This window comes from Rhinolophus sinicus, chromosome 1, assembly GCF_057876585.1.
Source record: "Rhinolophus sinicus isolate RSI-liver-muscle chromosome 1, RSI-T2T, whole genome shotgun sequence".
Classification (NCBI taxonomy): domain Eukaryota; kingdom Metazoa; phylum Chordata; class Mammalia; order Chiroptera; family Rhinolophidae; genus Rhinolophus; species Rhinolophus sinicus.
In genome coordinates this window covers 55842760-55981089 of record NC_142501.1, presented here as the reverse complement: position 1 = coordinate 55981089, position 138330 = coordinate 55842760, and the positions used below count along the sequence as shown (strand labels likewise).

Genomic DNA, 138330 nt, shown 5'->3' with positions numbered 1-138330 from the left:
CACATACTATGCAGTATGGTTAGGAAGACAGAACTCACACTTAAACAGCATAGGGAACAAGTACAAAGGGCAAATGTTGTTGAGATATAGAGTAATGGGTGAAGGGGATGAAAATTAAAACATGTTTAGCTTAACCAAGGAAGACCTCCTGGAGAAGATTGGATTTGGAAGTAGAATATAAACTTGAAAAGAAAGTTCTAGATATCGATATAAGGGAAACTTTATTGAAGCCCCAGGACCAAGGGGTTCGGGCAGGGGACTTCCCTGTGGGCCGAGGAGGGGGTGGAGGGCTTTATTTGGCCTCCTTGGGGTGTAGGTTGTTGCTGTGGCCACTCTTCTTGCGGCAGTGATAGCGCAGGGATGCAGACGGGTGTGACACTTGCGGCAGATCACCTTGTTGCAATCCTACTTCTGGGCGAGCTGGCGGAGGGAAGGCTCGGAGGTGCCGCTGGGCAGAGGAAGCACCAAGTGCACGGTGGACTCTTTCTGGATATTAGCGTCTGAGAGTGCTGCCATCCTCCAGCTGTTTGCCCGCAAAAATCAGACGCTGCTGCTCAGGCGGGATGCCCTCCTGGTCTTGGATTTGAGCTTTGACATTCTCAGTAGTGTCACTGGGCTCGACCTCGACCTCGACCTCGAGTGTGATGGTCTGGCCGGTCAGGGTCTTCACAAGATCTGCGTCTCTGCGCCTGCTGAGGCAGCTGCTCGGCCTCCTCGTTGAAAAGAAAGAGCTAGATGATGCAAATTTGAAAAGAAAGTTCCAGATGGGGAAACAGTGGTCCTAAAGTAGGACAGATTCTATATTTTATTTTGGGTGGAGGAGCACAGACACTTGGCTATAACATATCTTCTCTGAGAATAGAGTAAGATGAAATAAGACTTGTGTGGTGGCAGGAATAATTCAGAGTAAACACTGAGATCTCCAATCATGCTGCAGATTGAAGTGAGTGGGGAGGGGCCCTGAAGCACCCCTTCTCCAAAAGAGTCCTCCATACTTGGGACAGGGATGGGAGGGACACCTGGACTCAGGGACTCAGCCACCACTTCCTGTTGTACCATTAAAAGGTTTGGATACATGGTCATCGAAGGCAGGAAGGGCCCCGCAGCTTCAACCACCAGCTCTGACACAGATGGGGAAGGAGGGGGAGAAAAGCAAAGATTCTCTCCTTCTACCCAGATTATAAGGGGAGAAACTGAGGTCCAGTCACTCAAATTGATAAGTATTTATTGAGCACCTACTATGTACCAAGCACTATGCAAGGCACTGAGGATCCAGCGATGATCAGGGCATACTCCTTGTCAGCAAGGTGCTCACAGTCTAGTGGTGGAGACAATTCACTCATTTAAAAAATATATGAAGCACTTACTATGAGCCAGGCAGAGTTGCAGGAGCTAGAGATGCAAACGAGACAGACTCGATTCCTGCCCTCTTGCAGAGAATTCAGGGTGATGTGTGCTACGAAGGGGAAAGGACCGTTGCCATGCGGAGACATGCTTATGAGGGACACCTACCCTAGTCTGTGAAAAGGGGAAGCAAGGATGATATGGAAGAGGCAACCCAAATCTACCTCAAAGGATACAGAAATATCAGGGGCAGAGAGGCATGGGAGGGTGTGCTGGGCCAAGGTTTGTGTGTCTGTTCAGCATCCCACCAGGAGCTGGTCAAATCAGGTCCAGACCAAGTTTCCTCCTTCTAGGCACAGGATGGCACCAGCCTGCCCCAAAGCAGCTCTTCCAGCATCAGTGGGGAAAGCCAGACGGTCATCCTAACAGAGCCAGACCAGGGAATGAGGTTATCTGTTTTCCTTATTCTGCAGGGAAGCTTCTGCCTCAGGGCAAGGCTATTTAGGAAGACTGGGGGAAGGGGCTCTGTGGAGGGTCTTACTCTTTAGACCTCCCCCTCTCTGATAACAGTTTTGAAATAAACCAGATTTTAAATAAAAAGAAACAGGTGATCTGTCTCTCTAGCTGCAGTTGAATACAAACCAGGACAAGAAAGAATTGTCCTCCTCAGAATGTTTCTACCTCCCCAGTCCTAACCAGCCCATACCAGCCACCAGACAGGAGTAGAGCAGCAAATTAGGAAAAGCATTTGGGAGGAGAGAATGGCCTGGGCAAAGCCCAGAGGCACGAGTGCCTGTGGCATCTTTGTAGGACTGCTGCTCCCGCAATGCAGGGAGGAGGTTGGCACAAGCTCATGAAGGCCCAATATGTCAGTCTGAGGGGTGGACACAGTGATGGACCCCTGAGGGTTTTATGGTTTAAATTTTGACACATTTTTCTACAATACAGACAATAGAATAATGTCACACTCTTGTACCCACTGTCCAGACTTAAAGTTTTATTAAGGTATTATTAACATTTATTAACGTTTTGTCACCTTTGCTCTGGAGTGTGGTTTTTTTTTAAAGATTTTTTATTGGGGAAGGGGAACAGGACTTTTTATTGGGGAACATTGTGTACTTCCAGGCCTTTTTTCCAAGTCAAGTTGTTGTCCTTTCAATCTTAGTTGCGGAGGGTGCGGCTGAGCTCCAGGTCCAGTTGCTGTTTCTAGTTGCAGGGGGCGCAGCCCAACATCCCTTGTGGGAGTTGAACCTGGCAACCTTGTGGTTGAGAGCCCACTGGCCCATATGGGAATCGAACCGGAAGCCTTCGGAGTTAGGAGCATGGAGCTCTAACGGTCTGAGCCACCAGGCCTGCCCTGGAGTGTTTTTTTTTGTGTGTGTTTTCTTTTCAAATAAACAGATCGTTACAGATAAAACCGAAGCTCCTCTTTTCCCATCCCCAGCACCATTCTCCTCCTTCCCAGAGGCACCGCCATCATGAATTTGGGGGTGGTTCTTCCAGTCCTTGTTTTTCTATTTTATATCTATCTATATCTATCTATCTATCTATCTATCTATCTATCTATCTATCTATCTATCTATCTATCTATCTATATCCATGAATAACATATTATATTGCTTCAGTGCTGGGTTTTTCTTTTTTTAAAATAAAAGCTGTCCAACTGTTACGATATCATTTACAACTTGATTTTTTCACTCTGCATTTTGCAAAAGTCTTCATTTGAAATTTTTGGTAAAGTACTGACAAGGATAGATCTGGGTTTGTAAGATCACTGTGGCTACCAAGCTGGGGCTTCACAGGTGACAGGTAGGATCGAGGATGGTGGAAAGGGGGTAATAGATGTTTAGAAGGTCGAATCCACACCATAGGTCACTGATGGCAAGCTCATGAGGGCAGGGATTTGCTCCATACACGCTATTTTTCAGCACCGTGAACAGGGCCTAGCTCACAGAAGATGTTCAGCAAGTATTTGTCGACTGAAAGAGGTTGATAGGGGCGGAGGAATCCAGAATGACTCCCAAGTTCCCAGCTCAATGTGACTGTCTCCAAGACAAGGGTCCCAGGAGGAGAAGCTGGATTATAGGGAAAGATGAGTCCAGAAGCTGTCCTTCTGGGCCAGAGGAAATGAGGCTGCGTCGCACAGGAGGGGTTGATGTTAGAAAGCAAACCAGACTTTCTGTTCTCAGGATTGAAGGCTATGAAGGATTTGAAGGGACCCAGAGGTTCAGTCCTGCTGGGGGCAAAGGGGAGCTGGAAAACAAACCAAATTCAAAATCCAGTTTCCTCAGAAGGCAAGGAAGCCAGGGCCCAGCTTCTACATTACCCACAACGAATGTCTTGTTGCCCTTTGTGCAGTGGGTACCCGCAGCCCATTAGCCAAGGCAGAGGAGGAGGAAGAAGGTGTAATAAGTGATTCTAGAATCATAAAGGCCTTGTCAGACGCCCACACTCCCAACTTTGCTCCCACTCCATATTCATCAACAAGATGGACAGGCGGGGTGCTCACAATTGCTTCCTAGGGACTTATTCTTAACCAAGTCCAATCTCTCTATTCAGGGAGGAATGTGAAATACAATTTGCTTTTCCTGCTTTTAAGACCCAGCATTCTGGCCATCACCTCATAAGGCTGCCCTCTGCAAAGAGCTCCCTAAAAGCCACTGCCACCCCTCCCTTCTTCACCCCACCACCTCCTGCCCCAGGCCCAGCCATCATCCACCCTCTACTGCCAATTCACCTTTAAACAGTCCCGTTTGTCTTGTTTTTCTCCTTCTCTGACACACTCCTCTCCCCTGGAAGCATTTCCTGCCCGGCCTTTCTCCTGGCCCCTGGTACTGTTTTCCTGAACTGAGTCTGACAGCTCCCAGTTCCGTCCTCATCTGTCTTTGTCCCTCTTTCCAGCCTCTTACCTGAGCCTTTGATAGTAGCTTGGCCTCAGAGTCCTATGGGACCTGGGAATGGTTAAGTGGCATCTCTCTACATCATCCCTGGGTTCTAGAGGCAGGAAGGCTCTTACCATCCCCAGTGCCCCTCTCTTGGGGGGAACCAGAGGGTCACTTTAGTTTAGTTTGATCTTGCAGAGTAAGGAATTTCCTTCTCTCAGAAATGGAACTCTCATGAATCTAAGTCACTTGACTCTCTTTGCTAGGAGCACTTGCAATTTAGATTTGTCCTTTATTCAAAGAATTTGAAATATCATGAAGTAATGAAGTAGGTATAGAGGAAAATCTTAGAAGGGCTGTCCAGGGTCTAGTCAGCCCACTTTTCCAAGAGTTTGCCATTTGAAGGGGTGATGAGATCCATTGGGAAGGCCCCCTGTCCACTGAATCCAACCCCTAGAGTCACCAAAGGACCAACCTAATGATCTTCAAATCAGGCTGGGCCCAGTCCCCTCCCACCTTGAACTTGGGCAGGCTTCTGATTTTTAGCACAGCAAAACATTTTGCAGAATACCACTTCCCTGAACCCCCACACTGAGCAGAGAGTCACACCATGTAGATTTCCACCTTAAACAGGGGGTGTAGCGACACAGCCCTCCTAGTCATGTGACTTACCCAGCTGATTGTGGTTCTTCCCTGGTGGAGAAATTACTGGGACTTTTTCTCTCCTCCTTTTTACCTATCTGGACTGTTAAATTTTTCTGCAATCAACATGTATTGCTTGTACTATTAAGAAGAAAGTAAAACTTTAGAAAGATGAGGAATTAGGAGTGTAGATGTCGAGGGCCGGTGGTGGTGGTGGTGGTGGTGGTGGCTGCTGCTGAGTTACCATAGTAACAGAGCCCTAGTCAGGTGTGCGTCCTATGGATGTTCTAATGAGATAAGGGGAATTTGAGAACACGGAAGCCTTGAGCCTTGGGCAGCCCCAAGGCTGGGTCAACAGAGTGCAGCTACAGAGTACTGGAGTGGGAGGTGAAGAGAGAAAAGGGTCAACAAGACCCAGATGGGCAAATTCCTTCCACAGTCATAAAACTTCAAAGATCTATAAGTGAGAGGTAGCCTTCAGGTCTTTCTGGAAGAATCCAACCAATTTTAAGTGTTCTGCTTTGCAGCCTTCTATAAATTGCGACTATTCACCCCATTGATGATTAGAGGTTCGGCTGGTAATTATTAAACAGGAGGAATCAGAAATAAATTTAAACCAAATACTTCATGTTCTTAATGTTAATCTTGAAGGTTAAACAGTGGGAAGGTGAAAACAATTATGTTGTTGTGTGTTTTGCTCTTTTAAAGAGTTGACAAAGTGAGAAATCCTGGCTCTTGCCTAGGCTCTGTCTCTGACATAAAGATTCTCAAACTTTTCTGCCAAAGTCCTTTGATATTAGAGGGAGGAGAGTGAACCAGACCTCAGCAGTCTGGCGGCTCAGTTTGAAGGGCCATCACCGAGGACCAAATTCTTTTGAAGACTTAAGTTTTAGCCTTAAAATTATGCAAACTTGGAATTTTATTACATAGTATATTTTGTCTTAATATAAAAATGTTTTAAACAGCTTTGCCATCAAAAAACTTCTGTGATCCTCAGAGAGGTTTCTTACATATCTCTGAGACACCCCCACCATGCGGCCACTGTAGTGTGACCCTGGGGCACCTGTAGCCCATGTGAGAAGTGCTTCAGTGGGTGGCTCTTCAAGTATGTCCCTTCTCTGATGTTTTGTTTTTAATTTTTTATTGGGGAATATTGGGGAACAGTGTGTTTTTCCACGGTCCATCAGCTCCAAGTCAAGTCGTTGTCCTTCAATCTAGTTGTGGAGGGCGCAGCTCAGCTCCAAGTCCAGTCGCTGTTTTCAATCTTTAGTTGCAGGGGGTGCAGCCCACCATCCCATGCAATAATTGAACTGGCCACCCTGTTGGAGTTCTAACCAGCTGAGCCATCCAGCCGCCCCACCAGCAGCTCAGCGGCAGCTCGTTGTCTTCAACCTAGTTGTGGAGGGTGCAGCTCACTGGCCCATGCGGGAATCAAACCGGCAACCCTGTTGTTCAGAGCTCGTGGTCTAACCAACTGAACCATCTGGCTGCCCCTCTGTTTGATTTTTCAGTTATCAAATTTCCCTGCCACTGTCCCAGGTTGTATCTCTAATGACTACCATTTAGTGAGCACTTAGTGTATGCCAGACGCTGGTGCTAAATGGTTTATATGAAATATGTCATTTAAATTCTTACCACCACCTAAAACTCAGAGAGGTGAAGTGGCTTGCCTAAGGTCACACAGCTGCCTAGTGGTAGAGTGAGGATTTAAATACCAGTCTGCTAGACTCTAAGCAGACTGCAGCCCCATCTGCCTCTCAAGCACCATGGCTGGAGCACATCCCCAGCAAGGAGGCTGTTGTGGTATGTCTAGAAAGAGCATGGATGCAATAGAGGAAGAGTCAGAAAAGCTAGGTTTACGTCTAGCTCTATCTCTGATTAGGGGGCTTTTGAGGGAGCCCCTTAGCCTCTGGGTCCTCATCTATAAAATGGATAAGAAAGGTCTGTGAAAGGCACAGTGGAAAACAGATGATCCTAGAGCCACCATCCTAGGTTCCTTTCTTGCTCTGCTGTTAACTGGCTGTGTCATCTTAGGCAGGTCACCAAATCGCTAAGCCTCTGTTTCCTCTCTTCCAAAATGTAGAAAATGATACCCACAGCACAAATAATACCCACTGCCATGGGAATTAAAAATAGTATATGTAAAACACCTGGAACAGAGTTTGGCAGTAGTCGTTATTCACTAAATTCTGCCTGATGGTAGTAGACCTTGGTACAGCAGAATCAGTGGACGTGCCCATATTAAGAAATTGTGGTTATTGAAACAAGGGAAATGGGTGAGAGCAAAACTACAAAGTAAGGTAATCCCTTAAAAATAAGGAACTGGAGAAGGGTCTATTTAACGAATCCCCAAATCACTCTACTGGTTGAAGGCCTGAAGTCTCCTTTCGTTGAGAAACATCTACCATAAGTCAAAACCAGAGAAGGAGCCATAGCTCACGTTCTTCTGCTTTTTCTTTCATGTTCTTTTCCCATCACTTCTCCATGATCCCAGATGGTACACTCCTCCAGCCCAGCCCCACCGGCATTGGTGCCCGGCACCCAGGATGTGTCCGTGTTAAGTCCTTCCCAGAGAAAAGGTACAGCAAACATCTCCTGCAAAGGGATTGGGACGTGGCCTGGAGAAAGAATGCCTGAGGCGGGTAGAGGCGAGATAGGGAGGGTCCAGATCCCTCTGCCAGCCAGTTTAGAGGACAAAGCCAGACCCTCCAACAAGGCAGACTCTCAAGGTCTCTCCCTGCTTTAATGTTGGCTCAGTCTGACTCTGTGACTTAGCCAGTCAGCCCTAATTCCTCAGTGTGGGCAGAACCCCGAAAGACCACTCACCTGTGTCTTGGTGAAGAGTGTGGCCCCTGCCTTGGCACACACACCAGCACTTCCCAAAGTCTCAGTGATGGGGAGTCTCTCTGAAGGGACTCCAGGTCTTAACGCAAGACTGCCTCTCCATCCCCCTGTTAGGACCTTGTAGCCCAACCTGGAGGGAGTTTTCCAAAGCAGGTAGGGCTTCCTGAGAGGCCAAGATGCTGTGGGTGGGATGGGTTCCCTCTTCCTGAGCCTTTTCCCCCTAAGCTGGTATCCCAGGTCACTTCTCCCAGTTTGGAAAGCAGATTATTTATGGTTTATTTTTGACACCAGATCATCGCTGCCCAAGTTTCATCAATTTGTCACTGTTTTTATTGTCAGCAATTGCCCATAACTGGAGCACATTTAAAATGTCATTGATCTTGGTATTACAGTGTCATAATCTGACAGTAATAGGTGTAGCCAGCACAGGAAGCCCAGGCCCTGAGATTGATGGTGTTCAGCACACCAATTATATTCTGTCCATCTAAGTGATAAAAGAGTACGTAGGAGGCATTCAATAGATAAATTAGATATCGCTCCCAATTATGTTCCTTTATTTTATAGAGTCATGTGCTCCCCTTAGAACTTTTTTCATCATTTGGCTTATAAAGGGGGCATTACTTGACCCCTAAAGACGAGGGCTGCTCATCTGCATGTCCCACCTTGGGTTTGACCTTGATCTTTCCCTACCTTCTTTAAGTTTGTTTCTCTCAGGAGCTTTCCCTGGAATTCACCTAGGTGCCTCCCCAGTGCAGTGGCTGGGCACAGGTGTGGAAGGAAGCAGGTGGATGTGCCTCCCGGGAGGCATTGGATCGGGACTTTGGGAGGGACTAAGAGGTCTGATGTCTTTCCTTAATGTCACTTTGACCAAATAAATGGGATTGAGAGAGGAATGACTCAGTGGGTTACAGTCCTCCAGCCCCAAACACCAGCACAGCCTTCAAATTAGGACACCTAGTGAATGGCTATTGCTGGAGAGGAGGAGGATGGTCAGAAAACTTTCATTCCTCAGGAAGTGACTTCATCCATCTCTCTGCCTCCACTCTAGCTTGAGTTAGGTCAATTCAAACCTTTCCTTAAAAGAACCCCCCACAACCTCCCGCACCCACATTCTAGCCCAGATCAGACATCTTCCTCAGCCTGAGTTCCAGCTCTGCCACTGTGGTGGGAGAATGATCGTGGCTTTCCTGGGGAGACAGCCGGCTCCTTGCTGGAGAGCAAGCCCCAAGAGCAGCTCATTTCTAAGATGAGAGCTCGCCCAAGGCGGGGAAGTGCCTGGCCAGAAATGAGAGGCAGGGAATAGAGGTACAGTGAGGGGATGACTTTATTTAGGGCCTGGTTTATAAGCACCTTAGACTCTGAGGACAGTCGTGACCTGATCCAGACCCGTTTCCCCATCCCCCCATGTCCCCTAAAGCCAGCAGGAAACAAAAAAGGAGCCAAGACATCAGGTTGTAAACAGTGTTCCAGGTCCATTTATTGAGCTTTGCGAGAGAAAAGTGTCCATGGCCGGGCTGTTCCCCATAGTCTGTTGTTATCTCTACTGTTATAAATAATCCTGGCACTAAGTACCCTGTTACACTGAGAGGAAGTTGTTCTTATGGCATGAAACCTGAGAATATGGGTCAGGGGAGAAAGGATGACAGGGGACAGGAGAGAAAGAAGGGGAGCCATCACCCCAGGCTCCTCAAGTATACCCCTGAGCCGGTGATAGATGAATTTCTGGAGCAGCAGATGGCATTGCAAGTAAAATGTTTATAGGAAACGAGTGTGATTTAAACAATGTCTTGGCCGATAAACACTGGCCAGATAGGGGGGAGGGAGAGGAGGGGGCAGCGTGAGGGGTAGAGGAATCTAAGGCCTGGAGGCCCCTGGTGTTAAGTAGCTGTCTGAATCTCTGCTCAAACACACGTACCAGCTTTGGTCTTAACATGTTTTTAAGAGCTGGTTATGGTTTCCTTGAGGGCAGCTCAGATTAAGACTAGAGTGGAGCCCCCAGCTGAGAGCCTTCAATAACTGTCCATCACAGTGTCTTTAGAGAGAGAAGCCTCCTCCCCTCGGCTCAGAGAGCCCGGGACCGGGGAGCTCTGTCAGCCTGTTCCCAAGCAGCACTAGGGCCGGTGGCCCTTACACGGGCCCTGCCCTGGACGCTGGGACAGATCCTCGAGACAGGAATTAAGCTCTCCCCTCAGAGAGCTCTCAGTTTTCAAGGAAAGAAAACACACAACCTAGAAAAGAAGACAGAGAGTGAAGAGAGAAAAAGGATAGAAGCCCAGGAAGAGAAAACCATTACCAAATCCAGAATCTAGGTCCTTCTCATCATGTCCACGGCTGCCACCCTGGTCCAAGTCACCCACTCATCTCTCACTTGGATTAGTACAATTACCTATCAACAAGTTTCTTGGACTCTTTCCTCATCCCCTTGCAATCTATTCTCAACACAAAAGACAAAAGCATCATTTAAACTTAAGTCCAATAATGTGTTTCCTCCCCATTTCACTTTGCGTAAATAACGATCAAAGTCCTTAAAACACTATTTCATCTGGCCCCCCATTACTTCTCTGATGCCATCCCCTCTCACTCTTCTCCTTGCTCACTCCACGACAGACAACTAGTCTCTAGGTTCCAAACTTGCCAGGAATGTGTCTGCCCCAGGGCCTTTGCACCAGCTGTTCTCTCTGCTTGGAATTCTCTTTCCCAAGTTATACTTGGGGCTTACTTACTCTCTCACCTCTAAGTCTTGGTTCATTTACTATATTCTCAATGAGACCTCCTTGACTACCATATTTAAAATTGCAGACTTCCCCTGTATCCTGTTCCTTCTTTTCCTGATCTATTTTTTCTGTAACTCTTACCACCTTCTAATATACAATATAATTTACTTATTTAATACATGTATTGTTATTACTGTCTCTCCCTGATAAATGTAAACTCCACATGGGCAGGGGTCTTTTTCCGTTTTATTCACTGATATATCCTGAGAAACTGGAATAGTGCTCAATAATAATTGCTTAATGAGTAAATACAAAGGATGATGTTAACCAAGGCAGGATTTGGAGGGGAGCGCAGGGGAAGGCCGTCCCAGCTTGGAGTTCATTTGTGCCTTCTTTTATCACAGGCCATGCATGAGGAACTGAGGGTCAAGGTAGTGGGCAAAAGTACAAGATTTGGGCGAGGGCGTCACCCAAATGGGGAGATTCAGTTGGCAAAGAGACTAGCCTGGATTTATCCCCTGAGTCTGGTGCAAGACTTGGCTTTAGGTTGGGATTTCATCATCTCCATGACCAACATGTTCTTTGGGATAATAATACCAAAGGGATGTGCCAGGCAAGAATGAAGTGGTTGGAAATCAGGGGCAGGCTGGGAATTCAGAGGCCTTTGAGGGTGGGTGGTGGGTGGCTGAGAGACAGCAGAGCAGGCACGTGTCTTATAAGTCTGGAAAAAAGATCAAGGTAGAATTATAGGGCCTGAAGGAGACTGTGTATGTAAGTCAGGGGAGGGAACCAAGTCATCATCTCAAAGAGGATGTTCCATCTCCACTGGGCAAAATAAAAAGCCATGGGCTGCACCTAAAGTAGATGGAATTGGAATCAAACATCAAGAAAAACTTCCCAACAGTGCACCAAGTAGTAGAGGGAAGGTGTGGAGCCTTGTTCTCTGGAGAACCTGAGCAGGACCCAACTGGGTGACACCTCGGCTAGGCTGGCACTGAGGGCCCCAGGGGTCTGCGAGACCCTGGGATGGCAGTGTGGGGGACTAGAGCCCTGGAGAGGGTTTTTGCCTCTGTCTGGCTTCTGACCGCCCCCTCTCACCTGCACGGTTTCTGAGCTCCTAAGCCGTGCAGCCGTCTTACCAGGGTTGATGCGGAAACAGTATTTGGTGTGTCCTTTCACTATGTTGCCCCGAAACCTCAGTGCTCAACTCAGCTTTGTGGTAACTTCAGGGTACAAGCCAGGAGAAGTAGAAAAATATCTTTGGAGGGTTATATAAGACAGTGGTTCCTGTGGTTATAATGCAGAGAGGACCCGGGTAGCCCGGTATTCCTGAGAATGGGAGGGAGACTTACTTGTCACTGTACAACTTTTGATGCCTTTGAGTTTTCAACATGTGCATGTATTTCCTATTAAAAAAATAAATAAATAAAATAATTAAGATCAGACAAAAACAACACAGTAATAACAAAGAACAGATCCAAGGAGGTAGGAACTTGATGCATACAACTGCTGCCCTGAGGACCACGACCTGGCCCTGCTGGCCCACAGCCACCGCCTCTTCATCTGGTATTCTCTATTCTCTCCAGATTCACAGAGCGGGTGGCTGCTCTGATGTCACACAGCATTTAGGGGCTAGCAAAGGTCTGGGGGTCAGTTGTCCAGACTCAGTTTTGGCTTTCTCTCTTGGTCTTCAATGGCCCGGTCTCCCCCTTGACCTCTCCATGTTATTTGCAGGGCTGTGTAGAGATGCTACAAATCACCCTTCAAAGTGATATTTTTAAATGTGTATGGTCTTAAATGTCATCTTTCCCAGAGAGTCATTTCTTTGTGGAGCTCTTCTCTGTCCCCCATGTGGTGTCTGATAGTTTATTCCCGCCCTTACTGCCTTCTTCCTTTCTACCACCCTCAACCACAAGAGTGGCTCCCCACTGCAATTTGGCCTTGCCCCTAATAAGACATGTAACCTTGAGCAAGTCACTGAACCTTTCTGTGCCTCTGTTTCTTCATCTATAATCAAGGACCATGACCTTCCTCCCATAGCTCTTCATTCAACCATTTGTACAACAAGTATGTATTCTGTGCCAGGCACTGAACCCGATACATGAGACAATGTATGTGGAGTTAGTACAGAGACACAGAGAGTTATTGCCAAGGCCTCCTTTCTTGGATGCTTTTCTGTGATGAGTGTGAAAATCTAGCATGTCCTTGGAAGAATCACTTCAGTCTACTCCTAACCTCTCAGCTTCCAGCACTACTCCTGGGGAGAGGTTGACATCTTCCTCTGGATAAAGTGTCAGGGGCTGCAGAAATAGTCTCTTTCCCAGGCTTTTCCAATGACTAGATCCCGAGGGCATTGCTTTACCTGCAACTAGGAATAACGCTGAAATTCATCAGTGGGTTTTTAGTCTGGAGCTTTAGGATTGTCTATCTCTCTTGCCCTCTGGAGACCACATCCCTGAGAATCTGCTCATGTTCTGCTCTCCTCATTTCTCTCTCTTTCTGAGCCCCACATCTCTTTGAGGGCTGGCTCAGAGACTGACTCTGGGGTAGGAAACTCTCTCAGATTTGCCTCCCTCTAAATGTAACCTGGGCTGTGGAGGGAAGATGGCCCCTTCTTTAAAACAACCACCACAACCTCAGAGCATATAAAACCTTGTTTCAGATGAGGAAAGAGAAGTTTCTAGAGTTCTTAGAGGGAAGTTGTCCCCAATCCCTACCTGGCCATTGAGGATTGGGTGAGTGAGTACCTCTTGGAAAGAGGGTGTTTATAAAAAAGATGTGCTGCTTCAGCCCTGATCATGACAAGATCCAAAGTCAAGTCAAAGTGATGATGAACCATGGGGGTGAAGGGGTCAAGTTTAGACATAAGGAGGTACACTTCCTGATGGTCAGGGGACCCGCTGAAGGACAGAACTTGTGGAGGGTTAGATGGAACCACTCAGACGCAGTTCTCCCAGAGCCTAGGGCAAGGATGAGATGATATGGGGATTGCAAAGGATTCAGATTCCATGATGCTGCAGTTGGAAAGGAGTGGGAGGAAGCCAGGGAGACGTCAGTTCATCCACGTGTAGAGCACAAACTCCATAGACAGGAACCAGGTTTCTGCAACCCCTGACACTTTATCCAACATGTCCAGCACAAAGCCTCACACAGGGAAGACCGGAAAACCTGACCAAAGAAGACAAGTCTTTCCCTAGAAGGTGGTGCCAATTTCACCCTCAGGGAAGGACAGCTGCTTTAGAGCCCCAGCAAAAAAAATGGTTCTAAACTACGGGACCTGGAAGGACTTCTTTGTGTCCAGTCTCAGCCCTGCTTGCCACGGCTTGCTTTGATCTCACTGCAGTGTGTGGGGTTTTGCCCATCCCCAGAGGACAAACTGAGCATGGGATAAGGGCCTTGCTTCTGGGCCTAGCCTGTTGTCCCTGGAGCAGAACAAGTTGGCCAAACTCTCAAATACCTGACTCAACTCTTGGGGAGTCCTGGGGAGAGTGGAGGAAGGGGTTCTTCTATGGAACTGCCACATTTCATGAGGATATAAGCAGAACAGCAGAGGGCAAGGGGGTTGAATAACAGAAGAGGTGGGGTTCAGGGACCCCCCTGGCTGGGGTGAGGGAATTTTTCTGGATGCTCAGTCCCTCAACACCCTGAGGAAAGACTACAGTTTCTGGAGGGCAGGAGCTGATCCTGCATCATTTCAGCAGCCCCAGTGCCCAGCACAGAACAGATGTTCAAAACCTGTGGGCTGAATGAATGTGAGTCTGGGAGCCAGGTACTGGCCCCTCAAGCAGCTGGAGTGGCTCTTTGGATAAGGGATCCCCATTCTGGGCCTCAGTTTCTCCATCTGTAAAAGGAGAGGGTTGCACTAAATTATCTCTAAGTTTTTTTCCACCCCTGTTTCTTTGTTGTCTCACTGTTCCTCTCCAGTTCTACCCCTTTAAATCCTTCTCTTCACCCACGTTCTCTGCCCTCCCCATCTGTCTCTCCCCTCCCCAGCCAACGCTCTCCTGTTTTCCTTTTTACAGGTGTTTCTCCTTTTCTGCTTCTTGTGATTCCTCCTGGCACTACCCTGGACCCTCCCTGGATCCCTCCGTATTCTGGGTTCCCCCTCTTCCTCCCCTTCCGCCATTCTAGCCCCTGCTTCATCGACCTTAGCCGCCAGAGCCCGGAGATTGGGGTCCTAAGGCACACTCTGCCCTGTTCCTGCAGTGACCCGACCGCGGTGCTCCAGGTTCTCTCCTCCTACACCTCCTCCCCATCCCCCAGAGTGACCGACCCACCCCTCCCCCAGCAGCCGGTGCCGGTGCCGCAGTGCGCCCTCGCCCCACGCTAATGCGATCTGGAAAGACCCGGGCGGGCGGCGGACAGTCTGGGCCGACCGTTCTGGGCGGCGCTGATGGATGGTCCCCTGACAGTAATCGCAGAATGAGGACGCGCTGGCGACGACGCTCTCGCGCCCGAGGCCCTGCTGTTTGGTGAGCCCCGGCGTCCCTCCCTCCACAGCGCCTGCCTCCTAGCTTCTGTCCCCAACCCACTCGGCTTTGGGGAAGCTGGAGGCCTGAGGTTAGGACGGAGGTGGGTTCTTTCCCTGCCCTCTGTCTCCCAAGAGAATGGTTTCTGTTTTGGAATCCTCCTAGGATCCTATGCTGTGCCCGTGGTTCTGAACAAGAACTATTCCGCTCCTTGAGCCTCAGTTTCCCCTCCTGTACAATGGGAAATAATGGACTTTATAAGCCTGAATGGAGAGTGTTAGCAGCAAAGGAGAAAACACCGAGGAAAATTACCAGTTTCCCTTAAGTAGAAATTGATTTTTACTCTTAGTTCACAGTGCTTAGAATAATCTAGGCTAATGTACGAGAGAATGGAGGCTGGGTGTAGTCACACACAGAATATATGTTTATACACATATACATGTCATAATGTTTCGGGGCTGTCTAATGAATATGTCTGATCATAAGAGGTAGCAATATCAGTATTGCTTAGATGTCATTAAATAGAAGCACATCCGAGCAGGTATTTCTGCAGGGAGGTGACTGCCTCAAGCAGGGCTCTCTCCACTCCACCCAGGACCACCTATCATCTACGCCCCATTCCCCATCCAGTCTTGGGATGCCCCTCAATCCAGGGCTCTGCTAAGGGCTGTGAGGATCCCCTTGGGGATATGTTCCTGGCTGTTTCCCCAGCCCCTCACCCCCGTCCAGGTGACACAGAGTTCTAAGGCTCCTCCACCCCAGGGATTCCCCTTGGGCCTGGGCCCTGCAGCGGGGTTGGGGGCAAGGATCCAGAGCCAATTACAATTCTGAGAGCACGCCCAGACGCCTGCTCACTCCCTTTTAACCTTTCCCTCTCATCAGAAGCCAAATTGAGTTAGTCTTGAGTTTTGATTTAATTCCCGAAATGGAGTCATAATCTGTTTAGTGTTCTTTTTTCCCAAGTCCTGGGTACTTAAGTGTGTGTGTGTGGGGAGGGGGCTGGTTAATGAGAGAGCAGCTCTATGGCTTGTGGAGAACCCTCATACGCACTTAACCTCCAAACATCACCAAAGAGCAGGAGCCGCCGTGGCCCTGATTGCCACTGGTGGCATAATGGTGCCGATGACGACGACTTATGGGTAGTGGGCACCCCCTGTGTGCCAGTACTGAGCTAGGCAATGCCCATGCATTTCTCACTTAATTCTCACCATTACCTTCCAGGTAGGTACCATTAATACCCCCAATTTACAAATGAGGAAACTGAGACTTAGAGAAGTGGAGTCGCTTATTGCCGCATCCTATGGCTATTGATTAAATGGCAATGCTCAACTTGGAAACTATAGTCACACTACAGAGCCTGTGCTCTTAACCACTTAAGTGTGTGACCCTGGGCAAGATATTTGACTACTACATGCCCTGTTCCCTCATTTGCATAACAGGTAATAAATAGAGATACCCATAAACTCCCCTCCTAGGGTTGTTGTGTTGATTAAATGAGGTAAGGCATTCACCCTACTCACAGTCAGCCTTCAATTAAGTGCCCTAAACATTGAGGTAGGGTTGAACAAGGGAAGGGGTGCAATGCAATGCAATGCAATGGGTAACTATTAGTTATAAATTTGTGACTGTTGATAATCATAATTACCATGTTTTGGAGAGCCTACTGGGCACAGGCAATCCTACAAGGAAAAGATTGCCATGCCTATTTTACAGGTGAAGAAACTGAGTTTCGGATAAATTAAGTAAATTGCCTAAAGCTAACCAGTTAATAAATAGCAGAACAGAGTTTATATTCAAACATTGGGCCCTTGGACTCAAAAGCCTGCTGCTCCCAACACCCCCAGGGTCACCAGAGACTGACCTCTCCTCAGGGAGGTCAGGGCTGAGGCCAACAAGCCCAAGTCACACCCTCTACCACCTGGGACCTGATTTGCTCCCAGTGAGCATGTTTCCTTAAAGGAACAGGAGGAGAGTAAATAAAGAGGCGCCTAAGACAGTTTCTCCCTCCCCCAAAGCCAATGTGGAACTTTCTCCCTCCTCCCCCTCTCTTCCTTCCCTGTTTCCTCTGTGCTCAAGTTTGTGGCCATTAAATAGAAGAGGAGAAAGTTTGAACCAGGCATGAAATATTTATCAGTTAATTACAATATGCAGATTCTGTTCCTGGGGGTGATTTATCTTTTGGGAAATATAGGAAAAGATCCTGGAAACTTGTATCCTAATTGCTTGGCCTATTATTGTAGCAACCAGGTAGAAACTCCATTTACTATGTAACTACAAATTTTCCCACTAGCAGCCTCTGCCTGTGTCACTGGTGATCTGGGGACCATCTACTTTTCTGATGAGAGAGGAGCCTCTAAGAGGTCAATTTGTTCATTCCCCTGTTTCCTCTTGGGTGGCCCCTTTCTATAGCCTGATATTTGTAGGAAACGAAAAGGATGAGACTCTTAAAAATTCTGAGATCTCAAGAGAAGCAATCCTCAGCGACACCCTCCCCCATGAGGGGTGCCCATGTGGAGAAGAAGCTCTCAGCTGAGTACCCTTCTCCCCATTCCTCACTCACATAGGAGAAAGGCAAAGCGGCAGCCCTCCTTTCACCTCTTGTATCACCATCTAGGGCCCATTTCTCACCCCCTGGCTGCACATTAGCACCACCTGAGGAGTTTTTAAAAATGCAGATGCCTGGGCACTGCTCCAGACCAACCAAATTAGAATCTGGAGCCAGGTATCAGTATTTTTTAAACCTCCCCGGGGGTTCCAATGTGCAGCAAAAGATGAAAGCTTCCAGGGCTAATAGAAGAGTATGGCTGCCTGTTAAAGGGGCCCTGCTTATCTGCAAGACTATGTAATTTTTATCCCTCCTTTTCAGGTGCTGGAGGAGGCAATTCCTTCACTTTTATTGGAATCTGAAGAGCATCCTTTTCTCTCCTCACAAGAAGCTTCTAATATTAATAAGAACCATTTATCAAGCCCCTGCTGAATGCTTGGATCCATGCAAATAAAATTTAATCTGATCCACACAACAACTCTTTAAGGTCAGTGGGTATGTCCATTTTATGGATGGCTCAGGGAGGTTGAGTAATTTGCCTAAGGTTGTACAACTAGCAAGTGGCAGATCTGGGATTTTAAATCCAAAACCCATGCCTTTAACCACTGTGCTACCCTGCCTCTCAGTTTCTCAAAGCTGGAAGGGAAGTGCTCCAAAGCCAGTATCTGATGTGTCTAGGCCAGGTCTTGGGGAGGGGAAGGGAAAGAGAAGCAAGAAGTGTAGACAGGGGCCACATACACGTGGATGGGGTATGCAAGGAAGAGTGGTGGTGGAAGGAAGAGGCTGGAGCGGCTGTGTGGGGATGAGATGAGATACCTGAAGGAGGGTGTGGTGAGGGAATGGGGCAGTGGCTGTGGAGAAAGCTGAGGATTGGGGTCCAGGAAGGGGAGCTGGCAGCCAGAATGACAAGAATGGTGAGTAGTGCCCATGGTGGCTTGGGTAGCTGGAGAGGGGGAGGGACTTTGTGTCAGAGGAGGGGTCTTTGTGAGGCACACAGCAGTGAGGAATGCCCCGCCATGAATACTAAGGGCAAGAAGAAGAGAAAGGGCCAGAGGGGGCTGGGTGATGTTTAGCTGCTGGGGTGATTAATGGGGGTGAACGGAGGGTGAAACTCAAACCCTTCGAACTGAGATGGTAGGGAATGGTTGTCCAAGAACAACAGTCCACTGTTTCATCGAGGAAGCCAACGTCCAGAGGAGGAGTGGTGGGGAGGACACCAGGCACAGTTGCTCCTTCCCTTTTTTCCTAAGGTCTTTTTATTTACCATCAAACAGTAAATTAAAATATACTTGCCAGCTCCAGGGGACCCTCTGGATAGGCATCCTGCCTGCCTCCTGGCTTGAGGGAGACCCAGGGACACTGGGAGCAGTGGGATTTGGGATGGCGGTTGAGATGGGTCCATGGACCACTCTACCAGGGCACACAGTGGTGACATGCTGGCTGGTCCACTGGCTTCCCTCTGGACCAGACAGGAACTGGGAGATGCATGGGGGTTGGGTCCCTGAATTGTCCTATGGAAGGTGGCATGTTCTTAGAGCAAAGTTCTTAAAGAAGCCCTGGCCTCAGGGAGGGGAGAGAGAGAGAGAGAGAGAGAGAGAGAGAGAGAGAGAGAGAGAGAGAGAGTTGGGATAAGGAGGAGGGAGGCTCTGGCATTAGGGTGTTGAGCTGGGTTTGAAGAATGGAGGTAAAACTCATGGGAAGTAGCAGGTTTGAACTCCCCTCCCTTGTTTCTGTCTCTCTCTAGGCTCATCTGCCTCAATTTCTCCACCAGCATTTTTCGAGGGCAGGAGAGGTGGGAAGAGGGGGTGAAGTGATGTCTCAGAGATGTTTCAGAGTGGGGGAGGAGAGCTGCAGGCAGGGATTTAGATGGAAATTATCTCACAGGACAGGAGCAATTTTCTCCCTCTCTAGGCCGTTACAGATTTGAAACAACTGGCAGATCGCACTTTCCCAGCTCCAGCCAGCCAAGGGTATGGTGTATCTTGAAGCCCTGTTGCCTCCTACAGGAGAGCAGGGTGGGCGGAAAGGGAGGTCAGGGAAATGAGCCAAGTGTGTATTCAGGAGTCCCCAGAGGGTTGAGGGAGACCAGCATCTCCTGAGGACAGGGGAGGCAGAATGTCCATCCGTGATCCCAGATCACTTGAGAATTTTGCCTTAGAATTCTGCCACCAGGCCTTAATTCCTGTCTCCATACAGAGCTTGACCAAGCTGCTTCCCTTATTGGGGTCTCACTCCCAGTTCCCACTCTATCTTCCCAGCAGCCAAGCCTACAGCGCACTTTGAAATATGAAGTTACTGGGAAGTAGTTTATTGAGTGCAAATACTCTGCGAGGTGCACTATGACTTGACTGGTAATGAGGCAACCATTCCACATAGGGGCCGAGTACAAGGGCTGCCTTCCAGAGGGGATTGGGCCTCAGTTTGCTTGTTCTGAGGGCAGGGGCTAACAGAGGCTGCCTATGCTTCTCAGAGAAGGAAATAAATGAGCCCACTGGAGAGCAATGGTCACAATTAACAGTCTTAATTATAAATTAATAATTCATAATTATTTCAGACTTGCAGATAAGCACAAACCCGCTGAAATTATTTCCCAGGGAGGAACATAGAGGGGGTGGAAAGGGGACTTCAGTGCAACCATTACTTCTAGAGGCCCTTACATTCATTCCTCTGCTTTCCAACCAGACCTGGAAGAAATTAATTTACTTCCTTGGCTGATTCCTCTTAATAGCTACCCTCTTGCCCCTAAAACTTCTAAACACAGTGCCACATTGCCTCTCTGTTCCTCCTGAAGCCAGAGGGCCATCCTTGCCAATATGACCTCAGATCCTAGACTGTGGATTTCTGGGGTTTCTCTGTTCCCTGCTGCCTGCCTGTTCTGCTGTTTATATAAGGGGTACCCTGCAGGAAGGGCTGGCACTGGGTGTCCTGGGGAGGTGTGGCCATCTTTCTGGGTCTTCTCCCTCTTCCAACTCCCTTCCCATGGGATTGCCTTGGAGTCCTCATATTGTGGTAGAAGACCTCTCCAATTCTATGCAGGAAGGGAAACGGAGCACCCCTTCTCTTGTGAATGTCATTGGTTCCAGGATCCAGGTTTGAAGGGATGGCTCTGCCCTCCTGAGAAGACATCCACAAGGCATCAATAACGAACTAGGGAAGCATGTCCAACACCAGACCCAGCTCTCTGCTGCTTCCCTCCCTAACACCCATAATCCCAAATTTCCAGCAGATTTTAAAATATCTTAAAGGGACCCCAAAGAGCCACTCAGACCTTCACAGCTCTGGGGGATCTCCTTCTCTCTCTCAGGAATCTGAAAATGTGGGGAGATCCTTATTCTTCCAAATGATCAACACCTTAGACCACAAAGGGGCCTTATTGGCTGGCCACTAGGAGATCCTTGACCACCACCTCTGCGGTGGAACCACCTTCTTCAAAATGCTAGAAGGAAGAAGTGAGCAGATAAGGGCCAAGGGAATCTGGCACTAGAAAGGGTTACCAATCCCAATTCCACAGCTTTCCTATCAGCTTCATCTTTGTATCAAATATGCATGTCAGGCTAAATCTACAGGATGAAAGGAGTTGGAACACTGGGACCTAAAAGCACCCTTTTCCAAATCTGTGGGTACAAGAGCACACCTGAAAAGCTGCTACCAAGGTGGATGGTCAGCCAAGCACACGGGGTGAGCATCTACTGCCATGGGGACCACACCCCCTGCCCTTTCGCCCAAGCTCTCTCCTTCCCTGGCCCCACTTTTGATCTCAAGAGGAGCATCAGTTAGGTGTGACCCAAGTTATCCAGATAATTAACTGTGAAAGCACGAGTTGTTTTTGTAAAAAAGAATTCCACTCCTTTGGCCTCCAAAGATGAGATCTTTAAATCCCTTCCTTAGCGCCTCCTATTTTCTCCCCCTCTCCCCAGTAGACAGTCCCAAATCCTAGCTACAAAAATTTCTAAATGTAGAGGGGCAAACTTTCTTGATCTACCATTTTCCCCACCTGCAACCCCTGTCCCTTCCCCCTCCCCAATTTTTTCCCCTCTCTCCCGAGCCTCCGCTCTTGGCTTAAAAAAAAAAAAAAAAAAAAAAAAAACGAAGAAGAAGGAATTTTCAATAGTCCCACTTGTCAAGCGAAGACCATCTTTTAACCTTCAACAGCAGCGAAAGCCGTGTGAACTCTCGGTGAACCAAGATTGAAGTCATAAATCACGCGTACAAAGGCGGCTGCGGAGGCTGGCGCGGGCTGCTGCACCTTTAACGCTTTCTGGGGCTGACAGGCGGCGGCCCAGCTAAAGTTCACAGCGCCAGGGGAGGGCCCGCCCCCACCTCCCCTCCCCCAGCCCGGCCCCGGCCCCAGGCCGGGACCCGGCCGGCCGCGGCAGCCTGAGCTTCGCGGAGGAGGCCCCTTAGTTGCGTTCGCAAGGAAAGGGGGATGTATTTTTGCTCCCGCCACACCGCTCCATCCTCACGTGTTATCTCTTCCCGCCCTCGCGGCCGCCGCCCCCCCTTCTCTGTCTGCTTGCTGTATTTAAATAGGCAACTAGATCCACACGGACACAATAATTTAGCTTGTTTTGTCTTTGGCATTTGCTACAGGACCCCAAGAGATGGACCTTCCGCTCCACTTCCTCCCTCTAGAACTGGCATCCTTTATCTCTGTCTGCACAGGCCCAATTATACAGATCCTTGTGGTTCCAATAGGATCTGAGTCATTGGAACCAGAACACCTGGCTGAAACATGCCATATAATTAGGAAGGATTTTCTTTTTCTTTACCTTTCTTTCTTTTCTAAGAGGGTTGGAATTAGCTTCCGTAACTGGGGCTGAGAAGCTGGGATGGGGAAAAGGAAAACTGTCATACAAGGCCCAGTTTTCAGCTGGTGCAGAGATCTCCAGGCTTCTCGCGCCCGAGCCGGGATTCGCTTCCTTTCCTTGGCCTCTGGGCCTCCTACTCCGATCGGTTTTTCCTCCCCGCACTGTCTTCTCCTCGGTTTAATTAAAGTTCAGAGACTCCACTTGCCTTTCCTTCCCCTCTCGTTTTTTTCTCGGAAAGCAGAAACCAGGCGGCCCAGCGGCCACGGGCCCAGAGGCCCCAGCACATCCCGGGTCTGCCGCCGGCGTGGCCTCCACTCGCCTGCGACCCTCCGCCGCCGGCGACAGCCTCCTGGACCGGGTCCCCCGTTTCTCCACCTTCCCGCAGGTGTGCAGCCGCTGGCCCGGGGGATCTGAACGACTGGGGCTAGGGTAAGAGAGCGTCCCATCTTCCCCTGGACCCCCAGGCTTGTTCCAGAAAGTTTGGAGGGTGGGTACACCCCGACTCAGGCAACCGGCTCCCCCAAACCCATGGCCAACTAATCTGATATGACAAAAGCCTATGATGGATTTGGTATGTGTTAATTCACAATGCCCTTTTCTCCAGAATTTAACTATAAGTTAATACACACCGGAAACCACGCGAATACACGCTCGTTAATGGGCTTAGGTATTAGCGAGTCCTAACGATGCATACAAATGTGCTTTGCGCTCTGTAGGCCCCTCAAGATTTATGGGCCTTGAGCTCTCTGAAGCTGTAAACAAGGAGGAAAAAAAGAGAAAGAGAGAGAGACTGGGGGAAAGAGACAGAGGCCTGACTCACCCCTCCAGGTTGTGGGAGAAAAGGGATCTCTGCAAGTGGGTTCTTATTTTCCTTTCCTTACCAGCTGGGCGTGCGTGGGTTTTGGCATGGGTCTGGGGGTGGTGTTTGCGCCTAAATGCTGGTGTGCGTGGGCGGTGTGTTGTTTGTGTGCTGGGGTAGGAGGATGTCTGCATCCTGTGAATTGCTGTTCAGGGGCCTGAATATAGCAGGCACTTGTGGGCACATACACGTGAGTGTGTGCACACTGCCCTACGTGTGCGCGCTCTCTAGCGCGCGCTCTCGCGCGACAAACAGGCCTCCCTCTGGGCCCGGCTGCTGTCCCCTGAACCCGGTGAACACATCTCTAACAACGATCATAATAACAATAAATAATAAATAATAATAAAAACAGTAGTTAACAGTTCCTCCCTAGCAAAATAACAATAAAATGCAAGAGGAGATATTTTGAGGAGGGGACAGAGGAAGGAGTTATGATCACAGCATCTGAGAGGAAGACAAGAAAGGAAGGAAGTTAGCTTCTTCGTGTATCCTTGGTGGGGGGCTGGGTTTGGGAACACCCTCCCCTGACGAGGACCTCTGGCCAGAGGAGCGGAGGGAGAATCCGGGGGTAGCTCTTGCTGCTTTTATCCCTGCTTTTGCTTTGTGTGATGGGGAGGGACCCCACATATGGGGGTGATTAGTGGCTTTGGGGACGGTCTGGAGCCCCTATTTTATAGAGGAGTCCAAGCGTGTAGGGTCAGGCCGAGGGGCAGAGACAGATGAGGCGTTGACCATAGCCGGAGTCCCAGCACAGCCGGCGGCAGAGGTTCCCGGGAGATCGAGCCACCCGCCCCGCAGGGACGAATTTATGGCCGGTCTTGGAGATAGGAGAGCGAGGCCGGGGCTCCGCTAGGCCCAAGGAAAGTTCCCTTCCTAGGGTCCTTTTAAAAAAAGAGAGAGGGAGAGCAAGAGAGAAAAGGGAGGGGTTGAGGTTCGTTGAATTTTCCTTCGTGGGCTCGAGCGGAGTGGATTTCTATAAGGGAAGAGAAGACACGTCCCGGAACCTTCCATGTCCGCCTCATTCTCTCCAGGTACAATTTTCTGATAATTGTATTAATTTATGTATTTGGAGGAGGAGGGAGTCAGAGGTGTAGAGATACAACGCTAGCCGGGAAGGAAGCCGCCCCACAGTCTCGGGTCTAACGAAATCCCCTCCCTTTAAAAACAGTCGTGTGTATATATATAAAAAAATCAAAGAGGAAATATAAAAACACAAGTAAGCCAACTTTTTAAAAGAGAAAGAAAAGAAAATGACCATAACAAATGAATGTGAGAACTTTTAAAAGATTTAAGTCACAAACCTTTTTAGAGGTTTGGATGCTTTTACAACAGCCGGTGACCCATCCGGTCTGAAAAGAGACGGAGAAATACACTTTCAACTGGTCACTTCTTTAAGACCATTGTACACACAAAGATTCAAAAAAGAACCTGGGCTTCCTCGCATTTGAAAATCACACGGGACACTGCGGTAACCAGTTAACCGGGCAAAATAATAAAATAAAATAAAACCGGTGGCAACGCTGAGCGCAGGGAGCGAGGAGAGGGCCCAGGTCTGGGTTCCAGGCAGCGGCCAGGCGAGGCAGCGTCCCCGGCCTCAGCCCCAGCCGGCCGTGAGGCACTGGGCGGGCGGGCACCGGCTAAGGATCCCACTCGGTCTCGGCTTCCCCAGCCTGGCCTGTAGCCCTCTTCTCCCCAGCCTCTGCACCCCTCCTGCTCTCTCGGCTGAAGTGCAGGGTTGAGGCTTCCTTGGTTGGAGGATTTGTGATCCAAGAGGGGGCAAAGTGATTCAAGCCCATCTCTGCTTCATTTTTCTCCCGTAGGCCTCTCCAGTTGTCCGAGCTCTCAGCCACCAGGAGACTGACACGGAAGGGGCTTCTGGGCTGCCCACCACCAACTCCTGCTTGGCTTCCCAAAGTCCAGTCATCTCCAACTCTCTTTGGGGGAAAATATCAGTGCCCAGACACCTCTGTACCCTGTCATATGTGAGGACGCTCACTTCAGGATTATCTTACAAAGAAGAAGAAGAAGAAAGCCTGGCTTAGAGTCGTGTTTACATCTAGTTCTACTGATCCGTTCACATCTGGAGAGTTTATTTATAACTCCCACTATAACTCTCTCTGTTTGGAAGCACCGGTGGCTCTATTGACAGACTGATGTCTAGAAAATATTGCTCTATCTCTAACCATACCTAAATGTGCTGTGGTTGTATTTACAGATTTATGTTTGAGGGAAATATAATTATTTCCATTGTATTTGTGCATATACAATAGTTACAGGAGCAGATTTATATACGGGAAAATATACGACTCTCTTATAGCCATCCAGCTTTATGGACATTTGATATCCTGACAGATTTATATCTCTGAGCAGCTATATAGATAAATGTATATTGTTGGAATTATGTATCAGGAGATATATACTTATTGATTGTGATATAGAGTAGTTAGAGCATTCACTTAGAGCCATAGATGGCTATGGAGATATTTCTATATTATTATCACTATATATAGGCATATCTATTTATAACTACATAGTTATAAAAATAGACATAAGTAATTATAGTTCTATATGTATATGCTGCTATCTCTCTCTAGAGTTATAGACACTTGCAAATATAACTCTATAGAGATATCTGTATGTATATAAGGGTGTAATTATCTCGTGATGTGTGTGAATTGGGGCTTAGGCCAGTCTATCTCTGTACAGACATATTCATATGTAGGGGCTGGGAACGACTTGTTCACGGAAATATTTCCAGAGGGCCAAGTGGAAAACTGTATCAGGCTATCTAGGAAACCAGCTAGCGGAGTTCTTACTTATGGAGGGATGGAGTTACAAAAGAGTAAACAGCATAGAAAGCCTCAAGGAGAGGAGGTGAATGGGGCTCAACAGGAACAGATAGACAGGGAGGAAAGGGGTAAACACCTGGCACCCATTCAAGGGTGAGAACTGATTTTGGGAAGGGCTGGTGCTGAATGAACAGGAGGGCTTGGTTGTGGGTCTTATGGAAGGGGAGGCAGTGAACCGTCCAACAACCTAGGGATACTCTCCACCGAGGGAGCGGGCCTCCAGTTCGGCTTTTAGTGCAATAAAGGTCAGCTGCCGCCTAGCCTCTCCCGCATTCCTAGTGCATTTTTCTTGAACCCTAATTTTGGGGTCTCAAAGAGTGGACTTCATAGGTGAAGAGATTTAGGAGGGAGAGGGCGGGGAGCAGGGCACTCTTTCAACATTGCCGCTTTCTGATAATATAGCCAAGAAAGTGAGGTAATGGGGCCAAATAAAGCTTGCTTTCACCTGGGCCGCCTGAGCTCCTGGCAGGCTATATGGCCGGGACTGGAAGCCTTGGTGGATTGAGGGGTGAATTTTCCAGTATTGGTCATGTTCAGATGGGGGTTTCAGGAGGCCTTCCTCACCCACTCTTCTCAGAGGCCTGGGCTTCAGGGGCCTTATCCTGCCCTACTGGATCACTCCTCTGTTGCTCCCCAAATTGGGGTTCCCTCTCCTTTGGGTACATAGGGGCCCCTCCAGCTCCTTAACAGCTCTGCCCTGGGCCTTTATTGAGAGAACTTGACTTTAAAGAACAGGGAGCATGGACCTGAACCTCTAGCCCTCACTTCTACTCACATCTACACCTCTCTTGCCAGCCTCCTTCTAGGCCCCTTTGGGCCCAAACCCCACAATTCTCCCCCTTCCATCAGCCATCCCAGGGGAAAACGACACCGACAACCTCAGTTTATTTTTCTGAATGGTTTGTGTGAAGGAGTGTCCGTGTACTGTCTCAGCAGCCAGCCTGCTTCCAAGATATCTAGGATGCTGGGAAAAGAGTGGAGGCCCCTGGGCCAGGGTTAAATGCCAAGTGCCACCCTCCACACACCCCTGCCCATGGGATCTGGCACAGAGGGGTCGCCCAGTACATACCGTGTTTCCCCAAAAATAAGACCAAGCTGGACCATCAGCTCTGATGTGTCTTTTGGAGCTAAAATTAGTATAAGACCCGGTCTTATTTTAATATAATATAAGACTGGGTATAATAAATATAATATAATATAATATAGGACTGGGAATATAACATAATATATAATATAATACCAGGTCTTATATTAATTTTTGCTCCAAAAGACGCATTAGAGCTGATAGTCCGGCTAGGTCTTATTTTCACGGAAACAGTACTTGTTGAGGTAAACTGAATGACAATCAATCCAAAAGCTTTTGGCAGAGGGAGTCTTACCCTCAGCCACAGCAGGCTAGCAGGCACTCTGGTCCTAGGGTTGGAGCCAGGCCGGGATCACAAGGCTGCTGGCTGTGGAGGAGGGCTCTGGTGGGGCCAGTGGTTAGTGCCAGGGCAGGAGAGCAGCCTGAGCTGGGGGAGGGGAAGAGCTGGAGGGAGATACCCAGTGCCAAGAAATGGTGGAGGGGGCAAGGCAGGCTCTGCTCCTTACCCCCAGTATCTTGGCTCCTCAGACCCTCAAGTATATGAAAACTAAACCAGAGCTGAGACTTGGGCTGTGAAGGAGCCGCCTGCAGGCCTGAAGGGCCCAAAGAGGAACCACCACTTGGTCCATTAAGAAATACACAAATAAAAATAAATCAGCAGAGACAGCCAGCCTTGGCTGAAGCAAAGGACTCTCTCTGCCCCAGCTCTGCTCCAAGGATATTATCAAATGGAGCATAATTAATGATTAAAATAATTTTTTAACTTTAAAAAGCTCACAAATTTTCTAATCCAATAACACCCTTAATCAGGTTGTTTCATGTAGTTGTTTTTTATTGTCATCATCTCCTCCTCACTTTAGTTCCTTCTGGGAGTTTGGGGATAGGCAGTCATTAGTGAATGGTGTGAGTTCCGAGTTCGGAGGTTCGGAGTTTCCCCATCTAGTGAGGATTCCAGTCTGCAGGGAAGGGTTAGCCTTCTCCTTTCCCATCAAGGCTTTGAGTGAGGAGGATCCTCCCAAATTTGGTTCTTTTTTGCCCTAAGAATTCTTAGAGGCAAGCTGCCCCTGTGTCTGGGTGAGGGACTGAGGTCCAGGGAGGGGGCTAAGTTAAATCTGGATCTCATTTCTGGTCCCCAAGCCTTTGAGTTTCCTCCTCAGACACCCCGCCCTCTCTACCCCTCCCCCCAACACCTAAAGTCCACAGGGACGGTGGATGCTTTCCGGAAAGAAATTCTTGGAGGGGGAACTGAGGGGTCTATATTTACATATGTTTGCCTAAGTGGGACTCAGGCAGGTGTCTGTACTCCGGTCAGGAGGAGGGGGCATCTGCTGTAAACCTTAGAACCTGCGGGGTTCAGGCAACAATTGTCCTTGGCCAACGGTAGGAAATGAAGAGACACTAGCCATACATTGTTGAGCCTAGGGAGTTTGGGTCCTTTCACCTGGACTGGAATAGCTCTTAACAGTTTCCCGGTCCCAGAGCCCTTTAAGAAGCTGATAAAAACAATCACTCTCTCCTCAGCAAAACGCACATACACAGTGTTCAGTTACTGGGATCGCCTGGGAAGCCTGGGGTTCTCTAGGTTCGGTATCCCTGATTTGTATATTTTCCCTTTCTGTGACCCATCCCCAGTTGCCTGACTTAGCTTTTGCCCTCCCTAAGTCCCCTTGTTTGGGAGTCAAGAAGTTACTTCCCAGGTATAAATCCTGCGATTCTTGGCAAAGCATTTTTCCTTCTTTGCTTTACCAGAGCAGGCACCAGGCAGAGGCCTTGCATACTTATGCCGAGCTCCTTATCTGCTCTCCTTCTGCAGAAACCAGGAGACTGGCTGTTAACTGAAGCCCGGTATACACTGCCCAATTACTCCACTAATTCCTGAGGGTGGAGGGGAGTCTAGAGGCTTATTGGCAGCACTGGAGGCCAGGCCATAAGGGGACCAACTCTCGTCTCTAGTGGAAACTTGGATGTAAGGAGCAAGTTGCAATTGCTATAATAATAGTCATAATAATAACAATAATAATTTATTTAGCATATCATTAGATGTGTATTTACTGTCTTCCCTCTGCTTTTTTACAAGTGTCTCCTAAGGAATTCTCACAACACCCAGGGGAAACAATAACAAGCTAATTACCACCCTTCAGTTCCTTCCCCTGCTCCCATCCATAGAGTTACCCTCTCAGAGAGGGAGCATTTACAGAACCCCTCCCTGTGTTTTATACTTGCTTAACACAGTCTCCCCATTCCCAGTTCTCCTCTCCCATTCCCAGTTTTTTCCATCCCTATTAAAGAAGTTTCCTGATAATTTGGAGGAGGAAAGTTTGGGGAGGGGAGTAGCTGAGGCCCAGAGAGGTGTAGGTATTAGTATTGTTTCCCTGACATCACAGCAATATTTAGGATAATGTGGGAGGAACCAAATTCTTAATTCTCTGATTGCTCTTTTGGGGGCAGAAACTACCTGAACAGCATTTAGAGGCAAACAAGAGACACGGCTTATGCTGCCACGATGCTAAATTATGAATCAAGTGTAGGAGTGTGGCAAGTCCAGCAAATGTAACATCTACATCGGTGGTCTTCAGATTGTTCAGACCAGACCTCAGACATGCCATGCCCTGTGTATCTCATTGGCCTCTTTGGCAATGCAAAGAAAAGAAAGAAAGAAGGGAAGGAAGGAGGGAGGGACGAAGGAGGGAGGGAGGGACAGAGGAAGACACGTGCATATGTATGTATATATGTAAATTTACATATATATATAGAGAGAGAGAGAATAACCATGACAATGGTTACATTTTTAAAAATACTAATTTCTTTGTGCTTTTAAATGTAAATTCATATTTCTAGAGATTATAATTAAAACACAAACCAGACACATTTTTTGGATGACAGATTCTGGGTGGACTCTTGGACCACCTGAAAGGCCTTCTGGAGTCCCAGTGGTCTGCAAAGCATACCCTTAGTTACTCATTTCCTGGGCCTCCACTCAGGCAGAGAACTGTAGCTCATGTCAGGATGGTCTTGGTCACAGACAAAGCTGCTGGGCCTGTCACTGAGATCCTGGGTATTGCTGCTCTGACTACCTAGACACTCCACCTCTCTGCTCAAATACACAACTGCTTCTGGGAAGAAGCAAGTCTGGACTGGAGGGTACAAGAAATAAGTAGAGTCAATATCAAGATAAACTGGAAAAGTTAGAATTGACTGTACTTCTTAGCTCTCTAAACCATAGGTGGCATAGTTGACATTCTCAGTGGATTCTCTAACCCATTTGGTAGCTTTTCCTCTTTCCATAGTTCTCATGTCTTTCTGCCACCCATACTTTCTACTGTATGCCTCTGGCACTTTCACATCCCCAGTCCTATCAAAATTTACTTGTCCTGAGTCCCAGCCCACTCTCTACTGGGCCAGATCGCCACATTAAGAAACCTCTACCAATGTGTTGAAATGTACTATCACCAACGAAACTGTGCTTTTTTGGTAGGGGTCTTCAGAAGCCATTGCCTAGATGGAAGGAAAGAAATAGCTATAATGATGGAATTTCAGACCCATGGCAGATGGCATGATATAAATTTGTGTGAGGGCGGTTAAGGATTTTTCTTAAACAATGTCATGGAACAAATAGCCATCCATCCTGTTTGTTGGTAAGGCCATCCTTGTTTCAAACCTAAGGTTTTCAGGCTGTTTGGAAGGGTCCAAAACTCTTTCTGCTTCTTTTGTCACTAGATCTTGAGAGGTAAAATTAAATTTGAAAAAGACAGGAATCCATCCAGGTAAGAAGATTATGCATGAATTATCAGGGTCTGGGCTTCTGATTTGTTGCGAACATGGTGGTCATTCATTTCATGACTTGGTTCCAATTCATGGGTAGTGTCCTGAAGTCCCCTCAATACTTATAACCATAATAGCTTCCATTTATAGAGAATTGCTGTATGCCAAGTGCTTTATGCTGAATTTGATGAGGAAACGTAATCTCAGAAAGGTTAAGTCACCTACCCAAGGTCACATGGCCTGGTTGAACCCTGGCTGTGTGTTTCCCCATTTGCTCACCTCCAAATCATGCCTCCTGGGTTAGATAAATAGCAGATAATCATGGAAATGAAAAAAAAAAATTTCCTGCAATAGTTTTACATCCTCTGGATACACAGAGGGGGTGTTCCACAAGGCACTTCTACACTGGCTTCTACAGGGGCCAATTCAAGTGTATGTGCACTATCAGAATTTTCATCTCCCTAAATTCAGTTTTATTGGCAGCCCCTGTGATTTTTCAGCATGATGCTACCCACCCCTTTCCCAAGACTACAAATATACCCATAGTTTAGGCATCTGGTTTCTAGGATAGTCCTTGAGTTTCCACTTCCCCAGGCAGAGTCTAGCTTTCTCACAAGGGCCAGCCAATGTGAACTGAGAAGTATCTTGAGATTAATCTTCAGAACCCCTCATCTCCCTGAGCTTCTCCCCTAAGCACTACTTTTCTGGTTCTATTCTTGTTTCATAAAGTATCCCCGTGGTGCTTTTGTATTTTAAAGGATGTGATCTGGGAAGACTGCACTTAACACCATGTGCTCTAATAGTGGAACTTAAAGCATTTTGGTGGCAGGATAATTGGGGAGGGGGAGACAGAGCCTTCCCAGAGGCTTTAAACTGCATCACTACATAAGGCTGATCCTGCATCTCATTATCCATTAACTTCAGATGAAAGCTATAAAATTGGATCCTTTTATTCTGATAGTTGAAACTAAGCAGATAGTGGGCTGATTTCTCTATTTTTACCTGGCAGCTGGCATCATGCAGACACACTCCCCATCGTCCCGCCCCATCTTGTCTTTGGCTCCCTCCCCTCAGGGGCAAGGTCCTTAAGGGAAATAGCTCCCCATGATGTGTCTGCAGGGGCCCTGTGGAAAAGGTTAAGTTGTCAAATGAGGAGACACCACAGCTAACACCCCCATTTCCCCACCCCCCACCAACTCTGGAATGAAGATGGAGAGTTTTCTGTGCCTGGTTTGGTTCACAGAGACACATAGTCCATCATTTGATTTGCTATAAAGAATATTCCTTCCCTGCCCCCGCCCCAGCATCCTCTAGTTTTTGCTTAGTAACTTAGAGCTGGAAGGATCTTAGTGATAATCTAACTGAACCACTTCATTGTGAAGAAAGGGAAACTGAGGCACAGAGACCAGAACCCAGGTGTTCTGATCCCCAAACCAGTATTCTTCCCACCACCACACTGCATCTAGCTCTCTTTGCATTTCAACTGGATACTTTTGGAATTGCTTCCTTCAAACCCCAACATCAAAGCTTGCTTTCCATGACAAAGAACACAGATACCAACTATCGTGATAGTGATAACGTGAGCATTCCTCCTGCCTGGTTGTGGCCACTTTTTGGCAATGCCTCATCATAACCACACCATGCTCCATAATCCCACTGCAGCCCATCTGTGATTTCTGTGAAGTTAGAGGGCCTCGCTCTTCCCCTATTTCTACACCATGTTAAATGTCACCTTACCTCAATCCACTCCAGACCAGAAAGGGGCTGAAGGTCTTAAGGCACAGAGAAAAGGAGTAAGTACACCTTTTTTGCCCCTGACTTCCTACCCTCAGCCTCAGATGAGGAGAGAAAGAGGCTGTCTTAAATAGAACATTTTCCTTAATACAATGTCAAGACTTTCTCAAGCTTCAAAGGAAAAAACTCTCTTATTGTCCAATTTTGAAGACTGGATGCAAAGGAAGGGGGTTGAGCTTAGCATGAGGAATGCTGAACATACATAAGAAAGAACTTGTAACCATGCGAATTGTTAGACAGCTGTGTTCTCTGAATACACCAGGTAAGTTCTGAGATGGTAAAATTAACCTCACAGGGTGCCTTCTAGTTCAAAAATTCTGGTTAGAAATTTCCTTTTCCCAGTGTTTGGTGGTCTGTCTAATTCCAGATTCCTCAGGCAGTGCTCACTCAGTTTCCTATCCGGCCTTGGATCAAGAAAACATTTTTTAATCATATGTTGGTCCTAAACAACAACTTCCTTATCCCTAAGAAACAAAACAAAATTCAACGAATTCAGGAAAAAATCCACCAGATCACTTATCAGTTTGATGTGGGCACAGGCGCAATGGATTGAGGGTCCAGAGCCTTGGTGTCCATAATAGGCTGAAGTATGTCCCCCCAAAATTCACATGTTGAAGTTCTAAACCTCAGCACCACAGAATATGATTGTATTTAGAGACAGGGACTTTAAAGAGGTAATTAAGGTAAAATGAGGTCATGTGGGTAGACTCTAATCCAATATGGCTGCTATCCTTAGAAGAAGAGATTAGGACATAGACACAGAGGAATGACCATGTGAAGAAGACCATCAACAGGTCAAGAAGAGAGGCCTCAGAAGATCAACCCTGCCAACACCTTGATCTTGGACTTCTAGCCTCCAGAACCGTGAAAAAATAAATTTAAAGTAACTAACCTGTGGTATTTTGTTATGGCAGCCCTAGCAGACTAATACGGTGCCCAAATATATCTTGGCCATTCACTTGCTGTGTGACCTTGGACAAGTCATTGAAAACTCTCCAAGCTTCAGTTTCCACATGAGCTCTAAGGTCCCTTCAATACCTAACATTCTGATTCTTTATAAAAGGAAAGCCTGGTTATAATACACAGCTTTTACTTTCTTGCCAATGATGTTAGTTGTAAGTGGACACAATTCCAGACACAACGTACTCATGCAATCACCTACATAGGCTTCCATCACCACATTATCCTTCTAAGTGTACAGTCGCTTACACAAGCCTTTCACTACTCTAAATGCCAGTGTAGATCCAGTTTGCAATGCAAACATATTTGGGTCTTTGACTCTCAGATGCTGTTGCTTTGCTGCATCTCACAAAAATTGGTTGGAATGAGAGCATTTCAGTCAGTTGCCTGGTTTTGGTGAACATAATGCCAAATAGCCCCACTGGTTTATCTCTATTTAATTGATGGATCTTGTTTTTAAACTGTCACATTCTGTCTATATTTTTTGACTCATAATCACTTTGTGGCCATGCAAGGTAGTCAATTCCATCACCGTTATTCTTTGAATTGATTGGTAAATTCACTCAAAAGAATCAACCCAGACAATTGACACAGTCTCACTCATGCCCAGAGAAAGCACTCTCAGGCCATGTCTATCAGATGCCAAAACATCCACTTGGGTCAATCAATTCAGTGAAAAATCAGTGTAACCTACAGCTGTAGCACAGTGTAGGCAGAACAATGTTCCCTTGTCAGCCTGAGGTGACTTAAGTCTGTACATGGCCAGTGTCCTACCCCATCCTCATTGAGCTGGCTTGTTAGGATAAAGAAATGTATGTTCATCTGGACACACGCACACATACATAACATGCCATACTATTCTTAGTCTTGTCTTTTTGTCTTTTGAGGAGAGAAAGGACTAGGAGATAGAAAACTTGTGCTGTCAGGGGCAGTAGGAAGACCTTGGATGACGTAACTCAGGTGCACATTTGCATGAATGTAACTCAGATTGGAGCTTTGGCCAATAACTGCCCCCATTTAATGGGATGAGAGAGAAGGAGCCAACTAGAATGCAGCTTGACCATGTAAACTGGTTATAAATAAAAATGGCCCGACATATATTTGCATACCTCTAGGCTTTTGTACTTGGCTTTTTATATTTTTATTCTAGGACTTGCATGTTTGTATTCCCACATATTCACATATGCCTGAGTATTTGCGTGTATGTTCCTGTTTTCCCACATGCCTGAATTTGCTGATATGTACTTGAACATTTGCTTCTGTCTCTGAGTGTTTGTATGTGTTTGTACATGGGCTGTGTATGAGCAGGTAGACTTGCCTGTGCCTCTGTGCATATCTCCTTTCGGGTTTCTGAAAGAGAATGCTATTACATGTATCTGCATGTCTTTGGAGATCACTAACTCCGGTGAGACTTCAGACATCTCTCAAATGGCTGGCAAGCCAAGGATGAAATCTGATGCTAGAGAATGGTTGAGCAGGCCCTCTGCTCAGATCCCCTCTGGCTCAACAACTATTTTCTTCCAAGATGAGGTCTGCAGTGTCTTCCAAGAACCCGTTCTGCCTGCCTCCACTACATCTTGACCTCTAGGGTACCCTCTCAGCCAATTTTTAATGGACCTAATGAGTAGAAAGGAGTCTTTGGAAGTGAACTGGGAGTTTAAGATGAAAATAAAAAAAAAGAAACTTCATCCTTTCATTCTCCTAATTTTCCCTTATTGACATTCATCAGCCCTGAGCCCGAGGCACAGGGGAGTCAGCTACTCTGCATTTTTTAGATCTTGGAACACTTTAAAAGCTAAAAAAAAAATTGCTAAATATTTTTAGGTAGGTATGATAATCATATTGTGCTTATGTTGTAAAAATGTCCTTTTATAGAGATATTCATTGAACGGTTCACAGAAGAAATGATATTACGTCTGGGATTTGCTTCAAAATATATGAGGTAGGGTTCTGTTCAATTTAGATGAAACTGGATTGACCATGAGTTGATCATTGTTAAAGTGAGGTGATGGGGACTTGAGTGTTTGATTATATTATTCTATGATTTTGTTTGACTTCTCTCTAGTAGAAAAGAATCACAGTCAAGGAGGGAAGGAAGGAAGGAAGGAAGGAAGGAAGGAAGGAAGGAAGGAAGGAAGGAAGGAAGGAAGGTCACGTTCACTCAGGCATCTCCTCCTACTATTTCCCCTCTATACTCCCCATCTGGAGGTGTAGCTGAGACTATACTGATTCCCCCCATTATGTGGATGAGGAAGTGGACGCTCTCATTGGGTAAATGATTTGTTTAAGGCAACTGGGAGCGGAAAGCTCTGACTAAAATTCAGGCAGCCTGTCTTCCCACCGATGGTTCTCACTGGATTATGCATAAACATGAGTCTCACACCGCCATACAATATAGAATTTGTGAGTAAATACCTATCAGATTAATGAAAGAACTGAGAGTCCAGTTGCTCATACACTTGCATGGGGCATACCTACACACGTGCATCTGCAGGGACACATACACACCTCAGTTCACATAGTTATGCTTCCCTTGGTTGTACACTTTAGATCACTTATTTTGAAAAGGTGTATTAGACGTGATATACAGGGGCAAAAAAGAAAGAGATCAGATTGTTACTTCCAAGTGTGCCTATTCTGTGTGCTCATGTGAAGAGCTGGGCTATCTACATACTCTTGGTGAGAATGTACCAACAGGGAAGCTGGAAGGAAAACATGTCCCTGACGATGGACAGATCAAGCCCAGGATCACAGACACTTGGAGAGTTGGGTAAGGAAGGAAAAACATTGGCAGACTGGTGACTTATATCACTCAACACAACTGTAAGTTTGTACACAGGGATACAAGATATTTTTTTCCTCTCATACATAGATATGTTCAGATTTTAAAAAACCATCTATATACTTCCATAAAATAGTTTGTGTGCCGCAAACATCCTCCTCCCATAAGCATGTTATGTAGCCATGTCTGTAGAGAAAGGAATTCTGAGGGGGTGAGCACAAATTTAGGAGTCAGAGGACAGGAGTTCTAGTCTACTGTCCATTGCCTGCTGAGCATGTCAATTTCAGCAAGTCACATCCTCCCTCTTTGGCTCAGTTTTCCCTTCTGAAAAACAAGATTAATATTAGGCCGTTCATATCAAATAATGTTAAACATAGAAAAGCTATTTTATCTATAAATATGTATTTTACTGTACATATTCATACTAAAAAATAATAAATATGCACCTATAACATACATGGCACATATGTATGTTTCTATCCATCATCTACCTATGGGTAGAAAAATTGAGTAACTTGCCTAAGATAACACAATTTGAATACGGCATAGAATAGTGAAATGATGATGGGTTTTGGAATTAGAAACACCACTAAAGAGCTAAAAAGGCGTCCAATATAATTACTATGGAATATCTTCGGCTGGTTATCTCAGTTGGTTAAATTAGTGGTTCTCAAAGTGAGGTCCAAGGACCCCTGGGGGTCCCAAAGACACTTTCAGGAGCTCTATGAGTTCCTTTCTCTCCCAACTACATATCTGCATGAGGTGATGTACTTCATACACTTCAACCAAAACAATATATCATAACAAATTGAATGCAGAAACAGATATGAGAATCCAATTGTCTTCTATTAAGCTAGACATTAAAGAGGTTTGCCTAAATGTAAAACAATGACATTCTTGTCACTAAATTGTTTTGGAAAATACAGTTATTTTTCACAAAAAAAGTTAGTTATGTTAACATGTAATAGATTTATTATTATTTTAAAAGGTTTCAGTTTTAATTTTTAAGAAGGTAAATATTGATAGGTATAACCCACATAAAGAAAGCTCTTTGAGATTCTAATAATTTTTAAGATTGTAAAGGGGTCCTGAGACCAAAAAGTCTGAGAACCACTGGGTTAGAGACCATAGTTGATGAGGTCAAGGACCTGCCAAGGCAAGACCAAGCCAAGGAGCAAAACCCAGGCTGCTCTAGGCTGCTTGCCCTCCTGCTAGCGCTGCCACACATCCTCAGTAGTGCTCCCTGCCAATCTCAGCCCCATCCTAACAGCCAGTACCCATGGCCATCCTGAGCAAAGAATTGGAGTGGTTCAGAACACCCACTCTGGGGTCAGGCAAGTCAGATAGGAATCCTGGCGCTGCCAGTGGAGCGTGTCATTAGCCTCCCGGCCTCCCTTAGCTTCCCTTTTTGTAAAATGGAGATATAACAACTTCCTTACAGTGTTATTGCAAGGCTGCATTGAGATAACGAATTTAGCACTGTGCCTGGTACATAGTAAGCACTTAAGAAAATGCCTATTATTATTAATAATAGTAATAGATAGATAGATAGCACTTACTAAAAATTTCCTGTATGCCAAGCACTCATCTAGGTGCTTTTCATACATTCATCCACTTAACCCTCCCGTTCCACTGTAAGGCAGTTAACAACCTTAGGAGATAGTTACTCTGCAGTTGCTGTTGCTATTGTGGTGGTGGTAGTTGTTTCCTAGGTCCTGCCTACGGGCAGAATAGTGTAGATTGGAGGATTAGATCAATGTTTGTGGTTTTGATTTAACTCTGACATATAAACAAGAATATTAAGTGGGGAATCTGATCTCCCAGAAGCCTCTGACTCCCACCTTCTTCTTCTTCTTCTTCTTCATCCCAGGCCTAAGGAGCCAAGTTGCAGGATCAAGGGGAATCAAGGGTCCTTGGACCACATGGTCTTCAGCAAAGGGTCAGACCTTTGAGAACAGTGTAGGGGGAGGGGAGACAGCAAAAGCCTCTGTCACCATTGGCATCAGTGATAAGTCAAAGAACCTACTTCATCGGTGCTCTAGTTGGGATGTTATTCTCTTTCATTCATCACCTCTATACACACACGCACACACACATCACTTTCAGCAAAGTCACCTACCCATGCATATGTGAACAGAAGAAATGAACGTGTTGAGGTCCTTGCATGTATGTGTTATGCATGTTTTTAGGGTGTGCCTCTAGGTAAACACATTTGCAGAGAGAAAGGACTACGTGAAGTTGTAGACAGGAGGGAGTGACTTTCTCCCCAGTCTTCCTGCTTCCATCCTGATTAATTAGCAAAGATGCTATAACAAAATACAGGCTCTCATCTCCTGTATTTTTCTTAGGTTAGGTTCCCCCAGAGAACATTGTGGCTGGTCTAGGTCTATCCAACCAGTGGTATGGAGGAGGGGTAGGGGTAGTTCAGTTGCCTCTCATCACCATGGAAACTGAGTGGCAGAGCCACAGGGAGCAGGAATCTGGGGCTCTCGGCCAACCACCAGTCTTCAAGGAGAGAAGAGAGGGCAGGATCCCAAGCAGGGCTGGAGAGGAGGGAGAGAGGAAGACTTACTCTTTTCCAGCAGTTTTCAACTGTGGGCATTAGGACAAGGACCTCGGGACTATTGCAATCTGGTGTTGTGGGATAATAAAGTGGGTTGTTGCTAGAGACAGGTCTACCAGGCAGAGTTCAAGAGTCTTGGGCCTGAATTATCTGGACTCAGATCCAACTCAATTGACTAAGAAGATAAAAGACAAGCTATTGTCTGTCCTGATTGGGTTTACAACCCTCTCCTTCAAGCTTTGGAGACCACATATTCCTGGGTATGAGTGGAGGAAGGAGGAAGTAAGGGAGTCATTGTTTTGTTTCTGTTTTGGAAGACAGAGAAGAGAGCCCTCCGATGTGCACAGTGTGAACACTGCCTTGTCTCCTCAGTTTACATTATGGAATTCTGGGAGGAACTGAGGGACATTCTCATTTCTCAGAAAACGTTTTTGCAACCAAAGGAAGGGGCAGGAGAGGTGATAAAGAATGACCAGGTAAAGAGGTTAGAAAAGGCCATCTCTCCTCTATGGTCAGAATATGAAGATATGTTCAAAATCTGGAGCCCAAAAGAGCCCAGCAAAGAACTGGGGCAATTATCTACATAATTCAGCACCAAACCCTCTGACCTCAGATGCCTTGCTTTTACCTGAATTTAATGGATAACTGTCCCTGAGAGAGAAGAGACTGGTCCCTGGCCAGGCCAAGACTCAAATTGTGCAATTCCAGGACCCTTTCCAGCTGAGACAATGAAAGTGACTGGGAGTTGGGGAGAGGTCTCAAGATTTGGCCTCAAAGGTCTGTGGGCCCCAGGGTAGCAGAACAGGATAGAGGACAGAGGCTTTACATTTGTGGGCTTCTTTAACTGCTAGAGGTGGAGGGAGGGGGGAAAGGGGTGTTGGGGGAGGGGTGGGCAGGAACAGATGCTTCCAGATCTAAAGAAATAATTTGAGGAGGAAAGACAGGAAGGATCAAACAGAGAAAGAGGGGGGGAAGGAGGGGGGAAAGGAAAGAAAACAAAGGTATAGTGGGGATCGGAGCCTCTTTGGTGGAGGAGAGATAAAGGGGAATCCGGGTGAGATGGCTAAACCAACATCTGCCCCCAGCTATAAAACCTGTCCTATTCGCTGCTCGCCCAGGGGCCACTATGGGGTGGTCAGCTCAGCCCCTGAGGTGTCCTGGATTGGAAGCTCAGCAAGAAACCTTTGAACCTCAGCTGTCCCTCCCAGATTGCCCCCACCTATGCCTTTTGGTTCCTCTTCCTCAGCTTTCTCAGTTGGAGGGGAGTTCGAGGAGGAACACTGGGGCTGGGGATTGTCCCAGAGGATTATTGCAGAATGAGAGGGGCAGAGGAGCAAGGATATGAGGAAATATGGAGCACAGAAAGCAGCAGGAATGCTGAGCAGAGAACTTGAAACAGCTGAGCAAAGACAGACAGACAGAGCTGGAGGCAGTCACATTCCAAAACAGTTCATATCATCAGAGAGACAGAGTCCAAGAAGAGAGGTTTCCTGCTGAGAGACCCACATCTCCCCATCTCGCCTCGAGCCTGGTCAGGAAGGTTAGGGTGAGGCAAGGAGCTGGAGAAAGGCAGCTAAAGGCAGGAGCAAATATACATGGGAATATGCCATACCTCCGCCATTTTCTCCCCTCCCCACACGGTCTGCCTTTTTTCCTTCCAGCTTGAATTCGACCCCTATTCTGTAACCTTATTTTCCAAAGTGTTCCAGCTGAATGGAAAGACCCCACATGTAGAAAGTAAGAGCCATGGGGTGAGGAGAGATTGCCCCAACAAGAACAAACTGGTTGGTGGGGGACGTCTTCCAAGTGACTCACCCCTTCCCCCATGGATAGCCCAGCCTTGTCCTTGCCCATCAGATTTGAGAACGTGTTTCCCCTTTTTAAGAGCCCTGATCCTAACCTGGCCTCCAGAGACAAAAGCCAGGGGAAGAGGGAGGCAATTCTTCCTATGATTTGGAGTGGAGGTCGCGGGAGGACCCACTCTTGGCCTGGAATTCCTCTGAGGGAGGAGACTGGGATTCTTCAGTCGCCAAGTCCTGGTGGTTAGGGACGCTTCCACCACTAAGTAGATTTCCCATCTCCATCCCCTCAAAAATCTTGAGAGGGTCCCATTTCCTGCTCTTGTAACTCAGAAAACTATCTTTTCATTTTTAAAGAAAATGAGATCTCCTTATCTGGTGATGGTAACAGTAAAGTATTGGTCAGTCGAGGAGCAACTGAGAGTCCGCTCCATTTTCTATGGAAAAAAATGGAAGGTGGAATAGGGCAAAGAAAGGGGAGTTGGGGCTCTAAGGGCGAGACCCCGGGGATGGAGCGGAGTTTACCGCGCAGTGAACCTGCTTCGCAGGCCACGCAGACCGCTGCCCCCGCCCCACGCGCTATTGTCCGCGTTCCGAGCCGGGGGTCGTGACCCAGCTGCACCCGGGGTGGACGAGGTGTGGAACCCGGAGGAGGAGTCGGGTCGGCGCCGGCCTTTCGCATCTCGCCTGGGCGGGTGCTGGCCCCATTTCCCCGATCCAACAGATCTCTGCCCCTCCGAGAAGGGGCGCCGGGACCCTGGAATGAAGGCAGCTACTTTGTGCCCCATTCTCTAGCCCCCGGCTTCCGGGGAAGCCAGAGGTGGGAGCAGGAACCTGGGGTTGGGCTATTTGGCCGTGCCTCCTACACGCTCCGTTTTAGGGTTTCTCTGCCCAGGAGATAATTTCCTCTCACAATTTATGATCCTGGGAAGGGAGGGTTAGAAAAGAGGAGGGAGTAAAGGTGAAACTTCTTTGGGCTTGACTCACATACCCCATTCACGGCTAGTAGAGCAGACCCCAGAGGACCCTACTCTTAGGGAATCTGGCAATTGCTGAGGGGACTGGAAATTTAAAATCGTCCCTTCCCATGTATTAGACTCTATAACCCTATTCACCCTCAAACATACTCCCAGGCCCTTCCTTACCCACCCTCGTCTTCCTGGCTCCTGATTTGTCAGCTAGCTGGGCCTGCAGGAACCGGGAAGCAGGAAGGTGGAGCTGCAGAGGCCCTTACCCCTGCTTGCGTGAATGTGGGCTCGCTTCTAGATGAACTCTATGCTCAAAGAAGCTGACACCAGAGAGAAAAACAGAAAAATCCTGAGGAGTAGAAGGAGAGCCAGGTCTGAGAAGGGGCCCCTGGACCTGGAGGGCGGTGAACAAACCTTGGTTTCCTCTCTGCTCCCCAAATCCAAAAGGCATTGGAGCTACTTAAGCAACACACGTTTTTAGGTGGCTGAGGTACCCCTTCAGGTCCCTGGTTCAAACAGTGCACGCTACCATTTTTAATTCTCAAAAGGCAGCTAAAAATCGGGTACCCAAAGTAGCCACATGCTGCAGGGGGAAATTAAAAATGGGGCTAGCGATCCAGGGTGCAGAAAAAGCAGGCCGAAAGGGGTGGTCAGTTCTATCAGAAAGATGGGTCAGAGGCAAATACTTTATTTTCTACCAAATCCCCCAAATGTTTGTTTTGGGCTCCTGCCCAACCAGATAAATCAAGCTAACAGATTAGGAAGTTCATAAAATTGTATTCTTAGGTAATGATATCCAGAGAGGTAATAAATATTCCCTCCGCTCTGATGGCCGCTGGAGTTGGGGGAGCTTCCATCTCTTTTTCCAAGCTTGAGAAGGGTTTCTTGAAAGGGGAATATTTTAATTAGAAATAACTCTCCAAAGGTAGGGTGCCAGATAAAAGCTGAACAGTGGCTTTTTGAGGGCATGCTCCCCCAGAACTGGGCAAAAAGCAGAGAAAAAGATGGTGGCGTTGCCCCAGTCTGCTGCTCCTTCCCGTCATAGCACCTTTGATCTCAAGGTCCCCCTTCTTAGTCAGTGTCTCCTAATCTTAGAAAAGCAGACAAACTGTGCCTAGCAGGGGGTACCCTGGCCCCAAGCTCTGGAGAATCCCTCAATTGTTTTTCTCTTCCTTACCACTCCCCCAAATACACATATACATATACATCTAACATCAGGAAGATGTCTCTGGATCGCACGCAACCCGCCAAGTCCATGCATGAAAAAAGCTGACACACAGCTTGCAGAGGAAACTTTGTAGGAAACTTCATACAAACAGCAGTGAGAGGCCCTCAGAGAAACAAAGTTCCCCTGTCCTTTCCCCCAGACTCACTTTCTCGGCTCTCTCTCTCTCCTTTTTGAGCTAAGTTTCTTCGCTCCTCAAGTACACAAGTCGGCGCAGAAACTCCATTTTCCCCATCCAAAAGCCTTCCCTCCCCAAGACCGGAGATAAAAATTGAATGGCAAACAGAGACAGAGATTGAAACTGCTATGCTCCTCACCCCCAGAGCAGATCGAGGGCTAACTACTTACATGTCAAGGGGATTTTTGACCTGTGGGGATCTCCTGGTGCTTGGAGAGGACCTTGGAAGACTGGTCGTTTCACCCCGTCTTCTTTTTATTTGGCCATTGGAGAGAGATACAATGCACTAGCAGGCATTCATGCGCCTTGCCTCTCCCATTACTCTGGGCAAGAAATCGCCAGCCCCACAAAAGCAATGGCATCCTATCTGGAGACCAGGGGCTGAGCCAGGGCTGGCTTGGGAGGGTCAGAGATGGGGGTGGGGGAGAGGTCAGAGGCGCTGCCGAATATAAAGGCGATGAGAGAGAAAATGCTGTGTCCTCCCCGTGAACCTGGGTTGCGTCCTCCCCGCCCGCCCCCCCCCCCAGTCTTTCCCCCACTGCTCAACCCAACTTCAATAAAAGACCCAGCCCTTGGCCCTCGGCTTCCCAGTGAGGCTGTAGCAGCTTCGGGTGGATCAACAGCAGCGGGGACCAAGACTGCGGAGCTAGGGGCCCTGGCTCAGGTTGGCTCCCCACACCCCTCAACCTAACCCTCCCCGGGAGCCTGACCCCACTCTGGGTGGTCAGGTCCAAGGCAAAGGAGAGCTTTGGGGAAATGGAGAGAGTGGAGCCCACTGGAGGGAAGACCAGAGGCCCAAATCTTCAAAACCTCACATGTAGAGGGGTTTAGCTTTGTTTTATTTGTCAAGAGTTATAGATTTCTGATATTTCACCGTTTCAGACCAAGAAGTACTGAAACAGACAGAGAGAATGACTATGAGTGTATGTGTGAGAGGAGGAAGGAAAAACTAGAGTCCCTCTTAAAGAAGGGAAATAAAAGAACTATTCCAATCATTTTATGCTGCTTTTCCTGAGTTAAAGAGTGTCCCTTCAGCAAGTTCAGGGAGCTTAAGAAATAAAAGACAATGATTTTTTTCCCCCTCCTTGCTTTCAACTCTTCCACTTTTGGGAAGAGAGGGGATAAATTCCCCTAAAACTAAAAGAGCAAAGATAGGAAAGGACTATGGATTTTAATTTCCTTTTTTTCCCTCCCTCTCTTTTCATCTTATCCTACTTACAGGCTTGGAAAGACACCCAGTCCACCGCTCAGACCTTCCTTCCCATTTTCCAAGCACAGCTAGACCCTCTCTTTCTGCCCCAAAGTCAACTGCCTCAAGATGACAGGAGCTACAGTCAGATTTGGCCACTAATTCACTTGATTACATAAAATAACTCCAGATAATTGTTGGCCCTGCTTCCTCACACTGTACGCAGCATGTTTTGCTGTCTCCAGGGCACCATTGAGGGAGGAGAAAGTAGACCTACAGGACCAAGTGATTTCCCCCAACACACACACACACACACACACACACACACACACACACACACACACACACCACTCCAAGTACCAGTCAGCAAGTGGTACAAGAAGAAATAAATCCAGAGCACACCAAACAGATTTTCACAACTTGATCTCCTTGTTGCCTTTTACTCCACAATTTGAGAATAGAGGAAAGGAGTATCTCTGGTTCCCCTACGTACCCCAGATCTCTTCGCCCTCTCTCTCCCACTTCTAATAGCCCTCTATCCTGAAATTTGGATAAATTGCCTGAGCAGCTCACCAACTTCTTCCCCTACCTTCTTCCAACAAACAAGCAAAAATTTGAGCAGGCCTTGCTTAGAGCTTGGTCTTCAGGACCAGAATTATTTGGGAGCCTTTGCCTTAAATTAATTACTCAAGTAATCCAGACCAGTTTTCTTAATTTGTTTATTTTTTGAGCCCCAAGGAAACAATTTTTTTAAAATGATTTACAGCCAGTCTTGTTCTAGCCTTCCCCCAGCCCTGCGGAACCTAGAAGGTTACAGGAAGACGGGTGGTCCCTGGCTCTCCCTGCGTCTTTGCTCAACAACTGGCAGGTCCATTATAAAAGTTAGGGAAAAAATAAAAGTTCTTCATTATCTGCAAGCATCAGGCTTTGAGGCCTACCCATGCAAGGGGGCCTCCCAGGCCTCTGGCCTCCACTTCACCCTTCTTTCCAAGTCTAAACAAACAGAGAAGCCATCCTGACAGGTCACTTTGCTGCTTCAGAATCACCAACTCAAAATCTTTCTTCTTTTAAGGAGAATGCATATGTTGAGGGGGCATCTTTCTTAATCCCTCAACCTAAAGGGCCCTAAAGGATGAAAACTCTTCTCTATCTTACTCCCTATCTTACTCCTTCTTGTCTGCAAATTAAGCAGGCCTACTCAGCAAAGAGAAGGGAAAGGGGGGAGAGGGAAATAGACAAACACAAGTCACTGTGCCTAACTATAGAAAAGTGAGACCCCCCCTCCCATCTCCACTTAAGTACCCCCAGGAGAATATAGTCTCTGCAGACTCAGAGGGAAGGGACACGAGAAATCAGCCATAATCTTCCACATTTCATCTTCTGAAGATACCCTGTCCCAACCCCCTAGCTGGTTCTTCTAAGGACATTGGAAAACTGGAGTTGAGAGTTAAGATTTGTGTATTTGCTTAGAGTAAACTTAGGCAACTATAGAAAAGATGGGGTGTTATCAGGCCAGAAGGAGGAGGGGTGTCAAAAGAAACCATCAGACATTGACGTAAAACTAATTCACATCCACTGGTTTATTATTGATCACGGGGCATTTCACATCAACACTAAAATTCTTTATTGCAAGTTTTACAATAATCAAGTAAATTCAGTCCAAAAACACAATAACCACAATGGGGGTGGGGGGATTCTACCTATAGACTGCCTCTCTGAACTGAAAGTTCATTTTAATTTTCTTTTGGCTCCTCAAACTGAACAGCTCTGAGAGGCTCTCCAGATGCATTTAGCTTTGTCTGCTGTCTTCCCCCCTCTCCTCCCAGCCTCCCCCCACAACAATAATACAAAAGAACTTCATAGCTTTGTTCTCCTTAAAATGACTTCCCCCTCACTAACCTCCCCTCGTGCATTTTCAATGCAAACGGCCTAAGGAAAGAGGGGGGAAGGAGGAGGAGGAGGAGAAGGATGAGAATTGGCTTAAAAATCTTTCCTTTTTTCTTTTCCTCATTTCCCCTGAAATTCACCCAAACCAGACCATCACACCTTGCAATATATAATTTTTGCAGCTTTTTTCTTAAAAAATAAATTACCCCCCAAAATGGCCTTAAAAAAAAAACCCAGCAGGTACCATGCTAAGACAACATCACATGCTTAAAAGGGTCCTTAACGGTGGAAGGGAGAGAAGGGCAGGGGGCTTGTTTGTTTATCTGTTTTGTCTGTTTGGAATTGACAAGGGATAAAGTGGGAGGAAGAGAGAAAAGAACCAAAATATATATATATTAAATTTATAAATAAGAGTCAATTTGTGTGTGAGGGGCGGATGGGGGCATGGGGTGGGGGCAGGATGTGAGTTATGTTTTATAACCTGGTAATGTCCTCTGCCCGTTGCTGCTCCGGCGGCGTGGCGCTCTGGGAGTGGTCTTCAGAAGTGCCCGGGGTGGCTGCTGAGAGGGTGCTGGGCGCAGCGCCGGCCGGGGGCGCTGACCTGACTTTGGTGTTGGGGAGTCGGTGGTCCTTCTTCCATTTCATGCGACGGTTTTGGAACCAGATTTTGATCTGCCTCTCAGAGAGGCACAACGAATGGGCGATCTCGATCCTTCTCCTTCGGGTCAGGTAGCGATTGTAATGAAACTCTTTCTCTAATTCCAAGACTTGCTGCCGAGTGTAGGCTGTCCTGGAGCGCTTGGGTTCCCCTCCGTTATAATTGGGGTTCACTGGGGGAATGGGGAGGGGAAAAGCAAATAGTGGGGTTCAGAGGCGGCAGGCTCCCCGCCCCCCACCCTCACCCCAACCTCAGCTCTGTAGAACAGGAGGAGGGAGTGGTGGAAATAAAGTCATCAAGCTAAATGGGTTATAAAGAAGTTGAAGGAAGCTGGAGACTTTGTAGTGTCATAAGAGGGGAATCCTCATTGTAACGACACTGAATTATTTATGCGCCCTTAGAAAGCGAGCATAGTTTTCACACATACATAACAGATCGTAGCACATGGCTCGGACTGCCCAGAGTAGCTAAGCCATAAAATTTATGGGGGATGTAATTACCCATTCTCGCTCGTAAATCCAGTTCAATTGTGCTAACCCAGAGTCGCTCCTGGAGAGAGAGGGGGAAGGATAGAAAGGAGGATGGGGGCCGGAGGGGGCCGGGGAGGGTGGGGAGGACTGGGGAAGAGGGGAGGGAGGGGGAGAGCAAAAAGCAAAGTTGCCTACCCGTGCTAACGTGGATTTTTTTCATCCATGGGTAGACTATGGGTTGCTTGCTGGCGGCGCTGGAGGGATGGTCAGGGGCTGGCTGGCTGCAGGCTGGCGGGGCTGGGGACGGGGAGGCGGAGGCGCCTGAGAGAGGCGCCGGCTCGCAGAGCGGCTGTGATTTCTCGGGGTGGTGGTGGCCCGCCTGAGCCGGCCCGTGGCCTCGCGAATTGCCCGGCCCCTGGAGACTGGTGCAGCTATATTGGCGCTCAGGGTAGCTAGGGCGCGGAGGCGGTGGTGGGTACAGCTCCTGGTGGTGATGCTGGAATCCCGATTCCCTGGTCCGGCTGTAATATTCCGGACTGTGTTCAGGGATGTAGCTATTTTGCGAATATTCTTCGCATGGAGGAAATTTCGGATCGATGTAGTTAGAGTCCATCAAATACGAGCTCATGATCATTAATTTCTGGAGTGGAAAATAATTTTTCTCGCTTTGTCGTTTTTCTGCTCCATAAAGCCCTCCTACTAGCTAGCGACCCTGTAAAGTTACTTTCACCATGTGACTCCGCCGGCCAATCACACGGAGCAACTCAGTCCCCGGATAAGGAACCGAATCGCTTTATTCAAAATGTATCCAATTTTTTTTTGTGTGTGGTGGTGGTGGTGATGCTGGGGTGGTGGTGGTGGTGGTGGTGATGTGGGGTTGGCTGGCAGGGGCTGGGGTGCCCCCAGTGCATACCCCGCCGACTGACAACCCTCTCCTGCAAAAGGAAATGAGAAGCCCCCAGCTCCCCTCCAAAGGCTGGACATTGGGGGTGGGGGCAGTCGGGAGGCTGTGATTCAGCCCCCTCGCAGGGTCTCCCCTTGGGCCTCGGGTGGGCCCGTTGGGCCTCCACTCCTGAGCTTTTCCAGAGGTCTCCATTCATGGCGATCCTGTCTCAGTCTGTGTAGGTCACCGGGCAGCGCCCCTCTTTCGCAGGAAGAGGAAGTTGAATGAGGGCTGGAGTGAAGGTTGGATGGGGAGGGGCCCAGGCTGAGCCCAGGTGGCTGAAGAGCCAGGGGTGCCCAACCCCCATCCAAGGATACCAAAGTCCAGCCCCTTTCTCCATACACACTCACCCAACCCTCTGGCCATGGGGCCGGGGAGGCAGGGTCCCAGCTAGACCGGGGAGGTAGAGGCAGCGGGATGCAAATGATCTGACGTCATTTCTGGAGGTCTGGGGGTAGAGGCCCCGCTGAAGAGAGACAGGAAGTGGTTGGCAAAAACAGTTCAGAAGCCTTGCCCTCCCTTAGTACCCACTGACCCTCCCTACCCCAGCCCAGGAACAGAGGATCTCTTCTACTGCTGGTTGCTGTTTCCACTCTCCATTCCGTCTGGCCTGCTGCTTTCCGACAACTACCTCCAAGATTGCTTCCTAAGGAGCTGAGGAAAGAGGAGAGCAAGGTGCCAGGAGTCAATGCACTGTGATGGTGCCCAGCCAAGGCCCTGGGAGCTCTTTCTTCTCCATCCCCACAGAGGGCAGACCTAGCTAAGAGGGAGGCCTGTGTGGGTAAACCCTGCTTCTGGCCAGGAATTGTATCCATGTAACACATGTGTTTACATGTAAACACACATTCCCAAGGGCCAGCTCCAGGCTGCCTTCCAAAAGCTGAGGGGTGAGCTCACCAAGCAAGCTGGGGAGGCTGGGCGGGCCTTAGGGGTCTCCAGTCCATTCCCACCTCCTCCCCCTCTCTCTGCCACTTACAGGAATACTCTGGTATTTGGGTAGCTGGGCCATGGAGGAGGGAGGGGGCAAGGAGAGCTGCTTTCCAACCCCCCCTCAGCTAGGGGTGGCCACGTCATTCCACCAATTCCAATTAACTGATCCCATAATTCAGAGTTGGGGGGGGCGCAGGAGGGAGAGCCCAGGGAGGGAGCCGGGTCCCCTTGTTGTACTTGATAACAATTATAGTTTAAAATCATAGCTTGCCGGGGCTCGGCTATATTTTACTTGATAACAATAAAAGTGACACATAAAGTTAACTGTTTATGTTTTATTTATTAGACTAAATCTGCCAGCGGTGGTAGGAGCGCTTGCCTCGTCGCTACAGCTTTTATAGGGCTGTAAAACGTCATAAATCAGTCTCGCGGAATCGCCCGCACTCTTTGTGTCGGCGGCGGCGCAGGGCTGGCGGCCGCTGGCTGCCTGCTCCCTCCTTTCCACGAAAAGTCGTAATGTGATTTTTTTCCCTCTGATTTTATTATTATGATCGCCGCCGTGATTAGTCAATCTACCTTTAATTCGCCGCCCTACGCTGCCTCCTCCCAGCCCAGCCTGGTTGACACTTGAATAAGTACCCTTTAAAACGGCATAACAACTATTTGAGGGTTTAATTAGAACATCTGCAATTAAGGGAATGAGGAGGGGAAAGAGAAAAAAAAAAGCCCTCGTGAGAGAGAGACTGAAGGCGGGAGATTCTCAACCTGTCTCTCACCACCTTTGAGATGCAGGAGACGGTCCCCACTTACAAATTAGGGCTCGCCCTGAGCGCAGGGATGAGAAAGAGGCTGGGCCACAGCCACTGCCCAGAGGAGCTGATTTTGTCCTGGGCCCCTGGCCACCTTCCCTCCTCCAATGCTCAGGGCCCCCACACTCACCCCAGGCGCACCAGGTGTTTGGGGGGGGTGTCCCTGCATATCCCAAGAGGACAGAGCCCTGCCCCACTGCTACCAGGTGGGTGAGAGAACAGGAATTCCCTGGAGGTGGACCAGCCTTCCCACATTTCCACAGTTGGTGAGAACCCCTGCCCACTCCTATCTGGGACGCCTCTGTGCATGAGGACTGGCTGGTTTGGTTGGAATTGGAACTTGGGACCTTGAGGAGGGGAAGGCTGCTGCTTGGTTGGTAGTGGTTTGGAGTGTGGTGTGTGAGGGTTTTATTTTTTGTAATTATTGATGGTGGGGTGAGTTGATTATAAGATTCTGGAAGAGGGCAAAGAGAAACTAGTGCTGAATGTTGACCTACAGAAAGTCTGAACCACAGCCTCAGACTGCCCCATGGGGAGAAACAAAGCTCCAGAGATCTCAGGTAGGGTAGGGTGAGGGTTGCTGAAGGAGGAGAAACCCTTCCAGCCTCACCCCCAACCTCCCTTACAAGCCGGCACCTGGATCAGGCTGCCCCACCCCATCATGGCTCGGAATATTCTTTCCCCCACCTGAAGAGGTGAGGTCTTAGCCTGGTTCTCCTCCTCCCAGCGCTCACACTTACCTTCTACCAGCCCTGCCCCCTCCTCAACCCTCACTTCTTCAATCTCTTCATCCTCCTGGGCTTGTTAGGGAGTCCTCAAGGTATTGCCCACCCGCACCCTCAATCCCCAGGATTCTGAGCTCCTGCAGGTGGGTAGAAGGAGCTAAAGCAGGAAACCCACTTCGGGCCAGTATGTGTAAGTAGATACAGTGAGTTCAGATGCCTCCAACTGAATGTCAAGTCTGTCTTTGATTATTATGGCTAACAAATATATATATATATATATATATATATATATATATATATATATATATATATATATATATATATATAATTTATTAATATATTAAATGCCTCCTTGCAGCCATAAATAAGTGTGGTTCTCATTCCAGGTTTGCACAGTTAATTCAACATGTACATCCAGAAAGTGAAATCTGGGAGATTCCCCCAAATATACCCACACTCATCTACATCATTTACACCCCCACACACACACAAAAAAAACTCTCTTAGGGCTCTTATAGGCAAGGAAGTCGCCTAACATGTGGGGAAAATAGCAAGCCAGACTCCACTACATGCACACATACAAACATTTTCACTTATTACCAGTACAGAAATCAACCTCCTTCGGAGGGCTCCTGCACTTAGCATTGACTTAATGGGGTGGGGGGACTAAAGTGGCTCTCGCCTGTGATGAATCCTGTATCTGGTCCTGTCTCCTTCTGTGCTTCACCTTCTGCCTCCTGTCTTGCCAGCCCACGGATCTCTCCATCCCGGCTCTGCCCTCCACCTCCCAATTTTATTTTTTATTTTTCTATCCACCTTTTGCCAGCTTCCAAACACTCTCTGAATGCCCCCCACCCCATCTCCTTTCTAAATCTTGATCTGGTTTCTCTTTTGGAAACATGTTTCAGTACAAAGCGCTTCCCTTCTGACACCGCTGAAGAAAAATATGTGTCCATTGTGTGCACGGCCTTATTGTGCCCGGATTACCATACTGACCGTTGGATAACCCATATTCCTCCCCTCCCCAGTAACAAGCTGCCGGCTGAGAGACCTCAGCGGATCCACAGATTCTGTGCTGCATTAAAATCTCACCTCTCAGACTCCCTGGATTTTCCTAGGGGGAAAAATAAATGGGAGAACCAACTCAGGACTTGGAAAGGCAAAGAGAAGGAAAATGAGAGTCATTGCTTTCCCGGTTCTTAGAAGTGCAGGATATTTTTTGGTGTGTGTATGAGGTTTCTGTTGCTGTTGTTTTAGAGATTAAAATTTTAAACATGTCTCTTTCCTCTTCCTCAAATAAATTGACTTTTAGATGGTATGCAATCAAGCAATTCATTTCATTTTTATTTTTTCTCCAAGCAACTTGAAAACCCCAAACTAAAGCAATACTATTATCCAATTTTTTTCTGCATGTGTGTATGTATGTATGTACGTATGTTTTTGTCCCTTTCTAATGCCAGCAGGCAGGGCTAATGTATGCAAAAGAATATGCAAATGCTTAATTGATTTTTTTCTTAAATCTCTTGTCAGTAAAAGTAATGAATTGGTCTAAAATGATTTTAATAACCCAGACGTGTCACCAGAAAATGCTCAACCTTTTTTTTTTTCTCCTGGAATCACTTATAGTCTCAAAAAAAAAAAAAAGCAATCATGGAATGTTAATTTGCCCCCCTTTAAAATATTAAAGAAATTTCTCTTGTTTCTTTGGAGACCATAGGCAAGGTCCTTTCGTGGATTTCCCCCTCCTTGCTTTGCCTTCCTTGGAATTCAATTTTCCTCAAATCTCGTTTAAAGTGGCTTTTTAAAAAGTGGCTGCATTTTAATATTGGTTAGACAGAGTGACCTGCATTTCACCTCGGGTGTTTGACTTGTTCCAATAGGTCACTGCCATGGGGTTATTGATGGAGAAACTCCATTGAAATTTGTCTCTTCGCAAATGGCCTTTAGATCTTCTAGCGAGTTCAATAACTAGTTATAATGTGGAAGGGGAAAAATGAAGGCCCTGGGCTAACGAATTTGATGTTTCATTTTTATGCTGGAGAAATTGTTAGAATTGTTAGTTAGAGGTTGGGTTCCCCACCCCCTTCCTTGCTCATCCTGGCCTCACTGACCCCCGCTCCTGTCCAAGGCTGCCGGATTATAACCCCAGTAAAACCTGGGCTAGGGTGTCCCTTTCTCCCTTTGATGGCAAGCTTTAATTCTTATTATTATGAATGTTGTTGTTGTTGTTGTTGTTGAGAATTCTAACTTAATGGCTATAGGAAGCATGCGCTGCTGGAGATTTGTAACCAGAACTTTCCTGTTAGAGGGGGAAAGGACTTACTTTTAAAGCAGCCTAAATGCGGTTTTGAAAGATTCCGGAGTTAGGCTGGCTTTAGGGTAGTTTATGAAGGGCTCCCAGCCTGGTGCTCCCAGAATTAAGGAGATGAAAGGAAGCTGGGAACCCTTTCGGAGGTTGATGAGGGCATCTGTTGTTGGCCTCTGAGCTGCCAGAGACCCATGGGATCAGGTACCCAGGACCAAAGAAGGGAGAGGACTGGGAAAGGCTAAAGATAGAGGGAGAATTCCATGGAGCAGGCAAAAGAATCCTGGGTCTCCTCCAGGGTCAGAGACAGGATTCAGGAGGACTTGGTGTGCCTGCCTGCCGAACTTCATAAGAAGGATGCCCGCAAAAGCCCAATGCCCAAAATACAGTGTATTTTAGTGAACTGGAGACATCAGAGGAAAATGATGGGGGGGTGATGGAGATTTTATAAGGTTCCCTTTTTGCTGGAGTTCTCGAGGAGTGGGAGAGGGAGGAGGAAAGGGCAGGGGAAGAGAGGAAAAGTCTATTTTATTCTCCCCAATCCCAACCAAGTTGAGGAGCCCTTGGCGTCTCCAGAGAAGCCTCTGTGAGAAAGGGTTGTATAGAGATCGTCTGACCCAGCCTTACCAGCTCATTACCATTATCAACATAATAACAAGAACAAGAACAAAATAGAGCTGCCTGTGTGCCTTATTTTCTTCTTCCAGGAACTGTTCTTTCTCCTCCCCTGCCCAAAGGGATCCAGTTTGCTCAGCCCCAAATTTCCCCTTTAATAGTCCATCCACCCCCTATCCCTTTTCCAAGCCTGGGCCCACAAATGGGAGTCACTCCAAAGAAAAGCCTCGATTCCTGGGGTGGGGGAATCAAGGCCAAAGCCGATATGTAAGTACCTGAAACTAGGGTGCCAATTCCCTCTATCCCCTGAAACCCAGAGGCAGTATCTCTGTGCCACCTGCGCTCTCAGACAAACTTGCCTAGGCAGATCGGTGGCACCGCTGGGACCCAGGGAGCAGTCCTTAACCACACGCCACAACCTCATAAAAGTGGGAGAGCCCGAGAAAGGGCCATCGGCGCCTTCAGGATCCGGCCTGGGAGAGGACACCCAGCTTGCTCTTCCCAGCCAAGCAGGAATCAATAGCGATCTGTTCTAAACTTGCCCGCAGCCCCTCGGCGCTCGGCCCGGGCGGGCCAGCGCCTTCCCCGGCCGTTAGCCTGCCTCGGCCCGCACCTTGGACACCTCCTCCAAACTCCGGACCCCCAGCCTCTGGCCTCGCCCTTTCCCGGTTTTAATTACGTGATTGATTTTCGCCGCGTCGGGATGCCTCTGCCTCCGACTGTTTAAATCTTTCGGCTCTCTTTTTGTCTTTCCGGGTCCTTCTGACGGGCTGTAATTTAGAGACTGCCCCTCGGGCGGCCTCGGTCCGGTCCCGTTGCTGCCTCGCCCTACACGCCAGCGAAATGGTCCTCCCTGGCTCGGCGCGGCCGGGTCTGTACCCGGCCCGCCACGCGGGGCTCTGAGACTGTGGTCCTGCCCATTCGCCTTTCTGAATTATTTTGTGCTCCATTATTCTCTGATAGAGAAAGAGTCCGTGTTTGAGTTCGCACTGCACGCCTGGGCTGGAGCTAGGCTGCCCGAGGTGCTGTGTCTCCTCCTCACCCGGATGAGGGGTGTATTACGAGGTCTGCACTGGGACTTGAGGAAGCGCGATGCCTGGCTCCGGGCTTGGCAGGGAGCTCCCGCCACGTCCCCTAAGACCCAGTCCCGCGCCCGCGGCCCAGAAGCGCCCGGAAAAGCAAATTCGGCCATAACTTTCTACCACTAAGCGCGAGCGGGACCGCAGGGCGGGAGGCTCAGAGCCCCCAACCTGCACTTGGCCGTGGGGTCTAGTGTTGCTCTCTAGCCCCAAACAGAGGCCCCGGCCTTGGCAGCCCCGCGGGCACCCGCAGCGGCCTCGGGCACCTCAGTCCAGGGACACACCGGCCGGAGGGACTGAAGGTGAGGGGAAGGAAGGGGAAAAGGGGAGGAATTTTCATTTATGAGTAGAGTAGATTTGGGGTGGGGATCGGAAGGGGAAGACATGAAATAAAAGAAAAGGCGCTCCTTCTCCCATTTCCTCCTCCAGAAGAAAAAAGAAAACTTTCCTCCTCAAACCACTGGTTATCCCGCTTAATGTCTCATCTATTTACAACTAATAAACACTTCTCTGATTATTTTCCCATGGCCTGTTCATTCTTTGATCCTTTCCAAAGAGGCAAGGAGTGAGTTACTATTAGCAGTATTTTATGATTATATTTTCCTCCTCTGGGAGAGGAGAGAGTTGGGAATGTCTTTCTCACTGGGGAAGAAGTTCAGTGAAACTTGTGTTGGTCACAACCTTCTCCCTGTCCCCGAATCTACAACACCCCAATCTCTGCTCCCCCAACCCTTTTCCCCCCACAGCAATGTTGCCGGGTAAATAAGAGTCCGCCTGCCTGGCTATTAGGATTCTGGAGACGTTGGCATCTGTAGCAATCATTAGTCAAAGCCGCGGAAGCCAAAGGAGCCGAGGAGTTGGACAGAAAAAATCTTGGAAATGATATACAGGAGCCGCCGAGGCATCAATCCCGCCGATAAGAGCGCGGCTGCTGGGAGCCGGGCGGCCGCTTAATTGGGCCCTGGGCACCAAGAACAATTGGGGAGGGGGCACCGACGGGTCGGGCAGTGACCCTGGCATTATTTGGGCACACTACAAAAATAGTCCGGGACTTGAACACCCTTTGCCCGAAATGTCAAAGGCCCAGTTGGGTTGTGACAGGGACTCTTGTGCCTCTGTCAGCCTCTCCACCCTGGGAGCCAAGAGGAGCTGGGCTGATGGACTCTCCCCTTTCTTCTCTCCCCTTCTCCTTACTGGCTGTCTTAGGAGGTACTGCAGGTTGGGGAGCCTGGGCTGGGACTTCAGGTCACAGGGACAGCCTGGAGAGAGGCTGTTGTCCCTACAGTGGGTTTTCAGGGATCAGATAACTCAGTTGGACTACATTTGAAGATAGCCTTGGAGATAGAAACAGCACCACTCTCTTTAATAAGTAAAACATCAAAAGATATTTGCTCCCCGTCCCCACTCACCTGATGTCTTTATTGATCACAGAGATAGAGAGACAGAGAGATGCAGTAAGTTTAAATCCTTCCAGAGGGAGATCCATGCCCTTACATATAGATATATGCATTATGGAACCATCTCTAAATATATGCTCAAATATTTAAGTTTGCAGCAAAGCTGCAAAGACTATAAAGATCTCCAAATATGCAGCTTCAATATGTAGCTATTTTATGAGTTGGGGTCCTTGCATAAATCTAGATGAAATTTTCAAAATAGAGATCTAGCAACATGCATAGTTCTTTTCAAGTGAGAAAAAACACACCAAATATTCATCTAGATGTTTAGAGAGAGCTGTACCAATACATCCTAGCATATACATCCAACACTATAGAAAGATTGGTAATATGCGCACAGGAATTCGACAGAGGACTGTTATGTTCACTGTGGATCTATAAATCTAGAGATCTATAAATCTGCATTTAAATGTGGAATAGAGAGGGATATAAAACATACATCCTGTTATAGAGACATAGAGCGATCTATAAATACATTTTCACATGTACAGCTAAAGGATTGCTCAGCTCTCTATAAAGACACATGTATTTGCGTGGAGTCCTAGGAATGAGGGCAATTCTCTAGTGCTTCTGGGTTTGGGATATCCCAGCCCAGACTTCTTTGGGAAATAAATGAAGGTAAACTAGAGCCTATAAAAGTGCTAAGAGGGCCCAGGAACTCATTTAATCTATGGCCTCATTTCCGGCATATGGGGGCATTTCTCTGACAGTGGATAGGAGCCCTGATGCCTGGGCCTGAAAGCGTCCTGACTTATGGAGCCCAAACTGAGATGGAAATAGAGGGCTCTTCACTTCTTTGCCCTTCAGCTTCCTAGCCCCGGGCTCAGGGGAAGGATCGGTGGGAAGTTGGGGTGTCTTTAGGAAAGGAAGGCTCATTAACATTACAAAATGGAGCCATTTAGGTAAAATATGATTTTGTTTGGAGACAGCTCAGTTAGAGAGAAATGTGACCAGGCTGTAGGCTTTCACATACACCCTTGTACCCATCTTAATTACATAAAACCAGTCACAGACTGCAGAGTCTCCTCCACTCACATAGCACTCGATGGGGTCCCTTCTACATGCCTCATTCTCATCCCCTCTCTTCATGAGCTTTCTTTTATATACCTTGTCCCAGCTTGTCAAGAAGGGGTTTGGGGCTCATAAAGGAGTCATAAGAAGACAGCAGCTTTAGACGAGAGCAGAACCCCCAGGAGTCATGGTCTCTACCACCAGACTCAGAAGCTGATTGTCTTTGATGGTAGTTCCTTTTCAATTGTAAAGTTGGGGGACCAAGGGCTGAGTGGATAAAAGAAAATGAAAGGTTGCACAATTTTTAAATCTGGAACTTTGAGGGGGAAAAATCACCAATGAGCCCCTTTCTTATTGGAGGTGGAGGATTTTGGGAGCCCTGGATTTCCTTTTATTTTTCTCCTTTGGCTTACTGGGGAAAGGGAGGTATAGAGGGGCCCCAGGTGGGCTTGGGGAAGTGCAATCTAATCTAACTAGCCAGATTGGGGGAGAGTGATTTACAAAGCAAAACCTCAGATGCTACTTCCTGAGAAGTCACCAGATCAAAACAGCCTCCTCTAGGCTTTTATGACCCGGTTGCTACTCCTAACAGGAAAAGCACCCTCAATAAAACCTCCACTGGCCCACGCCCCTATCCTCTATCCAGAGGAGGGGGAGAGACACAATCTAAAAGGAGGGTCCTGACCCTTACTCCCTACACACACACACACACACACACACACACACACACACACACACACACACACACGGTTTTCTGGCCAGAAAGTTTACTTTCTAAAAAAGTATTTACTAGACAAGAGTTTTGTCCACCATCTAAGCAAAGAATCAGCCCTGCGAAATTTGGAGTTTGAGCCTGGAACAGAAGATAGAGGGAGATTTGATCAGATAATGGTCTGGCCTCATAGTCCCTTATTGCATTCCAACCCCCCACAACCCAACAGGCCAACAGGACACGAAAAGGTCATCAAGAGCTTGGCTGCCACCATTTGTGGGGATGCTCCAGGGTTTTGGTTTTCCAGAGAGGCAGAGGGAGGAAACTCAACAGTTGCCCAGGGCTTGAGGGCCGGAGTGGGGAGGGTAGGACAAATGGTCTCCAGGCTGGGCATATGGGAAGAACGAGGGAACACAAGGACTGGGAAGTTGGTTCAAGGCTGGTTTACTGTGGGCTTCAGACCTCTTTCATACCACACTTGGGCACATACATATGCTTCTGCATGTTCAGGTGTGGTATTTGGGGCCCGGAGGGCTGGGAGAAGTAGGGATCTTTTTAGGGCAGAACTCAGCCTACTCTACCTCTCTGAAAGCTGTGGCATGTGCAGTAGTGAAGGATTCTAGAGAACTGAGCCCACACATTCCACCTAGCCCATACATGTTAGATCTTTCTCTGTACTTCTGTCAGGTATAGAGAAGTAGCCTCCCCCAACCCCTGAACTGGCTTCCCAGCATGCCTAGAGCCTTTTATTCAATCTCTTATTGTAGCTTTTAAGGCCTGGTCATCGGAGGCTGAACAAGGTGCTGGATTACCTAGTGCAACTTTCCCAAGTCCTAAATTTCACCCCCGCCCTCCCAGGAGGTGATTCCTCCTGGGTGTCTCGGTTCTCTTTTGCCCCTCAGTGAGCCTTAGGAACGGGAGTGAGAGATGGACACCACTGTTCTGTAGGATTCAAGGACCAAGAAATCTCGACCATCCCAGTTCCTCAGTCCAGACTCCTTGGGCTTCTGGGGCCCCATCAAAGCCATGAAGGAGATATTATCAGAACAGACACAACATTCTGGGTTACAAGGGCACAATAAAAGGGGGTATGATTTTCTTGGCCCTCTAGCAGCCTAGTTTCTTCCTTAAATTGAATCTGTAATCCCAAAAGCCTTAGCTTAGGGTCCTGATTCTCTCCCTTCTCCACCTCGAAGGGCTTTAGGGTCTCCAGTCCCACTGAGAAGGAGGCTCAGAGTGGTGTTTGTCTCCTCAGTAAAACATGGAATTGAAGCCCAGGACGATGCTGTTTCAAATCAGAAACTCAGCCCACAGCAATTAACACAGAGAAGGAGAGTCAAAGAGACAGATAAAGTTTGCATGGATATTAGGAGGGATTGAGGCAATAAACTCTCTCTTCTCAGTGCCTGCTTAGACTGCCAATCCCTCCTATCTTTCTTTTTCCAACTTCATGAAATCTGGAAACTCCAGTGTGAGAAATCCACTGGAGGTGAGGTTTGGTCTCGGACAAGACTATCATACTATCTAGCAGGGGAAAATAAGTATATGTGCTTTCATTCTAACTCATGAAAGAGGTCAATGGAGCAGTGTGATTGAAGGTGATTTGGGAAGTGGGGGCTTGATGGTTTCTGAGAAGAGCTGCCCTCCCTCTGGCTGCACAGTCAATCCTTCCCACCGGGCCTAAATCAGCCCTACCCAGAAGGCAAACAAGCAGGAGGATGCTGACAAAGCTCAACTCAAACTAGGCTACCCCTCGCAGCCCTACACCCTTGGCACCCCCAGAAGAGGGCTTAGAGGTCTGGGTGGCACAAGCCCATCAGAACTCCTACCCCTCAGTCAGCTCAAAGAGGGCAGGAAATCAGAAGGAGAAGGGGAGGAGAGGGGAGCTTAACCAGAAAATTAACCATAGAACAAAGCCCTGAAGACTTGGGCGGGTGGGGGGGCAGTGAGGGGAGAAATGCCTGCATCTGGACCCACTCCATGAGTGGACTGGCTCAGGGGCCAGCCCAAATATGTTCAGGAAACACAAACACTTCTGTCATACACACACCCACGTAAACATAAACACCAAAATCAACACCTCAGTGGCCGTGTCCTTTGATAGCAATTGACCAAGACACAGGATTATCATGTAGTCTATTGTTATTTACATCTTGTTAAAGGAATGGAAAAGAAAGGGACTCAAGCAAATGCGTCCACTGTTTAATATGGGGAGTCCTGGTGTTCTGTGCTTACTCCCCTTCCCAGAATCCTTCATTCAACTAGCTCAAAATTATTCAAAAGCTACAGGTACCAAACACAACTTTCAAAAAGTCTCCACTTTTGCTCCCTTCCCCCCAACCATGCCAGGGGCAGTTTGATAAAGCTAATGGTTCCTGAAGCATTTCCAAAAACACAAATCAAAAGAAGTCTCTTCTAATCATTCCACCTGTCTCCAAGAAGATCAGAAGAGAATGAAAACTTGTACAAGGTGAGTACTTGTACAGGGAATAATCACAGTCCGCATTTGAATTCAGGGTTGGAGTTCATACCACACTTGCTGCACAGCCTACTCTAGAGTCCACATCTATAAAGCCCAGAGAATTGGGTATGATTGCACAGGCCAAAATGGGAGCAATCCAGAGGACACCCTGACAACTTCAGATCCCGGTATAATTGAGATTGACTTCGAGGTACAACTTTGTTAGAACTATATAACACAAGCCAAAGACTCCTCAGAGCTGGTTCCGGGACAGAAGCAGGGGACTAGAATATTTTCAGCCTCATTCACCCCCTTCCCATCTGAGATAAGACAGACCCAGGAGCTAAAGAGGGTGGTGGGGAGAGAGAGCGAGGAAAAGGAGTTGGAGGGGTAGGGCGAGGCAGACTAAGTACTTTTTGGCTGATTGGTTGGTGGGGGGCATGTGACCCTGCTTAACACATTCCTGATTGGTTGTTTGACCTCTTCTAGGGTTAAAGACTTAGGAACAGAATGTAAAGCTTTCCGGGTTGGCTAGGGCACCTTGGCACCTCATTGACCGCCCATCCCTCGCTCCAGAGACACCGCCCCCCCACAATTCGGACTTGGGGGCGGGGAGAGGTGGGAAAACCAAGAACCTTAGGCCCCGTTTGTATTCGTCCTACTTCCATTTGTATTTGACCTACAAAACAGTAAAAAACTAGCTGATGTAAATTATTTGAAAAGAAGGACGATCTATTATTACTAGGGGGAGGAAAAGAAGGTGATATTTAAATGGAATTTCTTAGGAAAAAGAAAAGGGGACTAAGAAGTCAGAAGCACCGCCCCCCACCCCCAAGAGACGCGGTGTAAATCTGTAAAACAGAAGCACACGCATACACCCCTCTACAAGAAGCGGAAGGGAATGGGACTGAGATTTGGCCAGGAGTCAGGGAGGCCTGCGAGTCTTGCCTGGGTGTGGGGTCTTCGGCTCTGGCTAAATTCTTAGTTAAAGAATTTAGACTCGCTCTTAGACTCGCTCCCTAAGTCCTTGGGGAGGTCGGAGGGAAGGAAGAGTCGTTCGTGACCGAGGGAAACTCCATTTCTCTGCTGCTTGGATGGAAAGTTTTCAGAAACCTTTCAAAAATCACAAACTGGTGGAGAAGACAGAGTCGAGGAGGGATGATAATGAGGAAGGGAGAACCTGAGAGTTAACTTTTCAGATGGTCTGCTGGGGAGAATCCTCTGGGATCCTGAGTCTTCCCCGGGAAATAAAAGAGTGGGGAGGAAAAATGAGGAAGTCGAGTCTTGGCGAGGGAGTGAGGCCAAGAAGGAAGGCGTCGGGGGAGTATTCCCGCCCGGCGCCCGCGCTCCTCACTCAGGCAATAGACAGCTAGAGCGAGGACTGGGGTTCCGGCTCAGACGCCGGTGTCTTTGGGTCTCTGTCCCCTTTCACCCTCACAGAGTCTGCCTGGGTTCTCCGTCTCTGCTTGATCCCTGCTTCTTCTTCAGTATTCTGGGCGGCGGGGGCAAGCTTAACAGCGTACTCGCCGCATTCCCCAAACGCACCTCTTCACAAAGCGGGTGCCCAGAACCCCTCGCGCCCCAAGGCTGCACTCCTTCCCGACACCCCCCCATCCCCCCCCCCCCCCCCCCCGCCTCCCCGAAGGTGCAGACCTGGCTCGCGCCCTCCGCTCCCTTCCACTTTCCAAAGTTGCCCTTCATGGGCCCGCCTTCTACCCTGTCTTTATTCCCTGGAGATTCTGGCCTGTCCCCTTGGAGGAGCCTGAGTTCATACATTGTCGCTTTCCTGGCTTAGATCTGGGTGACACACCGAAGGGTATTCACTCACAGGTGTGGAGGACACGTGCCTCCCTTGCCTGATGCCTCTGCTGCTCCTTCCTAGAAACCTGAAGGGAGCCCCAGCCTGAGATTGGTCCCAGGGCACCATGCCCACATTGGGCCCTGATGGCTCCATCCCAGAAGACACTGTCTCCTTAGGGCTGGGGTGCTTTCCTGGCCAGCCTAGGAAGGACTGTTGCCTCCATCCTCCCACCCACTTACACTCCACTCACAGCAGGAACCTCTAGGCCTCCATGGCCTAATTTTACCTCAGGAAAGGGTTAGGGATGCCAGGAAAGGCCCCAACAGCTGGGGGAAGAGGCATGAAATCACACTGGTCCCAGAGAGGTTGGGACAGCTGCCCACCCAGGCCTGGTGGTGAGGAGGGAGAGGATGCTTTGGGATGTCTGGGGTTCAATTGGCCACCTTCAAGATGCTTCTGCCATTTTAGGTAGCAATCTGTGGGCTCAGAAGTCTCAAAGCCCTCCTTCTCTGTCTCCCTCCCCAGCTGCCCACCCTGCCTGGGCTCTGGGCCACTGGCCCCTCCCTGGATCAGGGGGTCCCAGAGGCACTTTGCACTTGCGCCCAGAGTTTACACACTCCTCCAAACACCAAACACCCATGTGTTTACCACTGTCTTTCTTCCTAACTGAGGAGGGAGAAAGGGTCATGGAGCTCTAAAGAACCCAGGCTTTTCTTTATCCCAGTTGCTGGAGGGAATAAGGAGCAGGGAGGGAGGGCTGGTCTGGGGAGACAAGCTCCCCCATCCTCTTACCTCCCAGCGGCTTTTTCTCTTCTCCCACCCCAGCCTGGGGATGCCTGGGAAGGCCTTCTTCCCCTCCCCTTAATGAGTGGGAACTGCCTTCTCTCATGGAGGGGGAAGATTAGGTAAATGGGAGAAAGGGTCAGAGAGAGAAAATTAACTTACAGCGTTCGCCTGGGATTCATTTTCAAAGATGTAACCTCTCACCATCATCCCCAGCGCCGTAATCCCCTCTAACTGCCAGGCCCTCTGTCCTAGCATTAAACCTCACCAGCAGCTGCGTGGCTGGACAGTTAAGATTATATATGATGTAAATATATTGTGGGTTTGTCAGCTCTCCCTACACCATAAAACTTGGTTTAATGACATCACGTGGTCCCCCAAGAGCCACTCACGGGCTTGCCTTCAGGCCATTCACATAAATAACCTCCAAAAGTTTCAAACTCCTAAATTCACATAGAAGCAGTGCGTATTTCTCTAATGCTCAGTTACACTAAAAAGCCCTTGTGCTGCTCCTTTGCCCCACCCCCACACCCCCCTTGCAGGGTGGGGAGGGGGGAGAGGGTGGATCCTTATTTATTTACTTACTTATTTCCATAAGGACCTGTCGCCTTCGAGGTCGTGTTGATATTTTTTTCCTCCTATTTTTTTTTCCTCCTCTCTCCTCTAATTGCTCAGAGTGGGCCGTGTCCCCCTCTTCCCACTCCCCCGGGAAGGTAAGTCACGTTTCTTCCCCTTCTTTCTCACTGCCAGAGGGGGTGGGTTTCAGGGCAAAGTGGAGAGGCAGGCTCCATGGTCTCTGTTTGGAACCCAGAAGCCCCTCCACTAATTCCCCCAGAGCAATTGCCAAACCCTGGTACTTGGAGCTTGTTCCAGGAGGCTGGCTAGTGGGGGAATGACCTAGATTCCAAAGTAGAAGCCTCTGCTCAGGGAGAAAGCAAGGGTCTGGGTTGTACCCACTCCCAGTGCAGGGGAGCAGGTCCGAGGCCTCTGGCTAGGTTGTGGCTGCTGATGCCGCTGGAGCAGAGGCTGGCTGGGCGCAGACCTGCAGACTGTGACAGGAAAGGGGGAAAACAGGCAGGCATGGCTGCGTCTACCCAAGCCTGGCCAACTTGAGTCAGTCCTCCAGCTCCTCTAGGGAAAGAGAGGCCCAAACCCTGTGGGGAGGAGGCCGTCAGTGCAGGGTAGGGCTGATATGCCCTGCCCAGCGGGTCTGAGCAACATTGCCCTCACCCTGGCAAAGCCCTTGGTTCTCTCCCTGGGGCGGTGCGTCCCATGGGGAGGAAGTGCAGGGCCTCGGCAGCCAGGGAGGCTGGGGCGGGTGATGGCGGGTGCCACGGCCTCTTTCTTAGTTAACTGTTACCCATTGGAGACGCCAGTACTTCTCCACGCTTCACCGCTCGTCCAATAGTTTTACTCAGCATGGAGAAAAAATTAAAATAACTCCCTGAAGAAAATTACACATTTTATTTGAGAGAGAGAGGGGGAGATTGAGAGGAGATAAGTTGGTGCTGGGCTGGGTGGACTACACTGTGTGCTAGTGGAGGAGAAACATTACGGGTGCCCTAACCTGGACTGAGTAAGGGTGAAGAAGAAGGGTGCAGCAATGGGTGCAGTTCAATAAATATTTGGTGAGACCTCCTACGTGCTAGGCATGGGGTAAGGAAAGGTTCTTGGGTCTTTTAAAAAATGACAGACAGGTAGCTTAGGCAGTAGGATGCGGAGGTCAGCCCTTATAATAAATCCAAGGAGCATCCGAATTAATAATCATAAATATTTCCCTTGCTCCTCCCCAGAGCCTCTCTGCTCTCTTTCCCTCTGGGCTGCTGGAGCAGCCTTCTTGCCCAGCTCCTGTACCTCTCCCCACCCCACCTCTGTCCCAGAGTGGGGGGCCTAGGCTTGGCTCCAGGAAATCACCCCATTGTGGGAGGCAGGAGAGGAAATGCTGTAAAGTTTTATGGACCCTTCCCACATTTGTTTCTCCTAAAAGTACTTCCTCCCCCATTCCATCCCAAGAGTCAAGCAGAGCAGAGCAGAGCCTGGGCCTAGGCCAGCCTCAGGCACCACCTGAATTATCTGTCTTTTCCCCTTCTCTTTAGCCCACCCCCCCTACACAAAATCCCAGAGACTGAGATAAATGATAGCAAACAGACACCACTCAGGCACTGGTCTATGTGGCTTCTTTCCCAGCTATTTGTCCTGCATAACCCTGTGCCCTAGAAGGTGGGGGATACAGTCTGAACCCTTCCTGCCAGTCATATTGCCCTCCCTATTCCCTCTTCCCCAGTATCTGAGAAAGCTGAGCCACACCTCCTCCAACTCCCCCAGCAGTATCAACTCTTTCTGAGGATCCTTCTGAGTCCAAATGGGCCCTTAGGCTGAGGGCTCAGTTCTCCCTCTATGTCCAGTGATACCCCTCATGGACCACTTAGTCCTGGGTCTTAAGAGACCAAAAAGGGCCTGAATCTGAGCAGTGCGGTGACAGATTAGTTCTGGCATGCAGTGAGGGTCGCTGCCAGTCTAGAGGCCTCGAATCCACTCAGCCAAGGTGCGAATGGGGTGCAAGGCCTGCATGCCTTGGATAGCCACAGCAGGGGACAGGCCAGTACAGGTGGCCTGGGTGCCCTCCACTCTGGGTGCCCCAGAGGCCCTTCTTGAAGCCAGGGATCAGGATAGGAGCTCAGTTTCACCTCCCTTGTCTCAATATCCCCAGAAGCTCCTAAAAATTCCTTTAAAGACGAAGTTTAAAGGCTGTGGGCCACCTCCCTACACTCCACAGACCATTTAGACAATTTTGCCCCAATACATGCCCCAAACAAAGAGGATCTGCTGCATCTTTAGTCCTGTTCTCTCTTTGTCTTTATTTGATATGACAAAATATAGTTTCAGGAAAGACCTGGAGTCAATAAATAGTTGTACAATAGTGACGGGGCAGGATGGCACAGAAAGTCATGGCAGGGACTACTGGGCAGCCAGGAGCCTCCAGAACCGCTTGCTGGTGTCCCTGGGGTAGGGAATCCAAATAGTTGAGCTAGCTAGTGGTCTGAGGCTACGGGCCTGAGAGGGCATGCAGAGGGTGTAGGCTGGAGAAGTTCTCAGGCTTTGGGGTTGGGGGAGAAGGTTTGGAGAGCGTAGGTCAACCAAGGGGGCCCTAGCGGACTTTCAGTCATCTCCCCCTTTTCATATGCAAATTATTATAAAATGAACATCTAGAGTTTAGTCGCTACACTGAAGCCACCCCCCTCCCCAGTCTGGCGCCCGACTCCCCCAGGCACAACCCCTCTCTCTCCGGCCTGGCCAGCCTAAACCCGGAACAAAGAAGAGGGCGAGGCCGGAGGGTCGGGGCGCGGGGCCTGCGGCGCCTGAAGGGCCCACCTTAACTCAAGCGGGCCACGCTGGGGCTGGAAGCCTGAGAGGCGGCCCAGGCCGGGTTCGGTCAGTGCCAACCCGTAAGCCACAGCCCCAGGGGAACCCCTGTGGAGCTTGCCCTGGGTCCCGGTGCTGAGCAGAACTGTGGGGAGTCCAGACAGCGCGGGCAGCCCCGTGGGAACCTGGGGTCGGTGGGGATGCAGAATGCCAAGGGAAAGCGCTTTTGTCTGTGAGGCCCGGGAGCCGGTGCTCCAGCCACCGCCCTTGCCCCAAAATATATAGAGAGGAAACCCGAAAAGGAAAGGCGCGGGGAGCAAAGCGGGCTCGGGGTGCTTTCGGCGGGCCTCCCCGCTGCCTCTAAAGAGCCTCTTTGCTTTTCATTTTGGAATCTTTCTTCCACTTCATCCTGCGGTTCTGGAACCAGATCTTGATCTGTCTCTCGTTGAGACACAAGTTGTTGGCGATCTCTATGCGCCTGCGGCGAGTGAGGTAGCGGTTAAAGTGGAATTCTTTTTCCAGTTCCAGAGTCTGGTAGCGCGTGTAACTGGTTCGGGACCGCTTGCCGTCGGTCTCTGGAATATAAACCCCCCAAGCCAGGAAGGGGTGAATAGCGTACAGCGCCCCAGCGTCCCCAGCCCAGCCCCAGGCCCCCACCCGCGGCGGGAGGGAGAGGAGGCAAGCAGGACGAGACAGGCCCGGCGGGCCGCAGGCGGGCCCGGCCCAGCCCAGCCCAGCCCCGGGAGAGGCGCCTCCGCCCAGGCAGGAAACTTTCCTCCGCAGCCTTCACTCAACAGCCGGAGGGGCTAAGGGGTGGGGGGAGAGAGAGACCCAGGCTCGGACCGAACAATAAGCACCCTCGAGATCCGAGCACCGGGGACCCCCCTCCCGCCCCTCCCGAGTCGCTGGAATCCTCCGGAGCGGCGAGCGCCGGCCGAGCCGGCTCCACAGGGGAGGGAGGGAGCCGCGGGGGGATCCCCGCTCTGGAGCCCCGCGCTCCTCACCCTTTAGATCCCTCTATTTTTTTAACTCCCTCCCTCTCCCCCAAAAATTGAATATTGCCTTTTATACACGTTTTGTTCCTATGATCCAATTATGTCGTCGTAAATTTGGGCGCACACAGCCTCTAAGCCTTTTAGTGGACAGTTTTACGAGCCATTGATGCCTGGATCGTAAAATTTATGGCCTCAGGTTTTTTTTCTTTATTTGCCCCGCATGGCCTATAAAACCCAGGCGGACCCGAGCGCGCAAAATGAAGTCCTAAAGTTTACCGTGGCTCATGTGCAGTTTGGTCATCCACGGGTAAATCTGTGGCGGGGCCGGTGGCTGGCTCAGTCCGGCAGGCTGCCCTGTCTGCGCCTGCTCCTCTTTGATCTCCCCACTGCTCTTAGCTCGCTCCTCCAGCGCTGGGCGAGCCGCCTTCTGACTGTACATCCCGGGGTTCAGAGGAGCCGCTTCATCTCTGCCCAGAGCGTGTCCCGGAGCGGCCGCGGCGCTGCAGGCGGGGCGGTCGGGGTGAGCCCGGGGGTTGGCAGCCATGTCTACCCCGTGGAGAGAGTTGGAAGGCGCAGGCGGTGGGAAAGTGATGCTTAAGTCCAATCCGCCGTAGCAGTACCTGGATGCCTGCACCTCTGAGGCCGATCCATAGTTCCCACAAGTTTGCATGTTATAGGCAGGGATATTGGGGCTCTGCTTATAGAATGAATTGGCTACGTAGGAGCTCATGGCGGGGAGGGCCCAAAAAAATTTCTGCACCCTTTTTGATTAAGGGTGATTTGTGACTCTTTGAAGTTGAGGGGTTTTTTGTTCTCCAAAGTGCACAATTTATAGGTGGAGATATCTCTTTCTTTATCCTATGCGCTCTTCCCAAATAAGGGAGCCTTAAATAGAGTCACGTGACTCGAGCGGCCACTCATAAATTTGGCTTGATGACCTCCGGGAGGTTAGTGATGGAAGCCGGCGAAACGCATCTTGATATGTTGGCAAAGCCCAACCAAGGGGGAGAGGGAGTGAGAGAGAAAGAGAGAAGGGGGAGAAAAAAAAATGGTTCTTGGAATTGGGGGGTAGCCGGGACAACGAGCCCACAGCGACACCTGGTGCCTACTTAAAGGAATTGCAGTCTGGCACGCCGGCTTGCCTTCCAGGCCGCTGGGTTTTCTAGCCTGTAGAGAAGCTGGTTGTTGCTGCAACAAACCTCTGAAATGGCCTTTTACATTGTTTTTAATTTTAAGGAAAGATGGGGCCTCATTTGGGATGAACTGAAGGTTTTTTTGTAATAGATAGCTCCATCCTCTCCACCCCAATGGCCTTCCTATCTTCAAAAATAGCTGAGGAATGGGGATTTAGGTAAGGGGTACCTGTCCAGGTTGGACATCTGAGGGGCTTATCTCAGGTTCTCTAAACCAAATGTGGAGGTCCCTCTCCTTGGGGATCCCAAGGCCCTCCTACTGCCAAGGAGGTGCTTGTCAGCATGAAAAGTGAACCAAGCCTCTGGAAAGGTAGACAGAAATGGTCCTGGGTGGGCAGAACTAGATGGGGTGGGGTGTGGGGGTAATGAGGCTGAGTGCTGAGGACTCTGGGATGAGCCTGGAGGTGAGGAGCCAGAAGAGTTGAGTAGACCTCCTCACCATGCCAGAGACCCCAGAGTGGCAACTAGGCAATTTTCAATTGTGTGTGTGTGTGTGTGTGTATGTGTGTGTGTGTAACCAGACACAATAGCCTGAAGGACTGCTCTGCCTCCCTGTGTATGACCCTCAAGTGGTACCTATGCCAGATATTTTGGATAGAAAATAGATGTTAATTGAGGGAACGGAGAAGTAAGATTCAAGTCTCCACAAATGTTTTATGAGTAGGGCAGAGGAAAAGGCCCCTTTTGTGCCCTATGGGGAAAAGGCCTCTGGACCAGGCTCTCCAGGGACTTGGATCCACAAGGTCCACCAGATAGCAATTTCTGAGCTATTTGAAAGCTCAGAAAGGACCTGGCTGGGGGTGAAGGGATGGGGGTGGGCAGGGCAGGCGTCTGGGCTACCTTCACAGCCCGTGGCCGGGGCTTTGCCGCCATTCGGCCCTTTCCGACCCCTCTCCCCTAGCCCCAAGTCATATTCTTTCCTGCCTGCCTTTCCCCAGGAAATCTCCGCCCCTGCCAGGAGAAGCCCCCCTCCCGCCACCCCCACCCCCACCCCGCCCCCCGCAAGTGGAGGCGCTGGAGGGGGCGCTGGCAGGGATCTGGAACGTCTGGAAAACTCTGGCAGATTTTTTCCCTCCGGGAGACCCCCTCACTACCTCACCCCTAGGTCCACTCAGGTTTCTCTGGCTGGGCTTAGGGAGAGAAGGCCTGAGCTGGGGAACGGTTAGGGCCTGGTTGCACTCCTCACCCGCTGAGTTTGAGGGGAGAAGAAAGAGTGAAGAACCAGACTGGGGCTGAGGCTGTAAGGAAGAAGGAATTTTGTCCCAGCCACGTCAGGAGTCCCAGAGCAGGCGAAAGCTCAGTTTCCAGGCTTTCTTTTTCGAGATGTCCTTGAATCGCTCAATCCCTGGCGAAGGGCTCAAATCCTGCGGTCCTCTCTTTCCCCTTCTCTCTATGCCTCAGCCACGTTTCGCAACAGTCGGCCTGGCGCAGGCGGGGGGCTGCTTACAGGGCGCTCCCTCCTCACTCGGGGAGTGGGCGGGGGTGTCCCTGGTGCCTGGATAATGCTGCTTTTCTGGCTTTGGGGGCTCAGGGTTCAGAAGACAAGGACCCCAGGGTATCACAGGCAGGAAGAAAGGCCTGTGTGGGGCTGGAGACCAATGTGACTAACCCGGGCTCCCTCTCCACCCCTATCGAAATCCCATGCGACCTTTTTTACGGGGTGAGTATGTTGTTCCGTGTAGGGAGCCCACAGAGGCCTCCCAGCCCCCCAGCGAGATCACCAGAAGAGGAGACCAGGGCTGGCGCCTGGCTTCGGGAAAGGCTAGTGCAGAGGCTGGGGGCTTGCAGGCGGCGAGTAGACGCGGAGCACTGGGAGCCTGCTCCAACTTTCACCCCGAGGCCGGCAGGCGAGCGAATTAACAGAAATCCCGATATAAACTTTTAAAAATAATATCAGTTTTATTAAATATGCGAGAACGGATCCAGAGGTCGGATTTATACAGGAGGGTAACACGAGGGGATTTTTTTAGAATTTATTTTTTTTCTCCTACTGGCTAAACAAACGTCATTCACTTTTTTTCTCTTTTTGTAATTTTCCCTCTTTTTTTCCTTTTTAAGATGGGATTGGAACACGGACGGTGCTAAACATAAATATAAATACAGAGACCACAAATACAGCTAAAAATATTCACACAGAAACGGTCACAGTTTGTAATATGCCATAATGACCCCCAGGATTCTTTAAATACAATTCGCCTGGGCTGGGCATTTGCTGGGGCAGAGGGGCCGGGCAGGGGCTGCGGGGAGGCCCTGGGGGTTGCTGTGGGGCCACGACGCGCCCTCCTTGGGCCTCCCGCCCTCCCCGGCAGCCAGGCCGGGCCCTGAGGCCCCGGAGCAGAGGCCCCGGGCCCGGGAGCCGGCTCTCTGCGCGGGGGCAGGGGTAGGGGGCACAGAGGAGGTGGGAGGCCAAGTCCTCCTTTGCAGAAAGATCTGTGGACTGTGAAGCGAGGTTCAGGGACGGAGCCCCCAAGGCCTGGGCGGGGGGGAAAGGGCCTGCAGATAAGCCGAGAACGAGCTAGCGAGGGAGCAAGGAGGAGGAGACGCGTGGTGAGAGAGTTTGTGCGGTGAGGGGTGGGGGGTCCAGAGTTGAATTTCAGGTCCATATCTGACTCCCTAATTTTGTCTTAGGGAGTCAAAACACACCAATTGTGCCAGTGATAAATACAGAGTGTGTGATTAGGAGGGAGTTGGGGGAGCGAGGGAGAAGGAGAGAGAGGGGTGGCAGGGACAGTCCTGGTCACTCTTTCTGCTTCTCCTCTTCTGTCTCTTCCCGTTTTTCTTCTTTTCCGCCCAGGCTGTCGGCTGCGGCCCCTCCGCCGCCCCCTGAGAGCGTAGACGTGAGATTAGATTCCTTTTTCCACTTCATCCGGCGGTTCTGGAACCAGATTTTGATCTGTCGCTCGGTCAGGCAGAGCGCGTTGGCGATCTCGATACGCCGGCGCCGCGTTAGGTAGCGGTTGAAGTGAAATTCCTTCTCCAGTTCCAGGGTCTGGTACCGCGAGTAGATCTGGCGACCGCGCCTCCGGTCTGCTCCATAGCCGACCCCTAGAGATCCAGGCACAAAACACACTAAAAACAATCAGCAAGGCTTCCTCCGCAGACGATTTAGTCTAGCAAAGTCCTGACCCTCCCAACTTGGCCAGCAGCTCAGGGCCCCCTCGAGCTCCAGCCTTCTCCCCTTTGCCCTGCCCCACCCCCACTGGGGGTACAGCCAGGATCCCAACTTGGTTCAGTTTCCCCCATAGGTTGGTAGGTGTGTGTCCCAAAGAATGGTGTGTGTGTATGGGGGGGGAGGGGGGCCAAGAACCAGGCAGTAAAGCTCTAAGTCTAAAAGCTGGTTTTTGAAAAATCCCAAACACTGGGGATGAGGGCCCCATTCCTCAACGACTGGGCTTTCCCACCTCCCCAAGCACCTTAGCTTCTTGGAAACTTCTCCCCACTTCTCTGCCCCCTCCTCTCCCCCTCCCTTCTCCTCAGCCTGACTCGACTTTGGGGGTTCCCCTACCCCCTGTCCCCTCCCCTCATCCCCTGCCCTGTTCCTGCCCCCTCGGCTCGTCTTGGAGCCCTCCAATCCGTCAGGGGCCGAGGGGGCCAGGCCCCTGCGAGCAAGCGGGAGGCGAGCAGAGGGGGCAGAAGAGGGGGCCCTGTCTCGGCGTCGGCGAGGAGACGAGCGTGATTGTTTTTATGGGGCCATAAAAAACTCTCTCCGCCCGTTCTTCTAGGGAAGCCGGTCATAAAGCCAGTTCAGTTTATTTAATTTATATCTTGGAGCTGTAAAACTCACCACTGTGCGAATTCATTCGCTGCATCCAGGGGTAAATCTGGATACTGGCTTTCTGGTCCTGGGGCGCAGTCCTGCCCTGCTCAGAACTAAAATCCTGAGCGATTGAGGTCTGTGTGTTATGTCCTAAGGTGTTTTGTCTGCAGTTTGAGAGCATGTCTTTCTCCTGGTAAAAGGAATTAGATCCATAGTCATACGGCCCCCGGCTGGAACTGAACACGACATTCTCCTGTGGCGAATAAAAGGGAGTCGAGTAGATCCGGTTCTGGGCAACAGCCGCTCCATAGGTCGAGAAATGCCTCACTGGATCATAGGCGGTGGAATTGAGGGCGACGTTGGGGAGGACGTCCTGGCCCCCGGCGAGGTGGCAGGATAAGGAAGGGTTAGTGAAGTAGGAATTCATCCCTTTGCCTTTACCTGGTCGGGCTATGATTTCTTTAATATTTATTTCTGTCTCCAGTTTGTACTCGGAACTAGATGGTTATAGGGACGGCTCCAATCCAGGACAGACAAAATGACAAAGTCAGCTGACCCCCTTCCAGCCAATCGCAAGCCAGATGTCAAGAAGGGGGAAAAAAATCGCTTCTGCTTCTGTTGATTCCCTAGTTGAGACTAAGTGTGTGCTTTGAAAGTAAGACTTGGATTTCTTTAAAATATATATACGTAAGGGAACTGATTTGGAGGTGAAGGAAGGGTGAATGTCCGTGAGCAGGGCCTTGGGGCCCAGGGAAGGAGAGCTGCACTCCAAGGAAATCCCTCAGCCCCAGCTAACTTTGCTGTGCAGTGGCCAGAGCCAGAGCTGGAGAAATCCCTGTATTTTCAATCTGATTTCATCTTTTATATCTGCCCCCTTCTAAAATTACATCCTGATTTCTCAATGGGAGGAGCTCCCTTACAGCTCAGGGGGGATCCCCAGAAATCCTACAGGAAATCCTGGTTTGACACTCCATGAAGTGAGTCCTCATCACCAAATCAGTATATTTTCCCCCAATTTAAAAAAAAAATCAAAAGTAGGAAGAAATTGCAGAAAACATGATGCTCAGAGGAAGGAGTGTGTGGCTGAGAGTCTTAAATGTAGGGGGAATGTGGGGAGCAAGGGGGAATGTAGGGGCATCAAGGAGTAAGGGTGAGACTTCAAGGTAGATTGGCAGAGCTGAGGTGGGCAAAGGGGCCAGGCATCTGCTTTGCTGTTCCTCCTAGCCCCTCTCTGCCTCCTCCTCAGGACCCCCTTTTTGGGGAAACTCTTGCAGCATTTTTCCCTAAAAGGGAGAATATATAAAAATACAATAGAAAAGGGAGAGAAAGAAGTAAAAGGTGGGAGAGAGAAAAAGGAAGAAAGAAAGGAAGAAGAAAGAACTCGTAGAGTCTTTCTAGACACATCAACTCCTGTTTATGTTGGTGAGAATTTATGATTTGGAGCCAGCGAGGGCTGGTGGGATAATTCACATAAGATCCAGCCAGAAAGAGAAGGCTAGTGGGGCTCTGATAGACAGTTAGCGTCTAGCAGGCTAAAGCCCGTGCACAGGTCAGAAGCCCCCTGCCCCCTCCGGACTCTCTGCTCTGCCAAGAGAGGTGCCCCCGGACCTGAGCTCTGGGGCTTGGAGATTCCAGCAAAGGGCTCCTAAGGAGCTCTCACCCAAGGGCCACTCACACCTGGTGGGGCCCAGCCTCTCAGCAGCCCCCACCCCCATTTCTTTCCATCTTGGGACTGAGAAAAAAGAAGAGAAGGTTAGGAAAAGGCAGCTGAGTTCGAGGCTTCTGAGGAAGCCGGCAGTGGGCGAACTGAAGCAGCGGAAGGTGTGCAGATGGGGTTTTTCTCCTGATTAATCCTAACTTAATTTAATATGGTAACATAGGCTGAACATGCTTTGAGTTGACAAAGAAGGGGCAGTGGGGCAAGCGAAGGGAGCAGTGGAAGCTCATATTTTTCCCTCATCATTTTTTTTTGGGGGGTGGCTATAACAAGGACCCGGATGTCGCTGGATTTTATGATCTTTTCCTTCTGTGTAACAAAGCGGAGTAATCAATGGGTAGCAATAAAGCCATAAACGGGACTACGCTGGGAAAAAACTCGTTTATTCATCTTCTGTAACGTTAAGGTTTCCCTGGAGTGTCGCTAGGGGGGAAAAATAAAGTTTCAAACCCAAAAGCAGACAGTGTGTATGAGCTGGTGGAGACAACATGTTAGTTAATACATGAACCTCGTTAGGGATTGAAGAGTCTTCCTGCCAGACAATTTGTGTTGGGTTTTAAAAATACAGTCCCAATCCTTCAGAAAGGAAGGTAATTTGTTTGTATTTAGAAGGGTAGGGGAAAGACCCCTATAATTACAAAGATCTCCCCTCTTGGACCATACTTTCTTTTCCTCAAGGAAATGAAGGTGAAAGGGTAGAGGAAGTTTCTTAAATTAAGAAAGAAATTTTGAGATGAGTTGTCTCATTTTGGGGTGACATGGCAGGTACACAAATACAGACACCAGCGTGAATTGCTTCCTGCTCTAGAATCCAGCTGTCCTCAAATTCATGGCATGCCTGGACAGAGGTTTCCAACAGCTGGCTGGGGCTCCAGGCCCCCTGGAGGGCAAGAGGGAGAGAGAGAGAAAGAACTAGGGGCGGGGAGACCCAGGGGGCTGAGCTAAGGAACAAGTCAGTGCACCCCTGGACACAAATAGCCACTCTCAGAGTTCCTAGCCTCATTTCTGCCCTAAGGGTAGTAGTGTAACACGTAGAATAGGCCAAAGAAAGAGTAAATTCCACCCCCCTCATCTCAGAGAGAGATTGCTAGAGGGATAAATCATGTCAGTGATATTTCCTTCAAGATATTAAATTGTTGCAATGTACAACAAATTGAATGATGGAAGATAGGATGTCTTAATGAGGTTTCGCTTTCAATGAGTGTTGATTTTCTATGTATTTTTAAATCTCTTTTATGGGCGGGTGCGGGAAGGAAGGACCTTGGAAGAAAGAAGGGGCTTCTGGGGAAACATGTGCTGCAGCACCCCAGCAAGGATGCCTGGGTTTCCTTGAGCCCCTCCTAAACCAAGTCTGGAGGGAAAAAGGGCCCCAAAGTTGGGGAGAGTCTCCTTTGGTGCCTAAAGGCGGTGGGCGCTGGGGGTGGGCGACTTGAGGAGTAGAATGTAAGTCTCAGCCCCGGAAAGTTAAGTGTTTTATTACGTCCCTAAACAGAGGGCAGAGACTGAAAGGTCTCGCCGATTTATAATGAACAGAAACCAGCTGCTGGGGGAAAAAGACAGAAATGCTGGAAGGGGGACAGAAGAGGAAGCAGAAACACAAATAATTCCCCCCAAAATTAATTTCCAACACACTCTCTTCCATCACCTTCCGTTCCTGAGGAAGGAAGCCTCCTTCTTTTAGTTAGATATTTAATTATGCAGCTGAAATTTGCTGGAAGGATTCGCTCCAAGGGGGGAGAGCAGGTCATATGAGCCCGATCTTCCCTCCATTGGATTAAATTTTCCTTTTCTCATTTCATGTTAATTTTATTATTATTATTATTTTTTTTTTTTTGCGAAAGAACGACTGTCTATGGGGGAAAGCTGGGACTTGGGTTTTTCTAAATATACTTATATTTTCCTGTTAAATTTGTCTGAAAACAATTATGGAAACTCATCAACAGAAGCAAGAACAGATGTTTTATTAAAACTGCAGTTGAGCTCTGTAAATATGCACAAGTGCTGGGAAGGGTGGGGGAGAACTTGTTCTTTGTTTCTATAAAACAAGCCTAGAGAAGCAGAGAACACCCCCTATCAGGCCAGTAGGTCTCAGAGTCGCTCTGCCCCTTCCGCCTCCGGAATCAGGCATTCCGAAGGGGTTTGTCGGGCGGGAGCAGATTTTCGCTTTGGGAGCTGTAATTAGTGGATTCAAAAACAGAATTCAAAAAACACAGAACAAGAATAAAGGGGGAAAGTTGCCACTCACAGCTCCAGTCCCCCCCAATCCAAAACACATGCTTTTCATGAGTGCTAATTATAGGAGGCGAACTTACTGCAGGCGTGCCATAGGCCTGAGTGGGAGGCAGTCACTGGCCTGGAGCCCCCAAGGATAAGGGTCGCATTGGAGGCTGGGCACTTGAGGGTTTCCCAGGGTGAGTCAAGCACTCCTACTACAGCCTTACCCTGCTCCAGGCCACGGGCTGGGGGCCTGTGGACCTCTGAACTGGGGAGAGGGCGGGTGGGACTGGACTTTGGTCCGGAAGGTGTTCGTGGGCAGGCCTCACCTTGCTTGCCTTTGCTTTCCATTCTGCTCTGGGAAATATATTAATTTCTTGGGGAAGGGTATCCGAAGTGAAGGGGATAAGATCTGGAATTTTTATTTGGGGACAATCTTTTCCAGAGGTCCTGCTTAGTTTGTGTTCTGCCGATCTTCTCTCTCTCCTCAGATCCCACAACTCTGCGCGGATGTCTGCGACCCACCCAGCCTTGCACAGATACACACACTCCATTCCTGGCTGCCGGCACCACCAACTACAGCTTGGAGCCTACGGAGGCTGCTCAAGGACCTGGACATTAGAGCTGTAGGACTCAGGGCTCGGTCTGGGCACTGGACTGCCTGGAAGCCACTGCAGCTGCCCGACCCCCCTCCCCAATTCTGGATTTCCAGAGCGCGAGAGGAGCGGTTGCCCTACCGGCCCCTTTTGTGCCACTGGGCGAGGGCTGAAATCCCTCTTGCAGAGAAAGCCGAGTTTCAATAATTGTTCAGCTTACCTCACAATCGCACTGTTTGGTTAAGGCTTTGCTGTTCTAGAGTGACTGCTCAGTTGGCCCGACTGGCTTATGATTAGATTTTTTTATTTAAAAAGTAAAAGAATAAATCCTACTCCAAATGATTAGTGTTTTGTGCATAAAAAGGAACTTATGTTCCTTTGATCTCCACAGAATTCGGAGTAAAAAGGATTGCAGAGTCTCTCAATCCGCCAGAGAACCTGAACGCAGGGAAGTGGGTCTGCTTGGGGACACTAAAGAATAGCTCACCCTAGGAGCCCCCAGTTTCTCATAGTGGGGGAAGTTGTCTGAGCACATACCTCCCCATACGCACATTGCATTCCCCGAAAGAATGCTCCTTCTCCTTTCAAAGTTCAGGCATGGAGACACTTGGAGAAAAGTGAAATTTGACACATCCAACCCGGAAATGGAATCCATTTGGGGGTACTGATATTCTGGGGACAGGGCCCAGGCTGGCCAGCTGAATGAAGTTGGGGGTCTGCAAAGAGGGGGGGAAGGAGGAAGAGGCCAGATGGGGCATGTCAAACGCTTGAGAACTGCCCCAAACACTCCGAGGCCTGGGCTGGCGACTTCTCTTTCGAGCCAGGAGTTTTAGAGGCTGCCCAAGCTGCTTTTGTTTTATTTGCCATTAAACAGAGAAGAAAGGTACACGGAGGGCTTTGCTAACTCACATCATATTTTCTCTCCTCCCTCTCTCTTTCCAGATTGCTGCCTGACCTTTCCTTACTACCACTCCACTTAATGCTACTACCATCAGCAGACACCAACTCCCACACCGGCATTTGTTTGGCTTCTCAATTCACTTTTCTGGCTGAAGGTTTTTAAAGTAAAATAGGTCCCCCATCACACACAGCCCTGAGCCCCTGTTGGTTCCCTCTGGAAGAAATCATTTCTGACTTGGCCCCCAGGCCTCCCACTTCTATCCCAAGCAGCTGATTATCAGCTGAGGAGGGGGTATGCAGAGAGCCCTTGGACACAGTATCTCATCCCCACTGGGAATGGGGAGAGAACTCAGACCCCAGTGACATTTCAGGGAGGTAAAGCAAGTGGTCCTGCTTCATCCAGGAGGAAAAATGAAAAACCAGAATGTTCAGAAGATTTTTGGCCCCCAGAATGAGGCCAAAGGATCCCCAACCTCCTGGCTTCTCTTACACCCTTCCATACTGAGCAAGTACTGCTTAGACCCATTTTGGAGGTTTATGAGAATTGTAAAATTCAAGAACGTGGCATTTATGACGTCACAGTGAGTTGTCATGAGGAAATTGTAAATGTCATAAAAGTTATATATAGCAGGAGTTTTGTGTATTGGTGCCCTGCCTCCTCTCACTTGTTTTTCCTTTTCCCCTTCTTCTTCCCCTGGTCTAAGTTCTCCCACTTGAAAATAAAATGTTATTATGTTCTGGAACAATAAGCCAACAATGAAACATAGTCCTCATTTCCCTATAAATAATTTTACCCTTTATTGTTTGCAGATCTGAAAGAACCATTTAATCTGCACTGGTGAAAAGAGGGAAAGAGATGGGGAGGGAGAAATTAATTTCAGAAATGAGAATATTACTTACTTCGATGATACTCTTTTAGATTTGATAGCCAGGAGCAAAATTAGAGGCGAACAGCGGCCTCTCTGACTCTATACCTGGAGGCATTGGAGATTTATAGGATCTTTAGCAAAGGGGCAATTTAATTTTGTAGGATTTGCTTAAATTCACTGCTATTTTGGGGGGCTGAAAAGGGAGGGTGAAGGGAGAGCGACATGCTTTATCTGCTTTTATGAATCCGCCAACATTATCCTGATTTAAAATCCAACAAACTGTGTCTCAGGGAAAATTCCTGCAGAAACGAGTGGGGAGCGGGATGAGAAGGGCTCAACTTTCTCCATGACTATAGCCCCCTTAACCAAGCAGTTGCCAGGGGGAAGGAAGAAAAGCTGAAGGCAAGGGGAGGGCTCCAAGTCTCTCCACCACCAGGACACTGGAGCTTTATGATGTCCCCATAATTCCCCTGACCCTATAAACAGCTGCCTTATTTTAGGACAATTTCTGCTTCCTCCCCTCAGAAAGGGAGAGTGAGGGAAGAGGTAATGGCGGGAGCAGGGTGCCGGAAAGGGGAGGGAGTTCGGGATAGCGCTGCACTTTGTTCTCCTCGTTGAGTTTGCTGGTTTGGCGGGTTTCTGACGCAGGGTGGCAGCAGACAAAACAAGTAAACAACTCACAGACACAATAAACAGGGGCGGCTACAGCACCATCGCAGAGGCCAGAGGCCAGGGGAGGAGCACAATTTGGGGGTAATGTCAGCCCAGCACCCCAGGGTGCCCCAGGCCCCAAAACCTGAGGCTGCTCTTGGTGCCAGTGGAGAGGTGGAAGAAAGCTGCATGCCTCGGCACCCGCAGCATGTCTGGACAAGAAAGTCTTGGGAGGAACTTGATCGCCTAGGGAATGGAGGAAAACCCTGCCAGCCCCTCTCCTGTCCTTACTTTCTTTTGTGTTTTTTTTTCCCCACAGATATTTATATTTGCCCCATTGCTCTGTCTTTTCATGACCCCACAAGGGAGAAAGGCTAGGAAAAGAGGCTGGTTGCTTCCCAGCCCCTTCCCACACTTAATGCTCCAGGCCCACAGGCGGCCAGACCCAGCTTCTCTTCTGGCACTGCCCTGTTAGCCTTCTTCCTGGCTTAGGTAGCAGACAGGATTAAAACGAAGTCCCATTGATAATCAGATGTCGGTATTTGGGGAAATTGGAGAGCCACTAATCTGCCCTATAGACAATGCAGGCCAAATCTTGAGTCCCCGTAAGCACGGCCACTGGACAGATGTTCACTGCACACCTACCCATTCTGGCACCTTCTCCACTGGCCTTTCCAAATATCCTAGCCGGCAGCCACCCGAGAACACTGCCCACAGGCCACCTTATTAACCACTCTAATCCCCTTCACTGTCCTAGCAAGGCTTCAAGCACCAGGGCCCAGTCAACTGTTCCCAGGGCCACCTCACCCACGAGTTTCCCACAGAACTCACTTTCAACATAATTGGGTTCCCCTGCTAAAACAGTCTCTGGGCTGGGGAAGTTTGGAGGGAAGCAGAAGGGATCAGTATTTCCCCCAGCCCAGTTGCTTGGACAGCGACGACTATGACGACGACGACGGCAATAAGGTCTGAGAAAGCCTTTGTAGCATCCGTTGGTTACTGGAACCCGCATACTCCAATTCCAGCATGCACACATTTCCAGCAGAGCACGCACAGAGCTTTCTTGTTGCACCCAAAGTCTCCTTGAGCCTATGCCCATCTAGTGAGGGCTAACAAAATTTCGCATGCACATAAAATGGTATTCACGCAAATATAGGCATGGTAATATACAATTAACCACCAAGGAAATATCAGTCTGTATATATTCATGCAAAAATCTGAGTCTGTACATTTAAGCCTGTATTTAATAAGCGTATAAAGCTACCAAGCCTGGTTTTGGAACACAACAGCCGACCTAACAAGGCCACCTTCTCCAAACAAGGTCTCATTCTTCGTGGGGATCACAACTGTCAGACCAGGGAGAGAATGGGTTTTCTCTGCCCATTTCTCCCTGGCTAGGAACTGGCGAAGCAAATACAGCCCATGGCAGGGCTGACAAAGCCTGTTAGGGGCAGGCTTGAGGTGCCCAAAGAGTGGGCTCAGAGGGGAATGCTGAGGGCCCTGGCTCCAGGGAGTATTGCCAGATGCTGACCCACAGATTCAGTGCCTCTGCCCAACCTTAGCCCTGGGTGTGCAGAGTCCTTGAGCCAGATTCTATTCTCAGCCGCCCTGGCTAGTATCAGGTAATCACAGCAGTGCTCTCCTTCACTAAGAACCATGTCTACATGGAATTTGGCCTGCAAGGAGACTGAGGGTTGCCACTGGTGGCCCCTCTTGTACTTCTGTTTGAGCGCCAGAGAGGAAGAGAAAGAAGGGAAAGAAAATCGAAAGTAAGGAGGAAAGGAGGGGACTGGCGTTTGAGGCCGGGTTTATCCCCTGGCCAGACTAGAAAACTGGAAAACCAGGGCCAGTCACTGCTGCTATATTTTCTCTGTACCCTTCTGTCTCATGAAGCGGAGGCTAGAGGTGAAGGGCTTGGGGGCCTGCAGGACCCTAGCCAGGAAGAGACATTAAATTCATTGATAAAAAGATTATATAAGGACATTTCAGGATGGGACTGTTAACCGTCAACCACGAACCCTAACACCCTGAAATCTCGCCAACAACACATTCGGTCACATCCCTGTAGGCCGAGAGAAATACTCCAGCCGTGCCCAGGCCCATCCCTCCGACGGGAGGGGGGCCCAGTAATATCCCAGGTGAATCCCCACTTGCTTGAATGGCCTTCTTCAGAAACTGTTTCCCTGGGGGTTAACAAAGGAGACTTGTGCCTCCCCCCACCCAATACAGTGCGGCCATCCGCAGGGGCTGGGGGCAGATACGGCGGGAGTAGACAAAATACAGGCGAAAGAGAGAAATAGAGGCCTCACCGGTCCGCGGTTCCCACATTACGCCAGGAGAAAGGCTCCCATTTTCAGGCCTCCAGCGCCCCTCCACTGGCCCACTGTTCTCCCCTTGCCCTTTCCAGGTTCCACAGACTCGGGGGCTCGGTGGCCAGGCCCTGGCTCCCAGGTCGGCAGTCCCTGGGCCGCGCTGGAGCGGCGGGAGAGCGCGCGACAGCCGGAGCAGGCGGCGGGCTGGGCCCATTTGGGGAGAGCCAAGCGCTTTTCTTGATCGTAAACAAGGAACGCGAAATTAGCCCCTCGGCAGACGCCTCTGCCGACACACAAGTCCTATTGGGGGGGGGAAGGGGGAGAGAAAATGCCATTTCTTCCCCCGGGAGAATACCTCAGAGGCCTTTATGTCGGCTGCGAAAGGGGAATTTTGGGGGGGCAGGAGAGGAAGGCAAGGGGATTGTGGGGGGAGGGGAGGGGAGATTCACCGTCAACTCGGACCCAAGGGGTTTGATTTGAATGCAGTCGAACTATATTTTTAAGAATTGATAAAAACAGATTCTCTACCCCCAACCCCCAGGCGACCGGTCAGGGTTTAAACAGGAAATCGAGGAGCGATCCCCTCCCCCACTCGGGCCAGGCGGAGAAACCCAGTCGCGCCTCTGGGAGAGGATGGGGTGGGGGGCAGACTCCTGGCTGGGACTGAAGGTGAGTCGAGCCCCCAGACTCTCGGCCCTCTTCAGGAATATGCTCCCCCCTCTCCCAGCACTGGGGTGTGTCTGCCTGGGTGTGTAAACACTGCGTGTGCGTCGCCCTTTATAAACAGAACCTCACACATATAGTGGCCATCTCAGACCCAGGCCAGGGAGCAGGGCGGGGTCATATGTCAAACTGCAACACATTCAGGGCCACGTACATTTGGAAGAAATTAAGCCACTGTGTTATGAAACCATATGTGTCGGGTTAAGACTATACAACACGCCATTAGCACCAATTATTAGGAGGATCCCGAGCGCCCAAGACCCTCCGGGCCGCCCGATTCTGACATCCCTACTTCAAGAGCCAGCTGCGCCTTGAGTCCTCACTGCCTCCACTCACCCAGAAGGCCCCGCCAGGGAGGCCTGGGCCTGTCCCCACCCAGCCTGGGGCCTCCCCAATTCCCATCTCCGTCCAGGCAGGTCAGATCCTAGCCAAGAGCAGACAGGCCGATGTGGGTGAAGCACTCCAGTGCATATCCTGGGTGGGGTCGCCGCGGATGGGGGTGGGGGACGCCGCGCCGGGGGAGAGAAAGCAATCTGGCCCTTTTTCTCCGAGCACAAGATGGCTTTTGAGTACCGCGTCCCCCACCCCCACCCATCCACCCGCAGTGCAGAGCACCTCCCATCTTTCCATCCGCCTGAGTGGGGGCGGGAGCAGGGGGTGGGCAGACGCTCTCCCCTCCGCTGACGCGCACCAGCCACCAGCCTCCCCCCTAATTGCCAATTAACAGGCCCCGCCGCGCGCCAAGCAGCGCTGTCTTCCTGCTCCGCGGCCCGGCCCTGGGCCCGCACTGCGCATGTGTGAGCTGTAGCAGTCGCGCTCTCGGGGAGGGAGGAGGCTGCGGAGCAAGGAGGGGGCGCTGGAAAGTTTGTTTGGGGGTTGGGGGGGCCGACTCTGCTCAGGGGGCAATGGTTACAGCCTATAGGTTATCTCTCCTGCCCTGGAGTTTGAGCTTCCGGGCCCCCTCCGTCCAATTCCCATCAGCCAAGGGGCCGCAAATCTATATAACAGGTAAGAACACGGTGGGCATCAGGCAGCCCGTCGGTGCACTAGACCCCGGCCTTGAGCCCCACAGGCGCAGTCCTCTTGCCCACTCCGCCCTCAACTTCGGCGCGCGGTGACATCAGGACAACATACTTCCCCCACTACCATATTCCGGTTTAACCCAATTTCTCCCCCCTTCACTTTTCCTCCCCATAATTGCCCACGCGCCCACCCTCTCGCCAGCCCCCTCTCCTCTCTAACCAAGACCAGCCGCTGCTGTCCTTATCTTGAAACCGCCACCCAGCTACGGACCATTAGTTACATATTTGAACCAATAAGGAAACACTTACCGGGCGCTGCTGTCACTCTCCCTCTCCCTCTCTCTCTGCCTCTCTCTCCCACTCTCTCTCTTTCTCGTCTTCCCTCATTCTGTGCCGCTGCCGAGCCTGTCTCAGCTCCACACACACATATATACTTTATATAAATTTAAAAATAAAAAGAATAGTCCCAATAATCAAAAAGCCAAATAAAAATAAGGAGAGTTGCAAGAAGGGGGCAGGAAGGAGAGCCTGGGAGAGGGGAGGGGGGAGGCATTTGCAGCTCCAAATCTCAACTGTTCCCGAATTCCCTCTGCCCCTTGGGGGGCTGGAGGGTCGGGAAGGGAGAGAGAGGTGCCCTCAACTCCTGCCTCTCCCCCTCCCCTCTCCCCAGGTGCCCCCAGCTTCCGGCAACTCCATCTGGGAGGGAAAAAATTAAATGGGGGAGAAAATAATTATGAATCAGATTAATAAAAAAAATACTGGTAATGAAGGGAGCGCCCAGCGCAGGTTTCCCTGGCAATGGTTAGGCTCTTACAGGGAGGACTGTTCTGCGGAGCGCTCCGAACGGACAAACCACAATAAAAAGTTCACGTTCATGGATGGAATCCACATGACTTCTTGTGGCCAATCCAACTTGTGAGTCGATCGTAAACTTTTATTACTCAGCTGTAAATTTTCTGCAAACAACCGGGAATGCGATGCATTTGTGTAGCGTGTGCAAATGGGCGCCGCGGTCGCCATGTTTACCCAATTCTCTTGGAGAGGGAGCATCCCCCGACCCCCACCGCACCCCCACCCGCCGCCCACTCCCCACGGGCAGAACTGCTCCTGGCTGGCTTAGAAAGGGCAAAGGGGGACGCGAGAGGAGGGAAGGAAAGATTCTGGTGCTGAGTGGGCTGCTTCCCTTTGCTATGCCGAATTTCAAATATTGTCCTTAATAAATGGGGTATTAAGGTTGGATCTGGGGGAACCGAAGCTTTTCAAAGATTTGTGGCATTGGGGCAGTGAGGGCTGGCGGGGTGAAGGGACTGAGAACAGATGCGCTCTTTACCCCTACTTTTTTTTTCCCCTGGGAAGAGAACAACATCCTTCCCCATGGGTGTCCCAGCCGCCCCCCACTCCATCCCAGACAGGAATGGGAGGGGCAGGCCGCTGGAAGCCTCATAACCAAGCCTGACCTGGCCATGGTCTGCGTAGCAGAGAGGGTTTAGACTGGCCCTGGGCAGTCAGTCCTTCCCAAGCAGGAGGGGTGAGAATTGGGGGCAGCCTCCAGAACCTCCAAAGCACCCCTCATCCCCAGGTTCCTTTTTCAGAGAAATTTACATTTTCCCCCCAAGACCATCCCTAGTGTCGGGTCTCCTCAATTTCGAGGTTCATTTCATATGGCAGCTTACTCCCAATCTTTTTAGAATTAAAAATGAAATTAAGGCTCAAGATCTTGGTTCCCCCTTCTTTTCCCTTGTGGTGCGAGGCAGTTTGAAGCCTTTTCTGTCTTGTCAGGTGGCTCACACCTGCCCGTCTTTTTCAGAAAAATTCTGGTGTCCAGGCAGCTGAAACACAACTTGGAGGCCCTGAAACCTTACCCTTCCCTAAATTCCACCTTTCGTGCTAAATTCTGAGCACCCGAGTCACCCCCACCTCCTCCAGACCCTGAATTTCGGAGATGTGTCCAGTGTGGGAGAGCCCAGAAATATTCCCCCCTAGAGACTCTTTGTCAATCAGTCGCAGCCCAGCTATTCTTCCCACCAGCTGAAGATTTGAAGGCCCAAAGCTCTCCCTTAGGTCCCACATGGAGCTGGCATTGGGGACTTCCATGGCTGGGTGCCCCACCCCAACCAACAGGGGTCCCTCATCTCCTCCCTAAACTTCCTCCACAGTAAGCGAAGCAGTTCCCTCAGCCGGATGCAGAGACTTCGTTTCTTTTACAAACCCACCCATAAATTTTATAACAGGTAGTTAAAAATTACGACAAGGAAGGGCTGGCCCAGCTTTTCACAATGGGCCACAGGGAGAGGGGACAGCGCTGCAGGCAGTTCACCGGAAATTTTACTTCTAGTCTGTGGCACAACCTGTCCTGAGTTTGCTCTAATTGGGGCAGGGTAACTTTCTCCAGCCAGCTCCTAGGCAGGGGCATCTCGTTTGGAGAAGAGGAGGCTGGGGAGGGCAATCTACTGTCCCATCCTAGGGTCGGCCAGGGTGCCCGTTAGGACACTTACTACCTCCCTCACCCCTCATGTCCCCGGCAATCCCGTATCTCCCCTGCTTTCTGCAATGAAGTGGGGAGAGAGAAAATGCTGAGAATTAAGAAAAAAAATCCAGAGAAACGAATTTGCCCCCCAACTTAATAGCTGCATTATCCCGTCTCTATGGTTGAGATTAGAATAATAAATTCAAGGCGGAATGAGGGAGATGCTTCAACTCAGCATTTTGAAAGATACTATTTTTCACAAATCACAAATAGCTTTCGGAAGCCACTTTGATTGGCTAATAAAAAAGTAAAGAATGGGAGAGAGTCCTATCTGCTGCAGCCGAATGGTCCCCATTCCGGTAATGGGACGGCGGGAGCATTTGGGAGGACGCGTTTCTAAAGAGAGCGCATCCCGCTCGCAATTAAGTTCCCCCATAAAACGGGTTTTACCTCCTTTTCTCTGCAAACGAGAAAACGGAGGCGGTAGGCAGAAGGGGTGGAGGAGCGGGTGCTGCAAGAGGGGGCGGCTGGAGCTTTCTTAGTCTGGCCCACCCGATGCTTCGCATCTCAAGCGATGCCCGGCGCCAGACGCACCCCGCCCTCCGACGCCGGGCTTGGGGCCACGGGCATTGCTGAGCAGGGCCAGGGATGAACGGGACATTTGGTGTGGGGAAAATTCGGCGAGGTCCTTTGGAGCTACTTAGTATATACAGTTCAACCCACTCGGCTACTGGACCAGGGATTTTATTAATAGCAATCACAATTACACATTTAAAAATGAAACGGCCCTCTGCCGGCCCTCGGCCCGTGGGAAGGCCTGAGGTCGGAGCGAAATGCTTTCTTTTCGGGCCTCCCCGGCGGGTAGCTGGAGTCTCCCCCAACAAACGGGGTTACCTGGCTGACGCCTCGGCCCTTCGTAGGGACCCCAGGTTCGGAAAGATATCCCCCAAAGCTGCTCAAAGCTGTTCCCGGCTGCCCCCAGTCTGTGCTTCCAATCCGCAGCCTCTCTCCGGCCGCAGGAGTCCCCATGCACCACACCTGACCCAATCCTGTTTTCAGAACCACTTTGTGTGGGAACCAGGGACCCAGATGCGGGTGAATTTACGCAAAACAAGAGTCGGCCTGGGCCTAAGTCTGGGAAAACCATTGACCAGGAGAGAGAGAGAGAGAGAGAGAGAGAGAGAGAGAGAGAGAGAGAGAGAGAGAGAGAGAGAGAGAGAGAGAGAGATCTGGCCTCAAAAATATTTCAGCCTTTGGGAATCTGGTTTTTAAGACCAGAAGATCCCATCCCCTCCCCTTTCCCCCCACTCCTGACTGAGTCAGATGACTTGTATCTCTGGAATTTGGTATTATTTGACCAGAATCTTACTGGCATAAACAGATTTCTCTGTCTAGGACCCTCCAGGGAGGACTGAAAGACCCATTTGCTCCCTGAGTGCCTTAGCCTTCGACCCTTTATTTTTGGGAATGAGGAGTCCAATGAAGACTCTCCTTACCCTGCTGTGGCCAGGGTGGAGGGACTGTCCACTCAGCGGGCCTGTTCCCTCGTCTCCAGGCCAATAACCCGCACTATGAGGGCAGGGCAGGCTGCCCAATTGCCAAGGTGAAGCTGGGAGCAGGCTTGAAACAGCCAGAAGAGAGGCTAGAGCAGATGTAAGTGGGCTGGGTGACAGTGATGGCTCTATGCTGGCTGAAATTGAATTTCAGAATGTGGACCCAGGCTGCTTGGTGTACCAGCTCACTCACCTTCCCCTTCTTCTCTCCTTTTCCCCCAGGCTTAAGCTTCCTCATCCCCTACCCATAGCCATCTTCCAGCCAAGTCCTCCAGACTGCCTTGAGCCCCATATTATTCCCACCTTGTTCACTATTCTAGTGCTGGGTGTTGGGTGCCCAGGGTTGGCCATGAGGGGCATATGGAGATAAGAAAGAATCCCACTGCCTCATCCTCAGCCCCAGGCCCTGGAAGAAAAAGGCCTAGCTGCAGGAGGGGTATGGGGGGAGATTCTTTGTCTGGGCTCAGCCCAGGGCTGGGGAAGAGGAAGGTGAATAAGTGGGGAGATGCTTTCTCCCCATTGGAATCCTGGCATCCAAAATCTCACTTTGGAGCCAAGCGTCTCCTAAGAGCAAACTGCTCTTCTTCCTCCTCCTCTTCACCTCCCCCCTCTTTCACCTGCCCTCCCAGCCCAGCCTGCCCTCTCAACTCCACATTGAGTTTCTCCCACCCCAAAATCAGATCAGTGGAGGAGACCTTTTCCAGAGTGTTGGGAAAGAAGGGTAAGGAGGGTAGAGGGCGTAGAGAATAGGGGGAGCACTGGAGTAAAAACAAGTAATTCCAGCTTCAAATATTTTTTCTCTCTCTCTTTTTTTTTATTATGACTCACGTATACAATACAAAGTACTTGGACCAGGAACAGGGCTGCCGGGACACAAAAATCTACATTCATAGCTGGACATAAAGACAAATGACCAAAAATTATTATTATAGATATATTTTAACGTTTTTTTTTCTTTCGAGCACATTGCATAAACAGAGAATTCAAGACAGAGTTAACTATACATTCAGTGCAATTTAGTTCTACTCTACTGGGGTTAGAAGCACAATAAAAGCGCACAGGACCGGCGAGCTAGGCAGTCTCAGTTGTTGGGTTTTTCTTAGTGAAATAAGCAGCAACAAACGACAACAAAACCGCATTACGAATACTCTCAAAGCAGGATTTCTTTCTATAGGTAGTGATAAAATACGCTGGAAGTTTCTTTATTTTTTTTTTATTTAAAATTTTTCTCTTTTTTTCTCCCGTATTAGGATTTTTAAAAATGTCTTTTTTATTTTTTTCAAGGTTATTGCAGGTTCCCTTTAGGTAGTATGTTAAAGATTTATTATCAGTATTATTATCATTATTATTATTTTCATGATTATGGTGATTTCTGAGCACTAACACTAATGCAGCTCAGAGGAAGCTGGGCCCAACAACAGAAATCAGACAGCGAAGGGGAGAAAGGCATGGGCCCAAGTGACCATGGGATGACTAGGTAGGATTTTAGCGGTGACTGCAGGCTCCTATCTACCCTCTGGAAAAGGGGGAGGGGGGAAAATGGCAGAGACCCACATCTCCTTCAGGTTTCCATCAGGTTCCTAGAGAAAGTCAAGGGGTCTTTTCTAATGGGGAGCCCCAGGGAGGGAGAGGGGATATTCCTTGCTATCATAATTTTTAAATTTCTTTTAACATTTTCCCTCTCCTTTCTTTCCTTCACTTTTTCTTTACTTTCCTTTGAAAAGGAGTAAATCTCATACACTAATTGTAGCATAAAAACAAAGCCACGAGTCTTCTTCCACATCTTAAGGGGGCTCCCCTGTAAAATAAATACCAGAGAAGCAGGGAGGTGGCAGTGTGGCAAGAAGGGGCCAAGAGAGGGGGCAAAGAGGCCAGGTCTCAGACCTTAAAATCCAGGCAGGACTCCAAAGGGTGGGGGTAGGGACAAGTGTGTGTGTCGGGGCAACGACTGAGACAGAGACTCCGAACTTTTCACTGTGTCTCGGTCTCCCCCTTTCAGTCCCCGAACAAATAAAGATCGGGGGAAGTCCAAAGGTAATAAAACCAGAGCTGCAAGTATCTGACAGGTAGTTAGAGTTGTGAGTGTCATTCTATTCTCTATAAAAGCAAATGACAGTCGTAAACTTCTCAATTTATCCACTACCATAAAATGAAACTTCAAGGGAGTTGCTAAAGGGGTGGGGGGAATCTCTCTTTTTTGCTTAGTCCTTGTTTTCTTCCTTTTCCTCCTCTTCTTTCTCCTCTTCCTCATTTCCTTCTTCCTCCACCTTCTCCTCATCTCGGGCTCCGGGCAGTTTATCCTTGTTGTTCTCCTTTTTCCACTTCATCCTTCGGTTCTGGAACCAGATCTTCACTTGTCTCTCAGTCAGTCCCAGGGCGTGAGAGACTTCAATCCGGCGCTTTCGTGTCAAATAAGGATTAAAGAGAAACTCCTTTTCTAGTTCCAAGGTCTGATACCGGCTGTAAGTTTGCCTTCCGCTGCGCCGCCCCGGAGCTGGACAGAACAGAACCCCAGTCTTGTTATGTTTGGGTGGGGGCTCGGCTTTACCTTGTCACTCTTCCTCCCCTAAAGTCCCCCACCTCTGATCTCCCCAGCTTCCCCTCCCTCCTGCAGAAAAGGCAAGAGTGGAAAGCAGGCTACAGCAGGAAAGTTTGCGGGCTTGTTTTGGTTTGGCTTCACCTTGGGAGGTGGGGTGGAGGTGGGGGCAGGGACTGGGGTCTTTCTGGAAACTGGGGAATGGCAGGGGCCAGGGGAGCACTGCAGAGTCCCGTACTCCCCCCTCCCCCACCCGTCTGCAGTCCCAGGAAACTGGTCCTTGCAGCTTTGTTTACAAGTGCAGAGTGGCATTTGGTGAGCAGGGTTGGGGACAGTCTGTTTCCAAAAGAAAGGAAAAAGGTCTGGGGGTAAAGAAGAGGGGCTTTGCTTGCTGCTCCCTCCTCAAATCTCTCTGCCTAATGCTTTGCCAGGAAGAAAAATAATTGATCTCCTGGAATGTATCACTGTTTGGCCTGATTGCTAACTGGAGACCAGCAAATAAATCACGGGCCATCCCCGCTGGAACTTGTCGCTTTCTCACTTCCCCTTTTACTTCGAAATTGGGCCATGAGGGGCCACCCTTTGAGGGGCTCATGACCTGAGCCACTCCGAGGGTCTCAGGGAGACCCCACAAGCCTTTGATTGGGGACAGTTTGGCTAGGGTCCCCAGGACCTCACAGCTCTCTAATCTGAATGGCCTCTCTCTTTTCCAGCACTCTTTTTTCTCTCTGGCTTCTTCTCTTCTCTCCAACTGAGGGAAGTACAGCAAAGTTGGGGCAATGGCCCTAAGGTTAGTTCTCTGAGAGGAGGCAATGGGTGTCCCAGAGAGCCAGAGCACCTGTTCTTGGGGTCTCACCGCTCTCTGACCCAGCTAGGAGAGGGAAACAGGGGTCTCCCTTTCCCCCAAGACAGCCTGGCCACTGTCCTAAACTAAGGCTCTGTGCCTTATGGAGACACTGGTTTGCTCCAAAGGCTGATAACCGGTCCTCAGGCCCATTCCCAGCCACCTCCCCAACTCTGACTTTAGAGATGGCAAGAGGAAGAGACAGACAGACAGAAGTGGAGGAAATGATTTTTAACCCTTTGCACCCAGATACCACCTTTCCCCCCACCTTCACCCCAGTCCCCAAAATATTCCAGGCGAGCCCCGCGCCCCATCCCCAGCTGAACCTCCCAACCTTGAGAAACCCACTCAGACACAGAGGTGGGGCTGGGGAGACCCCAAAGCCAGGAGGGAAAGCCAGGGCAGACAAAAAGGAGGCAAGGGAGGGGGGGAAGACCCCGGAGCGCGGGAGACCAAGGGGGAAAGAGAAAAGACTTCTCACCGTGGGGTCTCATCCATGGAAACATGAGGCTGGGAGACGAGTTTTGATTTAAGTGGCCTTGTCCTTCGCTACTGTTAGTGTTGGCAGAGGATTTACAGTCGGGATATTGCACCACGCTCGCCTCTTGCTGAGCCCCATAAAGGGACTGTCTGGGGAGCGCCTCGTAGCCATAGAATTTGGAGGCGTCTCCGTGGCAGCTCAGCGAGCACGGGTTCTGCTGGTAGCCCGAGTTGGAGATGCCCGAGGTGCCGTGGTGGAAGAAGTCTTGGACGTGGTGCGACGCGTGCTGGAAGCCGGGCGCCGAGCCGCCGGGCCCGTACACCAGCGCATGGCTCCTGCCCACGCTCTGGGGGAACCGGCAGTCGTAATAGGCCGGTTCCAGGGACTCGCCGCCTTTGTATTTGGAGAACAGGGGGTTGACGAAGTAGGAGCTCATGCTGGGCACATGAAAACCCGCCGCCCCCTCCCCTCTGGCTCGCGACTCCCCCGCCCGGTACCCCCGAAACTCCCCTCCCCCCGGGAGCGAACCCCCGGCCGGCTGGCTCCCCGGGGCTGGGCCGGGCTGGGCGGGTGGGGGGCGCCGGGTGCCGGCCGGCCGGCTCACGCAGCTCCCGGGCTGGGCGGGCGGCGGCGGCGGCAGCGGGCGCGGCGGCGGCGGCGGCTCTCTTCACTGTCGGTAGGTAGAGCTCGCGCTCCCTCACTTAGCTCTTTCCTTTAACAGCCCAGGCGAATTCCTCAGACTCCCGGCGGTGGCGGCGCTTACACGCGATTCGCGTTCATCAATCCACGACATGAAGACAGGCGAGAGAGAGAGAGAGAGAGAGAGAGAGAGAGAGACAGAGAGAGAGAGAGAGAGAGAGAGAGAGAGAGAGAGAGAGAGAGAGAGAGAGAGAGAGAGAGAGAGAGATGGCGGGGGTTGAGGGGTTCAGGGCTGGGGGGACCTAGAGGAGGGGGAGAGGAGGAAGGGGTGGGATAGTGGGATGGGGGTGTGGTATATATGTGTGTGGGGGGTGGCGAGCCAGCCCCAGCTAATGGCTGGGGCCAGTTTTTCCAAGGTGCGCACATTCAGATCTGAAGGTGTCTCTTCCCCCACTTCTTTTTTCCTTCTTCTCAGATACAGATACCTGAGCCAGCAGGTCAACTCAGGTTACCTCAACAGGTATAAGAAACCCCCCCCAAGGGGGTTGAATGCCAGCAAGGGAGAGCAGATCCCCTAATCCAAAATATTGGATCCCAGGGGTGTCCTTAAGTCTGGGGACTTTGAGGAGGAACAAGCACATCATATCCCCAAATACTTCAGGCATCAGAACTCTACATTGCCTGTTGCCCCTCTCCAGTGTGGGAAGCTGCCCTGTCTTCCCTAGGTCCTTAAGGCTCTCTTGCCTGCCTGCTGTGGGGTAGAGAAGAGGGCCAGAGGTGGGGGGGGGCACTGCATATACCCAGTCAGGGCTGCACTGTCCCTTCAGACACCAGCTTCTGCCTGAGGCACAAAGCCTAGGCAATGGCCAGGAGCTTGGCTGGGGGCTCTGAGAGCAAAGCTGCTTGTGGGACAGAGGAGAAGGCAGCTGGTGGGTTCCTGGCTTGTGGCAGAGCTGATTCAGGATGTTTCTTTTTAGGAGACTACCTGTATTTGGGTTGGAGGAGACTAGAGCAGGCCTCTTATGTGTTACCCTAACCCCATAGGAAATGCCAGCTTGCCCTGGAGGGGCCCCCTGGCTTCACCACACCCCTCACTTCTGCCGGCAGTCTGCCCAGGCCAGAATGTGTATGGGAACTGTCAACAGACACTCTTTAAATATTTACCCACACTTTCTCTGGGGGGTTCCCCTATCCCCAAGACTGGGTAAATTCAAGTTAATTCTAATGGATGAAAGAACCTTAGTCCATCAGCACCCTTCTCTGGCCATGTGTGTGTACAGTTATGTGGGCTGAACAGACAGAGAGAAAAGGCAGAACGTGAAGAGTTGTGGATATGTGTGCTGTGTGCATACATGAATAAAAAAGAAGAATAAGAATGATTTTTCCGGTGAGGTTGTTACACATAGGCAACACTGAGGCACACTCGGGATACACACATAGTGTATATGCTACCTTCCACCGTGAAAAACATCAAATGTGTGCTAGCTAAACTATCATGCATGCCTGTCACCTCACAGACACTGCACACACGTGCACACCCAGGCACACAAGAAAATAATACTCGACAAACACATACGCATCTTTAACTCTTTACATCATGAAAAATGTGCTGCCCATTTTCCTTCCATATCCTGGAGTTTCAGGGTTGGATAAGGAAGGAGGTGGTTAGAAAACCAGATCTTTTTCTTCCCCATCGGGAGCCTAGCTCTGGGAATGGAGGAAGGAATGGCAGTGCAGGGGAGGATGGTGTTGATAGAATGAGCCCCCTCACACACCGGATCCCTCTATTATCTAAATAATTGCTGGGGAAATGGCTACCCTAAGCCAAATTCTCAAAGGAGATTCACTGGTGCCCCAGCAAGAGACGCTTCAATCCCCTGAATTTGGAGGAATGCACCCCCATCTGAGTTAGGGACTTCCCCCTCTGCAAAACCCAGAACACGGGCCCTGGCGCAGCAGGAAGGGAGGGTCAGCGGAGGGCTGTGCCAGGGCTGTAGGTCTCCCTAGGGTCCAGGATAGTGGGGGACACGATAGGGGTCTCCTCCACTACCAGAGCATGCTCCAGCCTTGGTTCCAGCACTGCCTCCTCTGAGCCTGCTCTGCGGGTACCGAGTTGAACGAGACAGACTCTGGGTTCCCAGCATCGGGGTCACTGAGGACTGTCATAAATACTTTCCCTTCCCTGCCTGGAAAAAGGAGGCTTGGCAGGCCGGATCCGCTCTGGGGCCTGTGCCTTATCTTTTAGAGGGTAGGGGATATCTCGACAGTTTATGGTCCAACGAAAACCCTGCCACACAGCTATTCTTCCGGGCCTTTGTGTCTTGGAATGCGACTGTCCCGAGTGTGCCGCCACCACCGCCTGCTTGGAAAGCCCACCAGTACTGAAACCCCTGGCTGGACTTGGTTTCACCTTTTGGGGGTCCCTCGCCTTTTCTCTTTCTTTTAATTGTTTTTTTTCTTTTACACGTATCTGGTTGATTTCGCTCCCGAAGCCTGGGAATAAAGGAACCGCAAGCATCCATCCTCGCTGGGGCGTCTCTGTCCCTCACCCCGAGGCCTGCACCTCCCTCCTAGGTACCACGGATTTATGTTCGTTTGTCCGGGTCATTCTGCCTTTTTGTGTTAATTACGAGCTGTCTGCTTCGTGCTTATCTCCTCCGCAAAGCGATTATTTTTGACGCCCGCCCTCCTGAGCCTCCTGAGCCTGCTGCTAGAGCGAGGGCCCATCTCCAACCGCCGCTCACGATTTATTTACACCTCGCAGGTGAGAGAATTGATTTGCTGAGAGCCAGTGGGGCTGGGCTGGGCAGGGGCGCGGGGTCTTCTCGCCACTACTCCTCGGAGCCGGGCCTCAAATGTCAGTGCGGCCAGGAGGACCGGGGACAACACTACCACCTCTAACATTGAGCAACAGCGCCACCTCGCGTCCACTTGCTCCAATGCAGTCCGGCCGGGAAAAAAGTCAACAGACAGCAAGCAGGTCCCAGGCTTGGCCCAAAGGTGGGAGATGCGAGGAAGGAGTTTCCAAACGGGTGCGAGATGGGGGGGAATCCCCGGGAGGGAGTTTCCCCAGGACCTCTGTTCTTTTGTTTTGTAAGTTCTCGAAATGCACTCTGTCAAAAGTTTTACACTATTTTCTCTTTTTGTCACCCTCTCTTCCCGCATTAAGAGAGACTGTACAAAGGAACTGCCGCGATCTCCCCCCCGCCCCCATTCAGGCGCATTTCTGGACTGAGAACACCTCCACGCACGCAGATGCACGCTCCGAAGCCCCGGCCACCGCCTGCCCGCGGCGCGCTCCCTAAACTACTCGCTCCTCTTACCCTGCTGCTGATTCCGCACCGCCTATTCCGCTGCCGCCCGCAGGACTTTGGGGTGGGACTCTGACTTCGACCGGCTGTTTGCCCCCCGGTTTGTAGCCCATCCCTCTCTCATGCGTGCTCTCTCCACCTCTCCCTCCTGACCAGTGAGGTCCTGTTCTCCGTGGGCCATAGACAAAACATTCCTATAATCCGATTTCAAAGGAAAGAGTGTCCACCTTATTTAAACCATAAAACAATTAAGCCCAGACGTCTAGCCAGCTCCGCGCTGCTGTTTTGTTCGGCCCCATTCAGAATCCAGAGCAGGGAGACAAACAGCACCATAAAAGTGGCATTTCGGGGCTGCGGAAATGTACCTATCCGCTGCCTTCCCAAGTGGAACAACCTTTGGGGTTTTGTGATTCTGACAAAGGAGCAGAGGTGGGAGGGGAAGATTAGGGCGGGAGGGCATTTGCTAGCCTCTCTTTCCTCCCAGCTTTCGTTTCTTTCCCCAGATGTGTGTTGTGTTGTTGTGGTTTTAATTCTCAAATTATAATAAATAAAAATCAAATCCAAACCTGACCTGCAGGCTGGAGCCTGAGCTGGTACTGAACAGTGGGCCGGGTCTGGTGGGCCTATTCTGAATCCCACGCTCTCGTCAGGGACCTCGAGCCCTGCGGCCCTCCTTCCTGCCGGTATTAAGGCCAGCTCCGGGCAGGCTGCAGGAAGCAGGCCGCGCTGACAGACGAGGGAGGCGACCGGGCCTTGGAACAGGGGCGGGGTGGAAGTCCGGAAGGGCCGCCGAGCCCGGCTGGGAGAGAAGCCTGCGTCCCTGCGGTCAGGTCGGAGGCACATGGGTGCCTTGTCCTGCACTGGCTGCGGAACTGAAGCCACGGTCGCAGAACAGCAAAATGGCCAAGGGGAGGAGTGAGAAGGGAGAAAAGAGAGAAAACCACAAGCAAAGCACCTTTTAAAAGGACCAAGAAGACAATCGCTTCTGGAACTGGGGAGGAGGTCTCTTACGCGGGAAAGAGGAGAGGGTGCTTCAGCGACTGGGAAAACCACACCGTTGCTTGCGACTTTTGATTGTCCCTCTGAAAATATTAAACAAACAAAATGTTCACCCCTCCCTACCTTCTTCCAGACCCCAAAATTGGAGTGATTAATGGAAGGAGAGGGTAGGAGATTCAAATGATGGGGAGGGACTGGTCCCTACAAGTGCCTCGCCAATCCTGTAAGGTGATGCGATGAGGGGAGCTGCACATGGCCTGAAGTCCCCAATTATTTTCTTTTATGGTGGTATTCCCCAAGTATTCAGAGCAACACCCTGCACCCTCTCCAGCCTGAGATATTAAAGGGCTATATTTCAGGCAGTCTGAGTTTAATAGTTTCCAGATTGGGGGATTTCCGAGAAAGGGGGCGCCCGGGTAGAGGCATACCCGGCAGCTTGTGTCTGCTTCTGATTAGCAGATGAAAACTGCCAGTTCTGGGGAAGGCGCTCTGGGGTACAGTGCAGCTGACCAGCTCCATAGGGCTATTATACACACCTCCTTACACCCTTGTGCCTGAGGTCCTGGAACCACCAGAGAACACCCCACTCTTGGCTAATCTCTGACCAGCTTCCTTGGGCCCTGGCCATGCCATCCCCCAGAAATGCTGCAACCAAACAGCATAACCCCGTCACCCCCAGAGCAACATTCAAACTAAACATCAAAGAGAAAGAGATTGAGAAGGAAAAAGAGAACTAAGAGAGTGAGAGAGAGATAGAGAGAGAAGCTGAGAATGCATTGGGAAGTAGAACTAAATCTAATTCTGATTGTATTGGCTTTGCCATCTTTCACCTCCCTTCCTTCCTTCTTTTCCTTCTTCCCGCCCTACTTCCTCCTTCCCTCTCTCTCCCCCCTCCCCACATCTTCCTTTTACTCTCCACACGGTCCCCAATGCCTGTTCTGCTCCCCGAGGCCTGTTGGCTTTCCTCCTGCTCACCACACACCCTCCCTATCTGCCCCCCTCAGCCATCCCTCGAAGCACCAATGCAGCCAGGCAAGAATCCAGCCTGGGCCCTCACCCAGCACCCAACTTTCATCTTCACCTATCTCTTCCCTCAGATCTCATGTACTCATAAATTATTGCAATTAATTACAGCCAGGGAAAACCATTCATGCTGTGCCCCCACCCCCTTGGACTCCATCGAGCTACCAGGAAACTCACAGGCAGCCAGCAGAGCAGGCACAAGCTATACCCTGGCCACGGCAGCCTCCACCCCACCCCTGGAGACCTCACCTCCATCCCACCCTGCCTGGAGAGAAGTGGCAGGCACTTGCCCTTCCGAGGTCGAGGGAACCCCTTCCTGGCTACAGCCTCCCCCAAAGGATTTGAGCACTTGCCTCCTCCACGACAGCAGCCTGGGAGCCACAGGGAGGAGAAATAACGAGAACTGGATGCAGTTGGGTTTCTGGTTTTTTAAATGACTTCGATATATTAACACAGAGCTGTTCTACCATAACAAACAGAAGCACATTACAGGACGGACGCTGGGGATGAGAGGAAACACTGCTATGTACACACCCGAGGCGCCGGCCTGCGCCAACGGACCCAGCCTGCGCCGTCCGGCCCTCGCCCCTCAGCTCCTGGGCTGGGAATCGTTATTGTGTATGTGTGTGTGTCTTTTTTGTACAAAATCTGCACGCAGAGCACCCCAGGCCTGGGGAGGGATGGCCCGGACCAAATAAAACACAGGAAAAAAATCAGAAATATAGCGATTCAAGTACTGGCTTCTCTGAAGAAAGGAGGGGAAAAAATCACATTTGTGTGTGTCATTTATTTCAGTTGCGCTGGGAGAAGAGAACACGGCTTCTCTCCCCGCCTCCTGCTCCTCGATGGGTAGAACTAACTCTAAAACACCAATTTCTCAACACTGAACCCTCCCAAATCGCAAGAGTTTTCCTTTTCCCCTTCCTTTTTTTCCTTTTTAAGCTGATTGGCTTTTCTCTATCTTGCTTTTTCCTTTTCTTTTTCGTGCTCTCTCCCGCCTGGGTTAGGGTTTTTGTGGGGTTTTTTGTTTATCCCTTGGCTGTGCCGAGGCAGCAGGCCGGGGCAGGGTTTAGGATTGCTCCTTGTCGGTTTTCTCTTTATTCATCTTTTTCATCTTCATCCTCCGGTTCTGAAACCAGATTTTGACCTGCCGCTCGGTGAGGTTGAGAACCCGGGCCACCTCATACCGACGGTCCCTGGTTAAATACATATTGAAGAGAAACTCCTTCTCCAGTTCCAGCGTCTGGTACTTAGTGTAGGGGCAGCGCTTCTTCCTTGTGGAGCGGGCGTGGATCCAGTTGGCCACGGGGTTGCCTGGAGGGCCAGACACAAGCAGAGGTCAGTGGAGCCCCTTTCCAGCCCAGGATCCCAGCCACCCCATCCCCCAGGCTTAGCCAGGATCCCCAAACCCAATAATTGAACCTGAATTTGGACACGTTTTGCTTTAGGAATTTTCCCTAAACACACACTCCTTTTGCATTCTGTCCCCTCCCCACCCTCCCCCCTTCAGTTTCCAGCACCTAAAACTATAGGAAATCGAAGCTATCAAAGACCCTACAGTCTGGTCCTCAGCTTCAAGAGTAGTAATTCGAGAATATCCTCATAAAAAGTCCAAATTCCCGACCGTTTCATAGGCCCATAAACGCTTCTCTCTCTTGTTTTTTATTTTTATAGCGAGGTCTCTCTCCTCCCCACTTCCCTCCTCCTTTGCCCCCTCCCATTCTCCCAGCCCACAACCAAGTCCTGAAATTTCAGCAGTTCTGCTTCCTGACCCTGAGAGTACCTAAGCCCGTCACTACCCTCTCCAGTGCCTGTCTCCGCTGTATGAGTTCAACCCTGCTGAGGCGAATTCTCAGGGTGATGCTGGGCTGGGGAAAAGCCTTTTTCCTCTCCCTAGAGAGCTGCTGGCCTTGGGAACAGGCCCCCCTATATCTTAGCTTCCCTGTTTGGCTTCCAGTGCCCCCCTCCTGCCAGCCCCAGGACAGGCTCTGCAGGAGCCAAGCCTCCAATTTCAGGTTTATGGGAGTAGCTGAGGGCAAGGAGGGAAGGCTCAGAGAGGTATAATTAGGCCCTGGCCCCTTATGGGGCTGGAGGAAAGGATTTCCTGGAGCCCCCTCCTGGGACTCCCCCAGACACTTCCTCACACCCAGGGGGCTGCGCCCCCTCCCCTGCTGTTTCCCTTCTTTTTCCTTTCTCTGGCCCTGCAGCTCCCACCTGCCCCCCCCCCCCACCTACCCCTGCTCTTCTCTGCAACACTTAGAAGGCTCTCATCTTCCTGATTGGAGTGTGTGTGTGTGTGTGTGTGTGTGTGTGTGTGTGTGTGTAGTTCTCTAATATGGGGAGATGCCTCTCTCCATTCCTCAGCCCTGAACCTCCATTCTCAACCCTCTCTCCTGCAAACCCTCAAAAAGGGGCTCTCAAGTTTAAAGAGACTGGGACCCCACTTCTCTCCCCCAACTCTGGAGGTCCTGATCTCTCCAAGTTCCTAGGCTGTGAAATCCCCCAGACCCTTCACTCAGTGCTCCTGGGACAGAAGTCCACGGACCTCCTGTCTTATGAATCTCCAGTGGGGTGAGGAGCCCCATGCTTCCTGGGAGGTAGTGGGGATTTTTCTCCCTGGGGTATCTCCTCTCTGCCCCCAGTGTCCTCCTCATCTCTACCCCATCCCACCTCAAACCATAAAATGAACCTCGCCCCCACCCCAATCCCTGGCCCCGTCTGCATTTCTTCGAAAGTAGCGACTGAGCCAAAAAGCCTGGGCTGGGGATGTGGGGGCGGGGGTCTCTTATCAAAGCCAGCTCCTGGGAGAGGAGCCCCCTCAGCCCTCTCCCAACCTGGCTCCTTGGGCCCCCTTCTCAGACCTTCCTGCCCCTAAAAGCTCCCCAAGGTAATTCGCTTTTATTGAGTCCTCGCCCCCTCGCCCTCACCCCTCTCCCGCGCTCCCTGCGCCGCTCCGAGGGGCTGTAATCTGGCTCCCCCCGCCTGGCCTCCCCTCCCCTCCCGCGCTGGTTGTAAAGGAAAATTGCTCCCAACTTACTGGGGTCCAGGTCGGCCTTCTCCTCTTTGTGCTTGCTGCCGGCGAGGGCGTCCGCCTCGGGCGAGGGCAGGGTCTGCGGGGCGCGGTCGCGCAGCTCCCCGGGCGAGCCGTACATGTAGTCCGGGTAGCTGCGGCCGTCTCCCGGGCCGCAGTCGGCGCGGCGCCCGGGGTAAGCGTCCGGCTTGAGGGCGTAGTGACGACCCCCGGCCGGGAAGCTGGGGAAGGAGACGGCGCCGGACAGCGGCTCGAGCCAAGTCCGCATGTAGCGCGTGTCGGCGCCGAGGTGGGGCTGGGGGCCGTACGGGTGGTACACCACGGACGACTGCGAGGGCACGGGTGCCCACGACGTGCTGAACACGGCCGGCTTGGGCGCGAAGCTACAGGACGGAAAATCGCTACAGTCCGGCACCAAGCCGCTGGGTCTGGCGGCGGCGGGGTGAGCCCCGGTGGCCGGAAACCTGGACGCTAGGAGGTCTTCATTGTCGTGAGAGATGAGCGAGTCCACGTAATAGTTACTGATGGGCCCCGTCGCCGACATCGTAACGGGGTTTTACATACATAAGATTATTGTATGAACTGTATATGTACTTTTTATCTGCTCACAGAACAATCAAGGCAGGTAATTATTTTTCCAGCCTTTTCCCCGCAGCTCATTGGCTCCCCAGCCCCCACGTGATCGTATTTACCCAAAAATACGGCGCGGATCAATGCGCAGGGGCTTTTTTTTTTTTCTTCCTTTCCACCCCCCCCTTCTCCCACCCCCTTCTCTGCTGATCCCCGCGACCTGCGTTTTCCTGGGGGTCCAGAACTCTGGACCCAAGGCATCGGCCACCCCCTCAAGACAACTCGTATCTCATCAGAGAACCCCCTTGCCCATGTCCACCATAAGCAGATGGACTCCCGCCCCCAACCCCAGGAGGATTTCTTAATGGGGTGAAAATGCCAGTCCCCGAAGCCAGGGTTCCCGGACCCCCAGGGCTGAGCTGGGCGCGGGAGCCCCGCAGGGGTGCAGAGGCCGCCGAGGTAGGTGGAGGAACTATTTCTTGACGTAATCCGTCTCTGTCGGCCCCAACGCTCCCGCAGTCTCTGCGCGAGCCGAGATCAGCGATTGTCAGTTCGGAACGTGGCTTTTAAAAATGCGTTTTTAAATAGTGTGTATGTATGTATTTCTTTCCGGAGCAGCAGCAGCAGTGAGGGAGGGAGGGTGGGAGGGGACTGGGGAAGCTGTGAGGTGGAGGGAGGGAATGAGGAAAAGGGGAGAGTCCTTCTGCCACTGGCCAATTCAGCCCCCCAAATCTGGGGTAGGAGAAGCTTAGGAAAGGTTGTCCGCGGGTGGGAGGGGTAGGACCTCTGGACCTCATACACCTTTATCATCAGAAGTCTTCTCTTTGCTTTGGCACAGATAGTCAAGCGTCTTTATTTTAAATTTATTGTCTATCTATCTTTCTTTGCCAGCTTGAAGAAGTGGAGGAGATATCTACACAACTTAAGTGGGGCACCCCATCCCATCTTCCTGCTCACCCTCCTTTGGCCCCAACTCCATCTCTGCGACACTGCCCCCCCAAAAAAGAAGTCACCCCTGGGTTCAGTCTGCAGAGAGCCAGGGTGAAAGCGGGCAAGGCAAGAGAGCGACCTCGGTCGTGGGCAAGTAGCTTGTTTTTACGTCCTTCAATAAAATTTTTATGAGGATCATTTGATTGTTCATAAATGTGTCTTTCATTAAATAAAATTGTAGGCTGTTTTTGGAACCGGGAAAAAAGCAACTGAGGGATAGGAGAAAGCAGTTTCTTTGGGGTCGGATACAAGAATTCTGGAGGAGCAGTGTGATTGTAGGGAAGATCAGACAATTTGGATTCCTCCCCCAATAAGTTGGTTGCTACCCTCCTTCTTGAATTTGGGGTTCTGTGCCCAGCCCTCTGCTTTCCCTCAGACTGTCCCATGGTGGTTTAGTAAAGGTGAGCTTTAGGCAAGCAGGAAATTCTCAGTGTGGGTGCAAGAGAGGGGGCAGGGAGGTTGGCTGGAAGGGTGAGGGGGAGGGCAGGTGATGTCCCTAGAGGCAGATGCATCCTAGGCAAAGCAGAGTGAGTTTTGAAGGAGGGGTGCAATTTCAGGGTCAGAAAGGAAGAATCTCAGTTTGCACTAGAGGAAACAAGCAGGAGCTGAGGCTGAGACAGGCTCTGAGGCAGCAGGGAAGGATGAGGCTTCCCAGACCCGAGATGCCTGCCCTTCTTTCCCACTCCTGTCCCCAGAAGGGGACCAAACGCCAAGGGTGGAAACCCAGGCTGGTTTTCTCCTGCACCTATGTGGACCTGTCTCTTCAGGGGTGGAGAAGGGCTAGAGAGAGGTGTCCCAGAGAGTGTAGTATGTGTGTGTGAGGGTGGAAAGTTGAGGGGGGGGAGGGTAGATCTGAAGCCCGCAGCACTGACCCCAGCTTTCCAGGCCCCCTCCCCAATCCCTGCTCCTCCCTCTCTCTAGTTCTTTCCTTTTCGGTCAAACGGGGCTGGGATTTCGACATACTGAGGGATGTGAGAAGTGCCTGGCTGGGGAAAGGAGACACGGGGCCTCAGCCTCCTCACCCTCGGCTCCGATTATCTTCCCTTCTCCTAGACTGGACTGGTCTGTAAAATCCAAATTACAGCAAGAAACAGAATATTTCTTTGGCCTTGATGGAGTCGGGTTAGCTGTCAATCAAAAATTCTCCCTCACTAGTTCAAGGAAAAGACAGGAGGTTCCCGTTCCCCTGCCGAAGCTTTCTCCAAATCCCCAGCACCTTCAGCACCTCTGACTGGGGACCCTGCCCAGCTCTTTGGCAGGCCTGGGGCAGACTGCAACCAAGAGGACATCAGGGGACAGAGCCTGAGAGAGACTGAGCCGGAGACAGCCTGAGATAGAACAACTGAAACACGGCGCCAGGCCCATAGAGGGAAGAAAGGAGGAAGGAAGGAAGGAAGGAAGGAAGGAAGGAAGGAAGGAAGGAAGGAAGGAAATGGAGGATTAGGATAAAAAGGAGAGGGGAGAATTAAAGAAAAGCGGGGAGGCAAGATGAAAAGAGACAGGAGAGCAGGGAAAGGAAAGCATGCAGAGAGGAGATGGAGGAAGGGCAGTGATAGGCAGGCAGGACGGGGTAGGGTGAGAGCTGGCGGAGCAGCCGTGGCATTGTGCAGTCCGCTGCTTGCTGGGCCTTTGCCGGGGACCGGCTCAGGCGCAGCGGCCACTTCTGTCCGGACACAAAGGAGGAAGAGGCCTCCTCTCTTGCCCCTCCCGGGCAACCTGCTCCTGTGGGTACACTAGGCCTCAGGGATGTAGAACCCCATCTCAGCCCAGGCAGCCACCCAGCAGCTGGGACTGAGCCGCGCTCTAGTCAAAGAGCAAAGAAGACACGACTGAAGGAGAAGGTTTTATGTCCTGCTCCACTTTTACGTCTTCACCAGGCAACAGGGCCCATCTGCCCCAATCATAGTTTTCCTAGAAGAAAGATACCCCTTAAAGACCCTCTTCTATGGGCCTCTACTATTTGGGAGAGCCCCTCAGACACAGTGACTGTAAAGAGATGCCCCTTTCTCTCCTTTGGTCACTGCCTTCTTTTCAACTCTTGAGCAGCCTGCCCACTCGGTCTGCCCACCCAGGAGAGGCAACAGCAGCAGGGCAGCCAGCATCACTCAGCCCACACTTCCTGCTGCCATCAAAATTCTCCGTGAAACTGAGGGGAGATTGTCACCTTCGTTTCAGAGGGTGAACTCAGACCCTCCCCACCCCAGCACAGGCACAGCTGTGGATCAGGAAGTAGGCCTCGCCCACAATCCCCTCCCCATCCATGCCCCATTTTGCCAAGGCCTTGCTGAGAGAGGCAGCCTAGGGGAGGGGGGCTAGAAGAGGCTGGGAGCCCCTGAGTTCAGCAGGCCAAGGTCCCTGGGGTTCCACAACTACATGTGGATTGTACCCCCATTCTCTGCATTTGGAGGTGGGGTAACAGGTCAGGGCTCTGAAGCAGACCTTCAGGCTCCCCCCAGATCCAGACCTGCATGTATGGGGGTGCACGGATGTGGAGGCACAGAGATGTGGAGGCACCAAGATACACCTTGTCTTCCCAGGTTCAGTTACTCCTGCTGACTCTCCTGACAGATTCCAAGACTCCCTTTCAGCCCCACCACTTCCTTCAATTTTCCTCAGCGAGGATTGGGAAAACCGGAGAGACTAGAGGCCACTGGGAGTCCCTGTTAGGGAGGGGGGAGCCCCAGTTTTAGCTAGCAGCTCTGCATTTACTCTGGTTCTTAGAGTTCCCCTCCACCCCCAAAATATTTCACTGGGCACAGGAGAGCCCCCTAAAGGAGAGGAACACCCTTACTCCATCACCTCAAACCTGGGCAGCTGTGACCATAACCAAGCTAGCACCACCATGGGAAGGACAAACAGAAAGACTGACAGGTTACAGTCATCCCCTCCCCTTGCCCCGCGCCTCCTTTTTAGTGATTTAAATTCCCTTCGGTTCAATCCACACCGTCAAGTTCGGATTAAATTTAAAACAGGCTTTCCCGGGTGCCCCCAGTGGGCCATCCCAGCCGCCGCAGGCAGGGAGCCCGCTCCGGGGCTCGTCTGCACCCGCCCGCGCGGAGGAGGCCGTGCTCCATTTGCTTTCATTTTCCTTCTCCCCCTGAAATGGGCTCATTTCACCCCTCCGCTGCCCTCTCCCCCTCCCCGCCCCCTCCCCGGTTCCCCTCTACTTTCCCCCCTTCTCCCTCCTGATCCCTCTTTGTTGGGAAAAACACACCCACACACAACTCCTCCTTGCTAAGGCCTGCGCTGGAAGCAGAAACTGAATTCTCCTGGCCTGCCACGAGGAGACCCGCGTCCTGCCCCCACCCCAGGTGGGTATCCGGGATCCCTATACACCAGGAGTCAGGCCCCTAAGCCCAGCAGGAGTGAAACCCCTAGGGCCTGTGAACGTGGCCCTCTCAACGCCACGGCCTGCATTCCCGCCGGCCCCCCGCCCTGCCGCCCGGCAGCAAACGGGGCTATTTCCGGCTCCCCCAACCGGTCTTGTTTCCCAGCCTGGGGAGTGGCTGGAGGGGGAGGGCCCCAGAGCTAGGGGTGCTCTTTGCCTGGAGCCCCCATGGCCCTGGGCGCCTGATTACCTGATCTTTGTGTGTTGTGTGTGTCGCAAGGAAATTTGCAGTGACTTTGGAGCCCAGACTGAGGAAGCGGAGGTGGTGAAAGGAGAGACAATAAGGTTCCGAAGTACAATTAAGGGGCCAGAGCCGCTAGTCTCTCCCCCGCCCTCCTTGCGCGACTGGAAGCTGTCTGGCCTCCAACCTCAGGGCAACCCGCGAACCTGGAGCGGGAACTCAGCCCATGGCGGAGGAAATCAGAGGATCAGTCTTCCAGGAGGCTGGAGGCAAGCTACCTTCCAACTTGGGGGCGCAGCAACCAGCCCCGCTGAGTTGCATGGAAGCCAATGAATGAAAGTGCACATTCCGACGAATTTTCTCGATTTTTTTTAGCCTTTGGAAGGAGAGCTTAGGGTGTGGGACGTCTCAGACAGACAGACAGACAGACAGACAGGAAACCGCATCTCTAGAGGCAGACTCACAACATGAGTGTGAGCCTGAAATCAAATACAGGTTCAACATTCCCCGAGGCCTCTCTGCCAAGCCGGCGGGCGCGGATCTCCCTACCTTCTCTCCCCTCCAAGGCGCTGGGCAGAGACCCGGAAGACTCGGTCCCTCTGGCTTGGTCCAATCCCGCCTCGGGAAGCGCCTTCATTACCTGCTCCTCGGCTCCCCACGGCCACAGATGCAGGGCAGCCGCCTCCCTCCGGGGGAGGGAAGCCCCGGCCACCGCAGCCGCCGCTGCCCGCCCTCCTTCCCTCCCTCCCTCTGTCTCACCCTCCCTCCCTCTCTCCCTCCCTCGCGCGCTGCCGCTCGCGGGGCCCTCCCGCGGGCAACCTGTTCTGGACCAAATCCAGGTATCTCCGAAAAAAGAAAGGACCTCTTATGTGGAAAAGAAAGAAAGACCTTTAACTGCTTTTCTTTTTCATGCTCTGAGCCTGGGTGGGCCTCGCTTCCCACGTCCTGGCCTCGGCTCTGCCCCTGCAGAGGTGTGCGGGGCCTGTTGCCTCGCCCACGCGGACCGCCGCGCCCTGCGCACTGCATGCTGCACACTCTGGGCCGTCACCCCCGGCAGCCCAAACACCACTCAGACTCAAGGTCCTTCCTACAGACTCAACATCCGGTTGCCCGCCACGCTGCGGGCCTCCGTCCGCAGCCCGCTCCGCTCAGTCCGCAACCAAAGTCCACAGGCAATCCACCTCGTCCGTGCTCTCGTGCCCGGCCCGGACACCCCTCCCCGCCAAGGCGCCCGCCGGAACACACTCGGGTTGCGGTCCTGCCCGAGGCTACCAACCTTCTCCCCAGCATGGAACCCACACAAAGCCCCATGCCCTGACACTCGCACCCGCAGCCCCAAGTCCCCGCCGCCGCTGCCCTTCACCTGTTCGTGAGAAGGGCTGCATCTCCGTGCCGAGGCCAGGCCCTGGGCCCAGGAGGAGGGTGCTGGGGAGCCGAGCTCCCAGGGAGGCCATAGAACCATAGAAGATTGGCTGGTTTCAGCCGGAGCCCCCGCAGCCGGCGAGATATCTCAGAGACCAAGGCTCCCCTTGGCGAGCTCTTGCCTTTTCCTCCTTCTCCCACAAGTCTTAAACACTCACACGCCGAGAGTTCAGCTCTATAAATCCTGCTCCTCTTTCTCTCATATCATAATTAAAAAAAACCAGTAGGGGAGGTTTTAACTTTTATTGCGATTTCTGGAGTTGGGCTGCGGAGCATATATTAAGTTTACGCTTATGCGCTCTCGGCGGGGAGGGTCCTTTAAGAAATAAAAATCCATCTTAATATCCACAGACGAGAGAGATAATTTTTCCCTCCTCTTCACGCTGTTTCTTTTGAAGACTCCCTTCCAGCGAAGCGAATAAATAATCACCACTGCCTTTGCTATGATCCGTAGCCCCAGAACCCCAGGGTGGACGCTGGCCACCAGACTGGCCCTCACCTTGGCCCTATGAGAACTCGCCCCATTCCCCAGGGTTTGGGGGGGACACCCAGACCCATGGCTCTGTGGACACCCCCCTCCCATAAGCTCTTGGGCTCTGAAAAGGAAATGGGGGCAGAGAGACCCAAAGCGCAGAAGTCGTTCATTGGTGAATTTCGGCCCACCAGGGACCCTGTCTCCAAGCCAGGCACTTCTAAGCACCCCGCCCCTGCCTGGGACTCCCTTCACTCCAACCGGCCCCTTGCTTCTGATACTCAGAAGACTGCGAGGGGCTCCAAAACCTTGCCTTAACACTCAGAGACTGCGAGGGGCTCCAAAACCTGGGGTGCCCCTGCCTGTCTTGCACCAGCTGGCCTTCCTCTCTGAAAACCTCTCCATTTTTCTGGGGAGCCATAGAAAGATATGAGAACTTCCATTCAAGGGAAGAGATTTTTTTCCCCTACAAAAGGATGAGGGACAGACAGAAAGACAAACTGACAAATTCAGCTGGGGAGAAAAGCTCTATTCCCATTTTCTCCTCTAGCCTCCTTGGAGGCAAAAGAAATCTCTTTATGTAAGAGATAGAAAAATAAATGAATACGGGGTAAATATATACTGGGGATTTAAGAGATACTGGAGGAAACAGAGATGTAGAAACAGAGATCCATACTCATACAAGGTTACATATATACCCCAGTAGACAATTGCAAGAATATAGAACTCCATGTATATATTTTGTTACATGATTTTATTTCCTTGTCTGAAAGTTTATAATGTTTTAATAATCATAATAATTCCAAAGAGAATCAAGAACCTGTCCTTCTCCTTTTGGCTTTCTCTTTCCCAGTCTCTCTGAGAACAGAAGTGTATCTCCCAACTCTCCTGGACACCCCCCTGCCCCCCCACTTTTCTCCGCAGGCAGAGAAACCTCTTTTGAGAGCTTTTCCCTAACAACCAGGGCCAGAATTGAGGGAGCAGGGGGTGGGGAAGGAGAGGAAGAAGCTTTGCAAATTTTCACATTGCTCATATTTCTCCTCACCCCATTATCGTTCCCTCCTCCTCCTGGCATCAGCCAACAACCATCCCAACAATATGGTAGTGGTGGGCGCTGGCAGCCTCCATTCACCCAGACATTTCCACATTGCGCAAAGACAAGCAGCTGCCTGACAGCCACAGACACAACAGACCAAGGCCTATGGGCCACAGACAGCTAGACAGAGACCAGAGCCAGGTTCTTGCCTTGATGTTTCCCAGTAGGGTGTGTGTGGGGTGGCGGTGTTTCTACTTGGACTTGATGGCTTTCCTCTAACCTACTAACACCATAAATATGCCCTTCTCCTGGGGATGGAGCTATAGAAGGGGAAAGGGATGTGGCTGAGCTGGAACTCAGAGTTCCCTAACTCATGGAACCCCCAGGCACCCCACTTTTCTAAGGGGAAGCTTCAGCCTCAGCCGTCTGGAGGCATAGTTTTTTCTTGGAGGTGGCAGGTGAGAGAAACCAATGCTTCCAGAGATTCCCTTATCTTTCTGTGCTCTTCTCTCTCCAAATGATCCTGCCCCACCCTGGCCGGCCCGCCAGGCCACCTCTTACACAAATTCCTGAATTTCCTTGGAATTGGCTAGAGACCTTCTTTGTCTGTCTCCATCAGCTGAGTCCAGGAAACAATAGCTGTAGGAGAAACTCCTCTCCCAGAGCCACAGGGAGTGGGACAGGCTGAGGAGTGGACAGTACAAAGAGGGGTTCTCCAGACTTCTCCTATGGCCCCACTCACAGCTTGCCCTCCTCACTCTGTACCCACTGTGCCCTATCGGGAAGGAGGCTGTGGGGCAGTCCCACTGTGGAGGGACATAGCAGGATAGGTGGGTTGGGGCCCTCGACGAAAACCGACTGATGTAACTCAGGCAGTTTCTTGTTGCCGAGTTCAAAACTCAATCCCAACAACATGAAACTACCTAAGCCACAGATCAGCTGAGCAAGCAGGGCGGGAGATTCGGCTTTGCATCTATCGGGAGGAGAAGGGAAGGGGGTTGGTAAAGGAAGAAATTCAGCCCCGTCCCCCTTTCCACCCCCACAACCTCCCTAAGGACTAGAGAGTAGACTTTGGGTGGCTGGGTGGGTAGGGGATCTGACTGCCTCTTCAGCTTCTGGTCTAAGCAAATTGCTCAGGAAAACTCTGGTGAAATGGGACCTCCAGCCGCCAACCCCCCGCCCCGCCCCCCAGCCCCGCAGTGGACCTATTCCCCTGCCTCTGGCCCTGGGCGAAGCTGAAGTGTCCTTCCACTCTTGAGCTGGGTCCCCTGTCCTATCCAGCTGGCTCTCTTGCACTCCTCCTAGATTCCCTCTGCTCCTTTCCCTCCCTCAGCTCGACTCCGGCTTCCCTGCGTCTATGGGTGGCCGAACCACAGAGCCTGAGCTTCAGAGCCTCTTCCAGTCAGGCCACTTGCCTGGCAAAGCCCCACAGCCAGGGAGCATGGGGACCGAGAACCTGGGTAAGGCTTGCATCCAAACCAGCAGAAAGCAGAAAAACCTAAGCTTCAAGCTCCAACCCTCTCGAACCCACCCTCCCTCTGCTCCCCCAGGCAGACAACCAGACTGAGCGACAACTAGACCCATGTGTCAACCTCGAGGCGACCCTAAGTGCCCGTGTAGAGAAAGAAGCCAAAAACCACCAATTTACCCCTTTAATCGCCAAACCCCACAGCAACGGGCCGATGAGGGGAGGAGAGGGAGCTCACAGCCACTGCCCTCCACTGCGAGCAGCCACAGGCAAGCCTGGGCTCTCAGCAAGCTCCGATGTCCAAAACACCTTCCTTCCTGTTCTGCCCGCTGCGCCGCCGGGCACCTGGGGACGCCGCTACTCCCCACTCTGCCGCCAAGAGAAGAACAAGAAACCGCTTTTCTTACCTTGTCGCCGCTGCCTCCTCCTGCCACTGCCCGCGCTTCTGCTGCTGCTGTCGAGGGGAGGTGGCTGAGCTCCTCGTCCCCCTCCGGTGGTTAAGTTTATTCCTCTCCTTGGATAGGTGGGGAGCTCTTGGGGTTCCCCCCAGCAGTGGTGGGGGTGCGCCTGGCCCAGCACCCCAGGCAATCAGATCCGTCTGCTCCTCAAGATTGCAGTTTGCTCTCTGCCTCTTTCCCTCCTCCAGTCACCTTTAAATGCATCTTTTACTGCAGCACCACATTATATTTGCAGATCATAAAATCCACCTCTCGCGCGCACCAAGACCGTCCTGACATTACTGTTTTATGACCTTGACTTATTGTGGTCACCTGGATAATATTTAAATCAACGTTATGGTCTCTCACTTACATTAAACCCGCCAAGAGACGTTCTAGAAAGGCTCTAGGAGATGAGTCAAACACAAAACACACACATCCACACACTCAGCCTCTTGGGGGGTGGTGTCGCTAAAAAACACTAAAAACAAAAAACCACCCATTTGAGGATTATGATTTTGGAAATTTATTAGGATTTTTTTCTCCATTAAGGAAGCTACATGCAAAAGATACAACATACAGAATATCTTTAAATAACACAACTGCCAGACAGGGACAGGATGATATTGGGGGGGGGGGTCTGTCTTTGCTTCACTATGTTCTATTTTTAATTTTAATTTTTTAGTTCCTCTGGATGGAATTTCTGAGATGTCAGTGAATGGGGGGTGTGGGGGTGCTGGGAGGTTGGGAGAAAAGCAGAAAGCAGTACAAATACGAGACTTCAAGCAGATTCTCAGAGCAACTGGGAGGTAAAGACACGGAGAGGGTTTGGTGGAGGCGCTGGGCGCTACGACAAACACACAAACACTAGCCGAACTTTCCAAAACGTCTATTTTTCTAAGGAGGAAATGTAGCAAGGAAGAAGTATTCTGAATGTGCTCTGCGAGATTACAGACCTACTCTGGTTGATTTTTATCCTCTTTCCCCCCCTCTAATCGGGTGGATTCAACCTTAACTTTGCATGGAGAACAGGGTGTTGTGTATGAGTGCGTGCGTGAGTGAAGGGTTGACACACACACCAGCCACACTCCCACCCTTGTCTGAGAGCACACCACACCCAAACTCCGGCACCCCATTTCTCATGCTTTAGGTGGACGCATCTTCGCAGCATGAGCCATTGGTCCCTTGGAAGGAGAGTATGAGGTCTTTGCCTTTTTTTTGCAGGCGCGTTGCATTTATACTCAGGGAGGAAAAAATATATACCACCAGGCACAAAGGGAGGAGGGGCGGGGAAAGGAAGGAGGGGGAGAGAGGTGAGGGGGAGGGGAAGCCCCGCGCTCAGGTGAAATTAAAATTGGAGGTCAGTTCCCGGATCCGATTCTCTCGGTTCATTTTCTTGAGTTTCATTCTGCGATTTTGAAACCAGATTTTGACTTGTCTGTCTGTAAGGTTAATGGTCTTGCTAATCTCCAGGCGGCGCTCTCGCGTCAAATACATATTGAACAGAAATTCTTTCTCCAATTCCAGCGTCTGATGTTTAGTATAGGGGCACCTCTTCTTCCTTCCGCTCTTTGCTGTCAGCCAATTTCCTGTGGTGTTTTCTGCCTTTATCTCCTCTGTTAAAAATAACATTATTTACATAAGTATCGCTGAAGAGGCAAACCCTCCAGCTTGCTGCAGCCTTTGCCAGCCTGCTGTTGGGAGGCTGACCCAGCACAGGGGAGCTGCTCTCGCCCCCACAGGCCTGGCTGGTGGGGGTCCTCTCGGGCTCAGGGCTCTTAGAATCTCTTTGGGGCCTAGACTTACAGGGGAGAAGGACAGAAGGTTGTTGCTTCCAAAGCATTATTAAACTGAAATTACTCCAATCCACCTTGACCTAGCAGATTCTGAGTACTCCCTGCTCTCCCTCTGCTTGCTGACCCTGGTGGACACTCAAAACCTCACCAGGCCCTCCCTCCTTTCTGCTCCATTCCAGTTTTGGAAAACTCCAGAAGGAAAAGCATTTTCCAGGCCCCAGACTGGGTTGCAGAGTCCACCCCGCTGTCTAGAGCAATTCCCAGAGAGCTCTGACTTCTTTCAACTCAGTGGAGGGATGCCGCCCCAGTCTCTGCAACCAGAGGCCATTGCAGTTGTCCCTGCACCAGATCTCCAGCCCTTGCTCACACCTGAAGTGCCACAGAGCAACACAGAGATAAGTGCCTTATCTCCCATTGCCAGCTCTTTCTCATTGCCACTTCCCCCAGGTATGAGTAGCTGAGGTAGAGGAGCTTGTGCAAGCAGCAGAGGTCAGTGGCAACAGCTGAGCGGTCCTCAGACATCTGCCCTAGCCATAATACCTAAGGTCAAGGGAGAGAGATATCCTGAGGAAATGCAGCCTTTTGGAAATTTCCTGCCTAGTCTATGTAGACATGTATGCCTGCATGTATGCGTGTATTCTTGTGGATGCACACTCCTACACATATGCACACACACATAGATATGCACACGTGTTTATATAAGGATATAATATAAGTATAGTGTGTATTTCCCATTATCTTATCGACAGTTTCTCTCCCTGGACCACATTCTTGCTGAAATGGACCGGCCTTGCTTCTCAAACAACAGAAGAGACCTTGGCCATCTTTTCTAAGGAAAAACCCAGAGTCCAGAGACCACAGAGGAGCATCCAGCAAAGGACTCTGCTGATGGCTCTGCGCTCTATCTCCCCCCTGTGCCAAATGAAACTTCCAGGTTCCTGGATCTTATTTTGAGGAATGGGATGGGGGCTCTAGGGGAACCAAGAAGCACGAGAAAAATGCAAACTTGAGTCCGCAGTTTAAAACATCCAAATGTCCTTAATTCTGCTCTCACCTCTGCACCTGCAGCCTCCTGCCAAATTGCTTAAAGGCTGTTAACATCTAACTGTAACTCTGTCCCATTTATTTTCTTATTAGGGTTTTTAGGTTTTGGGGGGAGAGAAGACATTACAAATGAGGAAGTCTGGACTGGTGGAGACACCAAAATGGGAGAGGGGGAGGCAAGAAGGGCACAGGCAAAGTGCAGACTGAGAGGGATTAGTTGGGGGTGGGAAGGCTTAGGTTGTTGTGGGGAGGGCATGAGAGAAAGGGGAGCCTACCATGGGGGGCAGAAGATCAGTTAGGAGGTGGACTTGTTAACCTTGACTTTGCTTTGGTGGGGCTTTTCCTTCCCTAAATCTGCACCCTAACCAAGCTCAGGGTCTGGGGAAAGGGCATAAAATGAAACTTTCATGTTGCACACATGCCATAATGAAGGCTTTGTGGTTTTGTGTGCCTTACTCTTTCCCTCACCCTTACGAACACACCTCATCTTCTGGCCAGGGTCTCCATGAGCTGATTTCCCAAGGCCAACTTTGCAGAGGAGATCCAAGAGGGTGAGGCTCTGCCCTTGCCCGCCAAAAGAATGCATGTGCATGTGTGAGTGGGCATATGTGAGTGTGCGCAGAGCATGTGAGAGGGGTGTGTGTGAGTGTGACACAGGTCGCTGCCAGGCATGTGTGTGCCCGCATCCATATACAAAGCACCGAAGATCCAGGCTGCCCCCCGTCCTCTCAGCTCTCACTAGTCCATCTACCTCTATATCCACTGAGCCCCTCTCAGATACAGCCTCCAGTAGCCAGTGCCAAGGGGAGCAGCTTTATTCTCCCCCTCAAGTTGGGCCTTTTCTGATGTTTTTGGCTTCAACTTTTCAGGGAAAGTCAGTCCCCTCAGCTTCAGTCCACTCACTCCTGTTTCCTCCACATTATTTCTCCAGGTGTCAGAGAGAGGTATTGAAGGCCCCCAGTTCCTGCAGCAGAAATGAATCTTGAACCCTGAGCTTGAATTCTGGTTAGGTTTTCTCTCTCCAACCAAAATCACAATGAAATCCAATTAAAGCCACACTCCCGTTCAGGAGAAAACCGCTTGCCATGCACACAGAAATTTCCCAACCACTCATTTGTAAGCTGCTTTTGGAAACCAACGAAAAAAACATTTAAAAAAAATTTAATTAGAAAAAAAGAAAAGAAAAAATGTTTAAAGGGAGACAAAAAACTTACAACGTTTCCAAATGCGCCTTTCCAACGCCATACCCAAGCTAGGCGTCTTGGGGAGGAGGGACGTGGCGGGCAACCCTTCACCTCTACCTCTTCCGGCCCCTGCCCCGCAGCCTGAGGCCCCTGGCCAAGTCAAAAACCGCAGGAGCCCAAACCAAACGCACAAATAAGACCCACAAACAACAAATCGCGCTTTGCAGGAAACAATTTCAACTGGGAGAACGCAGTAAAGCGAAATTTCCTTTTTCCGCAGCCTTCCCTTGTTCCTGGCCCAAGATCGCCATTTTAATCTTTTTTCAAGCTTCGAACCTGAGCGGGGGACATCAGCCCCCCAGGACAACAGCGTAGAGCAAGCAAACCAAGGCCAGCACGCGCCCAGGAACGGTCACCCGCCCTGGACAGCACAAGGCGCCTGCAGGCTGTCCGCGGTGCGCACCGCCCCCGGATCTCGGCGCCCACGGCTGCAGCCTGCCCCGCACCTCCACTTCGCCGCTTACCTTCCCTAGCCAAATAACGCTCCACCAGCCTGGCGCTCAGCAGACACGAGACGCAAGCAGCGGTTGCATTCCCAAGACAGTCCAGGGCCTCCTCGGCCCAACCCTCTCCCTTCCCCCGCCCCGGCCAGGAAGACCCAGCCGGGCCATGGCCCAGGCGGCCTTACCTTTCGCTTCGTTATCGGAGGTGTCTGGGCTGCAGTCGGCGGTTTTGGCCCGCTCCTTTTCACTCTCCAAGGGGCTGCCTTTTGGGCCCGCCAGGCTCTGCTCGGTCTTGATTTCACTGGGGCTGGGAGTCTGGCTGTCGGACTTGGGGGTCTCAGGGAAACTCACTTTGCCACCGAGCTGGGGCGACTCCAGATGTTCTGCGCGCGGGTTGAGACTGGCCCGCTGCTCAAAAGGGGCTTCGAAGTCGTTGGCCCCGGCACAGTGAGGAGGCTTATCCAGAGCGGAGTAGCTTGGGCTGGCGCGGTAGTAGCTGGGCACCGGCACCTCGTGCTCCCCGAGGCAGGACTCTTGCAGGGGGTGGGAGTAGAGAGCTGCCTCGGGGCCACTTTTCGCCCGCTTCTCTGCGCTGTACATGCAGCAGACATTCTCCTCCTTGACACTAGGTGGGTAGGAGCAGGAGGACAGCGGCCTGCCAACAGGTTGTTCCAGACGGTAGGCGGCTTTGGGGTCGCCCCAGGAGTCCAGCTGCGAGAGGTAGGACGGGTAGGTGTTGAGGGTGAGATTGGGGCTGCTGCCCTCGTCCCTCTTGGAGAGCGAGGGCGCGAGCCCGCAGCCCCTCATCACCCCGCAGTTGAAGTCACTCCCAGACTGCATATACATGCCTGCGCTCCGACTATAGCGCTCTCCTCCGCCCGGCGCAGCCAAGGGCTCCGCGTAGGAGTTCGGAGTTACATTGCGAGGGCATGTCATTTTCAGAGAGAGGGGTTTTTAAGGAGCAATACTACATCGGAGGAGCTGACATCTTTTTTTTTCCCCATCGGGGGGGGGGGCGGTTGGAGGGGCTGGAGGGAGAAGAAGGGGAGGGGGGAAATATCAGCTCCATAATTATCCGCGCATTCAGTCCTCACCATGTGACGGCTAGACCAATGGGATTTGAAAATGGCCTTGATGATTCAGACGGCCGTGACGTCAGCGGGGTCAAGTTGTCGGCAGGCGGAGCGCGCAGCGTGGAGTAACAGCGCCACCTAGCAGCCACCTCAGGGTAGGGGCGCCAGAGCCCTTCCCTGCGAACAAAGGAAGCGCCCCAGGGGCGGCAGGGGCAGGAGGGGGGTGGAGAGGGATGGAGGTGGGGGGGGGGTTATAGGGAGAATGGGGTTTGTTTATCTGAGAACCAGACTGTAACTCCTGGGGAGAGGGGGCTAGAGAGGGGGAAAATGCGAGAGAGAGAGAGAGAGAGAGAGAGAGAGGGAAAGAGAGAGGCAACTCGGGGCTCAAAACAGTCAAATTCAAATTAAAAGGTCAAGAGACGATTCAGGTACTTGTTCCCCTTTCCTCATCTCCTCTTTACTCTTCTTGGCCCTCGCCCTCGCTTCTTCCCTTGGGTTGGGAGTGGGGTAAGGTTTGAAGGGGAGGGCTCCAGTGGGCAGAGGAGGGAAGAAAAGTTAAGGAATCCCAAACAGAACTAAAGTTTCTACTCTCCTGCGTCCTCCTTCGTTCGTCAGCCTTGGCCCTTGGGGCTGAGAGCTCAGTTCGAGGACGCCCGTCATGGAAGTTAGTTGAATTGCAAGTTCCCTGTGGCGGTTGGAGGGGGGGGAATATCCAGTGTATGGTGTGGGCCAGGGAGGGGGTCAGGATCACTTCAGGGCTGCTGGGGGAAAGGAGGTTCTGAGGGGATCTAGGGGTCCGGAGAGGAGGATGTCAGCGACCAGAGGCACGGGTTCCCCGACCTGGGAGTGCAGCCTGGGCCTGGTTGAGGGGGGGGGCGGTTCCTGGGTTACCATCTCAGGATCAGGAAGACTTTGGCCTTGGGGTCCATTCAGCTGCTTTGCTCCAGGCCCTAGTGGCCCTTGCTTCACAATTGACCTTGCTCCCACTAAAACAGGTAATATTCCCAGAGAAAAAGAGGGAACCCGCTGGGCCTCAGCCGATTTGGGGGAGTCACGTATCATACGGGAAACCAGGACACCATACGCGACAAAATCTGGCCCAGAGAACTTACAGAATGAATGAGTTGGGGGCATTTTTGAAAGGAGAAAAGGGACGAGTCTATTTTTGTGGTTATTTTTTAATAAAGGGAAACGAGAAATAAGGAGCAAGGTATGTCTCAAATAGTTCTTTCCTTTCTCCATCGCCTTTCTCCCAAAGCGAACTAAACTCTCCACGCCTTCCATAGGAAACGGAATCAGGAGAATAACTTGTTTTTCCGGTCGCCCCACATTTTCCGCTGGATGAAGCCTCGGGTTTTGACTTTCGGAAGGGCTAAAGCATGGCGGGCAAAGGGCTGGAGCTCCGGGCGCCCTGGTGTGGAGGAGTAAGGAAGCTGGATCGCTTCTAGGAAGGCCCGCGGCTGCTAGAAGGGGACTTCAGAAAGAAATCCGCCGGATTCTCTAATGCAGGGGGCCAGAGAGAAGGAACAGAGAGGTCCCCAAACCCCGGAAAAACTGGAAGAACATCTGTAATGTGTGACTTTCTTGCCGGGCCAGCCAGGGGAGATTTGAAATGGTTTTGTGTTTTGATTTGCAGGGGTCGCCGTGGGCTCGGCACAAGGGTTGGCCCAGGCAAGGTTAGGCTGTTTAGGCCCCAGAGGAGACTTGGGACAGCCTGGGCAGCAGTCAATCCAGGGAGCCATTTGTCCCACCGCCCACCCGAGGGAAATGACTGAGACTTTATGGCCACTCTGTTTGTATTATCTGCATAAGTCTTCCCCCACCAGTTTGATCGAAACTGTTCGCTTTTACGAGGACCCAACGAAAATTCCTCGTCATATTTATCAGTCGGGGATAAAAATTTAGTATGGGAACTGATATTTCCTCATTTATGGGGCGATGAAATTAAAGACCAAAGCAATTGAGAATTATATGGCTTTGGGGGGTTCCCTCCCCCCTCTTTCACATCTCTTATTTTCCTGCTTGGTGTGCCTGTCCCTGGAGTTAGGCCTCCCAGTCCCCTGCCCTTGCCCCCTGTTTTGGGGTCTGCTGGGCCCTCTCCCCCATGCCCAGGTGCCCCTTGGTCACCAGCCTTTCCTGGTTTTTCTCTCAGTGTTAGTACGTGGGGGCCAGGACAGCGCTACCAGAGCCTCTGTCAGGCCAGGCTTGGATCTGGTTGGGGTGGCAGAAAGATTTCGAAGAGACTCTCAGAGGAAGGGTCGGAGCGCAGCCTGGGAGTGTGTGAGGGAGGCAGAGGAAGAGGGTGAAGGAGACAAACTCCAGATTACCTCTCAAAACCAGCGAGCCCCTAGGCTTAACCTGGGGGAACCTGCGGGAGAGGAGTGGAGACGCTGGCCTTAAGACCTGTCTCCCCCTACCAGCCTGACCCCCATCCCAAACTCACTCCTTACCTCAGACGTGGGAGGGAAATGGAGATGCTTCAGAATCCTTGCAATTATTAATGGAAGTAATCCTCGAGGGAGAAGGAAACTCCCGCCTCGACTCCCACTTCCTCACAAGAACGAATAGTGTTTAAAGTTGAAATAATTAGAAGTATGATAAACACGGCCCATTAATGAAAAAAGAAACCAAATTCATCAGCCTAAGTGGGACCCCCGGTGGGACAAATGTTTGCCTTTAATTACGCAGTATAAACGCAAACCCGGAGCTGTTAAACAAGAGCCTGTGCGGACGCAGACTTGCATAACTTGTTGGGTTTTTGCAGACTTTGGGATTCTGCCCCAGTGGGGGCGAAGAAGAAAAATATGCGAGGGTGAGGACGGGGTAAGGGGAGCATTTGTGCGGGTCCGGGAAAGTACAGTGGGAGGTGGGTCCCAGCCCTGCCCCCTTGGGCTCGCTGTTCCCGAGGCCAGGAGCAAAGGCTGTTTCTGTCTTATTGTTCAGGCCTGGCGTTCAAAGGCACTCGAGCTGCCATGGCCGTCCCGCCTGCTGCCGCTGCCAAGCGCCCACCAGCCCTGCTTCACAGGGCCAAGATCCTCAGGCTCGTGCCCCTGGGGAACTAGATTGGGGTCCAAGAAAAGTCTATTGCTAGAATCCCCGTTAAGCCATTTCACCAACTTTCTGGGAGTGCCGAGAGACCTGAACCTATGCCTGACTCGGGGCTCCCCCTTTTTGCCTCAACTAGGGGATGTGAAAATCCAGAGGCTGCAGGCCAGAGTGGGACTCAGACTATGCCCACGTCTAGATAAATCCCACCTACCCCAAGAGCCCTGGCCTCTTGTGCCCTTCCTCCCAGTACCCAGACCCTGGAATGGCAGCAGGGATAGGCAGCCGGGCCTCCTGCCATCCCGTGGGACTGTGAGCTCGGCGGCGATGGAGGAAGGTGCTCCTTACATACTCCAGGACGATCGGGTGGGTTCCAGAGGGCAGGCCGAGGGCTGGGGAACTAGGGGCTCCCACGTGAAAACAGAAGGAAAATGGAGTGCTCAACAAACAGAAAGGAATCTCGGCTGTTTTCTGGGCTCTAGCGCTGGAAAACACCCCAGAAACACTCTAAAATCTCCAAGGAAAATTAGCAAAGTTTCCCCCAAGAGGTTAGAGGAGTCATCGGGGGCAATTCCAAAGGTGAAGAGAAAAAAGGAAGAGTGTCTCTCCGTTTGGGGTAAAATAATAAAGTGTGTGTATTGAAATCTCATCAAACGAAATGGAAAACAAAATCACACAAACAAGAAAATTGCAGGCTCTTTTCCTCTTATGTTGGAGGCCGAGATCAATCATTCTCTTTTCAAAGCTTAAAGGAAAAGATTTGTTTTTCTTTTCGCTAACATCGGGCTCTGCCCTGCTTAATTGGGAGCAGGGAAGTCCCAGACAAAATGTAAAATTCTCAGAAGCCCAGAAAAGAGCTTTTCAGACAGGTACGAGAGGGAGGTGGAAGACCAAGGACCCTTGGAGGGGCCTCTGGTTTCCTCGGGTCTCGCAGCCACCCCGGCAGCCCAGCTGTCAGAGTCGATCTCACGTCCGGACGGTGTACACAAATTTGCACCCAGATACTATGCAGTTTACCATCTACACACATGTCTAAATTGTGCTTAATTGTGTGTACAGAGCCACAAATATTCACCTTTACCCCAAAAATGCTCCCTGCGATCCCTGCATCCCGAAGTCTGATAACCTGAGCCAGCACAACTGCTTTCTTGCCTTTTGGAAGCCGACCAGTTATTTAACTTTGCCTCCTGAATCGAAACCAGAGACCAAACACATCTGAGAGAAGCTTTGGGAGGAGGAGATGGATGGGAGGATGTCTTAGGGGGAAGGCCTTGCTCCCCATTTTAATGGTTTTCTTCCAAGTTGCCCCAGTAGGTCAGATTTCCAGCCAGAGCCAGGGCTGTAGTTGAGCCGGCTTACTCGTGAGAAAACGCCCGCTCCTTCCTTACCGGCTAAATTCTTTTTCCAAGATCTCTGTTTTCCATCGTTCTTTCTCTCTTTCATTCTCCTTCCTTCCTTCTTTTTCTCCTTCCTTCCCTCTCTTTATTTGCTCCTTTCTCTTTTTCTTTCCTTCTCTTTTTTCTGCAATTCATTTTTCCTTCTCTTTTTCTGATCCTTTCTCTTTCTTAATTTGTTATCTTCATTTCCCCTTTTCCTTCTTTCTTTCCGTATTACACAATTTATTCCTTGCTTTTTTCTTTCCTCCTCAATCCTTTCCTTCCCCCTTGACCTTCTCCCCTAGCCTTTCTTGTTTGTCTCTGTTGAGCTCTTCTCAGTGAGGGGAGAGCACCAGGCTCGGTCGCATCCCTCCCCAGCCCGGCTGCTCAGGCTTGGAGTTGACCTTCTCCCGCCTTCTGTCTTAACTCAGCTCCTCACAAGGCGAAGTGTAGGACTGCCAGCAGCCGAAGGCCAGGCCTCAGCAGTCGCCATTAGAAAAGGAGTAGCCGGCGCTGGGGCACGTCTCTACTGACTCGGATAGCTCCCTGCAGTGCCGGTTCCAGAGCTCAGGTATTTTCATTTCCATCGCTCCAAAGGACCCGTGTCCACCAGGCCGTCTTTGGAAAAGTCGCTCCATCCAGACCTTCAGAGCTGAACATTAAAATAGCCCCAATTTGAGCTCTATTGATTTCTCCAAGGCTGGAGTCATGGGAAATAAAGCAGAGGGGTTCTGTTAGTTTCAGGTGTGTGTGGGGGGCAGATCCAATAGGTCATCGGTGGGCTTAGCAGCCTAAGGCCATGTCCCCATTTGGGCACCTTTGTTCTCCGAACTCCAGGACCACAGCCCTGCTTGTCGTCCTTCTCCTTCGGTCCTCCAACCACTGCAAACTCTGGTCAGGAATTTCTTGGCGTTTAGAATTCTGTCTTTCTTCAAACCCATTGTGGGCTTTGCAAAAGGCAGGGATCCGGGGCCGTGTGTGCAGAGACCCTCTCAAATCCCAAGTTAGCGGTCTGAGTCAAGGTTATGGGTCTCCACTTTATGCAGTGGGTTGAGGGTTTGTACAGGGTTTTGTGTGTGTGTGTGTGTGTGTGTGTGTGAGAGAGAGAGAGAGAGAGAGAGAGAGAGAGAGAGAGAGAGAGAGAGAGAGAACGGTGCCTGCATGCAGGAGAACAAGGGGGCGTGATGGGGAAGTCTCCTCCCGCTGACACTGTCTAAACTTTGGGGGTCTGTAAGGGTGTCTCTCAAGATTATAGTGGACAGATCTCTCCTGGAGACCTGCAGTCTCTGTTGACTAGCAGCCCCCAAAGCTGGGTCCAATGAGGGCTTCAGGAAGGATTGACCCCAAACTCTACGCCTTGTTTTGCCTTAGGTAAGTGAGGCAGCTCCAGACACCACGCCCCACAGAGACCCCAGAGCCTCTCTCCCGCCAGCCAACCTACCCAAAATCCTAAGATTTCATTCCATGGCAAAATAAAAACTTTAAGTTTTTTTAAAAAGGGAGGAGGAATCTTGTAAAATTTTTATGCCAAACAAAGTTATAAAAACTTCCCAGGCGTTGCCTTTTCCAAAGGTTTATATGAATAATAAAGAGTGTAGTCGCGTGCACAGGGCTCGGGCAGACTCTGAGAAGGGAGGGTTCAACAAACAGTATTATCCAGCCCTGGGGCACTAGGAAACCCCAGGGGCTGCCCCCTTGAGGGAATATTGGCCCAGAAACGAATTGCCCTACAGATTCCTGAAAGGGGCGGGGAGAGGGAAGGGGTGGCGCCCTTGACTTCCTTGAAGTTCAAAGTTCTTTGCCTTGGTGAGAAAAGCCCTCTCTGCCTTCAGCCCACTCGAGAAATTATTCCAAGGTAGTTCCTCCCTCTCATGTTAAAAACTGGCTCCAGGTATCCCCAACTCTGTTCACCTTTCAGACATCTGATCTGCAACTTTCTTGTCCCCCCCAAAGCAGAGCTTCCCATCCTCTCCATCTGGGACGCCTAGCACCCATGGGCTTTCTCTCAGGGGTGCTTGATGGGGCTTGTGTGAATCATTTTCCAAGGGGCCCTTGCATTGCCATTCCCCAGCAACCTAGAGGCCTGAGTGACAAAGAAACCCCAAACTCAAGGCTGGCCCCAACCCATTTCTCCTTTCAAGTCCCCCAGGTTCACCTTGCACCCCCAAAACCCATAGTGGGAGGGGGAGGGGCCCAGAATGCTCTCTCTCTCTCAGCCCACACCACTTAATACCCTTGTAAACTCCCACGTGCGCTATAAACTTGGATTTTTACAACCAACATTCCTCCTTAGCTCCGGGAAACTTTGAACTCGGCCTCGGGTTTATTTACTGGGGGGGGGGGGGGAGACGGGAGGCGGGAAAGGGGGTTGGGGAGCAGGGAGCTGAGAAAGGCTAGAGAAGAGGGCAAAATGCGGAGCAAGGGGGTGATAGAGTTGGGGTCTGGGGAGTGTTGGGGGTGCCAAGACCGTCCACTGAAGGTTTGTTTACTATTTAGGGCGGAAGCGTTTTCGAACACAGTCCAGACTGGGTCGTTAAGAGAGAAATGAAACTGGGTTTAGAGGCACGCGGGGGGGCTGGGGGGCGCTTTATGGCGGCGTCTAGACCAGGATCTTTTGTTCCCCGGCAGCGCCATGGCTGGAGGGGATTACCCGGAGAGGTTGAGCCCCGAGTGCCCCTGACCGGCGAAGGGGGTTGGCTATACCCGGGGCCCAAAGGTGGGTTTGTTTGGGGGACAGAGACCCCTTTTTTCTCATTTTAGAGGGTCAACAAAGACTGGCAGGTTCCTGGGCCTGGGTCACAGAAACCTTTGTTTTTCTTTCACTATGACCACCCCCCAACCCATCTTTCAAAATTCCCATCTGGAGCTGGGGATCTTTTCTGGGCCGCACATTTCAGGGAAAGTGGTAGCTGTGGATTTAAAATATTTTTCTTCGAAATCAGGAACCATTTGGAGATTAATATTTTGCTTTATAACAGGTTCATTATACAGAGTTATCTTCATCTTATTTTATTGGAAACATGGCCGGCAGGCAAATATTCTTTGATATGACTAGTGGATAAATATCACATATCTAGAGAAGTCTCGCACACATACACGCACACACACACGCACACACACACACACACACACACACACCATCACACACACAGAGGACCCTCAGTTGCATTTCTGCCAACATTGAACACTGCCAGTGGTTACACACCACAGAGAACACAAGCCCTAAATGTGCATGTGGTCAGGTTTACTCCATACAACAGGAAAAGCTTACAAGTAATATTCCTTATCATGTCACCATAGGCACACTGACTTAAAGAAAACATTTGCGTGTGGGCACATGGTGAAACTGTGGGGCTGCATATACAGCCCAGTTTGCAAATTTTGTCTCAAAACCACATTTACAAGTTAGAGATTCAGATACCTAAGCTACAGGGATTTTTGTCATCAGAAACAATGGCGGAGCCTAGATGCGGTAGTCCATGGTCTTTCCTCCAACAGAAGTGTATTGACAAAAAAACATTTTCTTTGAATTACATAAGAACAGTTCCAAAGAGAGGGGAAAGATGAGAGAATTAATCCCAAATCTCTGCCCCCAAATAACGAATTTGGATCAGAGACTGCCAAAGTGTTCTCACTGAAAGCGCAGAAAAGGCTATAGTTATCTTTCTAGAGAAGAAACATGCAACAAATATTGATGGGTGTGGTGACTGTCCCCACAGGTCATCTTCTTCCCCAGTGCCCCACCCCATGCCAACCTCTTAGAGAACAAATCTCTGGGGCTTTCTCCTCTGGGACACACAGTGTATAAACATCAGGGTGGCCCCAGCCTAAGATCTTGTGTCTGGAGGAGCCAAGCCATTTGTGCTTGAGGAAGGGGCCCAGCCCCACCTTCCCACCCTCCAGTATGGCCAAGATGAGGAAAGGGAGGGGGCTAGTTTTTCCTCCTCTCCCCTCCCACCTTCAAAATTGTATATTAAAATTCCAATACAGTCTTCTCATAGAGAAAAAAACGAAAGCCCTACCCTCAATCCTACACATTTAACTGCAACAGACGGAGACATCTGGCGGGAGGGCGGCGGAGCCAAGAAAATTCCTATAAATTTAAATTCGATGATGGTTACAATTAACTCCATAACAAACGTGTACTTAAACGGAAAGCATTGCTGGGTGTTTGGACGCAGCTTGGGCTGCACGTGAGAAAGGAGAGCTTTAAGAGGAGACTTAGAATGTCCTCAGCTTGAGAGCAGGAGGAAGTTATCGCCACACTCTTGCCCCTGCCAGTGGAGAGGGGGTGCAGGCCCACCAGCTCTGGTCTACCTCACCTTCATGCAATCCCCTGTGCTCTGCCCACCTGCCTCCTCCTCTGCCTTGGGAGCATTGAGGGTTTTAAGAAGAGAGGGGCTAATAAAAAGGTCAAATAAAATAATAATATTGAACAGAATGAAATATCTTTATTTGCCACCAAAAAAAAAATTTCACAGCAATCCCTCTGGGACAGGAGTACGGTGGGGATTGCACATGTACACGCACTCACGCACATGGAGAGATGGGTGACTCGAATCTCATTCCAGGCGAGGACTCCCCCCATCCCCTCCAGGTAAAAAGAAACGCTTGTGAAATTTATTTACAAAAATTCAGGCCCCAGCATGGGGGAGGCGCCCAATCCCATCTCCCTACTGCCTCATCCATCCAATCTTTTTTTTTCCTTAAAAAAAAAAAAAAAAAAGGAGGTAACAACTGCGAAGACTATAGCTATAAATCCATGGAGTGGGTCACGACTTGGAAAAAGGCTGAGAAACCTCAATGCACCAGTTAAGAAATTTCAAATGAGGGCTCTACACATTCAAGAACGAACAGCTAGGCTCTGGGCAGGGCCTGGGCACAGACGGAGGTAGGACACGGACTTTGCACACCTAACACCAGGTCGAAGGTACAGAAATTTCACAGCAAGGCAGAATCACATTTAGCTGCCCCCTAGCAGTGGGGCGGGTGGGGTAGGGGAGGGGAGCACGAGAAGTCTCCCCTCGCAGACATGGTGTCTTAGCAGATCTTTTCACTTGGGCAAGGGAAAGCTTTTAGTTCAAGGATTGTTCGGCTCAGGCGCCCACGTCTCTCGCCCCTCCCCCACCCAATCCGAGCAGCAAGACATTGTCGCGAGGTGTGTTTTCTTTTAAATAAACAGTCTTGGCCTCGGCGCCAACGGAATCCACTCACTGTGGGTCAGACATTTCCCTTTATCCTCCCCCCCCCCCTTCCAGGCCCGGTGCCTATCCCACAGTGAGAGTCAGACCGAAGGTGAAGGAGGTTCCGGAAAGAAGTTCGGGCAACGGCAGTGGGGGCCAGCCCTGGCCACAGTCCAGTTTTCCACCCGCGGAAAGAAGGCGAGTTAAGAAATAAAAAATAAAAATAAAATAAAATAATTTCCCCCTTTTCCCCCTCCCCCAAAAGGGCCCGGTCTGCGGTTACAGCAGAGGATTTCCCGAGAAATACTGCAGCCGGTCTCTGCTTAGTTTTTTTTCTTTCATCCTTCTGTTCTGAAACCAAATTTTCACTTGTCGGTCCGTCAGGTTCAGCATCCGGGACAGCTGCAGCCGCTTCTCTTTGTTGATATATACGTTGAAGAAAAACTCTCGCTCCAGTTCCCGGATCTGGAATTTCGAATAAGGGCAGCGCTTCTTGCGGGTGCGGGGGGCGTCTGGAGGGGAGGGGGGGCAAGTGCGAGGAGGGGGGAAAGAGACACGTGAGACCCGGGCGACCCCTGCCCGCTGAGCGCTCAGCGGTCCTTCTCCCAGACCCACAGCCCTCCCGCCAGGCCCGCCGGCATCTCGGCGCGGGCCGCAGCGCGGGGGCCAGCCACGAATTCCCTGCCAGGTCTAGCTCGTCCCAATCCCAGGCCAACGCAGGACCTCCTCCCCTCAGGCGAGAACCCTAGTTGATGGAGTCTGGGGAAGAAGGAAGCCAGCCGGGGCCAAGTGCGTCCCCGCCGCCCCCTCCCCCGCTTGCTCAGCCGCCGGCCTCTGCCCTTCCTCGCGGCCCTCCTAGTAGCTCTGGAAACCCACCACCCCTTCCCCCAGAAATCAGGGGGTAACCACGGAAAACAAGCGCGCAGAAGACAGCAGGCGAGAGCAGGGGGAGGAGGGGAGGAAGCGAGCGAGCAGGCACCAGGGACACTCGAGAGTCGTTTCCGGGGGCCCTGGCGCCCCGGGACGCCCGGCGGGCCGCGCTTTCCCTGCCGCCGGGTTAGGCCGGCGCTGAGGCCGCGGAGCGCAGAGAAACGCCGAGACTCAGGCCTGGAGCAGAGTGGCGTCCGGAGCCGCCTCTCTCCAACCCCCCGCCGCTGCTGACCCCGGGTGGCTCCAAGTTCTGCTCAAGGACCCGCGAACACACTAGTTTGAACATTTCAAAAATAGTTTTTAAAAGAAGCAGAGCAGCCCTGGCTGGCCTCTCGGATCTGAGGTTCTGCTCCATTGCCTCTCTCCCCCACCACTCCCCCTCTCTGAGTTTCTCCCTGTCTTTCCTTCGCCCTCCCCTTTCTCCCCCTCCACCCCTCCCCTCCCTCCCACCCCCCAGCAGCCCGGCTCCCCATCCTTCCTTAAATGCTTCTCTAAGTTCACGATCAAAGTTAATATCGCCCGCGATGGTGGCGCTTTTAAAAATTTCACAGACAGAGGGAGATAACGGGGAGGGGGGTTCACCCAGCTTTTGCAAAGAGCCCTTTTCCCTCCCTCCCCACCCCTTCTCCATCGTAAAAAGTCGAGTCGTTGGGAGAGAGGGCTTTGTAGGTTATAATAAAATCCTTTGAATGCTTATAAAACTCCACATAAAATCGGACTGACCCAAAACACGAGGCCGTCCGCGCTCCTCTCGCCTCCCCCCTACTCTCGCCCTCCCTCTCTCGCTCCCTCCCTCGCTGCCCGCGGGTTTCCCCGCCGCTGCTACCTACTGGGGGCGGCTCCCTTGGCCGTCTCCTTGGCCGCGGAGTGGGCTGAACCGGACGAGCTGGGATTTGTGTTTTCCTCCTCCGCCTCGGCCTCGGCACCCGCCTCAGCCCGGGACGCTAGTCCCGAGGCCGGGGGCGCCTCGGGCTCCCCCTTGGCCTCACCCTTGCCTGGGCAGGGGGGCTCGGCAGGCGCGTCGCCACCACCGCAGTAGGCGTTGTCGAAGAAGCGGTCGAAGGCTTGAGGCAGGACGCTGTTCTTGTTGACTGAGGAGTAGAAGCCGGCAGGGGCTGCGTGCGGGGCGCTGGGGTGGTGGTGGCCGCCGTAGGAGCCTTCGTTTTTCATGAGGATCTCGGTGACGGTAGAAGGAGGCAGGCACTCCCGGTGCATAAGCTCGTCGGCCGCCGCATAGCAGGAGGAGTAGCTGTTCCGGTGGTGCCACTTGCCGGATGGCTCCAGGCCGTAGGAGACCTCTCGGACCGGGGGCACTTGGGCCGAGTAGGGATAGGAGATCTGACGAGAGGGGGCCTGGGGCAGGAAGGAGGAGACCGTGGAGAATTCGGGCACGTAGTAAGTGCAACTGGGCAGATAGAGGTTGGAGGCACAGCTCCCTCGCTCGCCGAAATCAGCGCCTCTCTCCTTGCGCGACGGCGAGCAGAAGTTGCCCAGGTTGACCGAGTTAAACATCGTTCTCTTCTCCTGCCGGCTCCAGATGGAGGTTTTGGACCCGGTCTAGCGAGGGGGGAAAATTTGGGAAGGCGAGATGACGCGTTATCCGTCTTAGTCTCTCTCCCCGAGCACGTGATCCAAAGTAGATATTGTCATATATCAGTTCGGAGCACTTCGCAGACGTAGGAGGGGTTCTCTCTTAGGTAAGATGGGGACGTTCAGGCGATTGGTTTGCAAACACCGCAGAAACATTATGAAAATCAATTGCAGATTTGTATTCGTTTTTCTCTCGTCACTCCCCTCCTCTCCATTCCACAGAGCGAGCAAAGGAGGAGAGAGAGAGAGTTGGGGTGGGGTGGTTGGTGGGATGGGCGGGGGCGGTGGCGGTGGCTGGGAGGGGGTAATTGTATTTTTTTTTTAGCTGCCGCTCTCTTTTTCCCCAGGATTGGGTGAAGGAGGAGGGCTCTCAAGTGTGGGGAGGGGGGTCTTGCCTCCTCCCCGTGATCAGCCCGAGACTAGGGTGGGGACGAGGACCTCTTTCCCCACTGCCTGATTTGCCAGAGAAGTGAATCCTTTTCCCCAACTCTCAGAGTGTCTTACCCAGACAACCCGCAGAGGGGCCAGCGCCTGTTTAGAAGAGTTTGAAGAAGTCTATTCTTTTCCTGGCCAGGGCTGGGTGTCACGACTCCCTTGCGCCTTTGGAGAGACTCCTGGGAAGAGTATCTTAAGTTTCCCAAAGGTGAAGCAGCCCAGTAGCAAGTCAGTGTCCCAACTTTGTCTGGCTTGCTGTGCTGCCGGCGGCTAGGGACTCAGATTAGTCATAAACGAGTGGTAAGCAGTGCGCCAGCCGCCCAGCCGGTGCCTGGTGAAGTCTGGGAAAAACCTTCTCTAATGTCGTGTTAAATATTTAGTATGAGAGAGTGGCCCTGGGTGAATATTTCATGCCTGCCTTTATTGTCAATCAATGCACAGAAAGCTTCATCCACCTTGGATTTTTAAATCTCAAACCCCAAAGAAACAAGTTGAAATGAGAGCCATGTATCTTCTCTTTGTGTTGGGGGCCCAGCCTCAGCGTGGGGGCTGAAAAGCCCAGTGTCAGGGTCCTGGAAGGATATGATGGGGGGCTAGATATGGGGCTTCTATCCTTAGATGATTTGGGGGGCAGTGAGGTGGGTGATGGGGCCAGGCATAGGTCTACAGAACAGACCAGCAGGGCTGTGGAAAGGAGCTGAGGAACCTGGTCGGGCAAGGCAGGACCAGGGGCCACGCCCTAGTGGAAGCCACCAACCCAGCTCCTGGGTGCTGCAGCCAGGCCTTGGTACCTCCTTCCTCTTTCTCTTCCACATCTGCCACCCTTCTGGATGGCTGTGGCCCAACGGGTGGACTCAGTGGTTCTGTTCTCCCTTGCCCATTCCTCTGGGCACCACAGGACACATTTGGGCAGTTGAAAATCACTTTATTAAAAGGTTCTGGACTGAGTCCAAGGGACCAGAGCAACTGCCACAAGCAGAGAGCAACCTTGGATCCAAGGAGGAGCTGCTGGGGCACCATTTGTTCGGGTAGGAGGAGAGGAACTGAAGCGCCCAAGGACTCAGCCCCATTGCACTCTCAGGGAAAGCCAGAGTGGCCCAATTCTCTTTACACCTTACCTCTTGGTTAAAATTGGTTTCCACTTTTAAAATATCATTTGGGTTTGATTTTCCTTGCAGAACACGATGAGGTACTGAGACCCAAAATCAGATGTGAAAGACACAATTTGCCTTGTCCCCAAATACAGCGTCCCAAATCCATTCCTTCTCAACCATCCTGCCTCCCCAAAATTGATCTACCTTTAGAGCAATACCTGCGGAGGGGGGGGGATCCGCTGCCACCATGAGTCCCTTTCTTGGGTGGCTCTGGCATACCCAGAGATAGGCCTCCGGCACCCCTCTACCCGTTCATCCATCGCTGGGTGCTGCTTCCCAATCCCTTCTTTAGTCCTGACCAGATCTTAACTGAGGGCAAAGAGGAACTACATTGGGGCTTTGCTAAAGTGTGGGTCCACTCCATCGGTAAGGTGCTACAAAAGAAAAATCTGTTACTTTTCCTCCTTTCTCTACCCTTTTTTTATAGAGTGAGCTGGGGCCAGCACTTTTAATTATAATGATGGGGAACTATGGACTATGGCTTTTATGGGGTTCATACTGACCTCATTAAACTTGAGTTTATAGGAGGCAAAATGCTCCCCAAACAGTGATAGGAACCTGCAGGAGGGAGGTGAGAGGTACCACTATCCTTTGCAGAGGTGTGGATGAGGGCTCAGAGTCTCAGCTCAGGCTTCCCCCCACTTTCCCCGAAGGCCCTGCTTCCTTCCCCATCCTGGCCTCCAGGGCGAGGTGGGGCCCAGGCCCCAAAGGCGAATTCAGCTCCGCCAGGGCCGACAGTGGGGAGGGGGTGCGCTTCCTGTGAGGAGACAGCTGTGGGCCTGAGCACTTGAATTTGACCACCAAAGTTTATTCCAGGGCCACCATAAAAGTGAGCCAGGCGGCTGCGAGGAGCTGCTGGCGGCTTTATTTCCTTAAAACAAAAAAAGAAAAGAAAGACTGTCCAAGGAGTTCATGTCCAGGAAACTCTAGGGTCTCCCAACAGAGGCTTCTTCTCCCTAAAAATAAGGCACCAAGTTCCATTTTTTTCCCTAGTTTTGGTCTGACGTTTAATTTTTCAACAACTTTTAAAAATCCTAGCAACTGGAGGTTGCTGCTGGGGCCAAGGAGAGAAGGCCGTGGCTGCTGAGGTCAGCGAGGCTTTGGCTGGGAAAAATGCCCATGGTGTGGGCTGCCAGCCTCCTTGCCTGGCCTCAGATCCAGGCTACCCTAAAGCGTAGATTAAGCTGCCTGCCCCAGGCTACACCCCAGGGCATCAGTGCCTCCTCCAACATGAGACCCATCTGTGGCCCCAAATCATTTTCCAAGAGCCTGGCAAGCCCCACTCCCTTCCTCATCTCATTGGTGGTGCCTGTGATCCCTCTACCATCAGAGTCCCAGCTTTCACATGAAATCCTCTTGGGCAGGACCACCATGTCTGCCCCACGGCTCTTGGTTGGCCTCAGCAAGTACTGCCTACCCGCCTGGCTGCTAGCAGGCAGCTGCGGTCTGGGCAGCTGCCGCGGCAGTACTCTGGCCAGGGCCACGGACAGACTCCAGCATACTTCTCTTCCACACATGGATGCACCAAAGGCGGCTTCAGACGGGGGCACTATCTGCCAAATTCCAGCCTGGTAGACCCCAGCGCAGCATCCTCCACACAGCCCTGGCCGTCCTGCAGCTTGACCACCTCCTCCTGCTGCTCTGGACTCTAGAGTAGACTGTGGTAGGGAAAAGGGCCCACCCCACAAACCATGAACTGGGAGGAAAACCCATGGAGGCAAAAGAGGGCCGTTAGAGCTCTGGTGGGCTTGGTGTAAACTCAGTCCTGGGTGGGATCAATAAAAAGATAAACAATAAGCACCTGGACACCCTCAGCAGTTCCAAGGCTGTGATGGCAAGGATGCGCGCTCTGATTAGAAATCAGCTGGCATCTTTTGGCACGTGCTTACTTATCTTAGAGCAATACTGTGTTTAATAACTCCTTTAGCATGCTAGGGAACTAGAAGGCGGTGGGACTGCCCATTCTCAGTCCCTACCTATCCTCCGCCCTGGCCATCTCCCCAAGCCTAAAGCCCCAAGTCAGGCCACCATGGAAGATGGGTGCTGCTCTGAGGCTTCTCAGGCTCCTGGATGGGATGTGGGGGGAGAAAGGCAGCTCCTCTGCCCCCGCAGCCCCACCCACCTTCCTGGGTAGAGGGATTGTCCCAGGAGCCTAGCAATGCGACCCCATTTCTCCCCATAAAAGTCCCATTTTACGAGCCAGTTTCACTGGCCCCCCTCACCAAATGCTCTAAAATGAAGGAAATGTCTTAAAAGCAGTCTGGAAATGGAGCCGTTACGTTTGGACTTTGGTTTCCAAATTCAGTTGCAGCAACACAGAAAATGCTTTTTCTGGGCAGGATTGCCCTGCTGGGTCACTGGGATCTCCAGGCTCCTGGTGAAGCCGAGGCCAGGCTAGCCTGGACGCCATTCCCCGACTTTAGCGCCTACTTAGGCTCGGACCCAGTTCACGCAGATCAAAGTGAGCTCACGGCATTTTTATGAGATCTACTTCAGTGGCTCTTTACTTGTAATCAGATGCCTTGGTTGAAAATTGCGGGAACAGCCCATCAATCCAAAAAGGAAAAGGGAAGAGAGAGAGAGAGAGAGAGAGAGAGAGAGAGAGAGAGAGAGAGAGAGAGAGAGAGAGAGAGAGAGAGAGGAGTAAGGTGAAAAATTTTAGGCGACACATAGCAAGAAGATTCCGGTCACCAACAACAAAAAAGACTCTCTGCCTACAGCAAGAATGGTTTGTGGGTCGGTCCCAGCCTCCAGGCTCTGCCATCTGCCTGCACATTTTGCCCCATTTCCGGGAGCCGGGGAAGCCTGACTTGCTTGTGTTCTGAAGCTTAATGCGAAAGCTTCCACAATGTGGACAGGCCACATGGGGCAAGTGTGGCCGCCTGCACTCCCTGGCCCCAGGGGGAAGTTGCCTTCTGCTCACAATACAAAAGTCTCTCCCATTTTTCTGCTTTCCTCTCTGTGGTCTCGGTGGTTCACTCGTCATTACAGTCAGAAGTTGAGTTACAGGAAGATTCACCAGAGATTTATTGCCTGGTCCCAAACTTGGAGAGCTTCGTTGTCATAAACAGCCATCTATTGTCTAGACTTTTATCTCTGGGTATGAATCGTGCATTATTGAGGCTCAGGAGACATGGGCCTGGCTCTGTGGGGTGTGTGTGTGCAGTTGAGTGCTTGCCCCCCCCCACCCCGCAAGGGTTTCTGTGGATAGATTTAGAAGAGTGCACAAATTTGTGTGTGCTGGGCAGATACACCTAAGTGTTCATGGGTGAAGACCCAAGATGTGGAAGGTCTCTGTGCCTGGGAACATTCTGGTGCATGCACTTGTGTGTTGGGTGAGAATTTGTCACGGTATGCTTTGTTTCTGGGGCATTTTAAGTGTTCCTGTCTGGGCTTTCGGGGTTTTATTAACCTGCATCCGCTTGGCCTGTTTATGTCCCTTCGAAGCAGATCATCTGGTGTTTTTCAATATTGGGGCCCATTGTGTATGTATGTTTGCTTTCTCTGGGCTTGGGTGGTAACTTTTTAGTCTTGTTCCCTCAGATTCCTCCATTTATCCTCAGTTATACCTCAGCCGCTGCCTTCACCAGAGAGTCTGGCCCTGCTGCACTCTCTGAAAGTCCCTAAATCTCCCAAGCAGCTACCAATTTTCTGTCACAGACATGAAACACATTTTTTTTTTCAGGATGAGGTCTGGCTATCTCTGTCTTTCCCACACTAGGCGGAAATGTCCCAGCTCATAAACGCCCTCATTTCCTGGAGCTCTCCTTACCCAAGCTGAGGGGGACATCAGAAACAGCCTCCCCAGTCCATTTTGACCTTTTAAAACACTCTCCACACCAAAGAGGACCTGCCACTCCCTCCCTGGGGCTTCCTGGTAGCAAATGTCTTCACCCTAGCCACCCCTCAGCCCCTTGAGCCCAGGCAGTAGGATGTTTGCCCAGATTAAATGTCTGTGGGAGAGACAATTATCACCTTAGATCTCAGAGTCAGACGCTGTTTTCAAAAGCCAAGCTACTTTAACACCAGCAGAAATAATGAAATCTCCCCTCCTTGTTTTTCATTATTAGAACAGAGTGGGAGGGCTCCAGACATTGAGGCCTAGGAGCTCCACTGACCACCCCTACTGCTCCTGGCTGTTCTCAACCTGGGCCCCAAGCCTCACTCCAGGTCCCTAATAGCCCTTGGGCACCCCCAACTAGGTAAGTTAAGTAGGAAGGGACCGATCCCAGTGGTTGGTTTTCCAGTTGAGAAGGGTGGAGGTGACAACAGTCAGGAGTTTGCAGAGCATCAGCTTTAACCAGAAGCCCCCACCATTGCTTTCTGGGCATCCTTCCTTTCCTTTCCCTCTTAAAAAGCAATGGTTAGGCCTAAAAAGAGCCCCATGGGCACAGAGAAGGGGAAAACAAGGTGTGAAGTCCAGGAAAAAGGAGGTGAGCCCTTCACGGACACCCCCACACCATAGTATTCATACTCATGATCTATCTATCTATCTATCTATCTATCTATCTATCTATCTATCATCTATCTACCTACCTATCTATCACCTATCATCTCAGCCTTAGTACTACCCTGGAGGGAAAGGATCAAGAATTCCACTCAGGTTCTTTTTCTCTGCTTTTGGCCGAGCCTGACGCTGCCGCCGCTCCGGAACTCACTTTCCCTCTGGTCGCGGGCTCTGCCCTCGCCTTACTCAGTCTCTCCCTGCTTCCCTCCATCCCTGCCTCTCCCCCACCTCTCAGACCAACAAATATTTAATATACTTGTTTCTCCGCGCCCAAGGCCTAAGCTAAGCGGGCTTGGCGCTCGGGTAACGGGGATCGCGGCCGCAGTACCCTGTCTTTGCGCGGACGCTCTTTGCTCGTAACCCCACCGGCATCAGCCTCCTGTTTTGTTAGTTGCCGGGTTAAAACGCTTCTCCCTAGCTTTCCTGTTTCTCGCCCTTTCTTCCCACCTCTGGATCTGATAAACAAATAAATCCAAGACTCCTACCTCATCAGCCCTCCCCGCCCCCAACTCGTGTTGCCTCACTTCTCCTCCTTACCGAGTGTACCGCCTTGTTTTCGGAAGGAAATCTTAATAGTCAGACATTTAAGCTGTAATGAACTTTTCTTTGTGACGGCTAATTTTCTCTCCAGTTCTTTCGCCTTGCTCCGCTTCGTGGTGGAATGGAACAGATTTAGAAGTCTGCTGTAAGGGAAAGGGAGAGTGGAGAGAGACGGAGCCTACAGTTACAGACAGTGTCGAGAGATACCAAGGACCGAGAGATACAGGGAGGAAAGAGGCGTCGGGGTGGGGAGAGGAGAGGGAGGGAAGAAGGGAGGGAGAGAGGGAGGGAGGGGGCCCCAGCTGGCGGGAGCGGAGCCAGAGAGAGAGAAAAGGAGAGAAAAGTTTCCCATAGTCTTCATTAGTTGACTTCTCTGTCCGCTGCTTCCCCCAGCCAGCGCAGCTCACCCCCAATAAAGGAAGGAGGGGGGTCTTTTTTTTTTAAAGGCCCCAAAGAGTCCAGTGTTTACAAGACCAGAAATGCCATGGCCACGTCTTGGCAGAAGGAAAGGGTGAAATGGAGGACCAACGCCTTCCTTATAAGGTACGATGCTAACTTGACCTTCACTTTGTCACGACGCCCCCCGCCCACCCAGACGGCTGCAGGCAGCCAGGCAGAGCCAGAGCCACGGCGGACCCTGGCCGCTGCCTCCCTCCTTCCTTTCTTCATCTTTCATAGCCCTCTCTTCTTTCCTTTTTAAAAAATTCCCCTCCTTTTTCTTTCTGCCTTTTTCTTCCCTTTATCTTCCTTTTCCTTTTTATTTCCTTCCTTCTTGCCCCTCCCTACCTCTTTTCTTTCACTCATTCCTTTTACTCTTGCCTGCTGGTTACATGGTTTCCCTTTTTATCCCTTGCCTGGCTCTTTACCGCAATCTCTCTCTCTCTCTCTCTCTCTCTCTCTCTCTCTCTCTCTCTCCCCCCCACCTCTGTTTTTCTCTCCAGCCTTCTGATCTTCTGAATCCCAGAAACAAGAAAAATATTTTTAGTTTTTTCCCCACCCCACCCCAACTGATTTCCACAGCTTTATCCTGGTTTCTGCCCCCCCCCCATCCAGGTGTCCATGGGGAAGAGGGTCCAGGAAAGAAGGCCAATTTAGGATCAAGTGGGGCTTCACTCTGGGCTCAGTGCCCAATTGGGGATGACAATGAACTTGGTTTTGGTAAGACCCTGTTTTCTTCTCACTGGCCTCACCTGCCAAGTCTCTGTCATCCTAGTGGTCTTGAACTGAGGGCAAAGCCCCTTGACTGTGTGTGTGTGTGTGGGGGGGCAGGGATGGGAAGAACAGAGACAACTGCTTCTGATACTAAATGAGAGATTTAAGTACCAATTGTTGTTTGCCCTTCTCTGAGCTCTCGGCCCCTAAAATCCTAAAGTTTTCCCTTAAGACATCTGGTGGAGGGAATTTAGAAAATTAAGGACTTCTGGAGATTCACACACATAAAAATAGGAAAGAGACTGTCGGGGCCTCTCTACCTCGCCTCTTGCTGCCTCCAAGACTCCAATAGAATCTCCAACGTTAACTCTAATCATATCGTGTGAGGCTATAAAATAAATATTATCAACACCTCTATAATTGTCTATTATTCACTTACTTGTGATAATTACAATACTATATGTGGCATTTTTATGCAGCTAAAGTAAAGGCAAGCAAATGTCCTAGAAAATGAAGCTGGATCACTGAGGACTTCAAAATTTTTTGTCCCTTCTTGAACATGCTCCAGAATCTGTAGGCTTTTGCCTAAGACCTTCTTAGTTTAGCAGTAGCCATCTTGTAAGGGTTAGGGTGATACTGGGAGACCTTACCACCTCCTTTTCCTTTATATCTCATACACCCCCACCCCTGCTCAGACGCCAGAGAGGATCAGACAATAAAAGGAAAATGCTTTCTCTCTCTCCCCCTACAATTATCCGGATAATTGCATGAATTCTTCTTTGAATGCTGCTGTGTAGTCAGGGTTGGGATTTCAGCAGGAAGTGCAGGAAACAGGATTCCAAATGGAGGAAGCTGAGAGAGCCCTACGTTCCTACATTCCCAGACTTTATAGTTCTGTCTAGTGTTACATTGTTTCTTCAGGCAAAGATCTTTGTCCGCCTTCAGTCATATTTCTCCCTTCCCCCTCTTTTTCTTTCTCTCTCCCTCCCCTCTATTTTAGTCCCTTTAAAGGCGACTCAGATCATCTTCTGTTTTTAATAGATGACTATAAAAGTAAAATTAATTCCCCCCTGCCCTTTAATATCAATATCTCTCCATTAAGTATGCATATTGGTGAGAATAAACAGAATTAAGTGCTGCAACCCAAACCAGCAATTACATCCAAGGGTTACCCCCCAGTGGGTCTGGCTTATCTAGGGGTGTTCATGCTGCTGCAAGATAACCAGGAGGTATTTTTTTATTTTTTTACAAGCTCCTTGGGTCCTGAGTCAGCAGCAACCCTGTTGAAAAAGCAACCATGCAGCAGAGAGAGAGAGAGAGAGAGAGAGAGAGAGCCACAGGAGGGAAGCGAGTGCCAAACCAGACGGAGTCGAAAGGGAACCAGAAGGAGAAATGCAGAAAAAGGAGGAGCGGCAGGTCTCGGAACAAACGTGGCAGAGAGGAAGACAGGAACTCACGGACAGAGGTTTATGTATTTTTATTTAAAGAAATTTTTCTTTTTAAATTTGGGGCTTGATGATTGAAAGGGGAAATTCAGGGAAAGGGAGAGGAGAGGGAATTATCAGAGTCAGGGCACGAACGCCCCAGAAGGGGAGAACATTGGCTAAACATAAGCGGGCACCCAGAACAGCACTGGTCTGCCGCTGCCGTACAGACTGCTGGGCTGGGCCCTCGAAGAAGCCCCCCTTCGCGGCCACCAGGGCTTCTTCGCTCTCCTTATCATCTTCATCTTTATGACGAGGCTTGTTAACAAGACCAGTGAGCTGGCCATGCACATCTATCTCAGCCGCTCATGCTCAGTGAAGCAGCGGCCAGCGGGACTGGCGAGGCACTAATTAATTGATTCTTTTGGACAGTAAAATATGGCCGCGTCTACACAGAACCCATTGCCTCATAAACAATATCTCTGCTGGGTGTGAGTGCATTGTCTCTCAAAGAATTTTCCATAGGCATGTGTCATGCAGTCCTGGATTTTTCACGCTAAAGAAAGACTCAAATGGGACTAATTTTTAGGAGCCAAAAATCAGTGCCAGATAATGCTTTAAGTTACTACTGCCTTGAAAATATTGGGAGTAGTTTTTGTTGATAAAAGCTTGGATTATAGGATACTCTCTCCCTGCTGCTTGTGTAGTCCCAGCCAAGGTTAAGGATGGGAAGCAGAGCTAAGAAGCTGGGTAGGCCAGAATGCTCTCCCTGTTGGCTGAGAGGGAGTGGGGCTGCTGTAGGATTTCAGAGGGGCATAGAAGATGAGGTCCAGCATTTACTTCATGCTACTCCTTAGACTTGAGATTTAAAGATAAAAATTTAAAATTTGAACAAACTTTCACTTTCAGGAGGCCTCAAGTGCCCAGCACACACTCAGAACCTGCCTGTTACACATCTCACCAGGCCACTGCATTTCCTCCTTCCCCCGTTTCCTAACTGGCAGCCCAGAGCAACTCTATAATATATTTATATTAGGTCTAGAAGAACGTGTCCTGAGACACAGGGGGTAACCTAATTATGTAATTCTAATTCCATACAGGCTGATTATGCAGTCAGACCCTGCTAAAAACAGGACTTAGAGCTCTAAATATAGACCTTGGCTTCAGACAAAAGATGCAATAGGTAAATAGAGATGGGAGACCACTTATATAAATAATCCACGTAGATATAGAAAGGGTTTAGAAAAGATAGAAATACGGAAGGACAGAAAAGAGGCTAGCCAATGGAGATTGTCGTTGCCAATGCCCGAGCTTCCTCCCACTACTGT

General features: G+C 50.7%; 8 protein-coding genes, 1 long non-coding RNA gene and 1 pseudogene across 14 annotated transcripts; 2 read left to right on the top strand and 8 right to left on the bottom strand.

Annotated features, from left to right (window-relative positions):
* Window positions 1-99: 99 nt before the first annotated feature.
* LOC109443661 (ubiquitin-ribosomal protein eL40 fusion protein pseudogene) lies at window positions 100-1083 on the bottom strand (annotated as a pseudogene).
* Window positions 1084-11270: 10187 nt separating this feature from the next.
* LOC109443686 (uncharacterized) lies at window positions 11271-27017 on the top strand. The gene is made up of 4 exons (XR_012493953.2): window positions 11271-14898; window positions 17762-17927; window positions 22490-22677; window positions 24928-27017. It is a non-coding gene; the product is annotated as an uncharacterized LOC109443686 (long non-coding RNA).
* Window positions 27018-45831: 18814 nt separating this feature from the next.
* On the bottom strand, window positions 45832-83664 carry HOXC4 (homeobox C4). The gene is made up of 4 exons (XM_074325604.2): window positions 83528-83664; window positions 48763-48872; window positions 47471-48684; window positions 45832-46977 (listed from the first exon to the last, which is right to left on the bottom strand). Exons 3-4 carry the CDS (start codon window positions 47907-47909, stop codon window positions 46622-46624), a joined length of 795 nt encoding a protein of 264 aa, XP_074181705.1. The 5' UTR covers window positions 47910-48684; window positions 48763-48872; window positions 83528-83664; the 3' UTR covers window positions 45832-46621.
* On the bottom strand, window positions 62006-69226 carry HOXC5 (homeobox C5). The gene is made up of 2 exons (XM_019724368.3): window positions 67541-69226; window positions 62006-66844 (listed from the first exon to the last, which is right to left on the bottom strand). Exons 1-2 carry the CDS (start codon window positions 67992-67994, stop codon window positions 66630-66632), a joined length of 669 nt encoding a protein of 222 aa, XP_019579927.1. The 5' UTR covers window positions 67995-69226; the 3' UTR covers window positions 62006-66629.
* On the bottom strand, window positions 70332-110329 carry HOXC6 (homeobox C6). 5 transcript variants are annotated; one of them, XM_074325606.2, is made up of 3 exons: window positions 110037-110329; window positions 72242-72587; window positions 70332-71502 (listed from the first exon to the last, which is right to left on the bottom strand). In XM_074325606.2, exons 2-3 carry the CDS (start codon window positions 72393-72395, stop codon window positions 71195-71197), a joined length of 462 nt encoding a protein of 153 aa, XP_074181707.1. In that variant the 5' UTR covers window positions 72396-72587; window positions 110037-110329; the 3' UTR covers window positions 70332-71194. The 5 variants fall into 5 exon arrangements, with proteins under 5 accessions (XP_074181707.1, XP_019579975.1, XP_019579976.1 ...); XM_019724416.3 differs by lacking the exon at window positions 110037-110329 and adding an exon at window positions 83528-83667; XM_019724417.3 differs by lacking the exon at window positions 110037-110329 and adding an exon at window positions 83528-83654 and having other exon boundaries at window positions 72242-72467.
* HOXC8 (homeobox C8) lies at window positions 86912-91935 on the bottom strand. Its single transcript, XM_019724414.3, has 2 exons — window positions 91100-91935; window positions 86912-89732 (listed from the first exon to the last, which is right to left on the bottom strand). Exons 1-2 carry the CDS (start codon window positions 91533-91535, stop codon window positions 89440-89442), a joined length of 729 nt encoding a protein of 242 aa, XP_019579973.1. The 5' UTR covers window positions 91536-91935; the 3' UTR covers window positions 86912-89439.
* On the bottom strand, window positions 97839-100833 carry HOXC9 (homeobox C9). Its single transcript, XM_019724413.3, has 2 exons — window positions 100109-100833; window positions 97839-98385 (listed from the first exon to the last, which is right to left on the bottom strand). The coding sequence occupies exons 1-2, from the start codon at window positions 100644-100646 to the stop codon at window positions 98141-98143; spliced, it is 783 nt and encodes a 260-aa protein (XP_019579972.1). The 5' UTR covers window positions 100647-100833; the 3' UTR covers window positions 97839-98140.
* On the top strand, window positions 100992-107346 carry LOC141570088 (uncharacterized). 2 transcript variants are annotated; one of them, XM_088799749.1, is made up of 3 exons: window positions 100992-101131; window positions 101564-104973; window positions 105271-107346. In XM_088799749.1, the coding sequence occupies exon 3, from the start codon at window positions 105699-105701 to the stop codon at window positions 106602-106604; it is 906 nt and encodes a 301-aa protein (XP_088655875.1). In that variant the 5' UTR covers window positions 100992-101131; window positions 101564-104973; window positions 105271-105698; the 3' UTR covers window positions 106605-107346. The 2 variants fall into 2 exon arrangements, with proteins under 2 accessions (XP_088655875.1, XP_088655874.1); XM_088799748.1 differs by having other exon boundaries at window positions 101564-107346.
* Window positions 110330-110594: 265 nt separating the features above from the next.
* On the bottom strand, window positions 110595-115616 carry HOXC10 (homeobox C10). Its single transcript, XM_019724369.3, has 2 exons — window positions 114779-115616; window positions 110595-111682 (listed from the first exon to the last, which is right to left on the bottom strand). The coding sequence occupies exons 1-2, from the start codon at window positions 115527-115529 to the stop codon at window positions 111405-111407; spliced, it is 1029 nt and encodes a 342-aa protein (XP_019579928.1). The 5' UTR covers window positions 115530-115616; the 3' UTR covers window positions 110595-111404.
* A 6940-nt stretch (window positions 115617-122556) lies between these two features.
* Window positions 122557-128034, bottom strand: HOXC11 (homeobox C11). The gene is made up of 2 exons (XM_074319087.2): window positions 127031-128034; window positions 122557-125782 (listed from the first exon to the last, which is right to left on the bottom strand). Exons 1-2 carry the CDS (start codon window positions 127710-127712, stop codon window positions 125550-125552), a joined length of 915 nt encoding a protein of 304 aa, XP_074175188.1. The 5' UTR covers window positions 127713-128034; the 3' UTR covers window positions 122557-125549.
* Window positions 128035-138330: the final 10296 nt, after the last annotated feature.

Bases quoted from the DNA above. Each gene is read 5' to 3' on its own strand.
- HOXC4 (XM_074325604.2), bottom strand. From the start codon at position 47,909: ATGATCATGAGCTCGTATTTGATGGACTCTAACTACATCGATCCGAAA. The intron at 46,978-47,470 runs GTAGGCAACTTT...CCATTCCCCCAG, and splicing joins AAAAATCCACGTTAGCACGG to TGAACCCCAATTATAACGGA.
- HOXC11 (XM_074319087.2), bottom strand. From the start codon at position 127,712: ATGTTTAACTCGGTCAACCTGGGCAACTTCTGCTCGCCGTCGCGCAAG. The intron at 125,783-127,030 runs GTAGGTAGCAGC...CCTCCCCTCCAG, and splicing joins GGCCAAGGGAGCCGCCCCCA to ACGCCCCCCGCACCCGCAAG.
- HOXC8 (XM_019724414.3), bottom strand. From the start codon at position 91,535: ATGAGCTCCTACTTCGTCAACCCCCTGTTCTCCAAATACAAAGGCGGC. The intron at 89,733-91,099 runs GTGAGAAGTCTT...TGTTCTGTCCAG, and splicing joins TCCATGGATGAGACCCCACG to CTCCGGGGCGGCGCAGCGGA.
- HOXC5 (XM_019724368.3), bottom strand. From the start codon at position 67,994: ATGAGCTCCTACGTAGCCAATTCATTCTATAAGCAGAGCCCCAATATC. The intron at 66,845-67,540 runs GTAAACTTTAGG...TTTATATTCCAG, and splicing joins CAAACTGCACATGAGCCACG to AGACCGACGGCAAGCGGTCC.
- LOC141570088 (XM_088799749.1), top strand. From the start codon at position 105,699: ATGAGTGTGAGCCTGAAATCAAATACAGGTTCAACATTCCCCGAGGCC.
- HOXC6 (XM_019724415.3), bottom strand. From the start codon at position 72,641: ATGAATTCCTACTTCACTAACCCTTCCTTATCCTGCCACCTCGCCGGG. The intron at 71,503-72,241 runs GTGAGTTTTACA...CTGGATCTCTAG, and splicing joins GCGAATGAATTCGCACAGTG to GGGTCGGCTATGGAGCAGAC.
- HOXC10 (XM_019724369.3), bottom strand. From the start codon at position 115,529: ATGACATGCCCTCGCAATGTAACTCCGAACTCCTACGCGGAGCCCTTG. The intron at 111,683-114,778 runs GTAAGGCCGCCT...TATTTTTAACAG, and splicing joins CTCCGATAACGAAGCGAAAG to AGGAGATAAAGGCAGAAAAC.
- HOXC9 (XM_019724413.3), bottom strand. From the start codon at position 100,646: ATGTCGGCGACGGGGCCCATCAGTAACTATTACGTGGACTCGCTCATC. The intron at 98,386-100,108 runs GTAAGTTGGGAG...CTGGCCCTCCAG, and splicing joins GAAGGCCGACCTGGACCCCA to GCAACCCCGTGGCCAACTGG.